We start from the raw sequence: 144,179 nt of genomic DNA on the forward strand, positions 1-144,179 counted from the left end.
TCTCTTCTTCTCTTTCTGCACACAATGCAATGCCTAGTTTGTCTACCATAGGATGTATTAATGAATGCTATATATTAATTAAAATGTACTTTTTATTAGGTGCAGATCAGAATATTAAAACATATATAGATACAACATACAACAACAATATACAACAACAAAAAAGCAAGAATAATATTTTTTTAAATTACGTTGAATATTAGTCTATTCATTTATTTTTCATTATGACATTATTTTTCATGACAATTAAGCATCTTTCCCTCTTAATTGTCATATATATCTGGATTATTTTTTGTGTGTGAAATAATTCCCATTATGCTCAATAATTAATTCTTATTCTCATAAAAATTACTACAGAACAGTGTGTGTATAATTCAGTTCGATTGGGGCACTTTTCCCCCAGCCATCTCAATGGAAAAAGTGTCCCAATATATGGGGTCAGTAAAATATAGTTTTTGAATTAATACTGTTATTCAGCAAGGATGCATTAAATTGATCTAAGTGGCAGTAAAGATATTGTTACAAAAGATTTCGATTTTAAATAAAGGCTTTTCAATTTTATGAATCCTGAATAAAATTATGGTATCATGAAAAAATATTAAGCAGCACTTCTTTTTTAACATTGATAATAATAAGAAATGTTACTTGAGCAACAAATCAGCATATTATAATAATTTCTGAAGGATCATGTGACACTGAAAACTCGGCTTTATATTATTTTATGTATTAATGTAGGCTACTTATATATTTATAATATACTTCATATTTTTATTTCATACTTTTGGTTTTGTAGTAAAATCTGGCCAGACATGTTCTTGACAGATTTTGCGAAATTCAAGGGTTTGTATATAGCAATATATCAAGTATGACCCAAAATAAGTCAAAGATAAGGTTATGACTTGTGCACTTCAATAACAGCCTCCCTCAAATGCTTCATATGAAACAGTTCTCTGTTGTGAATGTTAACAGGGCTTATAGAAATATACAGCTACATACTGTGGGCAAACAGAGGGAGTATCTGCGATAACAGGGCGTTGACGTCAGCTGGGTCGTATCTGGAAGCAGTTTGGCAGCTTAGAGCAAAGAGCACACACTGCACTGCATACACACACACATACAGACAGACAGCAGCGACGGCCTGAACTGTCCTTTTGTGTGCTGCTTCGTGAAGGATGGGGCTCATCTGTGTATGGGTGGGTGTAGGGCCTGTCGGGGTGGGGGTCAGTGAATGGATGCAGTGGGAAACACACAGCCTGTGTTGTGTTTTTGCGTGAAGGCATCTTTGTATGAAATATGCAGCACATTATGTGTGTATGTGTGTGTGGTTTTGGGGGGTTGGATGAGGCTGGTAGCATTTAGCATGATAATGGCACACACTTTGAATTGAACGTCATGCGAATAATCAAAGGTTCTGATGTTCGCAATCATAACACATTCCTGAATGTTTATGAGGGACTGGCTGTGTTCAATTACTTGAAACACCATCATTCAAATACAAGAAGGAAAAAATATTTTACGTCATTATATCTAGAAAAACAGCTTCAGTTCAACGGTTCAATTATTACTGTTTATGTGTGTATTAATTAAGTGTGTGTGTGTGTGTGTGTGTGTGTGTGTGTGTGTGTGTGTGTGTGTAGGCTATAATGTGTAATTATACACACACAATGTGTTACACACACAATGTGTAAACTAGACGGTCATAGACAGACAGACAGACAGACAGACAGATAGATAGATAGATAGATAGATAGATAGATAGATAGATAGATAGATAGATAGATAGATAGATAGATAGATAGATAGATGTGTGTGTAAGTGTGCGTGTGTGTGTGTGTGAGTGTGAGTGAGTGTGTGAGTGCGTGTGTGTGTGTGTGTGTGTGTGTGTGTGTGTGTGTGTGTGTGTGTGTGTGTGTGTGTGTGTGTGTGTGTGTGTGTGTGTGTGTGTGTGTGTGTGTGTGTGTGTGTGTGTGTGAGATGCTTCATTAAATTAGAGTTGCTTACAACGGATGTCGACGAAGTCTTCGCTCCTGGACATAATGTACACATTACATGCACGTTCTTGCCTTTGACAGACAGACAGATAGATAGATAGATAGATAGATAGATAGATAGATAGATAGATAGATAGATAGATAGATAGATAGATAGATAGATAGATAGATAGATAGATAGATAGATAGATAGATGTAGATGATGGGTGGATGTATGGAGGGAGGGATGATAGGGCGTTCACTATATTTTATTTTGTAGTCAAACAATAAAGAAATTTTTAAAAACATCCGTTTGATTAGAATAAATGAATGCTGTCATCTAGTGGTAGAAATACAACAACGCAGCTCAACCACTGCTGCTGATGTAAAATAATACGTCATAATGCGATATAAGTGTCGAGACAAGCGACTTATTAGTTTATTATAATTTAAATCGAATGTTATGTTTGTTATTTATTAGTTATTTCATTAGTTTTCGTTGTTCTTGTTTTAGGCTAGCATACCCTAAAAGGGTTGGCCACGTGGCAAAACCACTTACAGTAGCCTAGCTGTCCCTAAACAAATGTTTAGATTGCATCTCTAGTCTTTTCCAACTAATGTGTGCACGAGCTGTAAAAATGCTGTACAAGCTTTTATCGACCCCTAACAAAAAGTAGTGCAGTGTGTGCCGGTATCCGCTAGAGGGCGACAATACTCTGTGTGGACCCTATGGTGTGGACAGTTGGCACAGATTTTGCATTGAAATGGAAAAACACTAACAGGTGGTCATAGTATACTGAGAGTGAATATATTAATTATCAGTTAACTATTTTCAGTCAAGTCGTCTTTGAACAATTGAATTAGTGCACATAAAGGGTGTGATGTCATTCAAACAGGGTCAGGAGATTTACAGTAACAGTGAGTAGAAGCAAACTGCTAAAATTAGCAGGAGAGATTTCAGTCACATCTGGAAATCTCTCTCTCTCTCTCTCTCTCTCTCTCTCTCTCTCTCTCTCTCTCTCTCTCTCTCTCTCTCTCTCTCTCTCTCCCAATAAATTACTTCCAGTCTTGCTTGAGAACTAGGAGCCTCGCTCCCTCACATGAAAGGCGTGTGTGTTGATGAAAGGGTTGTGTGTGTGTGTGTGTGTGTGTGTGTGTGTAGAGGGCAGTAATTACAGCTATTCTCCAGAGCTGATAGTCAGAAGCCGCCACAGACATGGTCACACCCCTTCCTGTCTGAGAGAGCCGATCCATGACTCCTGCTGCTAATACAACCTGAAGACTCACATCTGCCTCGACATCACACAGTTAGTTTGGACTCTAGGCCTACTCACTATTCTACTGTAAATGTCACAGTTCACCTCATCAGTCACAAAGGATATGAATATAAAAAATGTTTTATTGATTGAACATACTAATACATTTAGAAAAGCAACTGAAGGTTTTGTATCAAATATAATTTTGGATTATTTGATTGACATGTTCAGAGGTATTTATCTTGGATGCAGTCTCTTTCCATTTCTTATTTTCATATCACTCAATGTGAGTCAACACCAACAGATACAACATTTATAAATATTGGCTAGACAAATGTATTTGCTATAATGAATTCGTGCACAACAACTGTTGTAAATAAAACATATGAGAATGTTTTACAAGAAAATACCATTTCAGATTAAATTTTTCATGTTAGGCTACGTGCAATTTTTTTGTAATTATTAGTCAAGTTTATTAGCAATTTCTATTCACACCTATTTTTTATAGCAAGTCAAACCCAAACAATTATAGCAACATTAGCCTACAGTAAAAAAACAAAAAAATATCAGATTTTTTTTATTCAGCCTACTACAGACATAGCTTATCAGTTTAATTATATTTACAGAACTAAAAGGATAGATGTGGAACATAGAAAATAGTGTAGATAAGTAATAAAACAGATGAGGTGTGTAAAATCTCGTTTTATTTAACAGCTGCATAAAAAGCCAGCACTGCTTGTCTGCGTCTGGGCGTTTCGCGCATGCGCACTCATCTTTCTACTTTTTCCAGGCCAGTGCGGCAGGCGGACCGCAGGGAGAAGAAGAGATTTTAAGGACAGTTACAAAAGTTAAAGAAGAGGAGAAATGATGACACAAAACAGTGAACTCATCGACCGCCTCTCCTCGCCATTAAACGTGACATCCCTCATCATGGCGCATGTGTCACCTATGAAATATTGATTTTTGTCATCTAACGTTACACGAACTTGAGGATATAATGCCGGGAAACGGATGAGAACTACCGCAGACGCTTGGAATCGCTTGTTGGATATTGAATCCGGCGCTGGGGGATGCAGTTGGGATTGTTTTCGTGTATATAGCCTAATCAATAAATGAGAGGAGGATTCTTGGACTGCACGAGTGTTTGGGCCGATCCGTTATATTTCTCATCATATTTGAGCATGGGAATGTCGTCCACCGCTGTGATCTCATAGTCCCGTGGGACGTGATGCAGCCACGCGTAGATGTCAAGATGGGTGATGCCGCAGAGATCAAGGAGAGCAAGAGGACGTTCATCGTGCCGACCATCAAATCTGTGGATCACTATGATTTCACAAGGGCCAAGATATCGTGCAGTTTGACGTGGCTCATCGCCAAAGCCTTTGGATCTGGTAGGTGGCGCTTGAAGGTTTGAAAATCAATATTTTTAGTGCTGGAAGAAGTTGTCACAATAAGGGCAATACTGTATCTTAATTGCTTAAAGATACACTGGTTTATAAATTGGGGGTCCCGGACCCCTAAGTGGGTCGCAATGGAGTGCTTGGGGTCCGTGGAAATCTTTCCAGGGAGAATTTTTTTTAAAAATAATCAAATATTATATTTAAATAAATTAAAGTAATTAACCAAAATGAATGTGTATAAAATAAATAATAAAATAAATGTGTAAATGAATACATTATTATAATAAGTATTATGTAGGCTAACTTAAAATTAACTTAATATTTTCAAATAATAGCTTATTTTAGACATTTATAGTATTCATTTTTCACAGTATAAATACTATATAGTTCTTATAGACTGTATGTCTTTTAAATGTTTAGGATGGGTCCCTCCCTTGCACAAGGACAATTATATTTAGAAGTCAGTAGCCTAACATTTAAAAGGTTGAAATCCCCAGGTTTAATATACCCTTTCAGTAATTGTTTTGTCTTTCCTAACTATGTTAATGTTAACATTTATCTGTAAAGCCTGTTTAATGGCACTTTCCACACTGTGACAACTTACCCCGTATAGTATGACAACATGCCTTTGCTATTACTCACCAACACCATGTATTCAATCAACCGTCTTTTTTCCTGCTTGGCAATCAGCCTTTTTGTTGGCAAATCTTTAAAATATCTCTATATCGAAATTGACTTTAAAAATAAACCTACCTTAAGAAATGTTGACTGGAGAAAAGAAGTGACAACATACCCCGGTCTTCCCTATAATGTTTCACTGCAGGGCATATTTTACATTTTTGCGACATGAGCATTTATTGGAGCGATTTTAATGGGTAACACAATTATGAGGAGAGAATTAATGAACTAATTTGCATAAACACTGTTATTCTCTTAGGAGTCATAAACAAGATAAAAAGTTTAACCCACAGTTTCACAGACAAGGTTTAGCTAGTCCCAGACTAAAATGCACGTTTAAACTGTTTTAATTGAAAGCAACTTGCACTGGGATATCTTAAAATATGTCATTGCCATTGATTTGTCTCAAGATGCACACCAGTAATGTTTTTTTTCCTAAGGCATGTTAAAAAAATACTTAAATGTCCTGATTGAACTAAGGCCTAATCCTGGCTTAATCTAAGCCCTGTCTGTGAAACCAGGCCAAAATCTGTCATTTTAAGGTGTTTTGAGTGCTCATGTGGCTCACGAGAAGCAGTATACAGAGGTTAAAAATAGTGAATTTGACAAAAATCTACATGGTGGTACTAGTAACTATTTCCAAGTCTGCAGAAATCATTAGCCTAGATCCCTGCATAGACTCATGAAAGGCCACAGGCTGGCTTACGGCTCTGTGTCCGTCCCCACAGTCCGTAATAAATGCTTAAAGCAGATTCCCCGCTTCTGAACACTGTAATAGGATTGAAATTTTCCAAAATAACTCCCTATGGAGGATACTGGAAATAACATATAAACACAGACAATCAAACTTGCATGGACATAAAGCAATGTGGCTTTTATTGCTAGAGCGCCCACAACAGAGACGCCTGTGGAGTGCAATGCAACAGGGCCAAGATGAAGACGGCTCCTGACAGAGGTGTGTGTGTGTGTGTGTGTGTGTGTGTGTGTGTGTGTGTGTGTAAAAAGCTTTTTTTGCTGGTGTACATGAACTCTAATGTGGTTGATAAAGCATGGATTTACTCTGATCTCTATTGCAGATGTCTCTCTCCCCTATATCCCCTATATTAGTGCTGACAGTGACATTAACAAAAACAACTCTGGTACTACCATTGTTTTTGGACATAGCAGCTCTTGTGAAAAAGAAGTGTGCTTAACTGTATTGAAAGTACACTTATGGTGGACGTCTAATCTTAAAAGGCCATCTCCCTCCTGAACAGTTAAATGCCTCCCAAGACCAATCTTAGTGGAATACTCCCACAATATCTTGTTGATTCACTTTTATTTACTATCCATAATACTTTTAACTGTATATGTTCATATCTAAATATGCCTATTCAGTGTATTTTCACTTTTCATATTTTTATTCATTTATTTTTATTTTTTTACAGGGCTTTAGATTTATTTTCCACTGATTGCACTGGTGCTACCAACTTCCTCAGTTGGTCGCACCAGCACATGATTTGACCTTTTTTTTTGCTACAACATGGGATTAATCAATGTATGCTGATGAACAGTTGTCTTAATCTGCATACCCTAGTTTTACACTGATCATGTAAAAAGACTGACAGTGACACGAGACCTCATGTTGGCAAAATGTTTTAATCTTTTAACTATCAAATGAAATTGAAAACCATAAAAACAAAAAAAAATGTATGCGAGAGTCGCAACACAGATCAGCAGCAGGAGTCCGATTTAATATAGCATATCATGAAAGGGAGGAGCTGACTGACGATGACGGAAGCTTTGGTAAATTCACCTTTATAGCGATTTTGCTAATTTGAAAGCAAAAGTAAAATGCGCACAGGCATTCATAATGTGCGTGTCCACTGGCGCGGATCGAGCGTTTTCAGTTCATTCCTATGGAAGCTCAAGCTTCATTTACCAAGAAAAATGATCTGTGTGCATACTTGGCAGTTGGCAACAATGCTCTTTCTGATTCTGAAAAGTATATTTTGTATTAATATTGTATTATATCATTTATATAATATTATATCATGGTCTATCTGAATACTCGATTTAGATGGCCTGGAAGGTATGCATTAAAACTGTTAAGGCGCTGATAGTTCCATGCAAATAAATGTAATCTTACAGCACTACTTTATCTCTGTCTACATTAAAGGTGTCAGAATGTTAGATCTTGTTACGAGCCTCAACTGACGAAATAACCATAATTTTGACCCTTCCAGTCAAATATTGCACTGCAAACATCAATAACAGCTTTAACTTGTCAATGCTGGTAAATTACCATGGTATAAGTGAGATAATCCATGACTAACAGTGCATTAAACGATTTATGCTTCACGTTGGGTGTTTCTTTTTCCTCCACAGTGTGCATCAAAATTGGTTAATGCACCGCTAGCCATGGATTATCCCTTACTGAAAAAAAGTAATATTAGGCTACTTAAGTGTACTTACAATTTCATTGCTATTTTTCATAACACACTTAAGGACACTTTTCAAAGAGTGCACTTTGTAAGTTTTAATTTAAAGTACATTTATGATATAATAATCATTTGTCATGCTTTAGAGAAGTACACTTATTAGTGTACTAGTTGACAAACATACTAAAGCACATGCACTTGATTTTAATTTTAACTGTAGTTTGTTATTCAGTATTACATTTAAAGGGGGGGTACAATGGTGTTTCATATATTCAGAGTTGTTTACAGTGTTAAAGAGATGGATTCTCATGCTAATAATGGCCAAAGTTTGAAAAGTTATTTTGAACGAATAACAGAGAATTTCTGTGCTGAAAATCATACTTCCGGGTTGCAACACGTTTCGGCTGGTTTTTTTCTATCGTAGATCTAATGACGTAGACCAGAGTGGAACTCCTTATATGAGCATTGCTCTCGGAAAAGCGCGTTCACGCACACGTCGACCAGAGGAGAGAAAGACCGCGCTCATCGACGCGCTACTACCGGAAATCATCAGCAGCAGCGCTAAATAGGAATGGTTGATGTCAAGAATGTCTCCAAAAAAGTGTGTTTTGGGATGTGAGGGAAAGTTTACCTTGTTCAGCTTCCCAAAGAACCCAGTGTTACTGGAACAGTGGATGCAGTTTGTATGTTGTGGATGCTCCCGCTTGACTCTATAGCTCCGCCCACGCCCAGAATCAAGGACCTCGGCTTTTTCCGGATAGAATCGGAAAGCTGTATTTTTATTTTATAAATATGATGAAACTAAAGACTTTTTGGAGATATGAAGGACGCACTATTACTATAGGTACTCAAGATTAACATGAGATTGACTGAAACCTGGTATTTTACCCCCCCTTTAAATTATACTTTAAATTTACTAAATTGCAACTTCATAATTTCAAATGTGTAATTGCAAATATATTTAAACACATGACATAGAAGTTTTAATAGAAATGACAGTATATATTGTAGTTGCCGTGAATGCTTGTCAGTATATTCAACAGTAACCATATTTTAAAGACAATTATAAATGATAAAATTAACTAAATTTCATTCTTAAGTGGGTCCAAAAAAGGATGTTTTCACAATTGTTAAGACACTAAACCCCATTCTCTGAACTAAATGCTCTCTAGCCTAAACCAATTTGTCGAATAAATCACTCTTTCTGCAAAACCTTAAACAAGTTTAGGCAGTTAGACACTATTTGCAAATCTCATGCACTCTTTTTTTGCAAAACTCTAAACACATTCTCACACACTAAAACAGATTTCACACTGTGATACATTTGTCTCGCAAAACACTAAACACAAGAGGCAAAAGTTCAACACTAAAAACAGTTATCGTCGTTTACACACAACGTTTCAAAATTGTTCACACCTTGTTTCTAATGATGTGATCATACCACCTGTACAAAACATAAGCCTATCCTTGATACCAACTATAGATGGAAACATTCTGAGAGGGAGAAGAGGAAGATCTAGATCTAAGAGGTGGTGGGAGAGGAGGGAGAGGATGAGAAAGAGCAAGGTGTAAAGAGTGTTATCAAGGCTGGATCTGTCAGACTAGAGGGTTTTTTTTCTCTTTGCCTGGCAAGAGACAACATTGCCTGTGATGTGGACAAAGTGCTCAGGCCAGAGCCAGCAGGAAGACATGATGCTGAAGCAGAATCAATCTCTCATTGACCTTGATTTTGTAGTTGCACAACTGACAGTATTTGAGTGTACTGTAACATGCTTTTCATTTAGAGTTTTATTTGACCTTTTTGGCTTTTGCAGGTGAAATGGTTTTGAAGAGATCGTTTGACTTTGCCAGAAGAGTCAAGGTTTTTGTGAGTTTAGTTAGAAATTTTGGATTTGTGTTTAATGTTGTGAGAAAATGGGTGGAGGATTAAAAAAAATTGTTATAGCAATTGTGAAAAACGAATAGTAATACAATTTAAACGAATTATTTCCATTATAAGTTCACATTTTTTAAAAGTATGCTAAAGTGCTATTTTTCCACAAGGGAGGGATGTGAAAATAACACGTATTTACCTTGATAATCCTATTTTGGGATTGATGCCATGTAGGCTAAATACCAAGAGTACCATGGTACTGTTTTTGTAAGGGTGATAACATCTCTCCATCAGTCACCGTTCTTCACAGCAGAATGAAACGGCTGATCAGCATGAGAAACAAACACAGGAAAATGAGCCCCACCATTGCAAGGCATCCTTAAATTGAAAAGAGAGTCTGGTGGATGTCTGTTCATTCAGATACTTTGCTCAGAAATGAAAAATAAACAAGGTCACTGACTAACAGATGTTTTGAGTGCCTGTAGGCCTTCACGGCTGTGTTGTTCATGTTGTGTTGTCTTTACCCCCAGCCTTAACATCTGTGGCATACTGCACATACCACGACAGAGAGCATTCGTTCCTGTTACATCACTGAAGCCTGAGGGGTGATGGGAGTGTGCGATGTTCACATGTGACTGTGTGCACTGTTATTCTCTAAAACACACTGTATGTAACATCCATGTTACATATGAGAAATCAATAGTGCTGATAGTGCTTCTTAAGATGATAGTGTCAGCAGATTTTTTAATGAGACTGATTAAATTAATGTTTTCCTTAATGTTAATGTTATGAGAAATGTAAATATCACAACTGGCAAGTCTACCACTATAAATTTATATTAAAAAAACACACACACTAAGCCACAAATGACCCAATTTTCTTCCACAAAAGTCGACATTTTTTAATATTCTGGCTGTTCTTTTTTCCTTTCCTCTGTTTTTTTAGTATAATAAAAGTAAATGGGGAGTAAGGCTGTGAGAAACATGCCCAAATTGATGCTCTCCTTTCTGTGTTCAGGAGAGTTTATAAGATAAGAGGCATTGCCTGATTTGTAAAGTGTTGTTTTGAATCAGATATGTTTAATAAATGATTATTTGATCCTGCTCAAGATATCGGTCTAATTATTCATTTACAAATTGAACCAGTTCTTCAGTTTAAACTAGTTAAGAACAACTGGAGGGGAAGATTATCAGAGAATTATTACTTTCATTTTGGTCTCTTTTTTTATATGATAACATACAGATAACTTGGACTATAACGCATAAGTATTACAGGTCATTTTAATGATTTTTTAATAATGCTTTTAGTGTCTTTTTTTAAAAAGTAAACATGGAAGCGCTTGGAATTAAATCTTGAGTAAATCATGACAGAATTTACACTTTTGGGCCGAACTATATTATACTACTTATAAACATATGCCTAGAAGAATATCTTTAGAATCCTACAGAATGTAGTATATCTGCAGTAAAAACATTTTTTATTGACCTTAGATTTTAATTTCATAAATGAACTGAGTTATGTTTTCTTACAGTAACATTTAAACAAAAGCACAGAGTTGGACTTCTGAAAGGCTTTCGTGGGTCGTGGTGACTTGCTGCCTCAGGCTTTTCTCTCTCTGACCCCTCACTTCCTCCCTGTGTTTGTCATGCCTTCGAGAGCCGCTTCCTGCCTCTGTCCGAGTTGGGATGAAACGCTGGGGAAAAACCTTTCCATAATCAGGCTGCTCTTTATGAGCATGTTCAGGAAAAACTGCTAGCTTTACAGAAGGTGTGTGTGTGTGTTTTATGTTTTTGGCTCTGAACTAGTGAAGACTGGCAGGGAAAGGGTTTCCATTGACGCAGCAGCTTTTCATAAAGGTTAGGGGGAATGATTTTAAGAGTTTTCAATATGCCTCTGTAAATATTGAAAACACAATGACTGTTGCCAGCAGTTTTAAGTTAATGCTAATGGAGGAAAAAAGTGATGGATAATGATGGTCAGCTAGTCATTCAACAACTGGTAACACTTTACAATAAGGTTCATTAGTTCATGTATTAACTAACATGAACTAACAATCAGCAATACATTTGGTAGAGTATTTATTAATCTTTGTTAATGTTAGTTAATAAAAATACAGCTATGCATTGTTTGTTAATGTTAGTTCACTCTGCATTAAATAATGTTAACAAATACAACCTTTGATTTTAATAATGTATTAGTAAATGTTGAAATTAATATGAATTAAGATGAATAAATGCTGTAGAAGTATTGTTCATTCTTAGTTCATGTTAACTAAGGTAGATAACTAATGTTAACTAATGAACCTTATTGTAAAGTGTTACCCAACAACGAAAAAGATCATTAGTGTGAAAGATTTTATTTTATTTTTATATTTTAAAAAATGCATCTTATGTAAACGCCTCATAATAAACTTGTCCAATTGGGAACCGGTGAAATCAAAGCTATTCCAATTATACAGGACTTTTTTGAATCAGTTATTTTACATTTATTTGCATACGCTATATGCTTTTACAGGCTTTTAGAGCCTGGTTAAACTGGATGGCAGGTGCTTAAGATACAGTTCAACCGTAGTACAGCTGTTTAGGGAATTCACACTGAAGACACCTGTAAAAATCACTTATGCCCATTGCCCGGAACACATTGTACGATTTTGGGATGTCCCACCCATACGAAAGATGACCAATAGTGGCATTTTCTCTGGATGTGGCTTCTAAACGGTGATCTTACGTCACACAGTGAGATAGGTTCAAAGATGGCCGTAGTCACGGTCTTGTGTCCCAAGATAGCCTGTCCTACATCTACTGACTAGCCAATAAAAATGCAGCATGAAATGGCGTATTGATCAACGCTACATGGTGCTAAAACTTAAAACTACTTACCTCAAGCTCCATTTACAAAATTGGCATGCCAAGTAGGCCTCTTTTCCCTAGCCATGACCGCGTCCATATTCTCCTCTTTCGCTTCCTCCTCTTTTTTTGCCAAAGTGCGATTCATCTTGCCCTATTTGTTTACCACTAGCGCATGCTGATGACGTTTTATTCTCCTATACTAACTTGCATTGTTGCCTACGATTCAATAGGTGTCATCATCGTACAGTCTACATGTCATACCCAAGTTTAGTAGATCCACATCGTACAGTGTGTTTTGTAGGATTATAGGTAATCCTATAGATTTATAGGATTGCTGAAATCACACAGTCTGTATCAGGCATTAATGTAGTATCAGGCATTAATGTAGTATCAGGCATTAATGTAGTATCAGGCATTATCAGTCTGTATCAGGCATTAAACACAAATACAATGCATGTGTTTTAGAACATCTAACAGAAACGTTACTGCTCCTTTAAGACACTTTTCCTGCTGCTGAAAAAGAAAATCAACAAGCACACAGACTTAGCTGATAGACATTTGTATTTATCTATCTAATTATTTTAATCTTAAAAGTCCCCCCCCCCCATAATTTTGTTATTTGTAATGTTTATTTTTAAACAGGAACTGTACTGCACCTTTAAGACATTTCCTGCTGCTGAAAAAGAAAAAGAACACACATACACAAAGACATGCTGAAAGGAAATGACCCGGGAAGAGCAGGAATCTACATTGCCTGTAGTCTGACTCACGCTGAAGCATTATGGGATGCCAGGAATTTCCTTGGCCTTCTAGACTCAGATATTTGCAGTCGCACTTCAGCGTCAGAAACAGAGCTGAATTGTCAGTCTGTTTGCAGATATTGTCATCCTGATGCCGTTCATTTCTATTTACGTGCATAACAACTGCTTTTTTTGTGGGCATGTGCTCGTGACTCAGTTTTTGCTGGCCTTTACATGGGTGTTTACGTTTGTGTGTGTGTAATTGTGTCAGTCCAGTGATTACAGTCTGTGTGTGTGTGACTGAATTCATGCATGCCTGTACCTGTCTGTTTTTTCTGTGTTTGGATCTATGGTGCTATTCTGAAGAGCTTCAGTAAATCAGATTAAGTGAGAGCCATAATGGGATTAGTTTGAAAACAGTGTGTCTTTCTTTTCAGATTCCACTCATTGACCTCACATCAGTCTGTCCGACCAAGCATTGATCCTGAATCAGATTGAAAGGCACATTAAGTTATTTTTTTTTCCACCTGAAGAATTGCATAGAACTGGTTTTTGACAAATATGTTTTACCCACCTCACATGACTAGCTCAAGTAATCACTTTTTCTCATTACCCTCCTAACTCTTGGATACTTTTGGTTGTGTAATCAATCACAGTCTCTCTCTTTCTCTCTTTAGACTGTGTACCCGTGGATTTGGACGATCCGTTTTACCGGGACCAGTATGATCAGGAGCATGTGAAGCCACCGGTCGTGTCTCTGCTGCTGTCCGCGGAGTTGTATTGCCGCGCGGGGAGTCTGATCCTCAGGAGCGACGCCGCTAAACCTCTGCTGGGTCATAATGCCATCATCCAGGCCCTCGCTCAGAAAGGCCTCTACGTCACTGACCAGGAGAGACTCGTGACTGAGAGAGACCTCTGCAAGACCCCCATACAGATGGTAAGTGATTTGGCACTACACCTTTTTTTCTGTTGCAGAACTGACATACTTTCAGATTTAGAGTGTAAGGGATACGAATCTGCTAGTTGAATTTTTTTTTTTTTTTTTACACAATGTTTTGCTTTATATTTTTACAAAGGCTATGTTTAAATTACCGTCATGTTATATATATATTTTTACACAATTAACCTTTTAGACATCCTGCAATTTTGCAAAAAAACGCCTAAAAAAGGCCTACCCAAATTAAATTGCATGCTGTTCTTGAACCCTTTGGAGTATATGCATGCTTTTGGTCTCTTTTGGAAGGGGACACTTTGAGGTTTGTTCCTAAACAGTCAGAATCACTGTATGTCTTACTGCTATTGAGTAATATAACTTTGAACACACTAAAAAAGTGGGGAAAAATTTCCGCCTACATTTATTTTTGTAAACAGATGCCTGCAGATAGCTATAGCTGGGAGGTATAAGCTGGAAAACACAATGGTATCACAGCATGAAGCCTTACCAAACCCAATTTCAAATTTTATAACAATACCTTTGAAAATGAGTGTTTTACACATGTTTATCTAAGGTTATGCCTAGGCGCTCCCCAAAAAAAGCCACTTGGAGACTCCAAATGACCCTTTTTTAGCCATAGACCCATAACATGCTGCTATTCATTAATTGCTTTACTCTACAGTCATAATTTTGGCCTCTAATGAAAGGTTACACTTAGAGCTATTATATTCCTGATCCATATTCACTGTCAATAATTGCTAACACATAGTAACTGAAGCATAAACAGTGTTTTTTTTTCCAATTCTTGAAACCAAACTTTCTACAAATAAAGAGACAAAACAAGTTATATTGAACTAAAACACTTTAATATTCAAAAACTCCCACTATATATATAAATAAATAAATATAATATATATATATATTTATTTATGTATATATGCACACAACTATTTACATATTATATTTATCAGGAAAAAAAAATATTTATCTTCCAGGGGCACATTCCAGGGTCCTCTCCTGATGAGATACTGTCATGTCCCTGTTCAATGACTGGCTCCCAAACTTCATCGGATTCATTTTCAGATGATGGTCTGTGATATAAAACAAAAACAAATAAATAAGTAATTTACAAGACATTTACACTGTTTCCGTATTCACATGCATATAAGCAGAAACATGTACACAACCAGGCTTATAAACCAGTTCATGAGCGCGTGCGCACACACACACACACACACACACACACACACACACACACACACACACACACACACACCTGTGCTTGAGGCCACATAAAAGATAATCCTGCACGAGCGCACACGACAGAACACACCCCCTCTCTCTCACACACACACACACACACACACACACACACACACACACACGACAGAACACACCCCCTCTCTCTCTCTCTCACACACACACACACACACACACACCTGTACATGAACACACGCATAACGTTACACGGTGCATGAACACGAACACGAACACACACACACACACACGACACGACACAAGCTGGCAAGTACACTTCAAAACAAACACATAACGTTACCTCAGTAACTTATATGCAGTAAAATATGCTGTATAATATAATAAAAACACTTACTTGTCGAGAGAGACGTTTCCACCACCCAAAAACATCTCCTCTGCCACCGAGTCAATGGATCCTCCATCGCTCTCTTCATCAGAGACATCATCCTCCGACTCTTCACTGTCACGCCTTGTACATTGTTCTATCACTTCTTCTAGTAAGAAGTGTGTTTTGGTGGTTTTCTTTGCCATTTTCACCTGTTACATGTTACTATCAGTCCAAAAACGCTTTCGCTCACTCCAATGGTCTTTTGCGCACGGGCGCACGAGTCACTGTGTTACTTTGCGCATGAACCTCACGCGAGACAGATTGAACCGTCCCAGTAAAGCGTCATGTCATTTTTTAGAGAAATTCATTGGCTATCAGAAAATACAGTCATTTTTATGGATCCATGGGATTGGATAGATTTACTGTCAATCAAAGAGGGGGAGGCAACGTTCTCTATCATTGGCACTCCTTTGCCTATTGACACCTCATGACACCTCTATAATTCACGGATTGGCTCAAATGACCTGTCAATCTAAAGTGCAGAGGTCAGCGGCCATTTTGACATAAAAATATCTGTAATAATCAGGGGGGCAGTGTTCCGAAAGATATTGAAGCCGACCTGGGCGCCGCCATTGGCTAGCGGACCCCCACCTGCTGTTAGCATTCCATTGACTCCCATTCATTTTGGCGTCACTTTGACAGCGAATAACTTTACATCTGAGGCGTTTAAAGACACCGTTTGTCCATTGTTTATTTCTAAAGGAACACGAAAATGTATAAAAGGCTCCATTACCTTGTATCTTACGTTATGGCCCCGTAGAAGCAGTTTTTGTAAAAACAGGCTAACGATTGCGTCATACCCGCGCGACTCTGTCGCACAAGTCGAAAAATTACCGTATGGACAGGCAGAGAAGCTCGCAAGCAATCGGGAGGACGTGGAAGCATAAAGTCAAGGGAGAAGCCCATAGAGAGTGATAAAGTTGCTCCCGCTGCTAGCTCATGGACAGCAAATACCCACGCTCTCCGTCTCTGCGAGATTCGGACGGGAATGATTCAGATTTCTCTCGGCACAGCTACTAGAAGACCTACAGGTTGCTCACGTCACATCTACGTCGTCAAGCTCAGTTTGAGCCTGCGCAGTTCGCCTTGCGATCAGGAAGTAAGTGCTTCTAATTGACTTCACTGCTCTCCGTTGAAACCTATGGGGTCGCTGTGTCCAGTTTATATACTGTCTATGGTAATAATAACATGTTCAAGGCAGCTTCAGCAAAGAATTTGTCGAAGTGGTGTTAGCTCTGTGTGCTAAACTCGAAATGCTACTATACATTACGTGGATGTTTATTGATATACAAATGTGTTTTGGACTAAATACTTCGCCGAATTGGATTGTATGGACCCTTTACAACGCAACTAAACCATTTTGGTGGAATGTAATGGCTCAGTGGACTAACAGGATGCTTCATATGTGAGTTTTTTCCATTTTTATTTTTTTTATTTTGCTGTAGGTGGTCTGACAAAAACACCGATTGTACCTGCTGTGTTTAGTGTATATTAAAATGGTTTACATCGTTCGAATCACAAGAGTCTAAGCTTTCCAAATATATAAGACATGTTTAGCTTTTAATTTGTTCGTTTTTGTATATCGCGAAGATATTGCGCAATAATGCGTGACGTACCGATGACGACCCGTCGGACCGCTATATTTGTTTTGCTTTATATTTTTACAGAGGCTATGTGTTTAAATTACCGTCATGTTAAAGGGGTGGTTCGGGATTTTGGACATCGGACCTCATTTTCAAGTTAGCCTGGTTGTTATTCATCAGTGGAGACAGTTTTCAAAAAATTTCATCCAGTCCTTCCAGTTGCATAGTTCGCCGATGCTAGGCTAGCGCGAATCAACGGTATAAGCTAGCCTGCCATTAAAAACAGTTTTACCCACTCCACAGTACACCAAAAGCAAATAAATTATAACGCCAGACTGTCGATGTAAATGTCTTTTGAGAGAATAATGTTAGAAATCAAAGTAACTTACCGGTACTCTTACATCTCAATGATCGCATTACATTTACAGGAACTAGTTTCTCAGCAGCGGCGGAATTTTACTTTGCTCCGGTTATTAGTACTGCGCCGAAAAGTAAAAACAGAACAGAAGAGCGCGCACTACAGACGGGACGTCTAGCTAGCTAGTAGTAGCCTTGAACAACGATATTGAAACACATTTGATTGTAAACTAAGGAATTGGCAACATGGTGATTCGTTGTGCATTTCGAAATTGTAAAAATAAACCAAATAGATGGTCATGCAAAAAGTTTCCACAAATTTCCATTGAGAGACCCAGAAAGGAACCAACTGTGGCTTATTTCTGCTGGCTTGGACAACGAGACACCGGCAGAGACTATTAAAGTTGCGAATTTGTAGTGATTATTTTAGACCACACGACTTTGAAAACCCCCATAATCGAAACGTTCATAAGTCACTGACAAGGAATGCAGTTCCAGCCGTCTTTCCAGATGCACCAACAGCAGATGAACAGGTAATAACTTTTGTTAGGCTACTATAGCTATCTATGAAGCTAGTCCCTTTCATAACTGATAGAATGACAATGACAACGTTAGTGGAGATAACGTTACAGTTCAATTTCTGCCCTTTTAGCATCCATCTCGATTAGTTCTTCGTCTGTGTATTCCGGCTCATACATGTACGGTTCGTTGAATAAAACACATTCATCGTCTCCAAAGTCTGAAACATTGGCATGGCTTTCAAACGTGGCCATAGTCCTGTGTTGATTTCTTAGTGAAATCTTACTCTTCTTACTCTGCTTCTGTAGTGATGAGTGTCAGCGGCAGGTAAACACTTGCGTCATGTGGAGACTCTCTCGGTTGCCTAGGTAACTTAATATCACTCCGCCGCTGCTGTAGACTGTGCTAATAAATACAGGGAACAAAATGTAACTATTGCAATGCAATGAAAGGGTAGTTTGATTTCTAACATTATTCTCTCAACAGACATTTACATCGACAGTCTGGCGTTATCATTTATTTGATTTTGGTGTACTGTGGAGTGGGTAAAACAGTTTTTAATGGCAGGCTAGCTTATACCGTTGACTCGCGCTAGCCTAGCATCGGCGAACTATGCAACTGGAAGGACTGGATGAACATTTTTGAAAACTGTCTCCACTGATGAATAACAACTAGGCTAACTTGAAAATGAGGTCCGATGTCCAAAATCCTGAACCACCCCTTTAATGTAATATTTTGAAAAGTGTATCTGTAGCCGAAAACCAAATAATTTAATTGTAAAAGATTTTGCATGCGTTGGTTTTGTCTGTGGCGGCGGGTTCAGAGAAATGTCCACTCAGAAGGTAAGCAAGGTGAGGGAGTATTTTGACAGCTTTATAAACTATAATAACTGGCTTAACTTTCATGAACTTGCTTGAACTTTCACTCCGGTCCGGTGCCAACTTTACTGGATAACTTTACTGGGTTGTTATACTACAGGTGATGGAGGGACAATACAGTATGTAATTTTATATCAAATTAAAGGAGAACGTTATGAATGAAACTTATTTGACTTATTTCACTTGAACAATTGCTATTATCAACACTTAAATAATGTATAGTTGTCAGTACACCTCAGGCTTTCTTTGCAATTTTGCTACCTGTCATGTACACATACTTTTCTTACATGTGAAGTGTGTTTAAACCCGGACACACAAGGGGTTGCCTTGGTAACGAACAACAATACCTTAACAGGCTGACTTATGTGGACTGACTACTATCAGCCTAAAGGTATCAATCAGAATTTTTATATCAGTGCATCCCTGGTAACAACTGAAGCTAAAAGTGTTAAATGTAATCTTTTGCAAATCAACTTGAATATCCGTTTTTCATACTATACATTATAATGTTGTGAATGATGACTAAATTTACTTGTATTAAAAACTATGGATTTTCATTTGTAGTCTTTTTTAATTTTTTTATTATTATTAATTATTTTGACAAAATAGTAGAATTTTAATATCGACTAATAATTGCTTATTAGTATTGACCAACATTTTAATATCAGTGCATCCGTAGTACCGACTAAAGCTTTCATCAGTCTGTCGTAACGCCTTCATAGTGAGTTTCAATGCTTAATATGTGGAAATTATTTTGGAGTGGCCATTATTTTCTTCACGTTTTCCTTGCTGTTACTATCATAAGTAAGGCAGTGATAACATGAATCTGCTGGTAGTGGACTGGTAATGCATACTGTGCTGCTTTTGGTCGCTATATGTAGGCTGCAGTGTGCACTTGATTTAAGGGTGTTGTAAGATGTAAAGTGTAGGGTGGATGAGGAGGAGAACTGGACACTGCCATATTAGGAACTGCTGATGTCTGCATTGCAGTATTCCCTTTCTCTCCCTCACTCTCTCTGCAGTAACAGTCAGTATCCTTTCAGTGTTCAATTTAGGTGCATTCAGTCTAGTCCATCTGTTTTAACACAGACATTACAGGCATATTAAGTCACGGACACATCCACAATCTTGCAGAGTCTCCCTACGTACAGTAAGCTTCGAAATGAAAACACATCTCCACATGCTATCAGATTTGTCTTTGCATCAGCCACAGCTTGTGTGTTTATGATTGGCAGGGTTGTTCAGATAAGATGTGCACACGACCTTCGTTTAGTCTCACAGTGTGCAAATCTCTCCCACTGACACACAGAAACTCCGTCCTTACCATGTCCACAAACGCAGGTCATTCTCCTGTCTCTGTAGGAGTTCACTCTAATATGTGCACATGGGTGGGTTTGCCTGTTGGCATGGCGATTAGCACTGCGGCAGTGTGTCGAGGTGTGTGTGACTCAATTGGGGAGGAGAGGTCTGCACTGCTGTGAAACTGCATCGATGATATTCCCTTTAATCAGCATATTTGGGAGAAAAAGTGTCGACTGCACTGCACATATGCTCTCACTCGACAATGTTGCAGGTTAAACACAGAAGGTAATGGTTTAAACTGTATATGTACAGTGGAGACTGAAGGTCTGAAACCACTGATGAAAATGCTTCTGTTTTGTTCTGATTTTAAATAAACATGTTGCATTACCATCCAATCAATTCCTCATGGACAAAGTCCCGCCCTACATTTTTTCACTTGGATATACGTCACAATAGGGGAAAAACTATAGCGTTTTCCGTTTCATGTCGTTTCATGTTAACATCTCAAAAAAATTGTTTTAGGGTTTCATGACCCTTTAAGGTGCGGTCACATTAGTCACATTAAACCTATATGAGTTTCTTTCTTCTGATGAACACAAAATATATTTTAAAGCATGTTGGTAACCAAACAGTTTTTGGTCCCCATTGACTTCCATAGTATTTTTTTCACACTATGGAAGTCAGTGGGGACCAGCAACTCATATAAGCTTAGAACAACTTGAGAGTGAGTAAATTATGACAGAATTTAATTTTTTTTGTGAACTATCCCTTTAACTATTTGATTTCACCTAGAACGGGTTTTGTTCAGATAGATGGCATCATGGATTTGATCAAATACCAACAGATAAAAAATCAAAACCTGACAGCCTGTGCTAGAAATCTTATAACGGGCCATGCTTGGAACAAGACAGTGATCCAAAAACAAACATCAAAATCAAAACAAAAATGGGTCACTGAGCACAAAACCAAGCATCTGCAATGGCCATTCCAGTCCCCAGACCTGAACCCTATAGAAAATGAGTGGGCTGAACTGAAGAGAAGAAGCGCCAACATGGATCTGGGAATCTGAAGGATCTGGAGAGATTCTGTATGGAGGAATGGTCTCTGATCTCAGGTCAGGTGTTCTCCAAACTCATCAGGCATTATAGGAGAAGACTCAGAGCTGTTATCTTGTCAAAAGGAGGTTGCAAAATGTATAATAAAAGGGGGCAAATAATTGTTCCCAACGTGTCCTGGTGAAAAACATTTATTTCATAATGTGATTTCCACCTCCCTTGTCCCTTTCAATTATTTTACTTCAATGAAAGGTTAGATTTTTGCTAATTGAAAATAAAATAAAATATCAAAAGGATTAACAATGCAGATTAATTTTTTACAGCCATCTTTTATCATATTTACCAAGGGGGCAAATCATTCTGACCAGCACTGTAGGTAAACACTGCTGCACAGATCAAAGATGTAGTTAACGCTAGCTCACAAGATTATATCTGACAAATCTGCATGTGAATGTACACAAAGTTTTCCCAATCCCAACTGTGGCATATTGAGAATTTGCATATGATTATTTTTATAGCATTAGTTTTTTTTATAGCATGGCCTATCATGACTGCACAAGTTGTGTGTGGCAGGCTGGCAGCACTCAGCTGGACATGCTGAATGTCCAACTGAGAGAGATTTTTTTGGATGCTTACAATAAATGCTTGTTAATATACTTAAGACATAAAACAGATTAAAGATTAAAAACTTAAATGCTTGTCATCTGTTAGTGATGAGTTAGAGTTTTACATTTGCGTATTAAATTAGTTTTTACTAATCAAATAGTCTAAATGGCAAAATATGAGCACATGCTTGAAAGCACGTGTTTCTTCTGAAATTTATTTATACAGCATGTTTGGATTTTAATCTAAATCTTTTCTTCGTTATTCAGGGATGGTGAAAAGCCTACGCTTGCTGATCTCCATGGATTAAACTGTCATTTTGATAATTTCAGTTGCTTGAGGATTTGTTTGGTTAAATGTTTGAGCAGTTACATGTTTGTTTTGGTTTACATGTCCTTTTTATAATTTTAATCAGAAAGTTACACTTTCTTTAAAAATGGTCAAAAAGATTTTATGCCAGTCACCGCCTAAATATAAATATACTCTTGTATCAAAGTTGAATAAGTGACACATAATAGAAACAGCATAATTTTAAATGGCACATGGGACTTGCCCAGTGTACAAATACACAAGTAATGGTTTACCACTGCTGCACTTTCCAAAGATAGTAATTAAGTGTTTTATATTGGTAAATGGGGTTAAGGAGAATATACTATGAAGGCATTCCTCCAGGACACCACTTCCACAAGAGGCATGAGACCAGAAGTTTATGTTCCATGTCTGCTTTTCCATTCATAGCCATCAAAGCTACTGTTATGTATTTCAACAAACATTATAATAATATTTTCTATGTTCTGAGAAAGAGTGGTGCACAACTGAACATGGACCTTTCACTACTTTCTTCATTCTCTGGTTAAAATGGCTTTACTATCACCCTCTAGAGGACTGAAACTGTCACTTAAAGCGGGGTGCACACTGCGATTTTAGCCACAATTTGGCCGTCTGAGACAAATTTTGCAAATCCTAAAAGAATCATCTGATCCTAGGCTAAAATCTGAAGTCTTTGATTGCTAGTTTGACATGTTCACCGACAGCCGATTAATGACCGTTGCGAGTTGACGAAGTAACAGAAGTTAGAAAAGGCACTAACATTACTTATTATGGATTATGTGTTGCACACATTGTGTGTTTCATCTTCTTTTATTGTTTCTAAAATTAAGTTCCATTCAGCAGTTGACCTGTATAATGAGAATCTGATTTAGATCGTATTCAGTAAATCCGTAAACAATCCAAATGTAAATGTAAGTAGATATGTTTCATATTTTTTGGGGGGTCAACATTTTATTTTATTTTATATATATACACTTGTATTTTACTTTATGTATCTCACCCTTTTGCTAATTTAGATAATAATGTGAAACATTGTGAAACAGTTATGTAAAGTATATAGCATATATATAGTATATATATATATATATATATATATATATATATATATATATATATATATATGTTTCTGTCATGTATGTCAAGGCCTACCATTTAAAACATTTGCATTTGTGTTGTTATAGGAAAATGTGTATTTTTATTTATTTATTTCAGAGTTCTCACCTTGCGATGATCGACACTTTAATGATGGCGTACACAGTTGAAATGGTCAGCGTGGAGAGAGTGCTGACCTGCATACAGAAATTCACTCCTTTTCTTCCTGAAGAGGACTTCCCTTATGATGCTGAAGAGGCAATAACCACTTGGACCAATAAGGTAAGAATCCTACTGCATTCATTATCCACTTACAGTATGTCACTTCACCATTTACAGAGCCAAACGATGCCAAAAGCAAACAACAAATGGTGCTGATATACACTCAAATGTGTTGTCTAATACTGTACTACTGAAAAATCAGTGTGCCCAGAGACTATTTTACACTGTGACTTTTTAAAAGCGTAGCTTTAATGTGTGATATGAACCTCGAAGATGATAGGGCTCCCTGAAGTGATCCTAATTACGTCGTCACGTCGAACGTGAGCGACTGAAAGGGAACAAGCAGATACTAAATAGAAAGACTTTTCAATTTCCAATTCTGATGGAGGAGACCCAGAGATCGGTGTGGTCACCAGCCAGTACAATACTAGTGTATTATAATAATGTGCACACTAGCAAACTAAATTGGAATCAATCTTTACAAAATATTTGAAACGTGACAAAAAGGAAAGCTTACAATTATGTTAATCTGCAAAATACCGGTAATTGCAGTTGTCAACTTATGCCAATTATGTCTAAATGTAAAATATTGATGTAATAACTTCACAAAAAGGTTCAATTTGATAACATTAGTTAATGCATTAGGTATTATGAACTCACAAATGAATAACACTTTTACAGTATTTATTCATCTAGGTCAATGGTAATCTTTACATATGCTAAAACATTTTTGAATGTTGAATACAAGAAGTTGAATACATTTAAATATATTATGAATATTAATTAACAATGGACAGAAGCATATTTTTATTTTAACATTAACCTAGAGGGCAAAAAACAACAACATTAGGATTCCAACTAATTGAACTTTGTTAGAGTTAAATGTTAACATTGAGTTTTTAAAGAATATACACTTGCAAATTAGGTCCACCTACTGCCAGCAAGAAATGGCTTCTGCTCCAACTTAAATGCTTCTTTTTTGCAGGCTGAAACAATAAATAATTCAAAATGATAATTTTGACAGGAGAAAACAAGAAAGAATGAAATTTACATCTAGTTCTTCAATTCTATGTTGTATGTAAGGACCTCTTACTAAAATTCAACCTGAATGTGCTCTCTACCCTTCAATTATTTGTTATGCTGTTTCTTGTAAATTGTTGAAAAAACAGCTGATTCTTTTATGCATCCTAGATTGAGATAATTCTCTTCTTCTCAAGACTAATAATGTGCACTTTAAAAAAAATGTTTTATGCTTCTTATGTGACTGTTGTCAATCATTGTAAGGTGTTCTGTTCTGTACATACATTTTACCTAATGAAAAAATATTTAAATAATAACTGTCAAGTGCAAAAAATTTTTTTTATTGTACATTTAAACTTGTAATAAAATACCATATCATTTGCTTTTACCTTACTACAATGACACTGTTATATTGTTTTATTTATTTTTATCTCATTCCACTTCATGGTACTTTAATATCAAACAAATAATAATAATAATATGTTTAATTTATATAGCGCCTTTCCCAAGCTCAAGGACGCTTCACAATAACAGTAGAGAACAAACAATAATTTCAAACATGAGTGGACAATAGACATTTGCCCAGTCCAAGCGATCGCAGTTGCGTTTCGCAGTGCAAGTGTAGTAAACAGAAACAACAAACAATAGTCAAATTTAAAAAAAAAAAAAAACAACATTAATCATCACAATGACAGTAAAGAACAAACAATACGTTTGGACAATAGACATTTGCCCAGTTTAAGAAACGAGCGTTTGCAATTGCATATCGGTTTGCAAGTGGAATACAAACAGAAACAGCAAATATCAGCAACTTCACTACAACGAATCCTGAAAACTGAAAAGCATGAGGCTGATACATATTATTTATATACAAACATCAGGTTGACAAAAGCTACATCTGATTTACATCTCGTATCATCACATACAATACTTATAAAAGAATAAGTGTTTAAAGTGTAATATAACTGATATCATTTAAGAATTGGCTGCTTGATTGAATCATGCACAATTCTTCTTTTTTTCACCAGACTCTGGTTAGGAAGATCCTCTCGGTCAGTAAATTTAGATGAAGGACAGAAATTAACAATTCATTTTTCCATTCTCATGTCTGCATACTGAATGTCATAGGCAAGTGGACCATCAATAGCAAAGCCAATGTAGAAAGTCACCCTCTCTGTACTATGACCACTATGTCCTCCAAGGTAGGTTCGTCGCACAGGGATCTTTAGCTTTCCATACTCTGCATAAAGCTCACCAAGCTCCAACGTGCCGTTTACTCTGAAGAGCTTGTCTTTAATTGCCTGTTCTTTGAAAATGTCTGCATTTTGCCATAGGACATTACGGTCTCTTACTTTACTGAAGTCGCTGTCAAGGTTTGCCTTTGAAAGCAGTCTTTCTAATCCATCAGACTTCCCCAGATAAAAGTGGGCAATTGGATTTCTGACTCTAAAAATGTGTGAGAGTTGCTTTTTGGAGGATTTTTTAAGCATTTCCACATATGTTGTCATTCGTGGATCAGTGTTATTTTTTCCAGGCCACAGTAACAATACAGCAAGGTAGTAAGGCTCTGGGTGTTGATGCTGTGTTCCAGCTTCTTGCAAGAGTTCTTTCAAAAGATCATCAAGTTCTCTTTGGGTTTTTGAAAATGGTGAATTTGGTTTATTCAGCTTAAGAATTATGTGGGCAAGCAAATGGTTTGTTTTGTCCTTGAGAGATTTGGTGACACAATTCTTGTATATGAATGTATGCTTTTCAACAACTTGCTCGATCATGTGTTTTTTGAACTCCAGAAACTGAAGAATTCTTGGGAAATTGTTTGCTCTGATTTCCTCTAGGAACATTCGACATTCCTCAATTTCCATGTTCATGCTGAGCTTTGGTTTACGTTTTTTCTCATTTAGTGTTTCCTCTGATGAAGAGCAAAACAGGGAGATGTATTTTTTAAAGTGGTCAGAGAGCTTTTCCCTGTTCTTAAACTGCTTTTCTTTGTCAACAATGCCCTTTTCTCTTGTGTAAGTGAAGAAAACTTCAAGGAAATCAAAGGCTTTGTCTACGTGTGTCTTCAAAGAAATAAGGAATGGTTCATACTCCTTAAGAATATCAACCCGTTTGTTGTTAGCATCATTCTCTAAAATGGGAAAGTTTGTTATGGACATTTTTCCTTTGAAAAACTGCTGAATGTAAGAATCTTTCATTAAGTCCCCCTCCTCGAACAACGGCAGACCCCTCACAATGTCAAAGACTGTCATAGCAATGTCAATCTCGCTCATGTGTCCAGATATGTTGTAGGTGTTTGGTTTCCTATGAAGTGTCTCTTTCAGATCTGTCTCATCCAGATCTGTCCTTGCCAAGATTTGTGCCCTCTGGAAAGCTTTTATTGCTGCATCAGCTAGACTGAGATATTCATTCAAGTCATCAGGTGTGAATGTTTTGTTTTCTTGCTTTTTGTAATCAATTTTATGTTTTAGCTCACTTCTAGAGACCTGTCCAACTGTGTCAAGAGTATATGAATTCTCTTTGATGGTTTTAGCAGTGTTTGCCCAATCCTTTGCTAATCCAAAGTTCTTTTCATTCAGATAGAAATGTCTTGCTAAAGCTTGAGGAATTACAAAGTCCTTATCGAATCGTCTTGATGCCTCTGTGAAGATGTCCTGGATTTTTTTCAGTCCGTCATTCTGTTTATTGATGTCCTCTATCAAAAGTGAAAAGAGTGTGTCTTTCTCGTCACCTTCTGTCTTGCGTTGTCGTGTGATTAGCATGCTTTTTACTGACTGCAAGAGATTGTCTTTTCCTATTCCACTTTTAAAAAACGAGTCAAAATGCAGCAAATTTTGGACTATGTCAGATCTTGGGATTTTGTGTGTCTCTTCTAACTCCTTGACACACTCTGTTGCAATACGTTGATGAACAAAACGGATTGCTTTGTACACTCCACATTCCTCAACTTCAAACTCAATTAGCAAGCAGGACTGAGGTTCCATTTCATCCAAAACTGTTTGCTTCACCCATAAATTTCTTTTAATGCCAAGAAAATCCTCACACAGTGACACAGAAATCGCTGATTCAGCCACATAGGAATTCAGTAATGCCAGAATTGAGAGAAGTTGTGCTCGTCTGTCAATGTCAATATCTTTCAGAATATTACGAGTAACATTCGTAACATACTCTTGACTGAAGTTTGTTTTCATGATCATGAAACTATAGAAATTTTCTGGTTTTTCATGTGTTTTTTGCAGTTCCTTCAGTTTCATCTCAAAGGCATCCATTTCTTCTTTAGATAGTGTTGCTGTGATGTACTGACTCTCAATGACACTGTTTGAGAATCTCACTTTCGGGGTTTTTGAACGTAAACAATTTAGAACGACAACAAGTGCATTTGGAGAAATTTCCTCAAGAGTTTTTCGTATACAGTGCTGAAGTTCCACTGTATTTTCCGTCTCTTCTGAGTCATCAACTAATAAAAGTATTGGCGTTGTCTGTGAAGTCTCGTTTTTTCCACACCTTACCAAGTAGGCAACTTCTTGTGCTACATTAAGTTTGGAAACGGTGTTGTCTCTCAGAACTGCACAACGGAAATCTTTCCTCAGGTTCCACATTACATGCATGGCTAAAGTTGTGCCCCCACAACCAGGGTGATGAAAAAGATTTACCATGACGCATGTGCTTGTTGGATTTTTGGTTTTAGATTCGATCATACGTTTAAGTTGATCATATTTGTCCCGTTTTATGAATGGTTTTGATTGATTTTTTTCTGAGAAATAGAAATTCCACCATTTCACTTCGTCACCTCTGTAGAATTCAGCTTCTATTTTAATTTGTAATTCTTGGAATTCTGGACCATTCTCATCAAACACATTCTCACACTCATTTTCACAAAGGATCTTAAGAGAAGGCATAAGGTCCTCATCGTTCTGTTCAAGAATCACTGAACTTCCCTCAGCAGATGGAAGAAGTTTCAGAGCATTTTGCTTGTTCTGAGCAAGTTTCAGTATTGTCCCATTGATTTCACTGAGCTCCAGGTCATATACACTCCGGTGACTGATGTCATGTTCACATCTGGCATGAATGAAATCTCTCCATTTTTGAAATGAAGCATCTAAAGTACAAATACATAAAATGTTCTCTGTACCCCCAAGGTTTTTATAAAATGACATGAATGTGTCAAACATTGGATCTTTCATGGCTTCAACAGTGGAGCAGAGGAGGAATATGACTAAGAATCGACCTTTTCGAAGAGTATCACGGTTGCAGAGGAATGAAATCATGTCTTGTACCTCTCCTGCTTTGTGTATTAACCATTCACTTGGTCTAAGTGGTCTGTCAGATTCAGTGTCGATGTCTTCTCTGCCATTACAAAATACCCAACTTGTTTGTTTGTACAAGTTGAGATTTTTCACAACTATTCCTGGATCCCCATTGAACTGACTTGGCATGTGAAGGTTTGCAAATCGAACTTTTCTATAGTTGTTGCAGGACCCATTTACTACAGAGTTAGAATCATAGTCAAGGACACAGAACAATTTCAATATTGTCATGAACTGAAGATGCTGGAGTTGTTCAGAGTGGCTTTTGTTTGTAACAATGATGAAGTAATCATAATTATCCAGTTTGCCGCTTCCACATGTCATCAGATTCTTCAGCTTTTCCCCTTGGTTTGATGTTCCTTTGCTTTCAGGCCTCTTTTCTGCCTCTTTCCTCCTGTCATCCAGAACATTTATTTGGTTATTTATTCTTGTCAGTTCATCTTGTATGTCTTTTGGATTACCAATTTTATAGATATCTCGTGTTGCCGCTCCATCTCTGATGAATAGTGATTTTCCTTTGGTCCGTTTCCATTGATTGTCCTCATCCAGAGTCTGGATATTAAACATCTTACCCTGAACTATGCTGTGGGATGGAACAACATCCACCTCTATGACATATTTGCCAGATAGAGTGCCGTCAGGGCAGAGTACTTCTACAAAGCGTGGCTGTCTGATGCATGCCTTTGCTTTATCTGTGTGCTCTTCAAAGTATGATTTAATACCCTGATTAAAATGATCAATGATAGAGTCTTTCTTGTCAACACAGACCCCAATGATCTCACCATGAGCGTATTGAGAGTCTTTGGAGTCTGCTACACCAAAGTGGATGGTTCCATTCGTACGGCTGTTCATACAACCAGCAGTAAACCGGAACACCTCTTTATTGAACTTCTTCTTTATCACATTCATATCATCTGTTCTGCCCATGAACTTGTACTCATGAACTGGATCGGTCAGATTGCCTGGTCCTGTCTCTGGTGGTAAAGTGTAATTTTGAATGTATCGATGAGAGACAGAATTCTGATCAAATGGATAGAGAGTACACGAGTGCTGTAAGGATCCAGGCTTCCTCATATGCTTTTCTTTTTCAGCTACTTTATCAGCCTTCATGTACAATGTTTCAGGGTCAGCTGACTCTGTTGGTTTGGTTTCTTTGAAAGATGTAGAACTTGAAGTTCCTGAAAGTGGAATAGTTTTGTTTTGTGAAGGGGATGCCCTTACAGGTTCATTTGGTTGTGAGTATTCTATTGGAGTCTTTCTTTGAGAAATGTCATCCATTGAATCTTTTTCCAGAGAATTAGTCCTTCTAAATTCAGTATTTTCTTTTTTGTGCGATTTTCTCTTTGATTTTTTAGCATCTTTGAATATTTTGGTTTGATCTGTTGAAGCTCTGTTTTTGTTTTCCACTGTTTTGTCTGGTCTGGCCTCTATGTGTTGTGTGTGGGAATGGTCAGAAGAATATGATCCTTGTTCTTTAATTTTTAACTTCTCTAACCGGGTGCTAATCTTAACAGCTGGACCATGCTTAATACCAAGATCCACCAGATGTTTGAGCTGGTAACAGACTAGTTCTTCTCCTGATACTTCTTCTTCGTACAGCTTATCTGCATGTATTTTATTCACTTGAATCACCTCAGTCACCCAGTAGTAAACTTGATCTCTCGTCCACTCCTCCACTCGAAGAGGAAGTTTTATCTGTTGACTCATTGTGGCCGTACTATAACAAAAAAAGAAAAGAAAAAAAAAGTGTGATTTATATGTAGTAAACAACAGTCAAATGCACAGACCAATGTACAGTATAAGAAGCAAGAGCATTTTAACTTTTACCATACTTGAGCTGTATGCATACATGTACATTAATCAATGTTTTGTTCATATTTAAATGAAAGCTTACATTAAATGTTTGTCATATAAAGTAATCATATCTCTGCAGAAGATTTGGATTAAATGGCTTGATTCATATTAATAACTTTTACAATGGACGGACAAAAATCTCTTAGGTTTCTTTCAATAAAAATATCTTAAATGTGTTTCGAAGATGAAAAAAGTCTTATGAGGTTGGAACTAGATGAGTGCAACATATTGTCTAGATAGCGATGGAGAGTGCATGCATACACTACGTTATGTAGTCTAGTAGGTTAGACTAGTGCACAGGCTCATTTAGAGTGCACGATTTCACCGTGTGATTTAGTCTTATCAAATGCATTTAGAATGCTTCCAATATTCAAGATAAGGGGGGCAATAATACCTCTGTATGTCTTATATATTTAAATAATTTAATATAGTTAATCAATATCACATGAAGAGGGATGTTTTTTCTCCAAATATCATCATGATTACAAATGTGAATTTGATTGCATACAACAGTTCAATAAGCAAGAAGTTAATTTGAAGTGAGTTACATTTTATACAGAATAGCAATAGGCTGTTTTTGTTCTATTTTACCAATGAAAATATTTCTAAACAAAGCCACAAAGATTGTTTTGCATCTCTGAGCATCACACTGTGGTCAATGAATGAATCGTTTAAGTCAATGACTCAATGACTCACTTATTAAGACAGTCAAATGCTTTGTTCCTGAATGAATCGGTTGAAACTCAATGGGCCCTATTTTAACGATCTAAGGGCATGGTCAATGATGCTCACGGCGCAAGTGCACTAACGAAAATGGTTGGTTCGCCCGGTGCATGGTCTAAAAGGCTTGTCCCTTAATGAGTAATGGGTGTGTTTTGGGCGTAACGTGCAAATAACCAATCAGAGTCTCATTTCCCATTCCCTTTAAAAGCCAATTGTGCTCGCGCCATGGTGGATTCGCTATTTACATGGCGAAATTTACAAGCGGAAATACTGAACGCTTCCCCAGAGAAACAGAAATCAGGAAACAGATCAGCTTGTGCGTGCAAGCAGACTATTTACGGGACAAACCGGATTCCACCATATCTTTATGTACACAATATTAATCTTTTACATTGTAATCCTTTTATTTTTTTATATTTGCCATGTTTGTGTGCTGCTGCGTGTCCCTGTGTGTGTAATAAGCAGAATGTACAAGCGTTGTGGACCCGCCTATAGGCGCATATTACTAACATGCTCTTTAAAGGAACACGCCACCGTTTTTTGAAATAGGGGTTATTCAACGTCTCCCCTACATTTAGATAGGTGGGCAAACGCATTTTTGTCTCAGTGCATGCATTGTCTTAGTTTGGCAGCGCCGCCACTAGCTTAGCTTAGCATAATGAATGAAATCCTTTGTTGCCGGATAGCATGTCATGAGTAAAAGTGATAAAAAACTAAATAAAACTAATTACTTCTTGTGTATTCACAACGAGTACAAATAGCAATGGAGATTAAGACTAGGCGATTTCCTAGGCAGATATTGACTTGGAACTAGGGCTGAACGATATTCTGTTTTAACAACGTCATCGCGATGTGCGAGTGAGCGATAGTCACATCGCCGGAACATGCAATGTGAAGGGTAGTAGCACCAGGGGGAGATATTACATGCGCTTTAAGAGGCACAGATTTTAACTAATTCGCGGGCATCAGTGAGCCGCTATCAATATGCGGGAGACTCCTGGAACTTCCGGGAGACTTGGGATGTCTGTATTTCTATTAGGGCTGCCCCCGACTAAAGATATTCCTAGTCGACTAACACTCCTGCATTTTAGCGATTAGTCGAATAATCGTTCATTTATGATATTAATATAAAACTTGCGTATATACAAGGAAAGGTATAGTCCAAGTTGAAGTTTAACACTTCCATATGACAGAAAATGCTAAAGCATGATATTAGCGCGTTCAAAATGAAAATGAAGCGCTTAAAACAGAATAGTAAAGCATTTAAAGTATACAGCGCGTGCACGTTATAGGCTAATTATAACATAAAACGGCAATCAGACTGCCTGCGCATTTTAATAATTTATTATCAAAAAAATACAAACTGTAACAGTTACATGTCAGTTTTGAATAAAATAAAATAAAATTCGTTCTTTAAAATAAATTAAATAAACTTATTAGTAACTTAGGCCTAGTAGCCTACAAAACAAGGCAAAAAAAACAAAAACAAATAAATACTGTATCAAAAACGCTGTTTGGTATAAAAATAAAATACAGTGGAAAATTAATATAATTTTTATATTGTTCAAAAGGAAAATTAACAAAACCGAACAATTTAATAAATGTACGGCACATCGCACAACGCCAAAACTTAGAATAAAAAAGAAGGCGGCAAACAAATCAACAGCCTAAGTATTTGATTAAATTGTTTAGAACAACTAGGCTATATTTAAGACAAAATGTGGAACAAATAGGCTAATTTAAAGAACACTAATACAAATCAAAAATATCAGAGCAAAGCCGCAAACTGCCATTAAGACGACGGATGAGTTAACTGAAACAACAAATTGCAAACATCAGACTAATTTTTCTTACAGAATAAAAAACAACTTCTGCATTAGGCTATATAAAAACGAATAAATAAAAATAATATTTATTTAATTTTGTAGGCTACAGCCTATACCCGTTAAAAAATAAAACACCCGTTGTTGTTTTTATTTTATAGCCTAACGGATAGCAAACAGAAACAATACAAAAAGGAAATTAAGCATTCTTACCTAAGCTTTCAATTCGATTTTATTTTTTTCATATTATGTGAGAGGAACACCAGCTTGTCCACATTGTTGGGAAAAAGGGAGCTTCTCGACTTGTTCACAATGAAGCCGGCCTTTGAAAAGATGCGCTCTGATGGAGTGGATGTGGAAGCGATACAGTGGAGGCGTTTAGCTGCTTTAGCGAGCTTTGGATATCGATGTAAAAAAAATTGCCACCTATCCAATGGTCCCGAATCAACCTTTGTTTTATTTGCCAAGTACATTTTTAGTTCATCTCTTCTGCATGCTCCTCCTCATCAATGGGCATCAGCATGGATATCTCGGCCTGCTTTTCCTTTTTCGGTTCGGGCTCACCCTCCTGCAGGGCTAAAGCCTTGTTTATACTCGACGCGTCCGCACGAGCGCGAGTCTCCGCTGACTGCGCGCGCGCCTCTCCAAACGGTCGAGGAGAATTATACTTGACGCGCTCGCCATTGTACTATTCGTTGAAACTACAGGGGGCGACTCGAGTAATTGTCCTCTCTAAACCATCAGGAATCGGTGAGAAGAAGAAATATAAACACGTGACAATGTTTATTTTAGTTACCACCATAGATCTCGTTGATCTCTCGTTGCTTTGATGTCATGTCATACACTGACTGCGCATTGTGCGCAGCCCCTGATTGCGTAATTTTTTCACGTGATTTTTTTTTTTTTTTTTTTTGCGACTAACCGACTAATGAAAATGTATTCGACCAAGCCCTCTTCATATCGACTAACATTTAGTCGACTATTTGGGGGCAGCCCTAATTTCTATACTGAAATAATATCGGCATTATAATAATTTTTCATTAGGCTATTTTTTTGGTGCCCCCTCAGTTCTTGGTGCCCTACGCACAGCTCGTGGTGGGAGCGGCGACGCTGACAGGTGTGGTGTAAAGCTGCTGTTTAAATGTGTTCGGCTTTTCTGTTTACAGAAACATGTTCTCTAATCTGTTTAGAAGATTTACCGGTAATACAAAATATATTAAAGTTTTATTTCATTTTGTTTATTTCATATGATTATGATGACCAACACCAACACTGTTTTACTTTGGCACTTTGACTAAGAAAAGTTGACTTAAAAGATTGTGAACCAAAGTTGTTTTATAAAAAATATATTTATTTTAAGTTATATTGTTGTAAACCAATCAGGGGGTTGGTGTAAAGCTGCTGTTTTATTTAAAAATGTGTTCTGCTTTTGTGTTTACAGAAATGTTCTAATTTTGGAATAAAATATTAAGTGACCTTTTTGTCACTTGTAATGAAGCTTGCTTATTAGTGAAATTATTAATATCATGGAATGGTAATTATTGACTTTAGCCTGGGGTTATGGCTCTCAATATCGCAATATATATCGTTGGGGGAAAAAATATCGCAATGTAATTTTTTTCCAATATCGTGCAGCCCTACTTGGAACTACAGTATATTGATGTGAAGCACAGGCGAAGCACTGCTACTTGGGCACAAAGATATCACGCAACACCTGAAATCTCCCAACTTCCATCAACATACCGGCACCGAATAACTTCAATGTCGCTGCGCCCAAGTAGCAGTGCTTCGCCTGTGCTTCACCCCAATATAGTTTCAAGTCAATATCTGCCTAGAAAATCGCCTAGTCTTAACGGCGCTGACAAGACTATTGAGCCTAATTTTATCTGTTCTTTTGTCTTTGGGTCGTTATATTTCTCAAAGTTATCTGCTCATTCCAAATCAGATACAGATAAAGTAGCACAGTAAAGATTACATTTAAATGAATGCATTAGTGAGAGAGCGATTACGTGTGAATTAGTTCTACCTGGCAGTGTCATTTTAGTAGTAAAGTTGTTGGTTTTAGTAATATATATATATATATATATATATATATATATATATATATATATATATATATATACATACATACACACACACATATATATATATATTAATGCTGTCAATCAATATAAACTTTTTTAATGTAATTAATAGTACCTAATATTAAAGTTTTTATATTGTAAAAATTTCACATTAAGGCCCAATCCCAATTCTACCCCTTTCCCCTTCGTCTACCCCTAACCCTTCGCCTTCCCCTTCCCCTTGACCCTTGAAACAGAGTGGCAAGGCGTAGGGGTGAAAATATTCCCCTAAGAAATGGGACACCACTACTACACCGTTACACGTCATTATACGTCGTCGCCTACGTCACAGGAGATGCGCCGATGTTTATCACAAACTTCCAAGATGCACAGGACTTGTTTTCTGTGGTGTTGTATTAACACGTTGGAGGTACAGACCTATGTTTGTCCTATTTTGACCTATTTATTTATTTACTGTGTGAAACTGTGTGAAATACGACATTGTGTGGCGTTCATGTGCGTTCAACTCATAAATACCATCTTTACGAGATGACTTGAACGTACTAATAGCTTGTGTGCTTTGTTCGGGGGAGAAGAGATTTTTTTACAAACGTTTCTTTGAAGGAACTGACCGTAAATATGAACACAAGATTGAATGTAACATAAAGCAAATCATTATTTGTCGTTAAAATACTTATTAAAGTCAACAATTCTTACATTTATGGTCTAATTTTTTGCTTGGGCAGCCATTTTGCGTCTGTAGCCGGTGTATGCAGTGACACTTCTCATACCCCTTCGTTTGAAGTGTGGTCCCGAAAAATCTTCGTTTGAAGGGCTATCTGGCCCTTCCCCCTAGCCCTTCCCCTCCAACCAAAAGAGAATCGAGACAGCCCTACCCCTCCACGTGCACGAGCAAAACAGAGGGGAAGGGGTAAGTGAAGGGGTAAGGGGTAGAATTGGGATTGGCCCTTAATCTCCAAATTAATGTAGGGACAACATGAAGACAGTAGCCTATATTTTACATATTTGTTTAATGGCATATTTTCTGAAAGAAGACCAGTCTCACCGATACCAATGTCTCCATGAAATTATTTTTTTCTCAATTTTAGCCATTAAGTATAGGCATTCAGCATTACAGTATAATTGAAAGCTATCAATTTTAACATTTATTAGGTTTTAAAAAAAAATAAAAAATAATTAATTCAAGTAAATTTAAGATTATCTTCACATAAACCCAATTTCACAAGTTCACACTTTCATATAATTAGATAGAGTAAAGGTTATGCGGATTTGGCGTGCTGTCCGGTTGTGATAGGAATAGTTAGAACTAGAATTGAGGAGATGGGGTTTTGGAGGGATGCTAATAAACTGTCAACGAACAGAGGTAAGTCTGCTGTAGGCCTATCACCTCTTATCGTTAATTAAGTTGATTAACTGAATGCGCTCCTCTCATGTCAATTAGGTTAATTATCTGAATGTGCTCCTCCCGAACCTTGTTAATAAAACATCATATAATAAATGTCACATTTACCTGTGCCCTTCATATCAGGACTAAATTATTTATGTTGGCCCAGTCAGACCGATATTATATTTCTGATGTTTATGATGTCATGTATTTATGTTGTATACCGATTCATTTATGATGTCATACGATTTTGTTGTATGATTTTGATGTTATATACATCGCGCAGCGCCGCTTCAAGTCGAACACACCTAATAGTTAATCCCTAAATGAATCAGCCGTTTGCAGGGGCGCGGGAAGTAAGGGTGCTGGGGGTGCGGCAACTGAGTATGACGTCATATTGTGACCGTTGCTGTGTGCGTAGAAAGAATTTGTCCGCTATACTCCTGAGCGCATTTAATGTATGTGACAGTGTAAACAGCTCAATAACCCTTTTGTTTAAATGCTTGATTTGTTATGTCCCGTAGACCTGTCCGTTGCATAATGATTGAATAAGCCATATCAATAATGTCAAAAATGTGATGTGTGAGTATGTGTGAAACAGGTGTTACTCATTTAGACATATACCGCCACCTTCTGGCAGCTTTTTTTTTCCTATTTAGAGTCTCATTTCATTAAAAAAATTTATTGCATATTTTGGGGATAGTTTGCCCAAAAATGTTAATTCTGGCAATCAAACGGTTTTGTTTGTAAATATATCTAAATACCAATTCAGACAAAGTTTGTTTTTAAATATAGTTATAAATTTCTATCTTTATACAGTATTTCTCCTTCCTGCTGTCTGCCTGCCATGCTTCTATACCAACCGCTGTGTGTGATTTAAAAGAGCGTGTGACATCATGTCATCATAGCAATAAAAACTTACATCATCCATAGCAATGAGGATGAGGTCAACCCTGCCTTACTCTTATATTAAGAGTTCCTTGTAAACTTTCTCTTACAAAAAAGTGTTTTTGTGCATAGGTTTTAAGCTGAAACTAGGAACTCTTAGGATGACTCCCATTGGTAAGATAAATTGTGTGAATACGTCACCTATTTTTTCTTTTCTTTGGTTTGGTTTTTATATTTTATATGCAGTTTGTTTTTTACAATTGTGTTTCTCTTTGTATGACTACAAGTCTAAAAGTGATGTCATTTTGAATCAGGTAAATTTTTTGACATTCAAACATATTTGTCCATTAGTTTGTCCATTCATTTTGTGATGACAGACGAAATTGAATGTGTGCTTATGTTGTTTAGCATCATGCTGTAAATCTTAAAACTTTCCTTTTGTAGGAAGTAAAATATATCAAAATAGTATGTTCTGTTTTTTATCTTACCTCTTGTGGAGTATGAAACACTTTAAGCTCTGTCCATCCTTGTTTTTTCTCACCTTGTGTTACCAAGCATGCAGCTGACAAGACAAATTAAGACAAAGATATAAAGTTAAATTCACACACAGTAATTCACTGTTTCAGAGGCCAATTACTCAGTATCATTCATAATTCCACAGAAATGCATACATCTGTGCATTGTTAAATCAATTGTATACCTTGCCCAGGTGTCTTGAAAGTTTTCTTGTAAGCCATTCTTTAACCATTTAACCATACTAAAACTTTAATTTAGACTTGATGTAAATACAAATATGAATGGGCAGTTTACTTCTAAAATATGTGTAAATTAACCTGTTAGCAGAATGCACAGAAAAAATGTGTGTATGAGTCTGTGTTTTTATTCTCCCTATAAATGCTACATGCTTATTGTACATGTGTTCATTTTCCAATGCAGGTAAATGAATATCTTAAAGACCTTTTGGCTCAAGAACAGAGAGTCCGAGATATAGGAGAACTCTGCACAGTTCAAAAGGTGAGGAAATATTCAGAATATGTTTACCCCTATTTAGCCCCCTTGCAGTCAATAATTGTATTCCTTAAACTTATCTTTGATAATCAAAATTACATATTTCATTAATGTTTCTTCCTGTGAAAATAATTTCTTCATGCCTTAAAATAGCTTAAATGTAACTCTACTCCATTGCTTTATTTAGTATGCGGATCCATGTATGTGCAAATTAGTCACGCCTGTACTCAATCACACCATCTCGGACTACCTGATCCACTCTGTCAACTGTAGTTAACTCTACACAATGGCAATGGAAATATTGGTTTAATTCAGCCAAATATGTTTGAACCAGAAACAGATTCCGAAGAAGAAGAGGAAGAGGGGTGCTAGAATGACTCATCCTCAAACGAAATAAAGAGCACCCTCAGTTGATACAGTAATATCATCGTATTACAGCTTGAGAAATCGTACAACTTGAGAGAAATAAATGAAAAATTGATTGTAAATCTTTTTTTTTTTTTTTAGTTAATACAAGACTAAGTGCTGCTTTGCAAGCTGTTCTTACTAAAATACATTCACAGTGAAGGTAGTGTTGAAGAACACCTCCAAATAAACATGCACAGTGCCAATAAACCAGGGTTCTCAAGTTTTATCAAAAGCTTGGAGTGAGATCACATGCGGTTAGGGGAGGAGCCCTAATGGATTGTGAACATTGTACATTGTGAACAAATGGACATATTAGAGTATTAATGTGTGTGTGTGTGTGTGTGTGTGTGTGTGTGTGTGTGTGTGTGTGTGTGTGTGTGTGTGTGTGTTTGTGTGTGTGTACAGAAGAGTACACACTCCAGCTTATGAAATGTGTTTTGTGTTGTAAGTGTTTGTTGCACATTTTGATGCCTTGATTATTGTATGTTTTGACAGGATATAAAATATTACCCAGAGCACTCTGCTTTAATACATGTAGCCTTAATGTAACTAGAAAAACTATTAATACAGTATAATATATAATTTAAAATAAAATGAAGAAATACATCTTCATTCCTTCCCATACCCACTAACATTTCCCTTAGTTTCAGATAACGTAAGCTAGCCAAACTGAGCCAAAGCTTCTGGCCTGGTTGCAAAGTAGTTGTAGAGTTTTTGACTGCATCAATAATAATGTATACGATGGGCTATATATTAAATGTTCTAGCCTAAAACTGTTAGACCAGCTTTCTTCCAACTTACCTTCTCCATCACCATAGATATATACACTAGATGTCGCCTTGGCTACGGAGCCGCCATCATGGAACAGGGGAGCCCCTCCTCTTTAATGCATCAGCGTCAATGTAGGCAAAGGTCTAACGGAAATAAAATCACGATTTTCATCCATGAATTCGAAGTACAGGTGGAGATAGCAGCGTTACTACTAATAAGTAATTTAATAAATGATCAATCACACTAATTTTACAATCCTACTAGCACTTTACTCAGCAATGGTGTTGACTGATGCATGCATACATGGTTTGGCATAAAAACACCACACAGACACAGACATATAAAATCATTAAAAACTTGATTTTCACCACAGGGGGTCTTTACATTTGAATTCTGTTGAAAACTATAGTGATAAATGAATGTCATTAAATGGCATTAAGTGATAAATGATGATAAATACCATCTACCGAGTCTTCATTTACTTTCATCTTATAGAAAGATTTGATCTGTACATGAAAATCAAGTCTATTTAAACACTTTCTTAGAATTTCTATATGTAATTATCATGGCTACACTCAGAATAAAAGGTACAAAAGCTGTCACTGGGTTGTTACTCTTTCAAAAGGTACACCTTTGTATCTTATTTACTTTTAAAGGGTGCATAATAATACCTTAAAGGTACATATTTTTGAAAAGGTACCGCCCCAGTGACAGCTTTTGTACCAGTGTACAGCTCATACAAACTATTCCTTTGTATCATTCATTCCTTTGAGGTTAGACATATCCTCATTGTACAGCTGCAGCTCTGTGAGCCATTTAAACCGTGCCTGCCATATTTTTCCTCTCAACTTGTCTGAATCAGTCCTAAACAGGGCATATGAAATATTGATGTAATTGTCTGCCGTGCGATTCAGCTGTGTTTACCGCACCACAGAGCGGCCTTAGAGGCTTAGCCTACACAATAGCCGTAACAAAAGAACAACAGCTGATCCGCGTGAGGCAAGGAGGTGGCAAAACAGGTAAAGCATGCTGCTGGCTATGATATCCAAATATTCCAATGCTACACTTGTTACACTGCAGTTGGATTTACGAATAAACTCTTACAGTGTTAAAATGTACTCTGTGAGTAATGTACATATTTCACACTTTCGAAAGTGTTATTTTAACTCCCAAATGGAGGGAGTCATTTATACATTTCAGGAGTGTTAAATTTGACTCAAATTGAGTGAAATGTACACTTGCTTTTTTGCTGTGTGAATCATAAATAGATATTTGGGACAATCTATTAAAGTCAATCCACAGAAAAGTCTATAGTCTAAAAGTCCATAAATAAAAGTTAAACTTTCACATATACAGTAGTATATACAATTCAGGTGGATCAAAAAACAAAGTTTGTCCTAGGCAAGAACGGGTATTTTGTATTTTTTTCAAAATTCATGTATAACTTTGATGAAAGGTTTTGATCCACTTCAAATGTTGACTACTATATATATATATATATATATATATATATATATATATATATATAAAGAAATTAATGAAAACAAAAACATTTCAAAGCTCTTATATACCAATGCAGCACTTAAGGCTTTTATTTGTATTGTTTCCCCGATTTATTTACTTTCGACAAGTATTTAAATTATTAATAAATAAGCTACATTTAAATAACATTTATAGAAAGTAGTTAAAAATATAACATAGCTACTAAACAATTAGTATATCATTCTACAGCTTGAGAATCAATGAAAATTTCAGCAGTACTTACCCTGGAAATCTCCTTTTTGAGTTCTGCTTTCTCAGTGCTGCTTTGCAGGTTGTTCTTACTAAAATAGCCAGGCAAATACAGCCACAGTGAATGAAGCGTTGAAGAACACTTCCGCATAAACATGCGCAGTGCCTATAAACTGCATTCAAAAGTCCAAAGACCAGTTTTATTGTTTACCTGCATGCCTTTGTTACTTTGACCACACCTAAACCACAGGAAACTCAAACACACCCAACCCATAAAATCTTTTCAGCCAAGCACAAATATCAGAAAGTCGAGATTATAAACTAGAGATGAAGTGCTAAGTTGGAGAGATGGTTAAGGTTTGCTTATAGAGATCAAATAACAAGATATCAGATTTTTGCAGTGATCTCATATTCCTTGCATTCATTTTTCTTACAATCTGGTTAATGCCTTTACAGTCTATGGCTAATGCACACCTGGCCTATCACTATATAAGTAATTTAATATATGTACATATATAATAATATATTTAATTTAATTAAGTAATTTTGTGTGTGCGTTTCCCTTTATGATGCATTTTAACAATCTTGCTGTCATGGCAATCATTCTGTGTGTGTAATCCACAGGAGCGGTACAGGAAAGAAGACTCTAAAGCACGTCTGGCTCTTTGTCTCCCCCTGGTGGACAATATCCTGAAGGACAACACAGATGGCTGCGCTCTGGCTGCACTGCTGCACTTCTACTGTCCTGATGCTGTGCCACTGGAAGGTACTGCTGCTGGAAACTCTAAAGGATTACTTTAAAGGATTAGTTCACATTCAAAAAATGTTTTGCTGATCATTTACTCACCCCGATGTCATGCCAAATATCCATGTCTTTCTTTCTTCAGTCGAAAAGAAATTAAGGTTTTTGAGGAAAACATTCTAGGATTTTTCCGCACAGAATGGACTTCAACGGAAACCAAATATTCCAATGTTCAAAGAAGGTTCAACTGTCCGTCTCAATGCAGCTTCAATGTCTCTACACGATCCCAATCGAGAAATAAGGGTCTTGTCCAGCTAAACGATCGGTTATTTTTATCGAGACATCAGTAGCTGTATTATTATCAGATCAGTGATACTGGCCTTCATTCATAAAAATATGCCATTAAACAAGTATTTAAAATGTGCTGTCTTTATGTTGTTTCTACATCAATCTGGAGATTAACTGTTAATAAGTGTTAATATAATTTTAATTGTGATTAATCTAGTTTTTAGTTCTAGAACTAGTTTTAGTTAATACAAATTTTTTAATCGATTGACAGCACTGAGTGGTTCTGGGACCATGAGTGGTTGGTTTTATTGTAGACTTTCTCTCTAATTTAAAGGTATAGCTCACCCAAAATGAAAATTCACCCTGATTCTTCCTTAAAACACAAAAGTAGTAGTTTTAAAAGTAGGGGGGAATTAAGTTGTTTTTTCCAGTGACCAGGGGCTGTATTTTTTTCTAAAAAGTACCAAAAAGTAGTGCATATATTATGTATGCTCTGTATTTCAGGTCTTCTGAATCTATACAGTAGCTTTGCATTAGGAACAGACATCAATTTATGTGGAGTTAATGATAACGGATTTTGCATTTTTTGGGTAAACTTTTAATAAATAATTTAAATATTTTTTTATTACAATTTATTTAATTTTTTGAGGAGAATGTCAGGATTGGGAAGTGCCATGAGTTGGACTTAAATTTATGTCACCAGCATGAGCACCAACGCTTATTGTATCATAGAATTTTTTAGAGTTTTTCCATCTCATCTGTCATCTTGGTTACTGATTGATTAGTGTGCACCTGATGTTGTTTTGCTTGATTAGTTCACTCTGTTATTTTAGCCCTCTGTTTCATTTCTTTGTCCGATCTCGTCTAATGAAGTTTGGTTGTTCTGTTGCCGTGTCTCTAGTCAAGAGTTCTCTGAGTATTTTGTCAACTTTGTTTTTAAACGCTAGACTGCTGCACTTAAATCCTGTTTATTTTGATATCTTTTGATATAGCATGCATGACACTGCTAGACCACATCTCTGACATGAAACTACACAATTAGGAGTGCTTTTCTAATCTTGTACTAAGACTGAGAAAGTTTCTTGTGTAGTGTGTAGACTAGACTTTTCCTGGAAATTGGCCTATAAGATACAGTATTTTAGTCAGAAAGAAGTGTCTTCATTTTGTTTCATTGAGAGGTGTAGTTGAGTACATACCCTCCAACAGAGGCCTGTACAGATAAAGCCTCAACAAAATACTCTGCCCCTGCTCTGGCCCTGTAGATAACAGACGTATACACACACACACACACACACACAGCATCAGGAAAACTACATTATCCACTAAATTCTCTCTGAAGTCCCCCATGACAGGAGCGTAACAATGTTCAAATATTCAGGGTCAGCTGAAGGACACTGTCTCTGACTTTAAAAAAAAGTGACTAAACTTTGCTTAAAAGAAAATAAGTTGTCCTACAAAATCCTCTCAATTACACTGTTTGGTGTAAGATTTTGAAGGCGTTTTTAAAAAAGTCTCTTACGCTCACCAAGGGTGCATTTTATTTGATCAGAAATATAGTAAAACTGTAATTTTGTGATATTGTGAAAAATTATTACAATGAAAAAATACACATGATCATTCAGAAATCATTTTAATATGTTGGTTTGGTGCTCAATAAATATTTCTTATTATTATCAGTGTTGAAAACAGTTGTGCTGATTATACTAAATGTATAAAACCGTGATACATTTTTTTCAGGATTTTTTGATTCAATTAAATGCATCCTTGCTGGATAAAACTGTTAATTTCTTGGATTACACTTTATTTTAGGCGCCATTGTTACAGTGTAATTATATATTTAAGTGCTGAGTAATAATAATTAACTACATGTACTTACCATAGGGTTAGGGTAGGATTAGAGTTTGGTTGAGGGTTAGCTGCATGTATTTATGTATAATTTATTGTTATTACTTTAGTAAGTACATGTAACATATGTAACAAGGACACTGTAAAATAAAGTGTTACCATTTCTTGATACCAATGTGGGTACATCAGGGTGGAAGAAGAAATGAGTGAAAGGAATAAACAGAGTGATTAAGAGTGTGTGAATGGAAGTTTGAGAGAGAACAGAAGAGCAGTTATTCAAACATAAACACATCCCCACCCCGTGACTCGGAGGATTCTGTTTATTACATCACGCATTCTGTTCCCGCCCTCAAAAACTCCATTGGCTTCTACTTGTGTTCTGTCTCTGCCTCCTCAGATTAATTCATAACGTCATTGGCTGTTCTGTGGTTTGTTCCCTCCCCATCCAGATATCTGTATCAAAGAAACAATGTCATTGGCTGACAGTCTGTACAATCTCCAGCTGATCCAGGAGTTCTGCAGGGAAAACCTCAGCAACTGCTGTCACTTCACCCTGGAGGATATGCTGTACGCCTCCAGCACCATCAAGGTAAAGCCTGACGTCCACGTGCAGCACTTCTTCACTTCTTCACTTCTCTTCACTGATACCATTTTACTGAAAGATCGATTGATAGATTTATTTTGATCGATAGATCATCTTGACAAATTGTTTGGCTTATTGAGGAGATCTGTGCTTTCTTAAAGGGATCGTTCACTCAAAAATTGTGTCATCATTTACTTATCCTTATTTCATTCCAAACCTGTATGACTTTCTTTCTTCTGTGAAACAAAGATATATTGAGAAATGTCTGTGTTGTTGTTGTTGTTGTTGTTGTTGTTGTTTTTGTCCACTGTCCATACAATGGAAGTCAGTGGCCACCAAGACTGTTTGGTTACCGACATTCTTCAAAATATCTTCTTTTGTATTCCACAAAAGAAAGGAAGTCATACAGGTTTGGAGCATGAGGATAAGTAAATGATGACAGTTTAAATTTTGGGTGACCATTATGGTGTGTTGCATGACAATTTATTTTTGTGTGCTGATTTTATACCACCATATTACTGAAGACAATAATATGTAAGCTAACTAACCAGTGGAAATTTGTATTGCTTGTCTTTTCTGGTATGATTTAGTATCTGAAGTTTCTCAGATGTTTCAACAATGAGTAGGATGCGTGTTTCCCATTTGGTTCAGTGTTGCAAACTTTGTATGGTTTCTAGGATACGGAATCTGGGCACTTTCTGTGGTGATTTTCCACTGAATATCCTTTTTTAGTTCGAGACCATGAATGAGTGATCACTGGAGTATTACAGGGAATTTCAGCAGGGCTGATGCAGGATGGGAAAAATGACCAGTGCGTGTTTTAAATCTGACCGTTTGGAATGACTGAGTCATAGTTTGTGTGTGGGAGAGCGCTGCCATGTGGATCGCCTCAGACAGTTATGTTAGTGAAGCAGTTTGTCTAGATAAACACACTCCATGTGTAGCCTTTACCTCACATAGCCACCATCATGACACCAGCCAATATAATTTTTTTTTTGCAAAATGTGTTATATTTTCCAACTGGGCAGTCGTGGATTGAGTCTGTGGTCGATTATGTAAACCAGGTTAAAATGCTTGTCGGTTGTTTCAGCCAATCACAAACTCTCCAGTAAAACAAAGGTACATCTGATTTCTTTGGTCATTTAAGCCTTAAATGTTGTGATTACACTAAATGAGGCCTTTTTCATGAGGCTAACAGCCCTTAACTGTGGTGAAATAAATGTGTCAGGACTGAATAAATCTGCAGAGAGTTCTGGGTCTGTTCTGTTCGTGTCAGGCTGCCCCGGTTGCTTTGTTCCTCATGTCGGGTCAGAAGACCCTTTAATGCACTGAAAGAGACTCTTCTCATGGCTGCTGTGCTGTTTCTTTCAATAAATACACTATATTAGGCTATACACTATTTAAAGTGCATTTTGTTCAGTTATTATAGTATTTCAATAGCTTAAACTTGCACAATTCTGTTTCCTTCACAACAGAATGTGTTGATGTCCGATGAATACATCAACAGATGACCCTCTAAATTGATGCATCATTTACACAAACCTGGATTAAAGAAAGCTTTTTTTCTGAAATAATAGCTGGACGCGGCCATTTGTTGAACTCAATATGCAATGTAAAAAGATCATTGGACAATGTTTTTACATTTTTTAAATCGAAGAAAATATTTATTGTATATCCATAGCAAGCAGTATGCTATAATTTATTTTTGAATACACTAGTCATGAAGTTAGTAAAGGCTCAATCTCTATCTAAAGGAGAACAGTGGGACCTTGTGGTTATAGAACAACATTACATGAGCAGCATCAGACCCTTCATTTATTTATTTTTGCAAGATTCAAGAGATTGTCCAAAATTCATCCATGTAGGTATCTTCAGTTCTCCTCTTTCTTTGATCTGTATCTTTTTCTCCTAATTAATATTAACCTCTGTTTGTGTTTCAGAGTAACTACCTTGTGTTTATGGCAGAGCTATTCTGGTGGTGTGAAGTTGTGAAACCATCTTTTGTTCAGCCCCGCACAGTCAATACCAAAGGTAAGGTCCGTCTCATTGGGTGTTATGTCTGGTGTTCATGCTATGCATTTGGTAAACGCTATGTTTAATATATTTTCTTTTTTAGCTTTTGACGCATCCCAGTCCAATAATCTGGCTCCCGTACCCAAACAAAACCTGATCCAAAGACCAGGCAGTCCAGAGCAGTCTAGGTTTGTCTTTATTACAATGCAAGTTTGAGGTTTCATTTATCATGATTTTATGCAAGAAATTATATTTCAAACTATTTCGTCCTATAGGTCACAACCTGAAAATGACAATTCAGGTAAGACTTTAAAAAATGGAGTCATTTTTTCCTCTTTAGTTTTATGTGTATGCTGTAGCTCAACTGCTAAAACATGGCTCTAGCAAGCAATAGGTTCCATTCACAGCGATCACAGTGATACAATTTATAGCTTGAATGCATGGAATAAATGAAAATTAGGCTTTTATTTAACTGTAAACATTTACTTGCTGTTGCAGGAAAGTTAATGGTATTTCTTTCTTTCACAGCAGTTTTCAGGCAGTCATCATCCATGTCATATGTGGACGGATGTGTGGGGACATGGCCAAAAGAGAAACGGTCTGCGCCCTATCCTAACTCTCTATCCCTTTCACTCTCTTACTCTGTCTTTACATGCTTCAGATATATAATTATTTGTCTTCACCTCAGGTCTTCAGCGCATGGGATATCATTTGAGATTCCACTTGATGACAGCACGAGTTCATCTTCAAGACGTGGACTGAACCGATCGGCGAGCACAGAAGGTTTGTGTTTCAAAGTCCACCATGCAGCCCGAGGAATGCGGAGGAACCTTTCTTTCCAGCCCGTTAACGGGAACGCCGACAGCAAAATACACGAGGAGGACAATGAGAAATCTAGCAGACATCGTCTGGGAAACTACACTGGGTACATCTTTCATTTTTATTTGTTATTTTTTTCCCTTTTTTTTCCTTTGCCCTTTATGTAGCATTTACTCACCCTGATTTTTTTCAACTCAAAAGGAGAGGTTTGGGCGAATGTAAAATAAATGTGAACAGGGATGGATGTTGGATGCGCTTATGCTCATATGTCTTCAGAAGACATGAAATATATTGTGTTTAATTTAACAATAGTCATTTGAACTACTTTTATGGTGCCTTTTTTGTCATTTTTGCCATCAGGTGTTTTCTAAATTTTTTATTAAAGTTCTACTTTTGTATTTCTTGGAAGAAAGAAAGTCATAAGGGAGAGAAATAATGACATAATTTTAAATTAACCATTAACATTTTTCAAGTATCTATCCCTTTAATGATATTAATCTTTAAAAAAGATTACCGGTATTACATTTTAATGCTCAACAATAAACATATTAAAGAAATGTTAGTTTTATTATGTTTATTGTCAAGCTGTTTTATTTTGAAGTAAGTTATCTAAATCTTGAGAGTTCACTATAATTGAATGAATATCCCATGTTTCAGGTACTCAAATGGCGTGTCAGGAGATAACCTCAGCCCTTCGTATGACCCTCAGCCCAACACTCCTAGTATAGAAGAAGCCCTGAAGATTATCCATGACTCGGAACAACCCCACAGCAGCTTGCAGCCCCCATCTGGAGACAGTGCCTTTTTCCTGCACAACCCATCTTCCCACAACTCCGGCACTGACTCAAACGATTCCGAGGACTCGCTTTCCAAGGTCAGAGCAGATGAGGCAGACATAAACTCCACCTCTACTGACATGGACACTGGAATCCATGTCCGTACCGAGGACATCCAGGATGGACAGGATGAGGATTCGTCCCTGAAGGACTACTCGGACATGGACCAGGACCATGAAGCTCGTTCCTGCCCACTTCCGGAGACGGCCGACAGCCCGTGTCCAAGCCTTTTGGGAATGCGTTCCCTGGCCACCAGCATGGCCTCCTCATTGGGTTCTGCAGTTCGCATGACCAGCTTCGCCGAACAGAAATTTCGTAAACTGAACCACGGGGATGGCCGTAGCAGCGGTAGTGGCGGTAACACTCCTGAGAGTGGCGAGCTAAACGTCTCAACCCCAGGAGCGACAGGAACGGTTCGCTCAATTACTCCTGACGCACGCAGTCCTGCTCGCATCACTTCCCCTCGTGATCCCTCGCAACTGTTGGCGTCAGAGATGGTGCAGTTGAAGATGAAGCTGGAAGAGAAACGCAGAGCCATTGAGGCGCAGAAGAAGAAAGTTGAAGAGGCTTTCACACGTCACCGGCAGCGCATGGGCAGGACCGCCTTCCTTAACGTGGTCAGGCGTAAAGGAGTCGTGTCGCCACTAGGGGGTGACAGCAAAGGACCAGATGGTCAAGAAAAAGAGATCAGTGACTCTCAACCTCTGAAGTCACCCTTGAATTTGAATGACTCCAATTCCAGACTGGAGAGATGTCGACCAGATGGTGCCCCGCCGAAATCACCCCTGGAGGAAGCAGCCGTGGAGGTGGACTTGGCAGAGTACAACCGATCCATCGAGCGCCTGAACACGTCTTTGAACTTCCTACAGTCGGAGATGCAGCGTTTGGCACAGCAGCAGGAACGCATCATGCAGATGCGCGATCACCAGAGTTGGGTGATTCCGCCGCCGGACCCGGCGCCACGCAAACAGCTGCGTGAGTTGCGCAGCAGCAGTGTAGTGGGCCGAGGTTCGGTCGGGTCACTCTCCCCCATTTTGTCATCCACCGGCTCGCCACGCACATCACACCGTTCACCCTCTATGATCAAAAGGAAGTCCGCGTCTTTCCATGCAAGGACGCCACGAACGCCAAGGCCTAACGACCTGAAGGTGACTCCCTTCAGCCGCATGCTCAACACGCAGCAGTCGGTGGACAGCCTGCCTCGACTTAGGCGTTTCTTGCCCAGCCAGATGCAGACCAGCTCATTTGCCTACTTGGGACATGACGAGGGGCCTTCAAGTCCATCGTCTGCTCAGGTGAACTCTAAGCAGGAAGAAGCAAAACACGATAGAAACATGAATTCGCCAACATCTGAGGTTCTTTCTCATCCGACAATGGACCGTTCGACGGAAACGGCAAGTGGGAACACAAATGAAGAAGAGTCGCAAGAGAAGAAGGATCTGATTGAGGTTCCTCTCTCTATTCTAAAGCCTCTAGATGGGCATGACCTGGAGAGCAACAGAGAAACAGAGACTGGACCAGACCAGAAGATGTGCTGTGGCTTCTTCTACAAGGTGAGACTTAGATATTTACATACAAAGTAGGGAGAGCAGAAAGCACATATAGAGAACATCTGCCTAAATAACTGAAGCTCAAAGTATACTTCAGTTTTGGCCCAAATGCTTTGTATACGCACCAAACGCACCTTTCTGATAGCATGCTAGCTAAGAGTACATTGTATGTCCAGTTAGAAAAATGTGACCATTCACGTACAGTATGCAGATACTATGCTGATGATGAAATTGTCACTGTACTCATACCCTTATTGTACGCGTAAAAACTAGGGATGTCCCGATCAAGTTTTTTGTGCCTCCAATCCGATCCGAGTAATTGAATATTGAGTATCTGCCGATACAGAGTTCTGATCCGATACTTGTGTTTTCCTAGTGTACATAAAATTTATTAAAATCAATCCAATGTATACAGGGATGTGCAGTTTCTTAGGGGCTTAAATGTAAAAAAAAGGGGCATCCTTTTTCAGATTTTAATTCCAATATAACAATTACTACAGTAATTAACTCTCTCTCTCTCTCTCAAAGCAGAATAATTGCAACAAAAATAAAAATATGTGGATTTAAGATTTAGGAAGCATGAAGCTCGCGGTGTCAGAATGCCTGTCTGTCAGTCAAGTCCGAGGCTGGACGCAACCCATAGCTTTACAAAAAGTTTTGTTACAAAAGTGCGCATCAGATCTACTAAACACGGAAGGTCGAACGTGTGTGTGTGTGTGTGTGACACGCTAGAACAGACCTCATTGATTCTTGCGCATCAAGCACACACACTCTAGCTTCTTTTTTGCCTTTAATGGTGGTTGGCAACCCAATTGAAGGTGCATACTGCCATTTACTGTACATGACAGCTGACATAAAATTAAGGATCAGGCTTAGGAAAGCCAATACCGATCAGTACAAAAAACACTTAATCGGCCCCAATATTATAATTTATTTATTTATTTAATTTTTCTCTAAGGGTACTTTTATTTTTATTGACAAGCGTAACTGATGCAGTGTGAGCAAAGAAAATGTATATGTTATTTCTGCTCGCCTTTAACAAGAATGGACTTTTTTTGAATAATTTCAGTACATTCGAGGTAGATAGATGCAAGTGCCGTTATGTGTTAACGCTTTGAAAACAAAACCAAAGGTTCAAAAACAAAAATATAAAAGTGAGGTGAGCAATGGCATGCATTTTGCTGCCTTCTCCTGCATCATCATTACCAAGCAACAGGAGTAAACAGCTGCAGCTTTGATGATGCAAATGCACCACGGTTCAGAGTAAATAATAAACCCATTTCACATTTCAGGGGTTCTCAGAAGCGGACGTCGTCACTGTTGGGTAAACTTCTATAATAGTGAACACGCGACGACAGCAAATATAATTTTTGTATTCTCAATATCTTCAATAGCAGACTTTCCAAACGAGAGGAAAAAATATAGAGACTGATTACATTGGTTAGAGGAGAGAAAGATGTCATATTTGCCGTCACTTTCTCAGTCGTTGTATTATAAACACCCTTGGCTCAGCATTAATTACATTTTTGTCATTTACTGTCCAAGTAATATAGAACAAAGTATAGCGTTATAAACTTGTATTCATTCATTCATTCAAATTTTTTTTTTTATATATAAAAATCTTTACTCGATTTGCGATGTTGATACTCTTGTCATCACAGTCTGTGAAAAGGGTCCATATAATGTGTATATATTGATATAAATGGTTGTGACAGCATATGTTTCTCTGTTCAGGAGCTTCAACAAGTGTCTTTGTTTGTCTTTTTAATTCATCTCAAGTAAACACTCCATTTGAAATGAACATTTTGTGTTTTAAAAATGTGTTGTTGTTTTCTTCATGAAGCACATCACAATGTTCTGTGAGAGACATTGCCTCATACAGCCAGCTGCACTTGAGCTTCTGTGTCAGACTGAATAATTGTTTGTTTGTGTTGCTGTGACTCAGGACGACCTGAAGGGAGAGGAGGATGTTGCACAGAAAAAAGCAGCTCTGATGGAGAAAAGGCTGCGGAGGGAGAAAGAGATGCAGATGAAGAAACAGCAACAGGAGGCCGAGATCGAACAGAAGAAAGAAGCAGCACGGTATGAAAAACAACACAACACAACAATAGAAAATGACATGATCGGAGAAAACAAAGTCACACAATCAAAGATAGCACAACTAATTCATCAGCTCATGTTCACAGAAATCAATATACACACTAGGCCTATTTAAAATATAATATCAATTATAGTTGTAACTATTTTACATTTATTCAATATATAACTCTATTTATTTGTGCTAAAATCGCACAAAAAGGTTTTTTTTTTAAGCATGGGAACTATTTTTTTCATTTACATGCAGCAGTATAACAATAGATACATAGTAATCTAATGTAATAATTTCCTATATTTCCTAAAACTCCATGCAACATTCACCTGTTTTACTTCTGTATTTAAAGGAGTCTTAAATGGTTTCTAAAAGTCACTTGTAAACTTGCTCGAAATGCATGAAGTCTCTGCTTCCTTGATCAGAATGAAAGCGGAAGAGGATCTTGTGAAGAAGGAAGAAGAGAAGGCGAGACGAGAGTTTATAAGAAATGAATATATGAGGAAGAAGCAGCTGAAACTGATGGATGACATGGACAGTGTCATTAAGCCCCGCCCCCCTGGTGTCAAGCAAAAGAAGCCACGCCCCAAATCTATGCACAGAGACATCATGGAGTCTCCGAAACCTCCAGCACGGGCAGCCACAGGTTCGATGGGGAATCAGTGTTGCTGTGACAGAGCCATAAAGATATGAACCTACGAATGGCTTACTTTTTTATAGTCTCTGCTTACTAAACTTCAATATATTAATTTAATCATTTAAAATAATTTTAATCAATAATAATATTCTAATTATATTTATAATATTAAGAATATTAATATTATTTCTATATTTTTAATTTTGTATAAAATATTAATATTTTTAAAATATAAAAAATGTATTCTAATTATTTTATATTAATAATTATTAATATATTTGTATTTTTTATGAAGTGTTTATGTTTTAATAATATATATTATTTTAATAATATTATAAAATGAATTTAATATTTTTATAATTAATTTATTTAATATTATAATAATTTATTTAACATTTTATATTTTTGTTATAATATTAATCACTAATAATATACCTATGTTTTTTATTTTGTAATCAAATATTTATATTTGTAATAATATTAAAATTCCACATTTCATTTGCTGTTGTGATATCCAGAGAGCTTTTGAAACTGGCTTCTAAATGAAAATGTATGCAAATTATGTGTATGCATAATGCAAATATGTGTATTTGTGTGTTCAGGGTCACGGCCTCGTGGATATTCCGTGTCTAGCTTATCACTCGCCTCCCTTAACTTGGCAGACAATGAGAGCCTCCAATCAGATAAGAGGACATCTAGGTGAGACCATGTCCAATTCACTATTACCTTCCCTGTGAAAGATCATTCAAAAGCAGAGAAATTAATGATTAGTTATTGTCGTGATCACAAATGGCACACATCTCTATTGCTGTGAGACGGGTCGTGTTCATAACCTTCTGTCCTCCTCCCTCTGTCTTTGGTATCTCTGTGTTTTCTCTGTGCTGGTTGCTCAGAGGAAGCAGACTGTCCCCTGGCAATCTGTGTTTCTTTCTGAGCTCCCCTAAAGGGAGAAAGGGAAGGTCAGTTTGCAGACAGCATCACAAACATGTCATTACCTCACAGTGCTGACGGTCATTTCAGCTTGGGCGCTGAACAAACTCATTCGCTTGGACAGATCAGTTCACTGGTTCATCAGCATATTGGTGGAACGTAATAAACGTATATAATTATCATCTTTGAATCATATATGTTATTGAACGATCAATATTTTTTAGTTTACTTGATTTTCTTGTGATTCTCATGTTTCTTTGCAATGGTGTTTTTTTTATCAGCTACTTTTATCATTGCAGCAACAGAAAATGGCACATTTTTTAAGCAATTGTTTATGAGGCCCTGTTTACAGCCGGTATTAAGATGCGTTTTGGCCGATCGGATCACAAGTAGTCGAGGTAGAGACATTCCCGTTTTACCTGGTATTTGAATCCGTCTCTTTTGTCCACTTTCAAACACTTCTCTCCTGATTTCTAATGTGAGTGTATGGGCGGGTGTATGGGTTTTTCAGATCTTTCAATCTAATGGACAAAATAAGCTCAAGCAATTTACATATGAATGCGAAAGGAGACTACGGAAAAACATTCAGAGAGCAGCAGCTTTCGTTTCTGCTCTGACAGCCGCAAGTCCACGGCGAAAGCTGTGAGTGTGTGTTAGAAATCAGGAACGGTGAGAGAACATTGTGCTTGGTACATTTTCCGTCTTCAATCCAAACTTGGGTCTCCAGCCGACAAAGTTTAAATCCCATATGGCTAGCGTGCTTGCCATAACGTTTAAGTCTTTTTTGACTGTTTGAAAGCATACGACCACATGAGCGTTTACACAAGAAAGCAATCCGGTCGAATGCGTTTTTTAGACTACCTCTGGAAGTGGCCGAAAGTGGACAAGCTCAAAACGTTTTAGACCCCGTTTACACCTGTATTTAGCGTGATCCGACCAAACTGCAGCCGAATACCAGGTGTGAACTGGGCCTCAGTGTGGCATTGTGTATTAACCAGGTCCAATGTCATAAACAAGTGAGAATGTAAATTCTGTCTCCTCCATGTTAGTTTCTATCCAATCCTGCTGCAACTGAAAAAATGACAAGCAACATGGATTTGTCTATCCATTTGGTTGACATCTCAGTGCTACAGAAGCATGCTCGGCATCACTGTATAAAGACTTCACATCTGTTCTGATTGGCTATTTCTATGACAAGTCGTGCAGCATTTTTGCTTCCACTCTGGACTTTATTTGGCGCCGGAAACTTGATGCATGATGCAATGAGTAGCCTATGTCTGCTCCATCCATGCTTCGCTTCTGTGATTTTCCAGCCTTCAATAAGGGCCTACCTGTTAAATTAGTACCTCGGTCTTTATTAAAGAGATGTTTGCAGTGTGTGTTTGTTTATTCTCAGGCCGGAGTCTGCAGAGGGCTTTTTGTCACCGTGTCCATCAGTAAGTGGAAACGGGGAGAACTGGGAGCTCGAATCAACATCATCTGCAGCATCTAACACAGAATACACAGGTGGGCAGGTGACATGACAGTCCTGCAGACAGTGGCACATTCTATATTCCAAAACTATTTCAACTTTTTGCATTATTATGCAAGCATGCACTTTGTATGACTTGCTCATTTAGATACCACTGTTGAAAAGTTTGCCGTCAGTAAGATTTTGTAATGTTTTTGAAACTGTAAAATTGTGAAAATTATTAATATTAAATATTATTACCTTTTAAAATAACTTTTCTATTTTTATACATTTTTAAATGTAATTTATTCCTGTAATGGGAAAGGCACATTTTCAGTTCAATAAACATTTGGTGCTCAAGAAACGTTTCTTTTTATCAATGTTGAAAACAGTTTTGCTGCTTATTGTTATTTTTGTGGAAATCGTGACACTTTTTTTAGGATGCTTTGGTGAGTAGAAACTTGAATATAACAGTATTGATTTGAAATAGAAATATTTTGTAACATTATAAATGTCTTTACTGTCACTTTTGATCAATTTAATGTGTCCATTCTGAATAATGGTGGGGGGCATTACTGACCCTAAAGTTTTGAACAATAATATACAGTACATGTAGTGTTTGTACATTTTTCAATTAATTTGTAATACTTAATTTGTTTTAATGAACTGCAAAAACGATTTACCGATTTAAAATGTTTGAATAATTACATTTAAACAAACATTTTGATGCAGAAGAAAGAAAAGAACGTGTTTACAGTATTTTATCAGCTACAAACAGATTTTATGCAGTAATATACACTTTACTCCAACATTAAACTGAATACACTGAACTTTGGCTTTTAAAATGGATGGAATTACATATATAAATGTACTGACCCTTATAAATGGCATAACTTTTCAAACACTCAACAGTAGTCTGCTCACAAATGTTGATCGCTTCCTCTAATTCTCATTTCTCTTCCTCTCTAGGGCCAAAGTTGTACAAGGAGCCCAGTGCTAAATCAAATAAATACATCATCCAGAACGCACTGGCTCACTGCTGCCTCGCGGGCCGCGTCAATGAAGGACAGAAGAACAAAATCCTGGAGGTGAGGGGAAAAATGTTACAAAAAAAGAATTATGTAGAAAATCAGTTTTGATCTGCGTGCAGTTTAATGCTAATCTAAAAACTGTAATATTTTGAGAAGCTCAATTGTATTTTAGTTTAATTGATGTAGTGAATTAATTTGTATTATTATTCTTTAAATGAAATTTTATTATATTTATTTATAATATTTATTTATTTTTAAATATAAATTCATTAAAAAAACAAAAACATTTTTACCCTGGAACTGTGGAATATATAGAAATGACATCAGTCCATTTTAAATAATTCTTGATTTACTTGGTATAAAGGGCTAGATTATAAATTTAAGCCTGAAGGGAAATAATAATCATTACATATATTGTAAATATTAATTTATTTTCCCAGGAAATGGAGAAAACCGAAGCCAACAGCTTTCTAATTCTGTTCCGAGACTCTGGCTGCCAGTTTCGCTCTCTGTACTCATATTATCCAGAAGCGGAGGAGATCAACAAGCTAGCTGGCATCGGGCCCAAGACCATCACGCCCAAAATGATCGAGAACCTTTACAAATACAGCTCGGATAAGAAACAGTTCAGCAAAATCCCCGCCAAGACCATGTCAGCCAGTGTGGATGCCATCACCATCTACAGCCACCTCTGGCAGTACAAGAAGCAAATCACACCCAAAAAACTCCTCAAATAAGTTCACAGCTCACTTGGTGTTCCTGCCCATCGGACATTATAACGCACATCCTGAATGTAACGAAAACACTTTTGCAGGCTTTGTTGGATGGTCTTTTGTGGCGAATTTGAGACCCTCTGTTCTACAGTCTTTGCAGCACTGACGGATGCGCTTTTACCCAACTTTTATTTCAAACATGTTCAATTTTGTGGCCTTATGCTTGTCTTGTCGTGTCTTTTATGCAATGCTTAACGCACAGTTACTGAGTTTATGAACATCGTACACAATCTGCTTCTTTTGTGTTTGTGGAAATGCAGGTGTAAAAGAATATTAGGGACATACTACACTTGAAGCCTAACTTTTCAGAAGGACATGCAGTTGAAGAAGCATTTAATGTACTGGAATCTCAGAAACTGACTTTTTTTGCTTAATTTGATGTCTGTGTTTTTATATTTTGGGTAGGATTCGTAATTCTTGTTTGCACATCTGTTTCTCCAGAAGAACTTTAAACGTAAAATTAGCTACAGTAAGAGTGGTTCGCTCAAGACTCTACAAAATGAACACACTCGTGTTGCTCTATATCTGTCATGGAAAAGGAATGATGGGGCCTTTAACTGATGAAGTTGAGGACCAAAACTAAACATTATAGCTTTAGAATTATACGTCCCTAGACATGTTGCAATCACTCGTGTCACGGCCTAGAATATCTGTGTGCCATGTATGTTTGAAACATACATTTTAGAGAGACAGATCAGTTAACTGACTGAGTAGTGAAAAAATCCATATAAATAATACAGAGGAGAAACTGAGATATTGAATATCATATAATGAAGCTTTCAAAGAGACGGTGAGTATTATTGATAAATGATGTTGTTACTCATTTTTAATTATGAAATGCATTTTAAAGAGCTGGGATATTTGGTCAGGCTGTTGTCTAGTAAGACATTTTGTCTTCTGGTGCAAAAGAATCGAAAGATATTTGTTATTTTTAACAAGTAAATCATCGTTTGAATTTATTGATGCTGTACAGATATAGTTTTACATACTAAGCATATTTTTTAAGCCATTGAATATTACTGATATTTTTCATATGAAAAAGATGTTTAACAGGTGCAAGTATGGGTCAGTGATAAAAAGCTGTTCTGAGAGATGTTCATTTCCACACGCTGTCTAATCTTTTTTTCAGGTCATGTCCGCTTCGTTTGTTCATCATATGCTTTGTCTGTTTGTATTTGAATGTTAACCTTAACATAAATACAGATTTACATCCAAAATATTGACATATTTGACCCCTTTTTTCCTTGTGTTATGATTCAATATTGTTGTCTACTTAATATAACATCATTCATGAGTTTGTGAGTAATTTTGGGTATAGAAGGGAATCGAGAAAGTTATTTATGAAAATTACTGATAAGCATATTGTGTTTATTTAAGGTATGAAAATTCAATAATAACAGTTACGTCTCGAATTTATTTGAAAGCGTTTGACTTGTGTTTGATTCACTAAAAAGAACCAGCTAATAAGATTAATTCATTAGAGAGTTGGACTTCATTGGTCGCGCTTTGATTCACTAAAAAGAACCGGTTCATAAGAGTCATACGTTTAAGAGTCAGATTACAGTGACCGTGCTGTATGCATTCAGATTTTCTAAAAATAAAGACTCACAAGAATGGTTCATTGGGGAGTCGGACTACTTTAGATTCACTAAAAAAAATAAGAAGTAAATCAAACAATTATGAAAAAAAATCAAACTATGGTTTTGGAATGGTCAGTTAAACTTGAAATTTAATTGTATAAATTACCACATAAAAAAGGACAATGTTTAAACCCATGAACAATGAATTTGGAATAAAATATCAGTATTTTATCTTGTGTTGTGTAACTTGTATTTTCTTACTTTTTTTTTTTTTTTTTTTTTTGCTTGTTATTTCAGAGAATTGTTCGTACTAATTAACAATTCATTAGAAAAACTAAAATAATCCTGACATCATACAAAGCCCAAACAGTTCCTAAAAACCGCTACTTTATCGGCTTAGTATAGGTTTACACACACATAGTATAATGCGTATATAATGCTGCTAATCACAAATCCGCATTAAGCCTCAGTTTGTGGAATAACACGCGGGCCGGTGCGGGCCGGGGCGGGTTTTGCGGGGGTTTGTGTGCGTGAGCGCGGATTGGTGGAGCGCGCAGAGGAAGCTTGTGCTTGACAACCAGCGAGCGCCAGAGACAACAAGAGCCTCTCGCCCTGAAACACGGAGGAAAAAAAACACCAGACAGCGCGTGTCGACACACCCTCGGTGGACCCACAGAGGATTTCTGCAATTCGCGTATATGTAGAGTTTATCAGGTGAGATTTGAATCGCTCTTCGCGACGCTTATCGCTGTTGTTTTGAGGATAGGCGAGGCCGGAGAGGCTGCTGCTGCTCCGCCTGGATGACACACTCTCCCCCCGCAGCTTCAGAATAATGTAACGTTAACGTTAGATATGGGTGGATGTCCCCTCTCACTGGTGCTTGATATGTAATGTGGTTTATCTATGAAATAATTAATGTAAGTGGTCAGATAAATGCATTGCAATGAGTTTATCCTGATCTAGCGATGGGAAAGCATGAGAAAGCATATCTGCGTTTCCCATAGTGCAAGGTTGGGGCCCGGTGTTGTGGCTTAGTGGTTAAAACTAAAGGGTTTAAAGTTAAAATTCCCAAAAGCACAATTGTGCTGGTTGTAAAACTGTTTTCTTCTTCTTCACATTTTCCTTCGTTTCCTATGTGTGCATTAGAGCATCCTCAAATTAATAATATTATTGTTTAATATTATTATTGATTAATATTATCGTTTTCTCATTTGTATGGTTGTAATTATTTTAGCTTTCAGCGATAAGGTATAATTGTAAAGCATAAGTCTAACTAGTGTTTTTATTAGTTATTTGAAAGGATTTAAAACAGGTTAAGTTGGATGTGAAAACATCTGCTGAGAAGAGAATACTGTTTTGTTTTGGGTGGTGTCAGTCTCCTCCCATGCTTGTGTGTTTACATCTGCAATTTCTGGCATGATGACTATTCTTTGTCACAACATAGTTTGGTATTTTAATTAGAAGCTTGTTGTCACTTTTTCACTTGCAGTCTTCAAGCAATACAGTGTTTTACACAGTTGCTACATCAGAGGACTTTATATACGAATATATGAATAATATATATATGAAATAATAAATAATTATTGGTAACACTTAACAATATTTTTCAATTAGTCAGTGTTAGTTAATGCAATGACCAACATTAACTAACAATAAGCAATACATTTGTTACAGTATTTAATAATCTTTGTTAACATTAGGGGCTAATACAAATATAGGGCATAGGCTATTGTTAGCTCAGGTCCATTAAATAGTATTAGCATTAAAGTTATGCTTTAGAAATATTTTATTTTATTGTTCATGTTACAACAATAAAAAAAAACATAATATCATATTATTATAAATAATTTAGTAATTAATTAATTATTAATAATAGTAAAAAAAAATCAATCTAAATGATTGCAAATTAATTTCCTTTGTTCATTTAATCTGTTCATTTGCATGTTATATCTTATGAATGATTCGTCCATGTGTTTAATGTTGTTGTTTTTTGGACCTTGTAATATTTAATCAAATCTTCTCCAATCATTTAACCCGTTGAAACTCCGCCCCTTTTTAACTTTTAACGGCAAGCGTGCATTCAGATCTGCCTCCATCCAATCAACAACTGATGGATAGAACCAAGAACACATCCTACAACTCTGATGTTGTCACAATACTGTATGTCACAATAAAGTTAAAGTACTACTTCAGTTACATTGCGATTGGCACATTTTTTTTATTGGTTCACGTCCCTTAGTAGTGGGCCCTTGTTCAAGCCCTACAAGGCCTGAGCACCACTGGTCGCTTGAGCAAATGTGTACTATAACTGTTTTGGATAAAACCATATTCTAAACGAAGTGTTCATTCTCTCATTCTTTCTGTGAAAGCTTGCCACCATGACGGCTGAGGAGATCATAAATGTAAAGGAAGTGGAGATCATCAAGGTGATGCTGGACTTCCTAAACTCACGCAAGCTGCACATTAGCATGTTGGCCCTGGAGAAGGAGAGCGGGATCATCAATGGCCTCTACTCAGACGACATGCTCTTCCTCAGGTATGATCTACTGTATATGCACCTTAATCTCAGGCAGAATTCAAATCAAAAAGACCACTGGCATATATGGGACATCTAATGTGGCGTCAACATGAACCAATAATATAATGCTTATATTTTTGCCAATTTATAGCAGTTTTACTCTGCATTGAAGCTAGAAAATCAAGCATTTGTTTTACTTGAGTCCTGCAGTGATGACACATTTTTGACACATCACACTGGTTTCATCGACAAGAACCCATTTGGATTTTTCCATTGGCTTTTGGATTATTGCAGAAAATAAGCTCTGTGGCCAGCAAAAGTTTGTGATACTTACACGTTTTGTTCATCATGATTATATTCTCACATTAACAAAAACTCTATGGGTTTGGTCCGATCGACCAAAACGCATCTTAATACCAGGTCTAAACAGGGCTACTGTCTGACTGATAAGACAACTCCAGAGTTTTACCACCAAGAATTTGCATGTAGTTTGTCTCTAGTGATTATCACTATTTGAGACAGTGTAAAACAACATCAATTCAGATGGTAAAAAATTAAATTTTTCCTTTAAATATAGTCTAAACTCTTTTATGTTCTTAGTTTGAAGCTGGTACTATTATTGTGCTATTATGAGTCAAGTTGTCTAGGCTAGACGCACTCTTTTTCTCTCGTTCTCATTCATTCTCCCCCTGCAGGCAGCTCATTCTGGATGGACAGTGGGATGAAGTGTTACAGTTTATTCAGCCTCTTGAGTGTCTGGATAAATTTGACAGGAAAAGGTGAGAGATCAGCTCAGAATCTTTCCAGAATTGCAACCCAAATAATAGAAACTCACTTGCACTTAAATGCACTTAAAACAAATTATTAAGGCAACTTTTACCCGTTAAAATTGTATAATTTTGTACATGAACGCTGAATATTCAATTTATAACAGTGAAAATGATGAACTCTGCAAATTATGTAGGCCTATATGAATATTTAAATAAAATCAGACACTGCTGGTTTAACTTCACATGTATGAGCATTTTTCCATGGCCTCTCAGGTTCCGCTACATTGTTTTGAAACAGAAGTTTCTGGAAGCTTTGTGTGTGAACAACGCCATGTCTGCTGAGGATGAGCCACAGCATGTGAGTAACATCTATTCATCAAAGAATCCTGAAAAAAACTGTATTACAGTTTCCCCAAAAATATGAAGCAGCACAACTGTTTTCATTATTGGTAACAAGAATAAATGTGTGTGTGTGTGCGCACCAAATCAGCATATTCTGGAGGATCATGTGACAAAAATATTTAAAAACCTTACCGACCTTAAACTTTTGAACTGTAGTTTATATATAATAATAATCTTTATAATAATCAACAGTAATGTGAACCAAACAAGATTATTATATCATATAGAAGATGCATGTAAACATGCATGAAAAGTCACATGGTTTATTTTGTTTCTGCTAAGCTTATTTTACTAGCATGTAAATCTTGAGAGATTATCATGTCCAAAAAACTATGGTAACACCATGTGAGAAACTGCTTAGAGCTTGTTTGTAAACCAGCTTTCTTAAGCTTCTCTCTCTCATTCTATCTATGTTCAGTTGGAGCTGACCATGCAAGAGGCTGTGAAGTGTCTGCATGCTCTGGAAGAGTTTTGTCCAACTAAAGATGACTACAGCAAGCTTTGCCTTCTCCTGACGCTGCCCCGTCTCACCAACCATGCCGAGTTCAAGGACTGGAATCCGAGTACGGCACGCGTGCAGTGTTTTGAGGAGGCCTGTGTTATGGTGGCGGAGTTTATTCCCGCTGACCGAAAGCTGAGCGAGGCGGGGTTCCGCGCCAGCGCCAACCGTCTATTCCAGCTTCTGATTAAAGGCGTACTGTACGAATGCTGCGTGGAGTTCTGCCAGAGCAAAGCCACCGGAGAGGAGATCACAGAGAGTGAGGTTCTTCTGGGTATAGACATGCTGTGCGGGAACGGCTGCGATGATCTTGACCTGAGCTTGCTTTCTTGGCTCCAGAACCTGTCGCCCAACGTCTTCTCTTGCGCTTTTGAGCAAAAGATGCTCAATATCCACGTGGATCGGCTGGTTAAACCTGCCAAGGCCACTTACGCTGACCTCCTCACTCCGCTCATCAGCAAGCTCTCCCCGTATCCCGCTTCCCCTCTCCGGCGCCCGCAGTCTGCAGACACCTACATGACCCGCTCTCTGAACCCAGCACTGGACGGCCTGTCCTACGGTCTCTCTGGCCAAGAGAAGAGAGGTGCGGGAACAGACGGAGGGAAAACTTCTCCCATGTCACACTCGTTTGCTAATTTTCAACACCTGAACCGCAGTGTGATGATGGAGAATTCAGGATGTCACAGCATCTTTGAGGAGTCACCAGAGAGGTAAACATCATCTGATACACCTGTATATCTGCATTCGAGCTTGAGAAGTGTAACCCGTTTAAAACAAACTCCAGAATACTATAAACCTTACATATTTACATGGTGAGCACTAATTATAGTGCGAATTAGTTGATTATTTGCAAATTACCTGTAATTATTAAAATGACAATGACTTAAATGAATAAAGAGACAACATTACAGGTTTTACTGTATTTTTGATCAAATAAATGCAACCTTGGTGAGCATAAGAGACTTCTTTCAAAAGCATATTATAATCTTGATTATTCCAATTTGTTGTTATTGTTTAAAACACCCTGTGGAAAAAAATGGCAATGTTTGTTGCATTTTCAAGGCTTTTTCAATTCAGAGAAATTTTGATGGGTGTGGTAGAGAAGAAAGCAGAATCTTTTCAGAACCTAGTCATTACAAAGGTGTGTAAGGTGTGCGTCTGAAACAGTAATGTGGGCTCTCTGGTCTTGCAGCTCCAGAACTGAAACTCCATCTGATAAAATGTTGAGCTCACCTGGTCCTCAAAACTCTCGCCCGGCCTCTGCCCCGGGTCAAGATGCTCCAGCACCTGGTTCTGCAGAGAAGAATGAGGTATTTTGTCAGTCAATGATCAATCCATTGATATGGATCAATCCATTGATATGGATCCTGAACATTAGATAAAACGATACTTGGCTACTTAACTTATATTTGGAAGAGCAACATGCCTAATAATTCAGTTATGCGAGTATAACTCCCACACACTCCTCTCTAGCTTGCTTCCTAATCTAGTTTTCAAATAAACCTGGCATTGTATTTTACGAATATTGTTGGCTCCTTGACAAATTGCTTTGTTCGTCTCTTGTAAGTCTCTTTGGATAAAGCATCTGCTAAATGCATAGATGTAAATGTTATAAAACTTTAATTTAGCATTCAAATTGAAGTAAATTTTTAGTGACTTTCTGATTTATTCGCTCCAGCTGTTGTTATTAACATGCTTTTTAATTGTCTGTGAGCAGTAGGAGTTTGCATGTGCACTCTCTTCTCTCTCATAAACAGCCTGTAGCCCTGTTCAGGCAAGCTCAGTTACTGCTCAGTGCTTGCGATTTATCACTGCATAGCTACAGAGGGCTTGGATTGGCTGTTTCCAAGCTAAAGTTGCTAGGCATGTGTTTGTGAGGGGACTGTATGAGCAACAATTCTAGAATGTTTAATGATAAAGTTTGTTTTTGTGTGAAGAGTTCTAGAATGTTGACCTTTATAGAACGCTCTTGTATGAAGGGTTCTAGAATGTTGACTGCCAGAGGTTGTGATGAAAAGAGTTCTAGATTGTTCACCATTGTTGTCTGGAATGCTGATGTTTAGGCTGTTGTACGAAGGGTTCTAAAAATCAAAAATTGAATTGGAATGTTGTGCTATAGAACAGTGTTGTTTTAGTATCATTAAGACACTGTTACACCGTGTCTACACAGGACCCGACCGTTGTCGCGTCTCACCGCGCCGCAACAGCTAGGAGATTTATTATCTAAAATAGTGCCCAAATACTTATAATGCTCAACACTCTCAACACCCATTTCATTCATAGTTGTTTGTTTATACTGAATCGATTGCTTCCAAGAGCTAAAGTCAATAATTATCTCTTTGGTTTAAAGAACATTAAGTTTTAAAAAAGCATCCTGACTACAATCATTTGTATACAAAATAAATATTAGGGAGAGAGGACACATTCAGAAAGACAGTCATTTACTTAACCTTCTGTGTTCTCTGCACAAGGAAATCTAAAACAAGATCACAGCGCATCTCCTCATGTCCTTCCAAGTTCGTTCTTTCAAGGTAGCCTGGCAAGACTGGTCTTCAGGAGAACGCAAGTCTGTTCTTTGCGTTCTTAGAATTGAGAAACAGCCGATGTATTGATACCTCTGATTGGTTCTGAGCTCTGTCACTCACAACAAACAGTTTATTTCCAGTCTGAGATTTTAATCTGTGGTAGTAATCACTGTAGAGCTGTGATCATGTGATGTATTAAATCTGTTCACCAGACTAGAAAGCGAGTGACTCCTCTTCAGAGTCTGTCTACTCTTAAACTTTGAGGGTGAAATGGGAGTGACTTTTCAGCATTAGGCTTTAAAGTCAGAAATAGAAAGTTGTGATAGTCTTTTCTTCCCTATTGTAATGTATATCCAAGTGAATGGGCTTCTTGAACAAGAACAAATTTAGGGTGAGACATGATTCTCTCAAAAGACAAAATTTGCTATTGCTGAGATGTCATGTGAGTGACAGGTTTGTCCCGCCCTCGTGTCAGTAAACACGACATCAGAGAAGAGATGTCGCTGCAAGAGGGAGTGGAAGTTATTTTGGTTAAAGATTACGAGGGCACACAAATTAATAATAATAATAATGATGTCCATGAATAAATAATTTATAATTAACACAAAAAAAAATAAGAATTGTCCATTTTGATTTCATGGTGACTTTAAGATTCTCTCTCAGTTACACCTCATCTCATCTTTGTCCCCTCTGTTTCTGTGTAGTTGTGGGACTCCACAGAGCAGTTTCAGGAGTACTACCGCCAGCGCTTGCGTGTCCAGCAACATCTGGAACAGAAGCAGCAGCAGCGGGAACTCTACCAGCAGATGCTGCGAGAGGGCGGAGTCCAGCAGCACGAGGCTCCGCCCACCGCCAAGCACAACCTCACAGAAGCCTTCCTTACCAGGTCAGCCAAGCTCCACGTCACCGCTAACATCACAACCAAAGGTCAGCGTTTGTGTCTAGAGCTGCACTGATGTACAGCAAACCGGCTGAAGTTTACAAACACAAAGACGCAAGGTGAAATCTGATGCTGCTAGAAGAAAGAGGGTGGGGTGCCGAGAAAAAGGCATGGCAGGTTCAATATCAAATGAAAGACTAATGAGATGTAGATGAGAATGACCTCAGGGTTTTACAGATGGTGCAGCGAGCAGCCACAGAACTCGAAGTGGGAGGAGGATTCCCTAAGGAATACAAACACATATACACACACATGACCTGTTTTACATTTGTGTGCTTTCAACTCACATTTACAGTGTTTTATTTAGTACCAGACAGGGTAGTAGCTTGTATTCATGGTTTCCAGGACAAATTTTTATGGGTGGCCAAGGCCATGCTCCTCCGGTCTGACAAGTAGGCAATACCATCCATGACCCCATGTTTTTTTAAGTAATACCTGAAATAGTCAATGTTTTCATTACAAATTATATTGTCAGCATAACAATTTGAATGAAAAATCTAAAATATTAGAATTTTTATTTGGTTTGTCTTCTTTTGCTTCAATGACAGCAGAACTCAAGCTGATATTGAAGTTTTTATTTTTATTTCAGCTTTAAAGTGTTAGTTCACCCAAAAAAGTTAAATTCTGTCATCAATTATTCACCCTCATGTCGTTCCAAACCCATAAGACTTTACTTAATCGTTTGAACACAAATAAAGCTATTTTAATGAAACTAAAAGTTTTTTTCAACCTAAGTGTGAGTAAATAACGACAGAATTAAAAAAAATGTAGGTGAAATATCCCTTAAAGTTATATTTGGTATTCTGAATATTTTTGAACCTTGCCTTTTTGTGAGTTTTTGGTGGACTCTCTTAATTATTTACTGATGTTGCATGAGCTGTCACTCAAATTACAGACCCCTCAAAAACCCCTACAGGAAAACTAGTTAAATGTAACGATGCAATCAGAGAGGGTTCTGAGAATCACTGAACTCCTTTTAGAACCATGTTCTCTTGTTTGGCTTTGATACTTCTTTAGTTCTGTTGCTGTGGTTACGGCACAATCGTAACACAGAAACATAACAAAGGGAGGTTTTGGAACCGTGCCGTACCGTTCCATTGGTTATGTCATCATTAAAGGCCACAACCATAAATAATGCAGTGTGTCAGAGGGGAGGGGAGGGCAGAAGAAACATTCATTGTTCTGTCAACAGAAGCCGTACTGGTCTTGACTTGTGAGTTATTAAAGAAATTTAGGATATTAATTTGAAAATATATTAGGACAAGTATAGCTTATTAGGACAAATCTAAAACCGAATAAAAACCTATTCTGTGTTCACACTGGCCTCATGCCATCTGCTTCAGGGGATTTTGAGGGGGAAACCCCCCTGACCACAGGGAAATAACCAGTTGTGTTAATCGTGGTTTGTGTTTGGCAGAGATTAAGATGAATATCAAATGAAAGGCTAATGAGATGAACCCCAGGCTTCTACAGATGGTGCAGCGAGCAGCTATAGAACTGGAAGTGGGTGGAGAAATCCCCAAAGAAAACACTAATACATTTCATAAGCTATATGCACTTTGATGTGTGTGTTATTAAAAAAGCAACTGTGATCATCAGTAATGTGAACTTAAAAATAAAATCTTTTGAGCAAGCTTAAAGTTAGTCCTATTTAGCCAAGCATTTAACTATTAGTATTAGTTCATTCTGGTCACTTTGACAGGAAGCAACTGTATGAGCGACATGTAAAATGACCAGTGGTCATATTCACATACAGTTTACACATATCTTCTCTAAAGTGTAATTGTTAATGACTCAGATGAAACCCTGCCTCCACTTGCAACCAGGGTCCAGAGCATGTAAAAATAGTGCAAAATACGGTTTCATGGCTTGTAAGACATATTTATGCATGGCAAATGTTCTCAGTTTACTTGCTAATAATGGTAAAAAGTTCATTTTAAAATTTAGCTTACACAATTCATAAAGCCAAATTGTATTTTTGATTTAAATAGGATCTTTTGATTTTGAGAAAGCTCTTTTTTTTTGTGTGTGCATGGTCAGTGAACAGTCAGCGGGCAGTCTGTGGGCACCAAGTTGGCTCTAAAGCTTCATGTTTTTGTATGTATGTGTGCAGGTCTATTCAAAGACTGGAGGAGCTGAATGTGGGAATGGATGATTTGGGAGAAGAGGTGCAGGCTCTCTCTCAGCAGTGTAATGGAGGCAGTAACAACAACAGCGAGGCGATAGATGCCTCAGCCACGCCACAGACACAGGAAGTGGTTGGAGGAGCCAGCGATGTGGTCACCAGCACTCCTCAGAGGTCAGCAGGTCAAGCAGCCTTCCCTCCACCCACCCAGTCTCCTGTACTGCCCCAGAGGTGAGAAGAGACCAGTTCTTTAACTCTTCCAAGTCACACTTAATCGATTTATCAAAATCATTCATAGAGTTTAAAAATATAAATATCCTCGTGAATCCTGAACGTAAGATTGTTTTTGAGAAAAATTTGCTTTTTATTATATCAAACTCGTGAAATTTACTTGGTAATGTTTTTAGTGATTTGTCAATGTTTAGGGTTCTAAAAAGGTTTTCTTTTCACCTGCAGTGCCCAAACTGAAGACAAAACTGAACTGAATGACAGTTTGACCCGCTCTAAAGGCCCAGAGGTACAGCGTCTCCTACAGCGCAACTTAGTTAACCCTATAAAGCCTACTGTGTCATATTTGATACACAAATTGATAATTCTTCAAAAATATCAACATGATCAAAACATTGCTGAAAACCTGTTTACATGCCTTCTCTCGTCTGATTGATAGTTCATAATTTTTAGCAAGTAAAAGACCTTTTAGTGTAATTCTAGAAATGTCCCCTTTCAGGTCGTGCTCCACGTTTGCTGTGAAAAATTATTTTTATAAAGTAAGCTTAAATATGACTTTTATATTGTTAATCATATTTCAAAAAGAACACTTTTTCGACTGATGCTACTTTTTAGAAAAATCATGTTAAAATGTGAGCATCAAATATGGCATGGGTATTTTTTATTTGTACATCTTTCAATCATCATTGTATTGCATTATATGTTTTGCCCCAAAACAATTGAAACTAAAACTAATTGATCATAAAAGTAATCATTTAAATATCATCCTACTAGAACCTATTATTGGTAGTTGTGGATTGGCAACTGATATTTATAGGCATTTTATGTAAGGTAATTTTGCTACTCTGTTATAAAGAGCTCATTATTTACAAGCTATCAGAATTTCATACTAATTTTGGCCATATAAATAACAGCTGCACCAAATTGCATATTTGCCTCTGAATTAAATTGGTTTCCCTCTTTGAGTATGTGCTCAAAAGTCTGATTTATCAAATTAGATACTCAACAAAAAACAAATATGCCAAACACATTATGTTTCTTATGTCAGGCATTACAGGGTTAACATTCACTGAATAAAACATTCTCCCTCTGAAGGCTTTAGTGTTGGTTTAATTACAGCTCTAAAACTTCTCAGATCAAAAACAGATTAGGGATTTTTCTGGGATTATTTGAGATTAAATGAACATAATCTTCAAATAACCCTTCTCACATGCAAAATGTGTGTTTATATGCGTAAATTGCAGAAAGAGACGTCTAAAGCCAAGTTTGTGATGGTCAACACCCTGGAGGATACGCAGGCGGTCCGCGCCGTGGCCTTCCACCCCACAGGAACATTATATGCGGTCGGCTCCAACTCTAAAACGCTGCGCGTGTGTGCCTACCCCGACACACTGGACACGAGGTCAGCCGCCCACACACTGCATTAAAACCTGCTTAAAAGATCTGAATCAGATACGTGATAGATGATGGAATTCAAGCAAGGGAAAATCCTCATTTCAGCCACCAAACTTTAATTTAAAAAACTAGAAAATGAAAAACACGATGAAGTGTCTGAGAAATGAGCAAGAGTGCTGTTTTTGCCAAATAATTTTGAACGATTCAATGATCCATTCATAAAGACAGTCACTTGCTTTGTTCCTGAATGAATAAGCCGTTTGAATGAATGACTCAGTGACTTACAGTTACTTGCCGCCACCTACTGGCTGTTTTAGTTCAAGTAAAGTATTGCTTGAAAAAAGTATCATAGTTGAATACTTAAAATATATATATTTTTTTACATTACTGCATTATTAACGCAATCATAACTGCAGTGTAAATACATTTAATGCCACTTTAGATGCAGCTTCTGTGCCACTTCTGTTTGCAGTGCAAACATGAATTTTGTTGATACTGATTTCATTTGATTGGTAACAGCCTAAAGTGTTTTATTATTATAACTTAATTATATTGTCTAGTTATCAACAAAACCCCAGAAAATAGAGACATTTTTTGTCAATATCCCTCACCCTATCCGAGTCTTGTTGTGAACGATTCATCAGTGCATGTTATTCCAAAGAAAAAAAGTTTTTCTTGTAATTTTTCATACAAATGTAATTTGTTCTGGCTGAATCAACAAAGTGCAACAGTTATTTTGTAGGGAACCAGAACCTTTTAATTGACATATTAATAAGATGTCTTTATATTGTTGTTTCTCTCAGTGGCTCGGGCACGAGTAAACCTCCTGCAATCCGCTTCAAGAGGAACAAGCATCACAAAGGCTCTATATATTGTGTGGCCTGGAGCCCCTGCGGACAGTTACTGGCCACCGGCTCCAACGACAAATACGTCAAAGTGCTGCCCTTCAACCCTGAAACCTGCAATGCTACAGGTGAGGGGAGAAAGATTGCAAACCAACATTCATGAATCTTCATAGATTACCGGTAACTGAATGTAGTTTGGTTGAACGACTTGTACTCTATATATTAAAATTCAGGTCCTGATCTGGAGTTCAGTATGCATGATGGGACTATCAGAGATCTGGCGTTTATGGAGGGTCCTGAGAGCGGAGGGGCCATTTTAATCAGTGCAGGAGCTGGAGACTGTAACATCTACACCACCGACTGCCAGAGAGGACAGGGACTGCATGCACTGAGCGGACACACGGGTACAACCCCCCCTTTATATTATATATACACGCAGATCATAAATATTCTCGTTCTTATATGTGATGTGTGTGTGTTTTCTCTCTACAGGTCATATTCTGTCTCTGTACACATGGGGGGGCTGGATGATCGCGTCCGGCTCTCAGGATAAGACCGTGCGTTTCTGGGACCTGCGTGTTCCCAGCTGTGTGAGAGTGGTGGGGACGTCCTTCCAAGGCTCAGGTGGGCTTCACCTCCTTCACTGCCTTCATTTTACTCTTTTAGCACTTTGCCTGCTGAAAAATGCACATAATTAAAATGTCATTCCATGTCAACTCAACCAGAGATTCCCGGCTAAAAAAAAATATTTTAATAATTTCTTTTCTGGTGAAAGACATACAGTACATAAATGAAAAAGAAAGACAAAATATGAAATGGCATGGATGGATATTTACTGAGTAATCTGATATTTTGTAGAGGGGGTGAAAATGACCATTTTCACCTGAGATCTGAATCTGCCAAATTACAGGGGGTTAAAAATGACTTTAGGAAGATGGCAGAATTATTATAATTTTTTTACAGAGATTGGTAGGTTTATTACCGTAGTTAAATCTGTTGACTTAAGCTATCGTTGTTGCATTATATGCCAATGTTGACTGTTCAAAAGTGGGAAAAGGCACCCCTAAGTTTGCATCCCTGTAGTTTTCAACCATTGAAAATTAATAAAATTCAAACAATTTGAACACAATAGCGCCCCCTGCCTTGTAACACTGGAAACACAGAAAGCTGGGAAATTCTGTCAATGGTGAGAAAAGAGTTTTTGAATTTTAATTTTTTTTTTTTTTTTTTGCTTTTCATCACTATTTATGTTGTCCTTATTCAGAATTTTTTTTAACAAAATCAAAAAGTTATGCCAGGGAAGTTTCCAAAATGTTGTTTCGACATGAAATGACCCAGTAGGAGTTTCTGATGGTTTTTGGTTTTACGTGGTTTCTAGCTGGTCTATGCTGGTCACTTGTGCTCATTGGCTACTTCAAACTGGTCTAGATGGTTCATTAGATTTTGGTGGGGCTGAAATCTTCTTGGTAGCATTTTGGTCAAGCTATTTAAAAATGGTAGCAAAACAGCTACAGTATCACAAAAAACAAACCTGAGCTGGTATGACCTGGTTTTTCCAGCACTGAAACTGTATATCTGACCTCATTCACTGGGAACATCGTATGGCTGCCATATCACATACTAATACGCTTTGCACGTTTGGATATTATGTTACAAGATTTAATTCACTTTCAGGACTGTGTTATTTTAGCATCTTTGAGATAATATGGTTTTTATTCATATTTTGAATCAGTTTTTATTTTTATAATTTCTGTTTTCATTTTAGTTGAAGGGTTGGTCATTTTGTTGTGTGTTTTTGTAATTTTTATTAGGATCTGAAATATGTTTATATATTTTGTATTCATTTTTATTTCTGTTTTGGTTATTTTAGTGCATGAGGTTAACTACTAAATGAAAATGACTAATTTTGCCTTGGCAACTAGCTGAAATAAAAATGTTATTACAGTTAAAGTTTATTTTATTTTGACTAATAAAAGTTTTTATGGCTATGTTTTAGTTAAGTATGTTTTAATTGTCCAACACACAGTTTATGACATTATATTGCCTCTTTATGCCCCATTCAGAAATATTGTGAGAAGTTTTTGACTAAATAAAATGAATATAAATCTTGTCTCCACATTTACACTGTAGGTAATCAGTTTTGGTCAGTTTTGTTGATGTGTATATCTGGTGTGTGTGTCTCAGGCAGTCCCGTGGCGTCGGTGGCGGTGGACCCGAGCGGGCGTCTTCTGGCAACAGGGCAGGAGGACAGTTCCTGTATGCTGTATGACATCAGAGGCGGGCGCATGGTTCAGACGTACCAACCGCACTCCAGCGACGTCCGGTCGGTGCGCTTCTCCCCCGGGGCTCATTACCTGCTCACGGGATCCTACGACACCAAGGTCATCGTCACTGACCTACAAGGTGAGATCGCCTCAGTTTAGTGTTATTGAACTGAATACATCAAACCAGTGTTATTTTAGTATCATTGAGATACTGTTATTCATATTTTGAATCAGTTTTATAGTAATTTTATATATATATTTATGTTTTCATTTTCATTTTAGTTACAAGTTTTAGTACTTTTGTTGTTGTTTTTTATGTCTGTAGTTAGTTTATTTTATTTTAATTTCAATTTTATTTTAGTACATCAAGTTAAATGAAATGAGAAATTTAAATAAACTCTAAGTTTTTATTATATTTTATTTAACACATTTTGTATGGTTTTAGATTTTGTTAACTATAATAACCCTGCATTAAACTTACTTTTATATTTATTCATTACATTTTAATTTATTTTACTAAATTTGTACACATTCATAGACTGCAACCCAGTTACCTACAGTATAGAAATTAATTTTAATTATTTTTTAATTAAGTTTTCAGTGTATTTAAATCCAGATTACATGGAGTTGAGAGAGTGTTAAGAGTGCATAATGTAAAATAATTTAAATGGAAAAAAAACAATAAAAGTATTTAGTATTAATACTGTATTTTTGGCATAATTTTTCACTTTTTTCCCACATATTCGGTGTGTGCCAAAAGGATAACACACACAATTTTTTTTTATCAGGGTTTCCAGTCAAAAGAAAAAAAAAATTAAATAAGAATTATTATATTGAATATATTTTCCCAGTTATGCTGTTCTGTACAATATTAACAGTAATCAGTTTGCTCTTTGTGAGTTTAATCTCAATCAAATATATATATATATATATTTTTTTTTAATCTGTATAATATCCGATAATCTCAAATAACTGAAGTTCATTCATTGGTCAAAAAGGGCGGAAACCTGTTTTATAGCTTGTGGAAGTGTCAGCTACACTTATAATGCAGTGTATAATCTATGCAGATGATGCAGTGTAAATATGTATTTTAATATTTTTGAAACATTTAAAGCAATGAAGTGAGTTTTTGATCATTGTACTGTATGTGTGCATCAGGTGACCTGACGAAGCCGCTGCCGTTGACTGTAGCGGGAGAGCATGCGGATAAGGTGATCCAGTGCAGGTGGCACACACACCACCTCTCCTTCTTGTCCTCCTCCGCTGACCGCACTGTCACACTCTGGACACAGGCCACGTAGAGCCAGCTCTGGCCACTAGAGGGAAACGACACGTTCATTTATATATGTGTGGCGCTGTGCTTCAGTTTTATTGGTATGATTGTGTATTTATTTTGTTTCTGAACCTTGAGTTCTGATTCACAGTGTATGGCTGAGATAAATGCAAACCCTTTTTATGAACATAGTAACTGATTGACTGCTGGTGCCATGTGTCTGTGTGTCTCATGATCCTGAGCCATATTGGGATGTGATGCTTTGCTGTAGTGTGCTTGGCTACATATGCGCTTCCATTCAGTAACCTTTATCAAACACTGAACCCCAAACCACACGTAAGTAGGAAAAACACAGACTCGGTGGTGTCATGTGATCTATTCTGTGGCCTTCCTGAGATTTTATAGCATCTCTGTGTGTCCGCTTTCCACAATCACAGTGCGTCTGTACTTGCCTGTTTGAATCTAACCTCTGGAAATAGATGCAGTTTTCTTTATTTAAGTCATTTCTGATGTATCATTGCAAACCTCTGAGTGAAAACTGTAAGAGTGGAACATGTTCGAGTGAGATGTACATGCAGTCCAATGCTTGGCTGAAATATGGATATTTTTATGGCCTGCTGCAAATACTGTATCGAAATTCAGCTGCTTGTGCAAATATCAAAACCAAGTCAATGTAAACTGCCTTTGTAAATGCTGTCAAGTAAGTCCGTCATTTGAAGTGGTTAATGTTTGCATTTCACTGTTTTTGCTTGAACGAGTTTGCAGCCCTAGTGAGTGCCTCTGAATTGATGGCATGGATCAAAGTATTGAGTTTTTACATGTAGATTTATGAAGGGAATCTAAACTTCAGTCTATATGTAGTGCAGAAAGAAACATTAGATTTAATGTTTTGGGCATTGGCACATAGGCTTGTTAAAATTCAATTAACAAGTGAAATAGTTTGATACTATGATCTTGCACTAATATTTGTCTCCCATTTGTTTGGGTTGTTTATGTTGTATATTTTCTAATGATATAGATTTTATTATTTAATCTTAATAGGTTTTTGTTATTAATGTTATTAATTTTAAATCAAAGCCAAACTAACATTTTGACACGTCTATGCTAATAAGCAGCCCTCACTTGAAGTCATGTAAGTGAAATATTGTGTTGTTCCTGTGTTCCTTTCTTAAATGATATTTGGACATCAGTGACTACATAAAGGCTCATGGGACAAGCTGTTGTGTCTGAATAAATAACCCTATTCTCAACTATGGCTCCATTCATTTGCATTAAGCACTAGTGGTTCAAAGACTTTTTCAGTTTCTTGATCTTGATTGATTCACTTTAACGGTGAAAACATTAGATTGTTTGGTCACACCACTGAGAATGATCATTCATTTTAGAACCATCAATGGGCAATAGACCATTTAAAAGCAGAAGTCATAATAAGAGAATTCAGTAATGTAACAATGCAGTGACGTAAAGTGATGGCAGAAAAACAGTGGTAACAAGTGGAGGAAGACGGACAAAATGCTTTTGAATATCAGAATGCAAAAAAATGTCTTCATTTTTACAGAATACCGTCATCGAAAACGCCCTTTGAAGCTAAACGTAGACTTTTATTTATGCAAGCTATTATACAGACTGACTAGAATCTAGACGATCACCCTACTAGACCATGAATTTGATGAAAACAGTAACTTAGGTCTACAATATTCACATTTGCATGGGACATATTGTTGTCATGATTCTGCCATCTAGTCCTTGTCTTTCTTTAAGTCTTGAGGCAGGATCATGACAGACCCATGTTTTGTGTGCAAGCACATGGCCTTGTGTTTGGGCTGTGTGCTTGTGTTGTCTCGTCACTCAACCCCGCACCCTTGTTCTCCTCGTTAGTCATTATTGTTTCATCTGTATCACCTGCTGTCGTCATTATTAGTTTCTCTCCCTATTTAATCATATACAGTATATAAACGTATTTAATAGCCTGGCTCCGCCCTCCTACGTACTTCCGCTCAATTTTCATTTTCCTTCAGTACTAGGTCTGGGATTGTGGTGTATTTCTTTGGTTTTCTGAAATCAAAATTTCACCGGTCCAATCAGCGAACAGAGGGAGTGGCTGAGAACGATGACGTTGATGTCGTGCGTTAGTTTGAGTTGTAGTTCAGTAATGGCAGCGGAGAAAGATGCGAGCGATCACTGATCACTACACAGCATTTGCGGCAGATCCCAACCGAGCGCAGGGGCGTATTGTTAATGATTAGACCCAGCTTCGACAGTTGACTGAATACATTATAACTACAGTGTCAAACATAGGCGATTTGACCATCGATTTTGGTGGGGAGTGGACGCGTAGGTTTCGTCATGACATGAGTCATTTTGTACCCACCACTTTTTTCTTTCTTTTTTTTTTTACCTCGAGCTCAATTTAGTCGTTCTGCTGCTGCGCTGAGTACATGCTTCTCTGTTCATAACACTGCAACAACTGTAACATTGGGATACGTTTGGGGGAGGGGTGGTTGGGCACGCGGCATGAGAACCGTGGGGACTCAACCCACAGCCGCTCCGCTGCCCTGCTCTGCTGAAAATGTGAAGTAGAAACGCTTAATAATGTCAGATAGCCTAAAGTTTGACTTTTTTTAGAACATTTGACCTTTGTTACATGGAGGAAAAGCTTCTTTTTTTAGGTGAACATTGAAAAGCTTTATTTTTTTAGGTGTATAGCATTAAATGATCAGCATAAAAATGTTTATGGCTTTAAAATAGCCATAAACATTTTTATGCTGATCATTTAATGCTATAAAGACAACATTTGATACATCAGCATCTATAGTTATTCGACTTCAATATATTCAAATTAAAGCCTTTATATTAATACAATTATTTTTTTTTAAAACAAGGAATGATTTTACAGTGTTTGCAAAGTAAACAAATTTGAGATTAAACTTTGAAAATCCTCCATTGACTTACATCAGTGATGGTGTCACAATTTAGTGTCATACTTGCCTTCATGTCATTTAGAGATGTCTTTATGCCTTTGATTGCCTTTACTGTTCATTTCCTTTCACAACACATTTAAATAATTATTGTGCATCTGTTTTTACATTCCAGGAAGTTTTTAACCTCCTTGATAAATTGATTACTTGGTGAATTGGTTTACATTATTCTTTTTATTTCTTCATTTTGTAAATGGCATTATTCTTACCTGACAAATAAATGACTAAATTTGATTATTCTAGACTCTGATTTATCTCTAGAAGTTTAAAAGGTGTCTGGTGTGTTAGCAGATCGATGCCCAAGGTAAGAATAAACCAAGGCCCATGATCTGAATGAAGCAACAGACTCTTCATCTGGTGCCTTTAGTCCATTACTGGTACCATTTCTTTCTCCTTGCATGAATGTACACAGCTAGTAGAACGACCTTTTACTTATGAGCGAGGTTAACCTCAAGCTATATGTGTTTTCGAATGGTTGTAATCTTTTGCAGACGTGAATAAAACTAAAATAATGATGGCCTTAATATTGCTTCCTTTAGCTGGGACATTTAGTGATATTCTATATAGCCTATCAGAAAAATGTTGAAGGTAAAAATGAGTATTATTTTATTATGAATTCTGACTACATTTTTTCATTGAAATGTCTTTTTTGTACTTTTTAGTGACTTTTTTATATTTATATTTATAGTATAGTAGGCTACATGACGTAGTAGCCTATATTTTACAGAATCTGTCAGTTATTTCTCAATACAATGTGTACAATGTACAGTGTTTTGCAAGACCTAAAGGCATAAGTCATAATGACTTAAAATTATTACAGAATAGATGTCTGAATCTTTACGGGTCAATACGGATATTTGACGTTGCGATTTATATCTTTACTTTATTCTGTTTTGCCAGTATTGAGGAAGACAGTGACCATCTCTTCTCAGTTCTTAGTGTATTAGTTTATGATGATGAAAACAGGTAATGCGCTTTATTTTGCCCTACACACACAAATATTTTTAATGAGCCAATGAAATTCCAGATTTCCAGTAAAAAAAAAAAAAACATACACTGCACTACACATCCAGTGTTTGGAATGCATTCTAAATGTTCTTAGAAAGAACTCATCGCTCAAATATGTATTTGCATTCAAATTCATGTTTAAACGTTGTTTTTTTTAGGTTAGATATGAGTCATAGACGGAAGTCTGAATTTCTCACGAAAATCTCTCTCCCTTGTCAAGCAGCTCTGACTGGAAAATCCATCAAGACTGAGACGTCAAACAAACCACTCAATGTTGGCTTGCCAAACTTGTTTCATAATTTTTTACTTAATGTTTTGACAGTCTGTCTTTGGACAGCACACTTTGATCATATATTATGTGTCAGGTCCGGGCTGTGACATGATAGTGGCCACACAAAAGGATTTTTATTTCATATCTAATGTGCCACTAACGTCCCTCATTACTGATGTAACAGGTACAGAAAGTGTACTGTTAAATATATGCATTAAGTATAATTCACACAAAATTGTTCATTTACATACACCTGATGACTGCCTAAGTGAATGAGTGCCTTTCCCCTTTAATTAATGTGACGTCATAAGTCAATATAATTTCCTGTTCTGTCCCCTCCTCTTCCTCTTTGCATTGGTGATGCAGTGGAGAGGTAAAGCAAGGGCGACTCTCACTTAAGAGGCTGATTACATTTGTTTGTACATCAGGAATAAAATCTGTGAAACTGCCGCATGCTGTCCCTGATTCTTCATTCACGACCGAAAACACAACGCAGACAACAGACCAGTTACACTTGGTGCCGTGATCATTTCGGATCATCAGATCAGCGCTTCGCCGATCGCCGTGGGTGCGTGACGGCTCGCCTGCTTCGCCGATCTTCTTCCTCATTGCAATCGTTCGTGGCGGCTCCGTGCTCGCGCATAAGGAGTGCGCGTGTGTGAGATGAACAGCGTGTGACATCGCGGAACGAACTGTCGCATCTTAAAGGAACGGTAAAGAGTCATTGACTTTCTGATAGACTTTTTCTCTCTCTCTCCGGAGCACTTTCGTTGGTGCATATTGAACGACAGGGACTGTGATAAGCATCGCGGGACGCTTCAATGTCCTTAATGCATCGTATCCTTTATCTATACAATATATAATCAATGACTGTTGATGCATCTTAAACAAGGAAAATAGATAATTTATTTTGAGAAAAGATACACTTTATTTTCATCAAGAATTTTGATATTGAAGTGTTTTGAGTCATTTTTTTTTCCATATATTTCCTTGCGTATTTGAAGTATACTTGAACTTTTCATCAGTTAAGGTTACACTGTTTGTAACATATATTTTTCTGTCATTTTTACATGTTTTTATCTGTTTTATTTTATTACTTGAAACATGTTTGAGGATTCTAGCAAAGACGATTTCAGTCCTGTGAAACGATCTAATGTCACTTTTCCATTGGGTAGAGGTGGTGGGTCTGAAATGTATCGAAATGAGGGTGTGTCTGAATTTACACGTTGTTATGGGAGAGGGAGAGCGTTAGCTAATTTGGGACTCGACCATGTGCACACAGCTGATTCAGCGATTGGTATTTCTGTAGGTCCAGCAGCTAGCTCCACCCCAATCATGCGCCCTGATATTGAACGTGTTGTCACTCCTGAGTCATTAGGGGGCATCATTTCAGATCTGGCTCAGAAAATAGGAGAGAGTATTTCAGCCAGCCTTAACCTTGCACACCAGCCCATCCCAGTACAGCCTAATCCAGCGTGCCAGTCTCAGCACTCAAGTGAGGACATTGATAAATCTAGCCTCAAGGTGATAGTACAGCAAGATGCACCACCTCCGCCATTCTTCAGGGGAGATAAGAGCGATTCATTTACTGTGCACGAGTGGGAAGATATGATGTACAGTTATCTGGACAGAATGAAATGCAGAACGCAAACCAATGTCTCTGATCTCATCACAAGCAGATTGGCTGGTAAAGCGAGAGATGTGGTTAAGGTGTCCCTGCGAAGCCGTCCTGAACTGAGTGCCAGTGAGCTTCCAAGTGCAGTGTTTGACATACTGAAACGCAACTTCAGTGAGTTGTCTTACTCTAACATGCCTATGGCTGACTTCTATAACACTTTCCCTAGAGCAGATGAAAGTCCCATGGATTACTGGATACGGCTTAACAAGGCCATAGATGTTGCTGATGAGTGCTTGCGACGACGTCATAAGAGTGTCGAGGATCCCGCTGCTGAAGCTGTCATGATGTTTATTTCACATTGCCCAGACCCGAGTCTTGCTTTGTCTTTTCAGTTTAAGCCAGCTGAGAAGTGGAGCGCCGCTGAGGTCCAGGAGCGATTGGATAGTCATCAGAGGGATCTAAAGAGAGTCTCTTCTCGGATGCAGCACACAATGTCCTTGTCAGCTTGCAACCAGTGCACTGTTATGGCAGACCCCAGTTCTGTGTCCAGTTCTCCTCAGCAGCCTGTTTCCATGCCAGCCCAGTCACTGCCTCCAGTAACTCATCTTAATCCTAATGCTGTTCCTTTCTCTCCAGACACCAGCCTTCAGCACATGGTTGCCATGATGGATAGAGTCCTGTCATTATGTACTGCCTCTTTACCTTCATCCAGTCAGGTTCATACAGGCAAAACTTCACATTTCAAAACCAACTTAAGCTCCACATGTAGGGTCTGTAGATCCAAGGAACACACCACGTACGAACATTGTAGACGTCAGAGGCTATGTCGTCACTGTCTCAGTCCTGGCCACTTTAAGATTGACTGTCCTAAAGCAGCATGCCCTGTGGCTCCCTCAGATACTGCTCAGTTAAACTGAAGAGCCCATGCGATGAGAGGGATAGCATGGGCAATTTAATTAAAACCTCCCTCACAGATGATGTGCGAAATGTTTTTGTTAACAGCTGCAAACTATTGTCAGAAGACAAAACAGTGTTATATGTGGGGTCTCAGAGAGTTGATGGGGCAAGTGAGTTGTTTTATGCTCCTGTGACAGTCTGCGACCATTGCACATTAAAGGGGTTACTGGATTCTGGCAGTATGGCCTGCACGCTTAGTGAAGAGGGTGAGTCCAAGCTGCGAGCTGATGGTCTTCTTCCACATCCTCAAGTGATTGCAAGTAATGTAGTCCTAGTTGGCTGTGGTGGCCTTACGATTCAGCCGAAGTGTTCATACGACTTGGAGATTGAAGTCTATGGATTTAAGTTTATCGTTCCTACTCTTGTGGTGCCTGGACAAAGAGATGAGTTCATAATTGGAAGTAATGTGATCAAATGTGTTGTGCAGAAGATGAAATCGCATGACAAGTACTGGGAGCTTGTTTCCTGCAATAACAGTAATCCTGAGTGTGAGCAATTCCTTGAGCTTCTAAGCTGCATCTCCCGATGGTCTGGGCCTCAACAGCCTGATAAACTTGGGACTGTGAAACTCTGTCAGGCAATCACTCTGCTTCCCAAATGTGAGTATCTTGTTTGGGGCAAATTGCCAGCTAATGTGCCTGTTTCCCCAGGAAGTACTGTAATTGTTGAGCCAACCACTGCACGTTCAGCTCCTAAAAACATTCTTGTCGGACGAGTAGTAACACCGATGTGGGGCAATCGATGGGTGCCAATGAAGATACTTAACCCTAATCCAACATCAGTGACGCTTCGCCGTAACACTAAACTGGCCGACGTTTCTTCTTGTCTAGCCGTGGAGGATTTCACTGTCATGCAGGGTCTGAGCAGAACCCATTGTGATGTTCCTGAATCAGAGCCCCTCATAACTGACTCATCCTCTGATCTTGCATCTTTACTGGGAGACTATGGTCTGAAGGATGTTGACATTGCTGGATGTGAGGTTTCTGAGGTCTGGAAGAGAAAATTGGTGGATCTTCTTGTGTCCTATCATGATGTTTTCTCCAAGGACAAGCTGGATTGTGGAGAGACAAAGGATTTTGTGCACAGGATCCACCTTTATGATGAGCGCCCATTCCGTCTGCCCTATCGCCGCATCCCACCTGCCCACTATCAAAAATTAAGAGAAGTGTTGTCAGAGATGGAGGAGAAAGGCATAATCAGCAAGTCTGTCAGTGAATATGCATCACCCTTAGTGATGGTCTGGAAAAAAGATGGTAATCTGAGGGTATGCACTGATTTTCGTTGGCTCAATGCTAAAACCTTCAAGGACGCCCACCCTCTGCCCCATCAAGCTGACTGTCTCGCAGCCTTGGGTGGTAATGCCCTTTTCAGCACCATGGACTTAACTTCAGGATTTTACAACATTCCACTCCATGTGTCTGACCGACGATACACTGCCTTCACAACACCAATGGGCTTGTATGAGTATAATCGTCTTCCTCAAGGTCTTTGCAATAGCCCCGCATCTTTCATGCGCATGATGCTCAGCATTTTTGGAGACCTTAACTTTTCCAGTCTTCTCTGCTACCTTGATGACTTGTTGGTCTTTGCACCTTCTGAAGAGGAGGCATTGAAGCGTTTAGAGATTGTGTTTTCTCGATTGAGAACTAGCAACCTGAAGCTAGCACCTAAAAAGTGTCACTTCCTGAGAAAATCCGTAAAGTTCCTGGGCCATGTGATAGATGGTACTGGTGTTTCAGTTGATGAGGAGAAAGTTAAAGTCATCTCTGCTTTTCAGAAGGAGGACTTAATGAAGGAAAACCGAACCACACCATCACAAAAAAAGATCAGATCGTTTCTTGGTATGGTCCTGTACTACCAATCCTTCATTCCAAGTTGCTCACGAATTGCCAGACCCTTATTCAACTTAACTGCTGGCCAGAAACGCTCAGTGAAAGCTGCTGGTAGTCACAAGAAAGCAGGCACTTTCTGAGAGTTGACATCCCAGGACTGGACCCCTGACTGTGATGTGGCGTTTGAAGAGCTAAAAAGGGCCCTTGTTGACAGTGTGGTGCTGGCTCATCCTGATTTTGAGCGTCCTTTTCTTCTCTGTACTGACGCCTCATTGGATGGCATAGGTGCAGTACTCTCTCAGATCCCTGCTGGTGAGGACAAGGCAAGACCAATAGCGTTTGCTAGCAAGGCTTTGAGCCGCAGCCAAACAAAATATCCTGCACACAGACTGGAATTCTTAGCTCTGAAGTGGGCGGTGTGTGACAAGTTCAGTCACTGGCTTAAGGGCCATGAGTTTACTGTGTGGACGGATAATAATCCGCTGACATACATTATGACCAAGCCGAAGTTGGATGCATGTGAGCAGCGCTGGGTCTCGAAACTTGCTCCATACTCTTTTGAGATCAAATATGTTCCTGGAAAACTTAACGTGGTGGCGGATGCGCTCAGTAGAAATCCATTTGTCAGGCCAGTGAGTCAGCGGCTTTTGTCCGAGCCTTATTCTGAATTGTTGCGACAAGTACACAGTGTAGAGGATGGAAATGTGCAAGAGGTGTTTCGTCTTACCTGCCAGCCGCAAACACTAGGAACAGGATCACGTGATGCTGGGCTGGATACATCAATGTCTGCTGATGACGTGTCTTCCATTTTGTCCTCCTGTGATGAATGGGAAGCAGGAACTGAATGTAGAGCAATATCATTTGCTGAACATCTGAACTCTTTAATCACTGGAGGCGAGGAAGTGTTTCATTCTCTTTCACTGACAGACTTACAAAATCATCAGCACAAAGACCCTGTCATTGCTAGGGTGTCTTATTATGTCAGCAGGAAGCGCAGACCATCGAGACGTGAACGTGCCAATGATAACCAGTGCGTGCTGAGGATTCTGAAGCAGTGGGACAAACTTTCTTTGCTAAATGGAATCCTGTACAGAGCTATTAAAGACCCGCTCACCAAGCACAAAAAGTTCCAACTCATTCTACCTGACTCCTTGAAATCTGAGGCACTTTCGGGTGTTCACGACCTGGCTGGTCATCAAGGGCAGCCTCGCACTCTGTCTTTGACCCGTCAGAGGTTTTTCTGGCTTGACATGGAACGTGATGTGCGGGATTACGTGAAGAAATGTCCCAGGTGTGTCCTCAGCAAAACTCCAGAGCCTGCAGCGAGAGCCACTTTGGAGAGTATTAAAACCACAGCCCCACTGGAGCTCGTTTGCATCGACTTCTGGTCTGCTGAAGATCGAAATAACAAATCTGTGGATGTTTTAGTGATCACGGATCACTTCACGAAGCTGGCGCATGCATTTCCGTGTCAGGACCAGACAGCGAAAAGAGTGGCTAAGAAACTCTGGGACAGCTTTTTCTGTGTCTATGGATTTCCCCAACGCATCCATTCTGACCAGGGGGCTACCTTTGAGAGTGAGTTGATTGCCGAGCTCCTTGAACTGTCTGGAGTGGACAAGTCAAGAACCACCCCTTACCACCCAATGGGGAATGGTGGTACCGAACGTTTCAACAGGACATTAGGAAATATGCTGAGGTCTCTTCCACCTAGGCCTAAGCAGAAGTGGCCACAGTTGATACAGACAATGACATTTGTGTACAACTGCACAGCACACGAAACAACAGGTTTCGCCCCTTTTTACCTAATGTTCGGTAGGGTACCAAGGTTGCCAGTTGACCTTATGTTCCGCAGTGTCCTGCAGGATAAGACAATCTGTGACTATGACAACTATGTAAAATCTCTTGCCAGCGACCTCCAATCTGCCATGGCGTTAGCACAAAAGAATGCTGTTGTGGAACAAAAACACCAGTCCAGCCAGTACAACAAAAGAGCCAAAGGCCTACCTCTAGCCGTCGGTGATCAAGTGCTTGTGGCTAACAAGGGTTGTAGAGGAAAACGAAAACTTGCTGACAAATGGGAGCCAGTCATGTACACTGTTGTTGCCTCAAAGCCTTCCATCCATGTCTATAAGATCCGTGACAGGACTGGTAATGAGAGAATAGTTCATCGAAATCTTCTTCTTCAAGTGAACTTCCTCCCTCTGCTTGAACCAGAAATGGCTAGTTCGGATCATGAGATTGCAGAAGCACTTGCCTGTAGTGTACCTTCACAGATACCTGAAGCAGCACACTGTGGTGGTCTAACCGAGCAAACACGCAGTGGTGAGTCCTCCTATGTTGCCGAGATTGTGTCTGTTGGTAACGCAGATGATGGGCGGAATGAGGCTGAGGAACTCTCACATGCAGACTCTGTGTCGAACATCTCCAATGACTCTGTGTCGAACATCTCCAATGTTGCTACTTGTGGTGATGACCGCACTTCTTCATGGGTGCATTCTCAGTTGTCCAATCAAGAGGAGTCAAATGCACAAGTTGCTGTGTCATTGACTGATGATAGTACTGTGGCTGGTGCTATCCACTCTCCCCAAACTCCTGTTTCTGCCAGTGAACCCTTCAGGCAAGATCCTGTAGCTGATTTAAATACAGATGATTGTTACACTACAAGGCTTGGTAGAGTAATTAAGCCTGTTCGTAGGCTAATTGAGTCAATGGTTCAACTCGAAGCCTTACTTGGTATGGAGTCTGTATCTCCTGTTATTCATGTTTAGATATTCATTTTTCTTCTTCTTCCTCCTGTCTCTGATAATGTTAGGAGTTAAGTCTTGTATTTTCTAATGCTTATTGGTTCTGTTTAAGTAAATGGTCTGAGATTTTTCAAAGTGTAATGGGCACTTTGGTAATGCCTACAAAATGTGTAGAAGTTTGGCCAACTCTCTTCATATTTGTATCCCTTTCGTTTGGGTAGCTTTTTATGCTGTGTCTTCACTGTTTTTTGTGTGGAACATGTAATTCTAGTGACCAGTGTTTTTTTGTTATACTCTGGGAATTTTGTGTAAATTCTGAGGGGTGAGTGTAACAGGTACAGAAAGTGTACTGTTAAATATATGCATTAAGTATAATTCACACAAAATTGTTCATTTACATACACCTGATGACTGCCTAAGTGAATGAGTGCCTTTCCCCTTTAATTAATGTGACGTCATAAGTCAATATAATTTCCTGTTCTGTCCCCTCCTCTTCCTCTTTGCATTGGTGATGCAGTGGAGAGGTAAAGCAAGGGCGACTCTCACTTAAGAGGCTGATTACATTTGTTTGTACATCAGGAATAAAATCTGTGAAACTGCCGCATGCTGTCCCTGATTCTTCATTCACGACCGAAAACACAACGCAGACAACAGACCAGTTACACTGACATGTTTAAGTTTTGCAGTGCTTATGTGTTATGCTGTGGATATACAGTGCCGGGAATGTTTCCTACTTACAAGCAGCTCTCATAAAGTGCTACAGCTACACTAGGCTACATATGCGCTTCCATTCAGTAACCTTTATCAAACACTGAACCCCAAACCACACGTAAGTAGGAAAAACACAGACTCGGTGGTGTCATGTGATCTATTCTGTGGCCTTCCTGAGATTTTATAGCATCTCTGTGTGTCCGCTTTCCACAATCACAGTGCGTCTGTACTTGCCTGTTTGAATCTAACCTCTGGAAATAGATGCAGTTTTCTTTAAGTCATTTCTGATGTATCATTGCAAACCTCTGAGTGAAAACTGTAAGAGTGGAACATGTTCGAGTGAGATGTACATGCAGTCCAATGCTTGGCTGAAATATGGATATTTTTATGGCCTGCTGCAAATACTGTATCGAAATTCAGCTGCTTGTGCAAATATCAAAACCAAGTCAATGTAAACTGCCTTTGTAAATGCTGTCAAGTAAGTCCGTCATTTGAAGTGGTTAATGTTTGCATTTCACTGTTTTTGCTTGAACGAGTTTGCAGCCCTAGTGAGTGCCTCTGAATTGATGGCATGGATCAAAGTATTGAGTTTTTACATGTAGATTTATGAAGGGAATCTAAACTTCAGTCTATATGTAGTGCAGAAAGAAACATTAGATTTAATGTTTTGGGCATTGGCACATAGGCTTGTTAAAATTCAATTAACTGCTGCTGCGCTGAGTACATGCTTCTCTGTTCATAACACTGCAACAACTGTAACATTGGGATACGTTTGGGGGAGGGGTGGTTGGGCACGCGGCATGAGAACCGTGGGGACTCAACCCACAGCCGCTCCGCTGCCCTGCTCTGCTGAAAATGTGAAGTAGAAACGCTTAATAATGTCAGATAGCCTAAAGTTTGACTTTTTTTAGAACATTTGACCTTTGTTACATGGAGGAAAAGCTTCTTTTTTTAGGTGAACATTGAAAAGCTTTATTTTTTTAGGTGTATAGCATTAAATGATCAGCATAAAAATGTTTATGGCTTTAAAATAGCCATAAACATTTTTATGCTGATCATTTAATGCTATAAAGACAACATTTGATACATCAGCATCTATAGTTATTCGACTTCAATATATTCAAATTAAAGCCTTTATATTAATACAATTATTTTTTTTTAAAACAAGGAATGATTTTACAGTGTTTGCAAAGTAAACACATTTGAGATTAAACTTTGAAAATCCTCCATTGACTTACATCAGTGATGGTGTCACAATTTAGTGTCATACTTGCCTTCATGTCATTTAGAGATGTCTTTATGCCTTTGATTGCCTTTACTGTTCATTTCCTTTCACAACACATTTAAATAATTATTGTGCATCTGTTTTTACATTCCAGGAAGTTTTTAACCTCCTTGATAAATTGATTACTTGGTGAATTGGTTTACATTATTCTTTTTATTTCTTCATTTTGTAAATGGCATTATTCTTACCTGACAAATAAATGACTAAATTTGATTATTCTAGACTCTGATTTATCTCTAGAAGTTTAAAAGGTGTCTGGTGTGTTAGCAGATCGATGCCCAAGGTAAGAATAAACCAAGGCCCATGATCTGAATGAAGCAACAGACTCTTCATCTGGTGCCTTTAGTCCATTACTGGTACCATTTCTTTCTCCTTGCATGAATGTACACAGCTAGTAGAACGACCTTTTACTTATGAGCGAGGTTAACCTCAAGCTATATGTGTTTTCGAATGGTTGTAATCTTTTGCAGACGTGAATAAAACTAAAATAATGATGGCCTTAATATTGCTTCCTTTAGCTGGGACATTTAGTGATATTCTATATAGCCTATCAGAAAAATGTTGAAGGTAAAAATGAGTATTATTTTATTATGAATTCTGACTACATTTTTTCATTGAAATGTCTTTTTTGTACTTTTTAGTGACTTTTTTATATTTATATTTATAGTATAGTAGGCTACATGACGTAGTAGCCTATATTTTACAGAATCTGTCAGTTATTTCTCAATACAATGTGTACAATGTACAGTGTTTTGCAAGACCTAAAGGCATAAGTCATAATGACTTAAAATTATTACAGAATAGATGTCTGAATCTTTACGGGTCAATACGGATATTTGACGTTGCGATTTATATCTTTACTTTATTCTGTTTTGCCAGTATTGAGGAAGACAGTGACCATCTCTTCTCAGTTCTTAGTGTATTAGTTTATGATGATGAAAACAGGTAATGCGCTTTATTTTGCCCTACACACACAAATATTTTTAATGAGCCAATGAAATTCCAGATTTCCAGTAAAAAAAAAAAAAACATACACTGCACTACACATCCAGTGTTTGGAATGCATTCTAAATGTTCTTAGAAAGAACTCATCGCTCAAATATGTATTTTGCATTCAAATTCATGTTTAAACGTTGTTTTTTTTAGGTTAGATATGAGTCATAGACGGAAGTCTGAATTTCTCACGAAAATCTCTCTCCCTTGTCAAGCAGCTCTGACTGGAAAATCCATCAAGACTGAGACGTCAAACAAACCACTCAATGTTGGCTTGCCAAACTTGTTTCATAATTTTTTACTTAATGTTTTGACAGTCTGTCTTTGGACAGCACACTTTGATCATATATTATGTGTGTCAGGTCCGGGCTGTGACATGATAGTGGCCACACAAAAGGATTTTTATTTCATATCTAATGTGCCACTAACGTCCCTCATTACTGACATGTTTAAGTTTTGCAGTGCTTATGTGTTATGCTGTGGATATACAGTGCCGGGAATGTTTCCTACTTACAAGCAGCTCTCATAAAGTGCTACAGCACACTAGGCTACATATGCGCTTCCATTCAGTAACCTTTATCAAACACTGAACCCCAAACCACACGTAAGTAGGAAAAACACAGACTCGGTGGTGTCATGTGATCTATTCTGTGGCCTTCCTGAGATTTTATAGCATCTCTGTGTGTCCGCTTTCCACAATCACAGTGCGTCTGTACTTGCCTGTTTGAATCTAACCTCTGGAAATAGATGCAGTTTTCTTTATTTAAGTCATTTCTGATGTATCATTGCAAACCTCTGAGTGAAAACTGTAAGAGTGGAACATGTTCGAGTGAGATGTACATGCAGTCCAATGCTTGGCTGAAATATGGATATTTTTATGGCCTGCTGCAAATACTGTATCGAAATTCAGCTGCTTGTGCAAATATCAAAACCAAGTCAATGTAAACTGCCTTTGTAAATGCTGTCAAGTAAGTCCGTCATTTGAAGTGGTTAATGTTTGCATTTCACTGTTTTTGCTTGAACGAGTTTGCAGCCCTAGTGAGTGCCTCTGAATTGATGGCATGGATCAAAGTATTGAGTTTTTACATGTAGATTTATGAAGGGAATCTAAACTTCAGTCTATATGTAGTGCAGAAAGAAACATTAGATTTAATGTTTTGGGCATTGGCACATAGGCTTGTTAAAATTCAATTAACAAGTGAAATAGTTTGATACTATGATCTTGCACTAATATTTGTCTCCCATTTGTTTGGGTTGTTTATGTTGTATATTTTCTAATGATATAGATTTTATTATTTAATCTTAATAGGTTTTTGTTATTAATGTTATTAATTTTAAATCAAAGCCAAACTAACATTTTGACACGTCTATGCTAATAAGCAGCCCTCACTTGAAGTCATGTAAGTGAAATATTGTGTTGTTCCTGTGTTCCTTTCTTAAATGATATTTGGACATCAGTGACTACATAAAGGCTCATGGGACAAGCTGTTGTGTCTGAATAAATAACCCTATTCTCAACTATGGCTCCATTCATTTGCATTAAGCACTAGTGGTTCAAAGACTTTTTCAGTTTCTTGATCTTGATTGATTCACTTTAACGGTGAAAACATTAGATTGTTTGGTCACACCACTGAGAATGATCATTCATTTTAGAACCATCAATGGGCAATAGACCATTTAAAAGCAGAAGTCATAATAAGAGAATTCAGTAATGTAACAATGCAGTGACGTAAAGTGATGGCAGAAAAACAGTGGTAACAAGTGGAGGAAGACGGACAAAATGCTTTTGAATATCAGAATGCAAAAAAATGTCTTCATTTTTACAGAATACCGTCATCGAAAACGCCCTTTGAAGCTAAACGTAGACTTTTATTTATGCAAGCTATTATACAGACTGACTAGAATCTAGACGATCACCCTACTAGACCATGAATTTGATGAAAACAGTAACTTAGGTCTACAATATTCACATTTGCATGGGACATATTGTTGTCATGATTCTGCCATCTAGTCCTTGTCTTTCTTTAAGTCTTGAGGCAGGATCATGACAGACCCATGTTTTGTGTGCAAGCACATGGCCTTGTGTTTGGGCTGTGTGCTTGTGTTGTCTCGTCACTCAACCCCGCACCCTTGTTCTCCTCGTTAGTCATTATTGTTTCATCTGTATCACCTGCTGTCGTCATTATTAGTTTCTCTCCCTATTTAATCATATACAGTATATAAACGTATTTAATAGCCTGGCTCCGCCCTCCTACGTACTTCCGCTCAATTTTCATTTTCCTTCAGTACTAGGTCTGGGATTGTGGTGTATTTCTTTGGTTTTCTGAAATCAAAATTTCACCGGTCCAATCAGCGAACAGATGGAGTGGCTGAGAACGATGACGTTGATGTCGTGCGTTAGTTTGAGTTGTAGTTCAGTAATGGCAGCGGAGAAAGATGCGAGCGATCACTGATCACTACACAGCATTTGCGGCAGATCCCAACCGAGCGCAGGGGCGTATTGTTAATGATTAGACCCAGCTTCGACAGTTGACTGAATACATTATAACTACAGTGTCAAACATAGGCGATTTGACCATCGATTTTGGTGGGGAGTGGACGCGTAGGTTTCGTCATGACATGAGTCATTTTGTACCCACCACTTTTTTCTTTCTTTTTTTTTTTTACCTCGAGCTCAATTTAGTCGTTCTGCTGCTGCGCTGAGTACATGCTTCTCTGTTCATAACACTGCAACAACTGTAACATTGGGATACGTTTGGGGGAGGGGTGGTTGGGCACGCGGCATGAGAACCGTGGGGACTCAACCCACAGCCGCTCCGCTGCCCTGCTCTGCTGAAAATGTGAAGTAGAAACGCTTAATAATGTCAGATAGCCTAAAGTTTGACTTTTTTTAGAACATTTGACCTTTGTTACATGGAGGAAAAGCTTCTTTTTTTAGGTGAACATTGAAAAGCTTTATTTTTTTAGGTGTATAGCATTAAATGATCAGCATAAAAATGTTTATGGCTTTAAAATAGCCATAAACATTTTTATGCTGATCATTTAATGCTATAAAGACAACATTTGATACATCAGCATCTATAGTTATTCGACTTCAATATATTCAAATTAAAGCCTTTATATTAATACAATTATTTTTTTTTAAAACAAGGAATGATTTTACAGTGTTTGCAAAGTAAACAAATTTGAGATTAAACTTTGAAAATCCTCCATTGACTTACATCAGTGATGGTGTCACAATTTAGTGTCATACTTGCCTTCATGTCATTTAGAGATGTCTTTATGCCTTTGATTGCCTTTACTGTTCATTTCCTTTCACAACACATTTAAATAATTATTGTGCATCTGTTTTTACATTCCAGGAAGTTTTTAACCTCCTTGATAAATTGATTACTTGGTGAATTGGTTTACATTATTCTTTTTATTTCTTCATTTTGTAAATGGCATTATTCTTACCTGACAAATAAATGACTAAATTTGATTATTCTAGACTCTGATTTATCTCTAGAAGTTTAAAAGGTGTCTGGTGTGTTAGCAGATCGATGCCCAAGGTAAGAATAAACCAAGGCCCATGATCTGAATGAAGCAACAGACTCTTCATCTGGTGCCTTTAGTCCATTACTGGTACCATTTCTTTCTCCTTGCATGAATGTACACAGCTAGTAGAACGACCTTTTACTTATGAGCGAGGTTAACCTCAAGCTATATGTGTTTTCGAATGGTTGTAATCTTTTGCAGACGTGAATAAAACTAAAATAATGATGGCCTTAATATTGCTTCCTTTAGCTGGGACATTTAGTGATATTCTATATAGCCTATCAGAAAAATGTTGAAGGTAAAAATGAGTATTATTTTATTATGAATTCTGACTACATTTTTTCATTGAAATGTCTTTTTTGTACTTTTTAGTGACTTTTTTATATTTATATTTATAGTATAGTAGGCTACATGACGTAGTAGCCTATATTTTACAGAATCTGTCAGTTATTTCTCAATACAATGTGTACAATGTACAGTGTTTTGCAAGACCTAAAGGCATAAGTCATAATGACTTAAAATTATTACAGAATAGATGTCTGAATCTTTACGGGTCAATATGGATATTTGACGTTGCGATTTATATCTTTACTTTATTCTGTTTTGCCAGTATTGAGGAAGACAGTGACCATCTCTTCTCAGTTCTTAGTGTATTAGTTTATGATGATGAAAACAGGTAATGCGCTTTATTTTGCCCTACACACACAAATATTTTTAATGAGCCAATGAAATTCCAGATTTCCAGTAAAAAAAAAAAAACATACACTGCACTACACATCCAGTGTTTGGAATGCATTCTAAATGTTCTTAGAAAGAACTCATCGCTCAAATATGTATTTGCATTCAAATTCATGTTTAAACGTTGTTTTTTTTAGGTTAGATATGAGTCATAGACGGAAGTCTGAATTTCTCACGAAAATCTCTCTCCCTTGTCAAGCAGCTCTGACTGGAAAATCCATCAAGACTGAGACGTCAAACAAACCACTCAATGTTGGCTTGCCAAACTTGTTTCATAATTTTTTACTTAATGTTTTGACAGTCTGTCTTTGGACAGCACACTTTGATCATATATTATGTGTCAGGGCCGGGCTGTGACATGATAGTGGCCACACAAAAGGATTTTTATTTCATATCTAATGTGCCACTAACCTCCCTCATTACTGACATGTTTAAGTTTTGCAGTGCTTATGTGTTATGCTGTGGATATACAGTGTTGGGAATGTTTCCTACTTACAAGCAGCTCTCATAAAGTGCTACAGCACACTATTCTGTTGCATCTCAAGAAAGTCTCTGTTGTGCTTACAGATGTCTCTGATTCATTTTCTTTCTCAGTTTTGATCTTGAAACAAGCTTTGATTTTCAATGCAGTGTGGATCCATCAGTGATTTGTACCGTAACTCGAGTCCCTCCTCAAGCAAACCAGTGACACTGACACTATAAATACAACGTTTGATCATTTTTAGTCTTTTGTACAGGGACACTGTTGTATGGATGGTTGAATGAATGGGTGAATGTGAGGCAATATGTAAAGCGCTTTGGTGGCCATGGGCCTGTTAAAGCGCTGCACTGTGATCATTGAAGGATTTGTGTGCTCAATGTGCATTTGACTTTTTTGATTTAAAGATAAATAATGTAAAAACAAAAAAACTACACAAAACTACACACAAAAAAACATTTGTTGACAGGATGTATGGCACATATCTACAAAAATCGACATAAAGTGTTCATCAAACGAGTTTTTATTTTTTAGCTAATTATCTTTTTAAAATTTGTTGTAAAATAAACCATAATATTCCTCAAGTCCCATTTTAGTCTCCAATAATTGATTTTGAAATACTATCAATACAAGTGAAATACAGTTTCCTTTTCTTATCATTATTTCATATCTCTTGTACATTTTTTTGTTTGTTTGTTTCCTCCATCTTTTAAGGAGGACGTGCAGTAAACTCACTGACCAGTGCACAGAAGAGGACTGGAGACACAGCTGCAACAAGAAAGTGAAGATTCACTTCAAATCAAAGGTTTTGGAAGAGCTGGAAGAGTGAGATAATTTAATACTAACATTTTTCTCTTTTATACATCTCATTTATCATTACCCTTTCTGTTCTAGTATAGACTGAACGTCTCTGCGCCTGAACCTTCTGAAATTAATCTTCACTGTCAGTCTTGTGTTCACATTGTCGACTGTGATCAGTGGGTTCCTGTGGAGCCGTCAGTCTGTACAGATGAAGGAGGGTCAAAGTTCAGCATCAGCATCAGGCGGGTCGATTCGAGTGCAGCAGGACCAGAATGCGATGGGTCTGTGCTGGTGACGTCACTCTCCAGTATCGTGCAGTGGATGGACGTTTCCTCAGTGCAGAGCTGGAGAGGCTTCAGTGTGAGCGAATTGGTCCAGTGATCGATGTGACCGTGATCTCAGGGAAACTGGAGGAGGCCCATCTGCCTCATTACGCCTGTTTAGCAGAGTCTGACCCCTCTCTCAAAGATGCTGTGAAGCTCCTCAGCAAAAGAGATGAAGGAATATCTTTACAATCTGCAGAGTTGACCCGTTATCATGGCAAAATACTCCAACCATCCTTCTCTTTTACAACTCTAATTATAAGCTGGTTCACGCTGTGGGAAGAACACTTTAACCTTCTTCTCTACATGCGCTGTAAAGATCCTCTCATTCTTCACATCTACTTTTTTCCAGTGAATGACACTTGTTCAAAAGAGAAAGTTGAGCAGAATGAAAAATCAAGTCATCCGATCAGCCATCCCAGACCTAACAGACCATTTCGGACCAAACGCTGCCGTTTCGGATGAAAACGCCGCACCTTCTTGAGGTTCTTCTGTTCATCCTGGTGATTTCATTTAGAACAGATATCGACCCAAACTTCTTCAAGGTCAAGCACCATGCTGGTGACGTAAAAATTAATCTTATCAGAGAAGAGGACAAGACATCTGTGTGGACTGCCATAATATGGAAAGACGAAATTGCTCAGTTAAATCAGAGGCAAGTCCAAGATGAGCCGCAACTGAATTCTGAGATTGATAAAGGCCCTCATTCAAAGGGTTAAAAATGTGAAAAAAAGAAAAAAAAAACTTTGTAGCCTATTAAGACCAAACGCAAATCATCCAGTCTCTTATTTTATCGAATAACATAGCTCTACAGTGTAGATTAATAGGCCTAGCTTGATGCCATTTGGTAGGCCTACGATTGACGTCATAATGTCATACGCCCCCAGCCCGTTATTTACATTGAAAAGTGCTTTCGTTTTTACCCGTCCGGAACTGCAACTCTTTCTTTACATCAAACTAGTTCAGCTGAAATAGACTGAATTTTGCCAACGCGTGTAGGCTACGGCATATTTAAAAACGTTTTTATTATATTTTATTCAAGAGTTATAGCAGGTAACTTTTTTATTTTGTATTTTAATTCCCGGATCAAGTTTGTTATTCAACACGATGAGCAGCTTTGGTAAGTGAGAAAAACGGCGTGAGCTGATTAGTTGCTAAACTCAAAAAGTTAAAAACAAATCTAAATCTCTATTTTTTATAATTAGACGAACCGGTTTATTTTTTAATAACAATGAGTTACGAATAGTTTGAAATAGCCTACAGCCTTGTTTCTATGCTATAGTATAGCCTAATTCATTATTTTATCCACAGAGGGCCAGTTTGTGGATAGGAACAGAGCAGCTCTTATTCAAAGGGTTACTTCAGTGATGTCAATAGTAGATGAGCTACAAAATAAAGGCATGATAAATCCTGAAACATATGCAGAGATCACAGCAGAAAATACCAACCCCCAAAAAATGAGAAAGCTCTTTGAAGCACTAGACGCCGGAGGAGACAGAGTGAAACGTGACTTTTATTATGCACTGAAAAATCACGAACTATACCTCTTCAAAGACCTGGGTAAATCATCTACAGTTGCTATTATTTGAGATTATAACCTCAAACCTGTATAGGTAGTCTAATATGACATGTCCTGTCCTGTCCTGTGGTGTGGTTGATGGTAACAGGTGGTGTTACTGAACGTGATGGACAACAGTGAGCGGAGCCTGCAGAGAAAGCAGCTACAGTGAACTAAACAGTGAGTTTCAATTGCATGTTATGTATTAATATACATGTCAAACGCTTATGCTCTGAAATCAAACAATAACCACCTTTGTTAGGAATATTCTCACTGGAGAGAAAAGCAAACTTTTAATTGTATTTTTTACAGATTGCTGATGTTCTTGATGCTCAAAAGACAGTAGGCTACTGTGCAAGACTGTTCAACAGTTCAACTTTGTCATGTAAAAAAAAAGAAGTATCAAAATGATTTGAAATTTTGTTATACATGAATTGTGTAGACTGTTCTACACATTTGAAATGTATAAAAGTAAAGTTGGACTTTTTTGGAACATTTGACCTTTGTGTTACATGGAAGAAAAGCTTTATTTTTTAGGTGAACATTTTAAATCTATAACATTTTTATGCTGCTCTTTTAATGCTATAAAGACAATATTTTATGCAGCATCATCTATAGTTATTCGACTTAAATATACTCAAATGAAAGCCTTTATATTAATACAATTATTAAAAAAATATATATAAGGAACGATTTTACAGTGCTTGCAAAGTAGATGAAAGTTTGAAAATCCTCCATTGACTTACATCTTTTTGCCTTTGATTGGCTTTACTGTTTTTTTTTTTAACAGAATTTTTTTTTTTACTGTTCATTTCCTTTCACAACACATTGACATAATTATTGTGCATCTGTTTTTACATTCCAGGAAGGATTCTCTTCTCCTTGATAAATTGATTACTTGGTGATTTGGTTTACATTGGTCTTTTTATTTCTTAATTTTGTAAATGGCATTATTTTTCCCTGACAAATAAATGACTAAATTTGATTATTCTAGACTCTGATTTATCTCTAGAAGGTTAAAAGGTGTCTGGTGTGTTACAGCAGACCGATGCCCAAGGTAAGAATAAACCAAGGCCCATGATCTGAATGAAGCAACAGACTCTTCATCTGGTACCTTTAGTCCATTACTGGTACCATTTCTGTCTTTCTCCTTGCATGAATGTACACAGCTAGTAGAACGACCTTTCACTTATGAGCGAGGTTAACCTCAAGCTGTGTATTTGAATGGTTGTCATTTTTTGCAGACGTGAATAAAACAAAAATACTGATTACCTTATTATTGCTTCCTCTAGCTGGGGCATTTAAGGATTATTCAGCCTATCAGAAAAATTTAGAAAAGTTAAAAATAAGGGGTATAATTTTATTATGAATTCGGACTAATTTTTTTACTTTTAAATGTCTTTTTTGTGACTTTTTTAATATTTGGATTTAAAGAAGAATAAATAGTTTTGTCCAGCAGCAGATGTAGCCTATATTTTACAGAATCTGTCAGTTATTTACAATGTGTACAATGTAAAGTGTGTGGCAATACCTAATGACGTATGGTTACACTTAAAATGATTACAGAATAGATGTCTGAATCTGTACGGATCAATACGGATATTTGACGTTGCGATTTATATCTTTATTCTGTTTTGCCAGTATTGAGGAAGACAGTGACCGAGTCTCTTCTCATTTCTTAGTGTATTAGTTTACAATGATGAAAACATCAGGTAATGCGCTTTATTTTGCCCTACACACACAAATATTTTTAATGAGACAATGAAATTCCAGATTTCCAGTAAAAAAAAGAAAAACATACTCAAGCATACGTACACATCCAGTGTTTGGAATGCATTCTAAATATTCTTCAAAAGAACTCATCGCTCAAATAACTGTTTTTGCATTCAAATTCATGTTTAAACTTTGTTTTTTTAGGTTAGATATGAGGCATAGACGGAAGTCTGAATTTCTCTCGAAAATCTCTCTCTCTTGTCCACGCTCCGCGTCGCGGCTCTGACTGGAAAATACATAATTTTTTATAGTGAACATGTACGCTTTACTATTCATTTATTTCAGTTGAAAACTTTTGTTGAGTGGAAAATAATTACTTTATGCACTTTTAAGGCAAGTGTTAAATGCCCAGATTAGTGTTTTGGTCAAAGTGTTTGTAGTTGTTTAGTTGTTATTAATGTGTTTCCTGCAGATCTCCATAGTGTAATGAGCACACGGATGGTCTGTTTTCTTTCCTGCACTCTGTGTGTGGTTTGAAGAGTGTGGAGCTGATGATATTCAGTCTGAAACAGAGCTGGGCTCTCAGGATTCTCTCTCTCATCCAGACCCGCAGCAGTCTGCAAGAAGTCTGGTGAGACTGAGACGTCAAACAAACCACTCAATGTTGGATCACTCAGATTTGAGTAATTGGCTTGCCAAACTTGTTTCATAATTTCTATTGAATGTTTTGACAGTCTGTCTTTGGACAACACACTTTGATAATATATTGTGTGTCAGGTCCGGGCTGTGACATGATAGTGGCCACACAAAATGATTTTTATTTCATATCTAATGTGCCACTAACCTCCCTCATTACTGACATGTTTAAGTTTTGCAGAGCCGGACATTTTTCCTACTTTCAAGCAGCTCTCTCATAAAGTGCTACAGCTACACTATTCTGTTGCATCTCAAGAACGTCTCTGTTGCGCTGACAGTTGTCTCTGATTCATTTTCTTTCTCGGTTGATCTTGAAACAAGCTTTATCAATATGGTAAGTCTCTGAATTAAAATTTAACTGTGACTAACATTTTAGTCTTAAATAGTACAATATGTTTGTAATATATAATATAATGCATATATAGCCTACATGTTAATATGAAAACATATTACTGTCTTTTTCTTTAAATTAGTAAAAAAATATTTTTTACAAAACATGTTTGAATAACAGTAAAGCTACTGATGAAATATATAGAGTAATGGCAAAGGGAATATTTTTCTAATTCTTGTGCCAATTTCCCTGCCTTGCTGAGTGTCTGTAAGAAGAGTGTCCAGTCAGTTCTGGATCTCTCAGTGCTGGATCTCTAGCAACTCTCACTGTTGCTATTCTTTATTATTGTAAGTCGTTAATTGCCTAATAGTTAACGCTAGATGAGCAAATTTGCTTGGATAGATTGCTTGGAACTTTTTACAATGGGTAGCTAGCAAATTCACACAAATGAAACGATAAACAACTGATAAATTACAACAATCTGTTTATATTCATATGCTCGATCTCTCTTTTTCCGGGAATCTCCCTCTCGATTTGAGCAAAGAAGGTAAAGAGGTTGAAAAACTCCTATCCCTTTTTAAAACGCCCTAAAATTGTGAACGCCCTTTTTTGTTCCGCAGAGACCTCATAGGCTACCGCGGCAGTTACATGGTCATGGACCAATCATATTGTCTTTTACCTGCCTAAACACATCACCAGAGCCCGTCTACGGAGAGCCTGTTCACTCCCTATTAAGTCCTATTGTACCGAATTTTGGTTGTAGTTCCACCAGAGTTCCACTGGGGGCGATCGCCCATGAGTGCAAAATGAATGGGAGTCTATGGGGCTAGACGGCTAAATTAGTCTCTTTCAGCCGATTGCCGTTGAGAAATCTCAGATTTGATTGTAGGTTTGGCAAGTTCAACATGGGTTATAGGTCGAAAATTGAATGAACGAGTACTTATGTCCTTTCGATTTCTTACAGGTTGAGTTGTTGTTGCCCATAACACGCTAGCATTCTGCTAATGAACGCTGATTGGTCAGTGAATGACTGGTTACGACCAGAGATACCGCTTGATGGCATCATGGCATCCGAAGCGGGAACAGAATGTATTCTAGCAGAAACTCTTCTAGCACGTGTGTTTACCTGTGTCAGCTGTGTTGTCGATGCCTCGAGAGAAAATAAAGTGCAGAGCGCGAAAGCACCACAGTGACTGAAGGATTGCCGTAAAGCAGTATCTCTGGTCGTACGATGTGTATGACGTCATTGACATTTTGAAAGACTTTTTAAAGCAAATGAGTGACTCTAAAAAATCTAACACCCAGCAATGTGCAATTTCTTTGCATCTCCTTTCGAATACAACATTCAAATTACTAGACAAAAAATTATATCTTGAGAAAAGTGGATTTTGAGGGGTATAGCTCCATAGACCTCCATTCATTCTGCACTCGTCCTGTGAGCGCCCTCATGTGGAGCCAGAGTGGAACTGCAACCAGTCAGAAGCCGGAAGTGTAGCGAGAGTGAACCTTCTCCCCTTATTAGACATTCTCTGACATCACTTTCGTTTTATTCGACTAAACCCCACTTCATTTCCGTGGAACAACGAAACTTTTAAACGGTTTTGACAGGTTTACAAATTGAAATATTTCAATAGCTTAGCCCTAGATTATCATCTGAATTCGTGTTTTGGGGGTTATCCGCAAACATGAGCGAGAGCAAACTTGACGGAGAGCCGCAGGAGCGATGCAAAGGTAGCTCTATCTATTAAGATAAACTAAATGTATATGTAAATTAACAAATGGTTTGTTTGTTTGTTTTTTGAAGAAATTTTACAACAAACGAACAACAACTATTGGCTAATAGAAGTGCTTGTCAATAATGCTTTAGGACTGCTGAAGAAAACAAGGTATTTCATTTGTTATATGGGGAAGAAAATTTGGAGACATCAACATGGCTGATGTAGACCCCAGTCTCAGATGCTACATATTCCTCCAATTTACAAAAATAATTATGTGTCACTAAACATAAGATCTCTCTAATGCTCAGTCCTAGTCCTGAGGTGGCTGATCTGAACAAAATAGTATTTGCATAAAAGAGATTTAAATAGAAAAGCTGTGAGGAAGGTCAGGGGGTCAGGGGATCTCTGGATAATCCGTAATTCGTTTGTAATTATAAAACGAAAATACCGTTTTTCTGTTTTTTGTTTCAAAACGAGAAACCAAATAACCGTTTTTGGTGTCAGAATCAAAAAACGAAAAACCAATTAAAAACGGACCGTTTTTCGTTTTTGGCGATCATTTTATCGTTATTCCTTTTTGAACAAAGAATGAAGAGAGTCTTTGAACTTCAGTCAATTCGTTTTTCGTTTATAAACCAAAAACGGAGGTCACGTGGTGGATAATCCGTAATTCGTTTTTCTGTTTCAAAACGAAAAACCAAATAACCGTTTTTGGTGTCAGAATCAAAAAACGAAAAACCAATTAGAAACGGTCCGTTTTTCGTTTTTTGGCGTTCATTTTATCGTTATTCCTTTTTGAACAAAAAATGAACGAAAAACGGAAGTCACGTGGTCTATTCCTTTTTTGGAAGCGAACGTAGGCTAACCCTTTCAAAATAAAAGTAACTAGCTATAGTTAGCGAGGAGATGTAGACTAAAACTGAACTAATATAAAGTTTTTTAGGACAACTAAAGTAGCACTGGGTGTGAAAAAAAAACACTTTAGTTAACTGAAATAAAAATTAAAACTAATAAAATAATAACTGGCTGTTAGGGAGAATTAAACATTTGTAAGACCATTGGTGACCTGTAACTTCAGATTAAGACAAGTGAACTCATTTTATATGTAGCTTAGGATAGCAGGTAGCCTATTTATTTATAAGTTTCTATTATTTAATTCACATTTTAGTTTTGTAACATATTTATAGCCCTTCTTGCTATGTGGAAGCTCAACCAGCAGGTCCCCCTTCTGTGCACCGACTCTTTCTGTGGCGACAACAGGCAACAAGGGTTTGACCTTTTGACTTGTGTTTTTATCAAAGAGAAGGCAAGCACTGCTACCAACAGAAGCTAATCATTGAGTTTGAAGAGTGTGCAGAAATTCGCCTGCCTTCCAGCTCCTCTTTCTATGGCACTAAAGCTGCTAAAAACTCTCAGCATCCACCATACTGTTACCCCTTTCTGTGTCAAAAAAAAAAAAATCTTCCAAAACAAATCTATAAAGTTGTATACTTTTTAGTTTGCTTTGCATTTTTCTCCAGTGTAATATACTTATTATGTTAGTAAAGTAGATGAAATATTTTTTTATGCAGCTTGTAGTTCTCATTAGTTATGTAGACCTACTTGTGTGTGAAACCTAGCCTTACTCAGTCAAAAATGATCTCTAGCTCTGGGACTTTCAGATCTTTTAGTGCTTTTTGGGGTTTAATTCTGTTTGATGAACCACCAGGGAAAGGCAGTGCTCTGTACTCTTGGTACTTGTGTAAAGTAAAATAAAAGTGAAGTTAAATCATTTAGTTTTTCTCCCTGGTACTCGTGTCAGGGCCTCCCAGCCAGAGTTTCCCCAATACCTGGAGGAACAATACCTGAGCACTATGTGCAGGGTTTCAGGACTGATGATAGTAGCATGACTGGCCCCATGCGGTCACCTACCATCACTCTCTCTTCAAATAAATGCTGGACTGGCAGGACAAAGTAGCACACCACTCCTTCCTCCGGCACCATAAAAGGGCCTTGTTGTCACTTTCAAATATTTACATCATGGTTTATGGTAAGCCACATCTTTGAATTGTAGCACTACTTTTGTGGAATTGGATGATGTCAACTTATGTCTTTAAATACAAATGTACATCATAATGTACAACGGAACAGTGAAGCAGGGCTCTGCATTGCAACTCTTTCACTTGCATATATGCCCTTAAATGATTTACAAGCATAGTGGGTGAGTGAAGACTAAAACCTACTGTAAATGTTATAATGTTAATGTTATATTATACTTCTATACATTTATACTAGTTCCTCCTCCAGGTTGTGGTTATAGCCTCTGCCGTGGACAGATGTAGATTTAGCCAGAGCCAGGTGCCAATACAGCCTCCTCCTGAGAGCAACACATTCCCCTTGTAGTGTTTTACATAGATAATAAATAATGTTCACCAATCTTTTTCATATAAAGTGTGGTGTTGGTTGTGCATGTGGCAAAATGGTCTTACAAATGTTTAATTCTCCCTAACAGCCAGTTATTATTTTATTATTTTTAATTTTTATTTCAGTTAACTAAAGTGTTTTTTTTTCACACCCAGTGCTAGCCTACTTTAGTTGTCCTAAAAAACGTTATATTAGTTCAGTTTTAGTCTACAATCACCTCGCGAACTAGTTACTTTTATTTTGAAAGGGTTAGCCTACTTTCGCTTCCAAAAAAGGAATAGACCACGTGACTTCCGTTTTTCGTTCATTCTTTGTTCAAAAAGGAATAACGATAAAATGAACGCCAAAAACGAAAAACGGCCCGTTTTTAATTGGTTTTTCGTTTTTTGATTCTGACACCAAAAACGGTTATTTGGTTTTTCGTTTTGAAACAGAAAAACGAATTACGGATTATCCACCACGTGACCTCCGTTTTTGGTTTATAAACGAAAAACGAATTGACTAAAGTTCAAAGACTCTCTTCATTCTTTGTTCAAAAAGGAATAACGATAAAATGATCGCCAAAAATGAAAAACGGGTCCGTGTACGGTCAGGGGATCTCTGGATAATCCGTAATTCGTTTGTAATTATAAAACGAAAATACCGTTTTTCTGTTTTTTGTTTCAAAACGAAAAACCAAATAACCGTTTTTGGTGTCAGAATCAAAAAACGAAAAACCAATTAAAAACGGGCCGTTTTTCGTTTTTGGCGATCATTTTATCGTTATTCCTTTTTGAACAAAGAATGAAGAGAGTCTTTGAACTTCTGTCAATTTGTTTTTCGTTACCAAAAACGGAGGTCACGTGGTGGATAATCCGTAATTCGTTTTTCTGTTTCAAAACGAAAAACCAAATAACGGTTTTTGGTGTCAGAATCAAAAAACGAAAAACCAATTAGAAACGGTCCGTTTTTCGTTTTTGGCGTTCATTTTATCGTTATTCCTTTTTGAACAAAGAATGAACGAAAAACGGAAGTCACGTGGTCTAGTCCTTTTTTGGAAGCGAAAGTAGGCTATTCAAAATAAAAGTAACTATAGTTACTTAGCGAGGTGATTGTAGACTAAAATTTAACTATTATAACGTTTTTTAGGACAACTAAAGTAGCACTGGGTGTGAAAAAAAAACACTTTAGTTAACTGAAATAAAAATTAAAACTAATAAAATAATAACTCTGGCTGTTAGGGAGAATTAAACATTTGTAAGACCATTTTGCCACATGCACAACCAACACCACACTTTATATAAAAAAGATTGGTGAACATTATTTATTATCTATGTAAAACACTACAAGGGGAATGTGTTGCTCTCAGGAGGAGGCTGTATTGGCACCTGGCTCTGGCTAAATCTACATCTGTCCACTGCAGAGCCTATAACCACAACCTGGAGGAGGAACTATAAATGTATAAAACTATAATATAACATTAACATTATAACATTTACAGTATTTTTAGTCTTCACTCCCCCACTATGCTTGTAAATCATTTAAGGGCATATATGCAAGTGAAAGAGTTGCAATGCAGAGCCCTGCTTCACTGTACCGTTGTACATTATGATGTACATTTGTATTTAAAGACATAAGTTGACATCATCCAATTCCACAAAAGTAGTGCCACAATTCAAAGATGTGGCTTACCATAAACCATGATGTAAATATTTGAAAGTGACAACAAGGCCCTTTTATGGTGGCGGAGGAAGGAGTGGTGTGCTGCTTTGTCCTGCCAGTCCAGCATTTATTTGAAGAGAGAGTGATGGTAGGTGACCGCATGGGGCCAGTCATGCTACTATCATCAGTCCTTAAACCCTGCACACAGTGCACAGGTATTGTTCCTCCAGGTATTGGGGAAACTCTGGCTGGGAGGCCCTGACACGAGTACCAGGGAGAAAAACTAAATGATTTAACTTCACTTTTATTTTACTTTACACAAGTACCAAGAGTACAGAGCACTGCCTTTCCCTGATGGTTCATCAAACAGAATTAAACCCAAAAAAGCACTAAAAGATCTGAAAGTGAGCTAGAGATCATAAGGCTAGGTTTTACACACAAGTAGGTCTACATAACTAATGAGAACTACAAGCTGCATAAAAAAATATTTAATCTACTTTACTAACATAATAAGTATATTACACTGGAGAAAAATGCAAAGGAAAATAAAAAGTATACAACTTTATAGATTTGTTTTGGAAGAGTTTTGTTTTTTGACACAGAAAGGGGTAACAGTATGGTGGATGCTGAGAGTTTTTAGCAGCTTTAGTGCCATAGAAAGAGGAGCTGAAGTTCTGCACACCCTTCAAACTCAATGATTAGCTTCTGTTGGTAGTCCTTGCCTTCTCTTTGATAAAAACACAAGTCAAAAGGTCAAACCCTTGTTGCCTGTTGTCGCCACAGAAAGAGTCGGTGCACAGAAGGGGGATCTGCTGGTTGAGCTTCCACATAGCAAGAAGGGCTATAAATATGTTACAAAACTAAAATGTGAATTAAATAATAGAAACTTATAAATAAATAGGCTACCTGCTATCCTAAGCTACATATAAAATGAGTTCACTTGTCTTAATCTGAAGTTACAGGTCACCAATGGTCTTACAAATGTTTAATTCTCCCTAACAGCCAGTTATTATTTTATTAGTTTTAATTTTTATTTCAGTTAACTAAAGTGTTTTTTTTTTCACACCCAGTGCTACTTTAGTTGTCCTAAAAAACGTTATATTAGTTCAGTTTTAGTCAACAATCACCTCGCTAACTATATCTAGTTACTTTTATTTTGAAAGGGTTAGCCCACTTTCGCTTCCAAAAAAGGACTAGACCACGTGACTTCCGTTTTTCGTTCATTCTTTGTTCAAAAAGGAATAACGATAAAATGAACGCCAAAAACGAAAAACGGACCGTTTCTAATTGGTTTTTCGTTTTTTGATTCTGACACCAAAAACCGTTATTTGGTTTTTGTTTTGAAACAGAAAAACGAATTACGGATTATCCACCACGTGACCTCCGTTTTTGGTTTATAAACGAAAAACAAATTGACTGAAGTTCAAAGACTCTCTTCATTCTTTGTTCAAAAAGGAATAACGATAAAATGATCGCCAAAAACGAAAAACGGCCCGTTTTTAATTGTTTTTTTTGTTTTTTGATTCTGACACCAAAAACGGTTATTTGGTTTTTCGTTTTGAAACAAAAAACAGAAAAACGGTATTTTCGTTTTATAATTACAAACGAATTACGGATTATCCAGAGATCCCCTGACCATTATTTAAGTTTTCTCTGATTGTTCTAATTGTTCTGCTGACAGATAACGTTATGTTATTTAAACTTGTACCGTTAACTGTAAACCGTAGCCGTTTAAAAAAGTCAAATGTATTCCATCTTATTAAACTTTTTAAGGTTCAAATATTATATATTAAAAGCAACAACAACATGAAATATACAACTATATTTGTTACGCGTTCTAATAACTTTATTTTCACAAATATATTTATATTTATAATATAAAATATTATAAAAGATAAGAACTATGTTTTGTCATATTAACAAAAGACAATATACTACTATTAAGAAATGTTAATCGTTTTTTAAAAGTTAAAATTATACTTTATCCATTTTTGTTGTGTCAAATGATTAAAAATATGCATTTAACAAATCTTAAAAAAATATATATATATAAAATGAAAACAAAGCTTGAGTGTTTGAGCATTTGATTAAATTGAAAAGCATTTTTAGACCATCACCATACACAACATAATTCTATGATGGACTGAAAAAACAAAAATGATTAATTTAAATAAAATGTGTTTTTTCCTCTGACATTGCAAAAGCATCACACACTAGCTGTGTAATTAACTAAACAAACTAAAATTACTATATTATATTATATTAAAATTATATAAAACAAAATCAAACCAAAGAAAATAAATCTTATAAAAGGTATGCAGGCACACATTTAACAATAATTGTCTAGTGACAAATAAATAAAAATTGAATAAAAGAGCCTTTTGTGTTTCGTTTCTAGTTCAAAGAAGACATAGAAGTTTTTCTTTACGAGTGTCATGGCGAAAGGCGCCTCAGGATTAACTCAGTTGCATGGAGTTTTGATTAATTTTATTTATTTGTCACTTGACAATTATTGTTAAATGTGTGCCTGCATAACTTTTATAAGATTTATTTTCTTTGGTTTGATTTTGTTTTATATTATTTATTTATTTTATTTAGTTCGATTTTGTATTTTTATTTAATTACTAAGGCTATTTATTTGGAGCAGGTACAGCTCAGTGTGTGATGCTTTTGCTATTTCAGAGGGAAAAACGCCCACTTCCGGCATCAGAGAGTTAGCCCAGAGAATGTCTAAGGCCCTGTCCAAAATGACGCACTTCATGTGGACTTTCGGTCTCGTGGACTTAAATTGTGCGTGCTCGCTGAGTCTACGAGTCCGTAGACCGTCCCATTCATCATTTTAACGCTCTGAAGTGTGCTCAGCAGCGCCCCCTTTGTACCCTTGAAGCGGTCTTCCGCGAAGCCCGCATAGATGCAGGCTTCACGCACTTTAACTACCCAGAAATCCTTGCGAATTTGCGAAAGGCCAATCAGACAACGAATGGGAGGAGCTTTCGCTCACGTTAACATGAGAAGAAAATATTTAAGTGTAAATATCATTATGGTTTTTATGACCTATGTGTACATTTTACAAGTTATTACCTACAGTTTATACAGTCATATGGTCATCAATCAGTGGTTGATGTCTCAAACATAAATATATATTTATATTTAATATAAACATAAATAGTGCACTGAATAATAGGCTACGATCACATTATGATTCATTAAATAAATATAACCGAATGTCAGGGCTTTACTGAATCATATGTAAATGTAGAAATATAATATTTAAACAACAACCGGACCGTCTTCCTATTTCCGGCGTGACGATCGAGTCTGTCCCAAAAATACCTCTCAATGCGCCCTCGTGGACTCGCGCCAAAGGCCCTATAGGTCTGCACTACATGACGTCACCAAAGTGTGGACTCTGAGGAAGTCCACAAGTCCGGAGTGTGCCATTTGGGACAGGGCCTAATAAGGGGAGAAGGTTCACTCTCGCTACACTTCCGGCTTCTGACTGGTTGCAGTTCCACTCTGATTCCACATGAGGGCGCTCACAGGACGAGTGCAGAATGAATGGAGGTCTATGGAGCTATACCCCTCAAAATCCACTTTTCTCAAGATATAATTTTTTGTCTAGTAATTTGAATGTTGTATTCGAAAGGAGATGCAAAGAAATTGCACATTGCTGGGTGTTAGATTTTTTAGAGTCACTCATTTGCTTTAAAAAGTCTTTCAAAATGTCAATGACGTCATACACATCATACGACCAGAGATACTGCTTTACGGCAATCCTTCAGACACTGTGGTGCTTTCGCGCTCTGCACTTTCTTTTCTCTCGAGGCATCGCCAGCACAGCTGACACAGGTAAACACACGTGCTAGAAGAGTTTCTGCTAGAATACATTCTGTTCCCGCTTCGGATGCCATGATGCCATCAAGCGGTATCTCTGGTCGTAACCAGTCATTCACTGACCAATCAGCGTTCATTAGCAGAATGCTAGCGTGTTATGGGCAACAACAACTCAACCTGTAAGAAATCGAAAGGACATAAGTACTCGTTCATTCAATTTTCGACCTATAACCCATGTTGAACTTGCCAAACCTACAATCAAATCTGAGATTTCTCAACGGCAATCAGGTGAAAGAGACTAATTTAGCCGTCTAGCCCCATAGACTCCCATTCATTTTGCACTCGGGGGCGATCGCCCCCAGTGGAACTCTGGTGGAACTACAACCAAAATTCGGGAGTGAACAGGCTCTCCGTAGACGGGCTCTGGTAAGCCCTTTAGAACCGGATGTGTCGTCGCCGAAACAGATCAGCAAGCTGTATTCATTGTACCGTAACTCTTCAACCGTTTTTGCACTATCAAAACAATTCAAATTGCCCCTGACAGTAGGCATATGCGCTTTTCGGCAATATACGGCTTATTACGGTAATTTCATGCTTTCCGTCAACAAATGACAGCAGCTTTCTGGCAGAGCGGGAAAGGAAGGATTTGAACCGAGAGATACGAAGCGCGGCAGGTTAGTGTTTTGGATTGTATAAAATAATAAAAGAAACGAACAAATACATGGTGAAAGAAGTGGTAGACAGCAGAAGAGGGGATTGGGATGGTTTTTAATGAAACTTGGGAGGCGGATGGCCGTTACTTTTTCACGTATCTTTACATGTGGTGTATGCATGTGTATGTGTGCGTGCCTAATATGAATCAATGGACGCATTTGTCTGTGCGTGTATGAAAAAAAGTGTCCTAAATGAAAACTGCAAACCAATGTCACAAAAAGGACTTGTATAGTTGTATTATACTTCATTTTTCAACTTTAAAGTGTTAGTTTCTTTCGTTCGTGATTTTTCTGTTTTTTTTTCTAAATAAAAATCTGACAATTTATTCTCGTTTTTTATTTTTGTCTATTTAACTACCACACACAATAATGATCAATAACTGTAATTTGTTGAAAGCTAATCTTTTTCTGAAAAAGATGACACCTTGGACACGAAGATAGCACATTGTTTTAGGATTTTACAGTCAAAAAATCAAAATATGTGAAAAACACCCATTTTAACAGGTCAGAAAATACAGAAATCCATATAAATCACATCCCTGCTTATTTTAGCATGAGATCTGCGGTGTACCTCTTAATGTACGTACGGTTAAATAATATTCTCACCTTTTGAAGAGTGGAGGGTTCGTCTGCATCTTTAACTATTTTTTCGTGGGCCAAAATGTCTCTCAGATGTTCATTTACCTGCATTGGAAAATCAATATAAAATTAGCAAATACACGGTATTGTGTGAGAAAATAATGATCAGCCTGTATTTTTATTTACATCAAGCCTATGGTGAAAAGAGATGTGCATGTACCATCCACCATAAATATAATAAAATTACACTCCAATTTAGCTTTTTTCAAAGCATGTGAAAATTCAGTTTTGATCACAGGAATACATTACTTTTTTACAATATATTCACATAGAAAACAGTTGTCTTAAATTGTAATAGTATTTCAATGTTTTTACTGCAAAACACAAAATTCTTAAAACATGGGCTTTTTCAGGAATCATAACCATGACATTGTTAGCACCATGCAATGCCAATGAGTTACAGGAGCTGGGTGAAAAGCACATAACATAGTGTTGTGATAAGACCCTCTGGTGATGAAACTGAATTATAGCGAGTAGATGTGACTCAAATATGTGTTTTTCTTACTGTAAGATGCTGTGAAACACAACAAGAAGAGAAATACCAGTGGTGGAGAGAACGGTTTTAATCTGGTCATCATAGCGCTCCAGGAAGGGTAAGATCAACACAGTGTTTATGATACTACTATCACAACAGCCATTTAGTCTGTTTTTAGTCACATTTTACCATTAAAAGGTGAAATTGTGAAAAGCCATTGAGTATTTCATACATATTAAAAAAATATATATAATAATAATACTCATTTATGTAGGCATAAGTCTAATTTAAGAGCTCTAAAATTCCTTTAGAGGACACCTTGAACACTTTTAACTATAAAATATCTACTAAGCTTGGATAACATTGTCATTGATATTCCTATGATTTAACTGATGAAGCCAATGATAAATAAAAGGCAAAACATCTTTAAACAATGAGAAAAAAAACCTCCAGTATAGGGCTGGGTGGTATGACCAAAAATCTGTATCACAGTATTGTTTTTTTTTTTAAGATTCTGGCAGTTGCATAGTATATAGGCCTAACCATTAGTAAGAAAAGGGTATGCAGCCAATAGAGCCATTGAATAGATGGAGCAATTGCTTCAGCTACGCACCGGTATGGCAGTATTTGAAAAATACATACTGTACTGTATGTGTGCCGCGTCACCCCCTGGGAGGTTTCTACCATGGCCACGTAACCCTATTTTGGTCACAACCTCTATTTATTTTACTCAACTCCTGTAAAAGGTCTACAGTACCTTTAGTATTAGGCTACATAAAATGTTAGTGATATTATTAGTAGCAGTAGTATTAATAATAAGTTGTAATTGTATTGTTATTAGTGTTATTATTGTAATTAAAATGTTTTGTTAATGTGTTATGGAAACAAAAAACAAAATGCCGATGAACTACAATGTCGTTTTGCCTTGGCTTAAACCACAACTGTGTAAGAATGATGCCTCTTTTATATCAGGCACTCTTGACAATTTGTGAATAGACCACCTTGCAATTTAATCGCAAATTTTGATGTGCAATGTAGTTTTGTAGTCTGTTAAAAAATAAAAAAAATAAAAATAAAAATTCTTGAGTCCTCAATCCTCACACTCCTGACTATCGTCGATACACTATGCTATCATCTATTGGCATGTCCCTGACCTAGAGCATACAGAAAGTATATCATTCAGTTAAGTAAGACTACAACACTGTCCTACAAAGGCAAAACACTGAGACAAATATAGCTAAATATCTTCAAAGTTGTTTTGTTTGATTAACTTTTGATAGATCTGATATTTATTTCTCTGTTTCTCTGAATCTGGGCATAGCTGAATCAAGTAGCTTTCTAGATTATGTATCATGGTATATTGTGTTGCTAAAACTAATATTTCATGTTTTTTTTAATATTATTTTATTAATCAAAATCAATTTAACTTTTTAACTTTCTGTAAGACTATAAAAAACAAGAACACAAAAAAAACTAATAAATCTAAGCTAAACTACTATGTGGTGTCAGCCATTTAAAAAAAAATGTGTTATTTTTGTTTTTGTTTTTCAGTGGTGACAATGAGTAAAAAAATAACACTTCCCCATCGAGTGAAGGAGTGGACAAAAGAGCAAGTTCACTTCTGGTTAACTGAAGAAGTTAACATAGATAAAAAATATGCAGACATATTATATGAAGAAGAAGTATCAGGGGAAGCACTAGTTTACTACGAACGCAAAGATCTGGTTGATACTGGCATTAAGAATGGTCCAGCTGTTATTATAATCAAACGATTAATGGAGTTTAGACGGTGTAATGATCCAGACTTTGCTTCTACTGAACATTCCCAAATACAGCAAGAAGAGGGCAAGACAAACACAACTGCGGATATCCAAGACCTTTCAACAGATCAAACGCAAACATCCATATATACAGTTAAAAAATCAAAGGGAAAATCAAACCAAAAAATGAATGATTCAATGGATATAATCACAAATAAAACAAATTCCCAGCCAAAAGAACCGTTAAGACTAGCCCCTTCTCAAGAAAAAAAGCATAAAGCAACATCCAGTTTCTCAGCCTCCAAAGAAACTGAACTAAAAGAGTCAGCTGACCTTAAAACATCAGTCACCAATGCAGATAACATAACTGATAAAGAAAAGATCACAAGGAGGCCTGAACAACACTCATGTACTCTCTATCCATTCGACCAGAGTTCTGCTTCTCAACGATACATTCAAAACTACACTTTACCACCAGAGACAGGACCAGGCAATCTGATTGATCCAGTTCATGAGTACAAGTTCATGGGCAGAACAGATGATATTACTGTGATAAAGAAGAAGTTCAATAAAGAGGTGTTCCGGTTTGCTGCAGGGTGTATGAACAGTCGCACAAATGGAACCATCCACTTTGGTGTAGCAGACTCCAAAGGCACTCAATACGCTCATGCTGAGATCATTGGGGTCAGTGTTGACAAGAAAGACTCTATCATTGATCATTTTAATCAGGGTATTAAATCATACTTTGAAGACCACACAGATGAAGCAAAGGCATGCATCAGACAGCCACGCTTTGTAGAAGTACTCAGCCCTGACAGCACCCTATCTGGCAAATATGTCATAGAGGTGGATGTTGTTCCATCCCACAGCATAGTTCAGGGTACGCTGTTTTCTATCCAGACTCTAGATGAGGACAATCAATGGAAAAAGAGCAAAGGAAAATCACTATTCATCAGAGAGGGAGCGGCAACACGAGATATCTATAAAATTGGTAATCCAAAAGACATACAAGATGAACTGACAAAAATAAATAAGCAAATGAATGTTCTGGACAAAAGGAGGATGGAGGCAGAAAAGAGGCCTGAAAGCAAAGGAACATCAAACCAGGGGGAAAAGCTGAAGAATCTGTTGACATGTGGAGGAAGTAGACTGGATCATTATGATTACTTCATCTTAGTAAAAAACAAAAGCCACTCTGAACAACTCAAGCATCTTCAGTTCATGACAACATTGAAATGGTTCTGTGTGTTGGACTTTGATCCAAACTCTGTAAAAAATGGTTCCTGCCACAGTGACGTTCAAATTGTAAATCTTCACAAACCAAGCCAGTTCCATGGGGACCCACAAACAATTGTGGAAAAACTCAACCTGTACGATCAAACAAGTTGGGTATTTTGTAATGGCAGAGAAGACCCCAACACTCAACCTGACACACCACTCAGACCAAGTGAATGGTTAATACACAAAGCAGGAGAAGTAGAAAACATGATCTCATTCCTCTGCAACCCAGACACTCTTCCAAGAGGACGATTCTTAGTCATATTCCTCCTACTCTCCACTGTTGAGGCCATGAATGATCCAATTTTTGACACTTTCATGTCATTTTATAAAAAACTTGGTGGGTCAGAGAACATTTTAAGTATTTGCACATCAGATGCTTCTTTTCTAAAATGGAGGGATTTCATTCAAACCATGTGTGAACATGACATCAGTCAACGGAGCATATATGACCTGGAACTCAGTGAAATCAATGGGACAATTCTGAAACTGGGACAGAACAAGCAAAATGCTCAGAGACTTCTTCCATCTGCTGAGGGAAGTTTGGTGATTCTCCAAAAGACAGATGAGGACCTGATGACATCACTTAATATCCTGTGTGAAAATGAATGTGAAAATGAATATGAGTGCTCTGCAGAATTTGAAGAGTTCAAAATTAAAACGGAATCTGAGTTCTATAGAGGAGGCAAAGTGAAATGGTGGAACTTCTATTTCTCAGAGCAACCTACAGCAAAGCCCTTCATAAAACGAGACAAACACTCAAAACTAAAGAACACAATAAAATCTCAGACAAAAAAAAAAGAAAGTACTTGTGTCGTGGTGAATCTCTTTCATCACCCGGGGTGTGGCGGCACCACCATGGCCATGCATGTGATGTGGAATCTGAGAAAAGAATTCAGATGTGCCGTGCTAAAAGACAACATCGTTTCAAAGGAAAAAGTAGCCCAACATGTTGCTCGTCTGATAAAGTGTGGAAAAGGTGAGCAGTCATTAAAAATACCAGTCCTGCTACTAGTGGAAGACTCAGAGGAAACAGAAAACGCACAAGAACTCCAGCGCTCATTGAGGACAATCACAGAAGAAACAGGGGCAAGTGTCATCATCTTAAACTGCATACGAACAAAGAGACCCAAATTTAGATACTGGCGTCATGTTGATCAGAGTGAGTTCATTACAGCTGAACTGTCTGACAAGGAAAAACATGCTTTTGCAATGAAGCTTGATGAACTTCAAGGAATAAAGGATTTCAGAACTAAAAACTTCTACAGTTTTATGATCATGAAAACTAATTTTGATCAGGAGTATGTTAAAAATGTTGTAACTAACATACTAAAAGATTTCAATGTTGAAAGCAAAGAAGCACGGCTCTTCTGCATACTGGCTTTGCTGAGTTCAAATTTTGATGATCCAACTCTCTCAAGGCATATTTGTGAAGATTTTCTAGACATCAAAGGTGCATTGTGGGAAGAAAAATCCATATTGGAGAAAATGGAGCCTTATCCCTTTTTGATGACTGAATTTGCAACAGAAAAATGGGGGAATTTGGGGCCGAAAAAAAAACCCCAATTCAAAGTAATTCGCTTTCTTCATCAGCATCTTGCCACAGAATGTATCAAACAACTAGTGAATAACCATAACTGCTCCAAATGGCATATATTGCTTGACTTCATGAGGGTTACAAAAGTTCAGTTCACTTTAAATACAGAGGACATTTAATCTGGGGAATTTTGGAAATATTCCAAGTTGGAAACTTAACTGGAATTTACAGTAATTTATGGGAATTAATTGGACATCTAGGGAAATGTATTTAAACTTGCTAAAACAAACTATAACCTAGTATAAAGTGATTCTGTATGATAACAGAAAACTAGCAGAAGGTAGAAGAAAGAGCATCACAGCTTGAGCTAGCTAGCACATGATAGTCAATGAAACTAGCTCACATTTAGCATATCTGATTTACTGGCTAGATGGCTACTGTATAAACACATTTTGGTATTTACTTTAAAACTTTAGTTCTATAGATCATTCCCCACTTTGACTTATGGGGGATTTTTGTATTTCAGGGGGACTGTGTGTGGGCAAGATTCATTTTTAGACTATTTTTTTTTTATGTCACCTAAATGTTTGCTCAGTCAGTGTTTCTGTTTTTACAATGGTATAATGTTGATGCAAAACAGCTTACACACAGCACAAGGAAGTTTTAAACATAAAGTTATATAATTTACTTAAATACTCCCCAAGAAGGACATTATTTTGTTATGGAGAAATGCACTGTCCATGCAGGAGGTGTAGCCAGTCTCAATAGCCCCCAGTAAGTGTGCTGTGTGCATGTGATTGAGTATTGTGCAGGGTAGAAATTCAACTGAAATTGCATTAAATCTGGTAGTTTTAACCAAGATTATGCTGCAATACTTTTTTCAACTACATTTTAAGTTCCCTGTTATAGGATAAACAGTTTATTCCCATATATTCTAATGGAAAATTTCCAGCCTCGAAAATCCTGGAATTTTGCAACACTAGCAAACATTAGCATTGTGATGCCTTTTTTAAAACTTTTGAAGTGAAGGATGTTCTTGTTAAATCAATAAGTATACTGATCACTCGTCAATGCAAGACAGAAGGCGATGAGAGACTCTGTTTTCACCACTGATGGAAAGAAAAACTCAGACTAAGGTGGTCTTAATAAAATACAAGACATTTTTATGGAATCTTCTGAGAAAGGTTTGATAAAGACTTCACAATTCCCCAAGCTCTAGCAAGACACTTGTTGTCAAGAACTTTGCTGAAGCTAAAAAATGGGCAGATAGTGCGAAAGCCATCAAAGAAAATGCCTACACTGTAGATACAGCTGGACAAGTTGCAAAAATTGAATTAAAACACAACTTAAATGAAACCATGTCGCAACATTTCGACAAAGAAATTATTTGATGTTTTTACATTTTAATTCAGCGCGATTTACATTTAATTGGAGCAAGACTTTCACTCTTGCCGGTCCTTTCCTAATTGCGCAGCGCTCATACACATGACATGATAGCTAAACATTTTTGAGTTGATCCTCTGTGACCTCTCGGTTCCATATGGATTACATAATCAGATAAAAATCGATAACAGATAAAAATCGTGACTGAACTGAGGCAAGTGGCTTTCGGTTAATTTTTACGTTTATTAAGTTCTTATTTTTAACTTTTGATTCTATTTTTCTGTTCTAAAAGTTTGTTCTATTGTGTTTAAAATGTACTTTTACATATTTAATTTTTGCTTTTGTTAAATTTAACCAACTCTGTTGTAGCCTAATATAAATAGGCATATTTGAAAAAAGTTGTATTATTATTTGTGTTCTAAAAATTTGTTCTATTCTGTTTTTTGTTTCTTTTTTTATATTCAGTCTCATTCTTGTTGAAATAATAAAAAAGTTTTTTTTACAAGACATTGTGCTGTTTTTTTAAATAAACAACTTACACACAGATAAATAATAGTTCACTGTTCCTACAAATAATAGGTAGACTATAACTTGTTTGTTTAAACAACATTAACCAAATCTTATTTATTTAATACAATTATTAGCCTACTTTATAACCTGCAGAAATGTCCATAGTTGTATAATTTCATCCTTACTGTTAATTGACATTAGCCCCACTTACGTTTCAAAATGCGGCAATTGTTGCTGTTTTGCGAAATGTCCCTTTGCGCCACCTGGCGGTCATTTCGCGAACGACTTTAAAATGCGACTGGTTTATTTTTGCGGCGGTAATCTATAGTATCCAATGCTAGTAATTTAATGCAGTCATGATCATTGCTCACTTAAAGTGCCATTGACTTATCTGCTGGGTAAATTAATAAATATAATTTAGCTAAATCTAAAACATCGTATGATTTATATCAGCAACATATTTATTTATATCGCCCAGCTCTAAAACGGCTCAATATGAATGCTTAGGCCTATATTACTGTTTGTAAAGCTGCTATAAAACGATGTGAATTGAGCGCTATACACTTTTTTTTTACTTCACTTGATATAGACCTAGGTATCGTGGCCACGAATGAAGAATTCGTTCCCCATATTTAGCAGCACACGGCGGTCTGCCTTGAAGGGATTGTTATTGTTTGTTGTACAGTAACTTCATTTAACTTATTAAGTCGTATTAAGTTAATAAATACATTATTTAATTGATCATTACTGAAATCGCCATGCGACAACGTAGTAGCCTACGGCCAAACTGCGCGAAACTGCGTAGATAGAAGATCAATCATAAACTCGTACATAAAGGAATGCGCATGCTCATGCCTCAAGTGTCTACTCCAATAAGATTGCTGTATTATAAACCAATGAAATTGTTGGTAGGCGGAGCGACACGTGTCGCCCCGCCCCATCGTCCAGACTGCACTCTGGGGTTACTCAGCACATGGCCTTGTGTTTGGGCTGTGTGCTTGTGTTGTCTCGTCACTCAACCCCGCACCCTTGTTCTCCTCGTTAGTCATTATTGTTTCATCTGTATCACCTGCTGTCGTCATTATTAGTTTCTCTCCCTATTTAATCATATACAGTATATAAACGTATTTAATAGCCTGGCTCCGCCCTCCTACGTACTTCCGCTCAATTTTCATTTTCCTTCAGTAAGTTACTTGGTCTGGGATTGTGGTGTATTTCTTTGGTTTTCTGAAATCAAAATTTCACCGGTCCAATCAGCGAACAGAGGGAGTGGCTGAGAACGATGACGTTGATGTCGTGCGTTAGTTTGAGTTGTAGTTCAGTAATGGCAGCGGAGAAAGATGCGAGCGGTCACTGATCACTACACAGCATTTGCGGCAGATCCCAACCGAGCGCAGGGGCGTATTGTTAATGATTAGACCCAGCTTCGACAGTTGACTGAATACATTATAACTAGTGTCAAACATAGGCGATTTGACCATCGATTTTGGTGGGGAGTGGACGTGTAGGTTTCGTCATGACATGAGTCATTTTGTACCCACCACTTTTTTCTTTCTTTTTTTTTTTTTACCTCGAGCTCAATTTAGTCGTTCTGCTATGGAAGGCCAATATGGAAGGCGGACGGGGCCAAAAGTCTTTAAACGAAACGCGTTAATTTTGACCGCGTCAACACGCACTATTTGTCCGCGTTAACGCGGCAACAAGCACAGAAGCCAATCAAATTGCTGTATTTGAGACTATATTTGCATATGTGACGCGATGGTACGTATGTCTCTGGTTGGTATATACGTATACAAACATCAGACGTCAAGTTTATTCATGAAGGATGTCGTAATGGTATACTGGTATGCACGTATGCAAACATCAGAGTTCACGAGGGTACGTTGTGTGTGATGTCAGACTTGTGTCATGATTTGTCATAAGGCTACCCTTTTAAGTTGTCCTACATTCTTTCTCAGGTACAAAAGTTAACAGCTGAAACCATAACCATGGCTCTTAGAATGTTTTTAGCAAACTGCCAAAGAACATTTTCAGACTGTGTGCAGCTGGCTTCTTCTAACCACAATGAAGATTTGAATCTTGTGATATTATGGCCAAAAGGTATTACATTTATAAGAAAGATGGCTGACTTAATGCAACTTGAAATCATTACATGGTATGGAAAAATGTTCTCTCTTACAATACCAGTGGATGTTTAATGGATATCTAATAAATGTATGTAATTAAGAATTAAATTCCATTTAACTTTAGGTTACATTATTCAGTATGTATAGTCGCACTTTGGGGTATTGTTCGTTAATTTGTTTTTGCTTTCACATATAAAAACGAGAAAACAGCTCCTTTTCCTGTTTTTTCGTTTTTTTAGAAAAACAAAAAAAACGAAATTATGACTTGAGTTTTGGTATACCCGTTCTTGCACGGAAATTAGAAAAACACTTGATATTCGGTCCGTGTACGTTTTGATAGTTTGTTTTTTCGTTTGAACCAAAAAACAAAATAACGAGAAACCACCTTATTTTCGTTTGTCGTTTGAAACCAAAAACAAAGAAACAAAAACGAAAAACGACTAAACCAAATACAAATAACGGTCCGATTTTGGTTTTTGGAAATTCCTTTTTTCATTTCTCCGTTTGAAGATCGCCTTAAAAGAAAGATAGGTTGGCCACGTGACCCGAAAATAATAGTAAATATAGCCTATCAAAATAAAAGCCAAGCTTTTAGAACGGTCATAATATGCTGCTCCAACGTTATATACCAGAGTAACGTTGGAAGAAGAAAAAAAATCAATAAATAAATAGGCTTATATAAACCTGGACCGAAAAAAATATGTTAGCAACAGTAGTATCGTGCCCATACACATCACCACGTTTAATGAGCGCATTTGGTTCAATACAGTTGGTAATATAGGTTAAGAACTTATTGTGTGTGCAGCAGAGTTGTTACTGTTAGCGCTATATTATATAATTAAATTAATATTTATTGTGGTTTCCACCGTAATGGTGGAAAAATAACAAAATATTCAGACGCCTACCGTAGGCTATACGGTGACGCATTGCTGTCACATAAATATTATTTTTTCCCCTAAGGAAAGGGGAATAGTAAAAGCAAATAGTAGCAGCCCCCAATCAGGCAAAATTAATCAATGACGCCCTTTTTTAAAATATATTTATATAGGCCTAGCCTATAAGTTTTTTTTTATATCATTTATTTTTGTTAATAGGCTATATTACCTAGAGATATAATTAAACAAAACACATCTAACAAAACATAGCCTAAGTTGTTTATTTTCTACAACATTGTGTTCTTATTTTGTTAAATTAACGAAATGTAAATCTTCGTCTTTATAACAGAAGATACAATAAAATACAATAATCTTCAAGATACAGCCTACAATCTTCACATGTATATAACGGTCACCTTATAAACAGTCTTTTGTGTGGTGGAATAAGCAATGTTAGCTATAGGCTAATGGTTAGTATCTTAATTTAAACTTTATTTTATTATTTTATTAGTTCACTAATTATGCTTACTCAACTAATTTAATGTAAAGAGCTGACTACTTAATGTCAAATATTAAATGTAGGCTATTGATTAGAGTTGCCATAGATAGACTAAAGATTTTTCTAGTCATTAATTTAAGTAATTAGGACTAATCGCGCGTTTATTCAATCCTGGGTGCATGTAGGCTATAGCCTGTATTCCGCGCTCAAGCGCATGCATAAAACTTGCTACAAAGCACCGGCAAAAGTAGGCTAATGATAATAAATGTGTCTGAAAAAATAACGAAGCATTTTAATTGTTTATTAATGAACTAGTCTTTTCTAAATCAGTGTAGGCTGCCTGCAAACATATCTCCATACATCTCCGCTGTAATTTAGCCTGCGCCTTTCATTCTGACAGGATTACATAATCAGCCTATTTGCTTTCGATTGGATTTTTTTCGTTGGTGGACATTTTTTTTATAAGCTTTAAATATAGATAGCTATATTTCTCATGTCTGTGAGGCTTGTCTATACACTGTTTTTCAGTTCATTTTTGAGACACGCTCCAATTCACAAAGATCATGAAAGCGCACCCTGTTCGTTTTATTTTATTTTACAAAAGCACAACGTTTTCTTGTTCTTGTGAGTTTACACAAATAAAAGTAGTTACGACTGATGTATTATTCTTTTCTGTATGACCAGAAATTATGGAGTAGGCCTATTTTAAGTTGTTTCCACTGTTGATAGGAAAATGCGAGTGATGGCACCGGCGCCTCCATGTCATGCAGTGCGCGCTCCACACTCCGCACAAACACTCGGATATGCGCTTAATAATAGCAAACATTTTACTTGGTTAATGTTAGAGCGAGCGGCCATGCCAGACGGATAATGCCATACTCTTCATGTTTAACAAATCAAATTCTGTTGGATTTTTTGCGCCAGTTTGAAAAGGGCGGCTGAAACACTGCCTATACAGATGCGCTGGTGTTTTTCTTTAAATAAATTCGTTTAGGCTTTAAAATAAATATTGGTTGTGGGCTAATGCCACAATAATTTGTTTATTTTATTGGCAACTTATATTTTTCGTTTTTTGTTTTGCATTGAATAGGCTACCATTTAAAGGATTTGCTGCACCGCAATGCCATCCTCATAGAAAGACACGTTAAGAGCCACCTTTATTTTCTTTATAATAAAAGGGTTTCTAAATGCTTAATGTGTAATTAAATGCATTGCGTTCATATTCTGGGCTCGTCTGCTTTTCTGTAGGATAGTTTATTAATAAGGTGTGTACAACATTAGATATTTATCACTGAAGTAGCCAAGCCAAGCTTTTTCTTTATTATAAGGATTTTCTTTGGGAGGTAGGCCTACGCTTAGCCTAATGTGCAATTAAACGCAATGTTCGTATTCTGGGCTCATCTGCTATTAATAAGGTGTGTACAGAATTTGATCTTTTAACATGAATGTCTATTGGGTGCTGCTATTTCTTCAGCTTTTTGAACGTAGATGTATGATAAAGACATGATAGGCGATCAGTTTTATGTGGATAAAGGCATATTTTATACATGACTTGTTGGCATCTTCGAGAGACAATGGTTTAGAAACAGATAGCAGACCGATGTCGATTCAACGTTGATTTTTAGTTGTAAAGGTTAGTATCAATCATCAATCAAATTTCAACGTTGAATCAACTTCAGAACGTTATTACACCGAAAATAAAACATCGATTCAACATTGAAATGCGGTTGAATGGCGTGTCTGACGTTGATTCAACGTTAATTCGATGAGCAAAACGATGTTGTTTCAATGTCACGAGAAACGTTGTTTCCACATTGATTCGATGTCAGTTTGCTATCTGACTACACATGTCCTTATAAGGCCAAGAAAATATGACGTTTTAACGACATAGCATCTCGTTATTATGACATAATTGAGCGGAAAAAAATAATATTTATGTGACAGCAATGCGTCACCGTAGCCTACGGTAGGCGTCTGAATATTTTGTTATTTTTCCATGCACCCTTACGGTGGAAGCCACAATAATTAATTTAATTATATAAAATAGCCTAGCCCTAGCGCTAACAGTAACAACTCTGCACACACAATACGTTTTACATACCAACTGTATTGAACCAAACAATGCGCTCATTAAACGTGGTGATGTGTATAGGCACGATATTAAACCACTGTATTAAACTACTGTTGCTAACATACTTTTTTCGGTCCAGGTTTATATAAGCCTATTTATTGATTGATTTTTTTCTTCTTCCAACGTTACTCTAACGTTGCTCTAACGTTGGTGCTGCATATTATGACCGTTCTAAAAGCTTGGCTTTTATTTTGATAGGCTATATTTACTATTATTTTCGGGTCACGTGGCCAACCTATCTTTCTTTTAAGGCGATCTTCAAACGGAGAAATGAAAAAAGGAATTTCCAAAAACCAAAATCGGACCGTTATTTGTATTTGGTTTAGGCCTAGTCGTTTTTCGTTTTTGGATTCAGAAACCAAAACCGGGAGAACGGCTCTTTTTTGACCGTTTCTTTGTTTTCAATGGTTTCAAGCGACAAACGAAAATAAGGTGGTTTCTCGTTATTTTGTTTTTTGGTTCAAACGAAAAAACAAACTATCAAAACGTAGGCTACACGGACCATATTCCCATTTCCCCCTGTGGGTGGTGCTAAATCTGATTGGCAGGAAATGCATTCATTATTTTTCAAATTAAGGGTTTACCCACACTGTATTTGTTAGCCTCTAAAATTAATAGTCTATACGCATGCTATTTGATTACCCAATTATTTGGCTTAACTGACTGAAAAAATCTATTGTAATAGCCTAAATGTAAACACGGTTATCAGACAAAAGGCAGAATGGAAATTGGCCCTTCTTAGTGAATTCCTCGCTATATAGGTTTCTTTTGCCTTCTCTTGCCAATAGATTTTGCTATCCCTTTATATCTTCACGATATACTCTTGCTCAGGCCATCCTTAAAAATATTTTGGTTTGCCGTAACAGCCAAAAAAAAAAAGTAGGCTACAACTTTGGTCAAGGTGATTAGGCTATAGGTATGAATAAATAAAAAAAATTATATCGGGACTTCACTGGCAGTTTTCCAGAAATTGTGCCTAGTTAAAGAGTTAAAAAAAGAAGAAGAAAAAGAGAGATTTTGATTAAAAAAAAGGGAAAAAAAGTAGCCTGCTCATTCCAAGCTTTTATAGATATATTTCTCAGGTCTGTGAGGCTTATGAGTTTCTGTTTAAGAGAGGAGCTCCAGTTCACGCCGGCGCCTCCGTGTCCTTATTATATTGCCTGCTATATTTACCTCCTTATTTATTAAACCCAGGAAATTGGTTGATGAAACATTGATTTAAATTAAGATACAATTAATACAAAACGAAATTTACTTTAAAGAAATGCTTTCTACAAAAGCAAATTTAGCCTAATGAAGTGGTCAAAATTATGTCAGCCCACATTCGTCTCCCGATATTTTCGGGATCATCTTATCTTATTCATGCTTTTCACTTTTCATATAATCAACATAGATTACATTTTATATTATTTTATTAAAACATGAATATGAAACTAAATCGTTTTTAATGAGTAGCAGGCCTATATTACCCTACAGTCATTAAAACGACATATTTTCTTGGCCTTATAAGGACCATAGACAGTAAAAGAAAGTGTAGGGGTAGTCACATAATAGGCTATGCCTTTATCCATAAAAATGATAGCCAATCATGTCTTTATCACACTTCTACGTTCAAAAAGCTGAAGCAGCCCCCCAATGGACATTCATGTTGAAATATCAAATACTGTACACACCTTATATTAATAAAGCATGTGTAGCCTACAGATTAGCAGATTAGCCCAATACGAACATTGCTTTTAATTCCACATTAGGCTAGCGTTTTCCTCCCATAGAAAACCCTTATAATAAAGAAAAAACTTAATGTGGCTTAATAGGCTATCAGTGATAAAGATCAAATGCTGTACACACCTTATTAATATCCTACAGAAAAGCAGATGAGCCCAGAATATGAACGCAACGCATTTAATTACACGTTAAGCGTTTTCTTTCCATAGAAACCCTTTATTATAAGGCAAATAAAGGTGGCTCTTATCGTGGCTTTCTATGAGGATGACATTGCGGTGCACAGCAAATCATTTAAATGGTAGGCCTATTCAATGCAAACCAAAATTGAAAAATATAAGTAGCCAATAAAATATATAAAATAAAATCGGAATATCACGAGTTTTCTCTGATTTCCGTGAAAGAACGGGTAAACCAAAAATCAAGTCATAATTTTGTTTTTTCGTTTTTCTAAAAAAAAAAACGGAAAACGTTTTCTCGTTTTTTTCGTTTTTATATGGGAAAGCAAAAACAAATGACCGAACGATACCCGAACGTACTTTTCCTAAGCACTTTGTTTTATGTTATATCCTGACAGTAATTATTTTTCTATGAATAAAAATGTAATATGGACCAGGAGGTATCGGAGTTTCTGGATCAGTTGGAAACATCGACTCAGCAGCACAGTATGTTCCAAAATTTGTTAATATCAATATGTATCATATTAATGTGTTTGATATGTTTTGGTTTGCATAACCGCTTTGAATACTAAATTATATATATCATTATTTTAATGCAAGCAAAAGCAACAACAACAACAATAACAATAATAATAATAATTTGGAATAAAAGAAAAGAAATACCTGGAAATCTATTTGTTAGTATTCTGTACTTACTGTAATCTGTGTTTCAGAAAGCCATTTTTAAAAAACATGATTAGGTAGATTAAGTCCTACTCTTAATTTAAACCCTGTCTGGGAAACAACTTCTTTAAATAAAATATTAATAATAAAATATATAATGATTATCAAAACACATTTTAAATATGTAGTAATTTTATTATAGCACTCATCAGCCTGCAGCAGCCAAGATGATGATCCTGGAAACAACAGAGACAGAACAGCAAAAACACACTATACAACCAAAAACACCAAATTACAAAAACATTATTATGTGAAAGTGAATAAAGTTATGTGTGTTTAGTTATAAATATATGCTGTGTAAGACAAGTTATATACTTTTGAAAATGATAGGCCAACAACTTAAAACAAACATTTAATAGCCCATTTAGATCAATTATAATTTATGGATCATAGCATTTAGCCTACTTAATTTACAATGTAACATTTATTAATTTACTCTAGCACTTAAAATATCAGTAGAACAAGGCCACAATAAACTAAATGATTCATATGTGGGTAAATCTAAAGGTAAGTCTGCTTTAAAAAAATATTACAAGTTCGAACATGTCCAGAAGGCATTGAGAAACACGTTCAAATTGGTCGTCTTAACATGGTAAAACTGTGCGTCTTTACACATACTAAAGTAACGCGACGACAACTGACGCCTTAACATGACCTGAATGTGCGTGTCTATACATACAAAAGAAACACTTAAACAATTGCCGCGTTAACGCGGACAAATAGTGCGTGTTGACGCGGTCAAAATTAACGCGTTTCGTTTAAAGACTTTTGGCCCCGTCCGCCTTCCATATTAACACGCAATTTACGCGTTAACGCGTAATGACGTGTTAACGCGTAATGACGTGTTAACACGTAAATTGCGTGTTAACGCGTAAATACATTTTTGGGACATTAGCACCACCTACTGGTTTGGTACTACTCTTGTAGTTCAACAATGCACTTTTTTATAAGTTAAAACTAGTGACTTTATATAAATTATATATTATATAAATTATAATATATAAATTATATAAATTATATAATACATATAATTACAGCATATTTTAAATAAGCCTCTGAAAGTCATGACCATTTTCACAATCACAAAGTTTTGTTTGGATAATTACACATTTCATTCAAATAGTATTTTCATGTAGCCTACACTCCTACTGTAGCATATTTCTAAAGCATCTTTTTATAATTTAACTATATGCATTATTTGTTAGATAGCCCCTTCTGATAACACATTAAGCCTTGTGAATCTGATTGATATATAATATATAAATACACTTTTTAATAAAATAGCAAAACATATATTTACAAGGTAGATGTAAAATCATCTTAATAGGTCAATATAAGCCTTTTCATTAAATTATTTATTATTATTACAAGAAGTGTAATATATAATTTGGAAAAATGATGTAGGCTATGGATTCCCGTCTCATACGATGCTCATCACGGGCGCGCACCGAACGGAAGATGTCAGGTGACGTAGGCTCATCGTAACCATTAGGTAAGCGCTTTTTCACAATCTCATGAATAAATACAATAAAACGAAGGTGTGCATCACTAAATTAATAGTCATGAGAATGATTACAAACAGTAACGACAGGCGGTGTCATCGTGACACAACACCTTTATTTTATTTGCATTATTCATGATAGAGTGACTCAAGCACTACGCTGAGCTTACCTCATGAGCCATCGTGAGCGATGAGCCAACGACACTGGTGGCAGTTTCCAGGAAACTGAATAGATAGATCACGAGTATTAGCACTCCAAATCTATCCAACATTTAGGCGAGAATAGGCATATATATGATTACGTTTGGTCCTATATTCATTTCACATTTTAATATCCATTGTAAAATGACATTAAAAGCGGAAGTTCTGTTTGAGTTCATTTATTAAAAATTCAAGCCACTCACTTTAGATTATTATTATTACGCATGTGTGTGTAGTGTGTAGTAATATATATATATATAGCCTATATATATATATATGTGCTTCTCAATAAAGTAGGCTAGACTCATTACATGCAAAGTGAGATATTTCAAGCCTCATGCATATGTACTCAGTACTTGGTTTGGGCCACTTTTGAGTGAAGAATTTCAATTAAGTTCAGAAGTTAAGTGGTATATACAAAAGTAAATATTTGCTGCATGTTTGTATTGGATATGTAATTGTTTGGGGTATCAGTATGTTTAATGTAATATAATGTGTAAAGTGTAGTGTGTGTGGGTGTGTTGATATATATCAATCAGATTCACAAGGCTTAATGTGTTATCAGAAGGGGCTATTATATACTATAATGCATATAGTTAAATTATAAAAAGATGCTTTAGAAATATGCTATAGTAGGAGTGTAGGCTACATGAAAATACTATTTGAAGGAAATGTGTAATTATCCAAACAAAACTTTGTGAAAATGGCATGACTTTTAAATACTATTTGAAGGAAATGTGTAATTATCCAAACAAAACTTTGTGAAAATGGCATGATTTTTAGAGGCTTATTTAAAATATGCTGTACTTATATGTATATGCCTAGTTTTAACCGATGAAAAGTACATTGTTGAACATGTATTTCACATTAAAAACTGGTATTTACAAGCTTTCTCTGTGTTTGAGCAGCAAACCAGCAGGTGGTGCTAATGTCCCAAAAATGCATTTACGTGTTAACGCGTAAATGCGTGTTAACACGTAAATGCGTGTTAACGCGTAAGTTTCACACGTTTTGATCCTTTTGGCCTTCCATAGTTCTGCTGCTGCGCTGAGTACATGCTTCTCTGTTCATAACACTGCAACAACTGTAACATTGGGATACGTTTGGGGGAGGGGTGGTTGGGCACGCGGCATGAGAACCGTGGGGACTCAACCCACAGCCGCTCCGCTGCCCTGCTGAAAATGTGAAGTAGAAACGCTTAATAATGTCAGATAGCCTAAAGTTTGACTTTTTTAGAACATTTGACCTTTGTTACATGGAGGAAAAGCTTCTTTTTTTAGGTGAACATTGAAAAGCTTTATTTTTTTAGGTGAACATTTTAAAGCCATAAACATTTTTATGCTGATCATTTAATGCTATAAAGACAACATTTGATACATCAGCATCTATAATTATTCGACTTCAATATATTCAAATTAAAGCCTTTATATTAATACAATTATTTTTTTTTAAACAAGGAGTGATTTTACAGTGTTTGCAAAGTAAACAAATTTGAGATTAAACTTTGAAAATCCTCCATTAACTTACATCAGTGATGGTGTCACAATTTAGTGTCATACTTGCCTTCATGTCATTTAGAGATGTCTTTATGCCTTTGATTGCCTTTACTGTTCATTTCCTTTCACAACACATTTAAATAATTATTGTGCATCTGTTTTTACATTCCAGGAAGTTTTTAACCTCCTTGATAAATTGATTACTTGGTGAATTGGTTTACATTATTCTTTTTATTTCTTCATTTTGTAAATGGCATTATTCTTACCTGACAAATAAATGACTAAATTTGATTATTCTAGACTCTGATTTATCTCTAGAAGTTTAAAAGGTGTCTGGTGTGTTAGCAGATCGATGCCCAAGGTAAGAATAAACCAAGGCCCATGATCTGAATGAAGCAGCAGACTCTTCATCTGGTGCCTTTAGTCCATTACTGGTACCATTTCTTTCTCCTTGCATGAATGTACACAGCTAGTAGAACGACCTTTTACTTATGAGCGAGGTTAACCTCAAGCTATATGTGTTTTCGAATGGTTGTAATCTTTTGCAGATGTGAATAAAACTAAAATAATGATGGCCTTAATATTGCTTCCTTTAGCTGGGACATTTAGTGATATTCTATATAGCCTATCAGAAAAATGTTGAAGGTAAAAATGAGTATTATTTTATTATGAATTCTGACTACATTTTTTCATTGAAATGTCTTTTTTGTACTTTTTAGTGACTTTTTTTATATTTATATTTATAGTATAGTAGGCTACATGACGTAGTAGCCTATATTTTACAGAATCTGTCAGTTATTTTTCAATACAATGTGTACAATGTACAGTGTTTTGCAAGACCTAAAGGCATAAGTCATAATGACTTAAAATGATTACAGAATAGATGTCTGAATCTTTACGGGTCAATACGGATATTTGACGTTGCGATTTATATCTTTACTTTATTCTGTTTTGCCAGTATTGAGGAAGACAGTGACCATCTCTTCTCAGTTCTTAGTGTATTAGTTTATGATGATGAAAACAGGTAATGCGCTTTATTTTGCCCTACACACACAAATATTTTTAATGAGCCAATGAAATTCCAGATTTCCAGTAAAAAAAAAAAAAAACATACACTGCACTACACATTCAGTGTTTGGAATGCATTCTAAATGTTCTTAGAAAGAACTCATCGCTCAAATATGTATTTGCATTCAAATTCATGTTTAAACGTTGTTTTTTTTAGGTTAGATATGAGTCATAGACGGAAGTCTGAATTTCTCACGAAAATCTCTCTCCCTTGTCAAGCAGCTCTGACTGGAAAATCCATCAAGACTGAGACGTCAAACAAACCACTCAATGTTGGCTTTCCAAACTTGTTTCATAATTTTTACTTAATGTTTTGACAGTCTGTCTTTGGACAGCACACTTTGATCATATATTATGTGTCAGGGCCGGGCTGTGACATGATAGTGGCCACACAAAAGGATTTTTATTTCATATCTAATGTGCCACTAACGTCCCTCATTACTGACATGTTTAAGTTTTGCAGTGCTTATGTGTTATGCTGTGGATATACAGTGCCGGGAATGTTTCCTACTTACAAGCAGCTCTCATAAAGTGCTACAGCAACCCGATCTCACCAAATGCGTCTATATAGCACGCAGTGTGTTTATCGTGTAATATATACGCGAAAATGAGTTTTTACGTGCATAGTATACGCATGGATAGCACATGGTTGGGTTTAGGGTGGGGTAGGGTGCGTGTGTATTATACGCTTGGGTAGGATTAGTGGTGTGGGGTGCGTGTGTATATCACGAAATTAAGTGCGTATCATATGCACGCGCAAAACTGCGTATCATATCCACGTAAAAACTCATTTTCGCGTATAAATTGCACGATAAACACACTGCGTGCTATAGAGACGCATTTGGGTCTGTTGCATCTCAAGAAAGTCTCTGTTGTGCTTACAGATGTCTCTGATTCATTTTCTTTCTCGGTTTTGATCTTGAAACAAGCTTTGATTTTCAATGCAGTGTGGATCCATCAGTGATTTGTACCGTAACTCGAGTCCCTCCTCAAGCAAACCAGTGACACTGACACTATAATACAACATTTGATCATTTTTAGTCTTTTGTACAGGGACACTGTTGTATGGATGGTTGAATAAATGGGTGAATGTGAGGCAATATGTAAAGCGCTTTGGTGGCCATGGGCCTGTTAAAGCGCTGCACTGTGATCATTGAAGGATTTGTGTGCTCAATGTGCATTTGACTTTTTTGATTTAAAGATAAATAATGTAAAAACAAAAAAACTACACAAAACTACACACAAAAAAACATTTGTTGACAGGATGTATGGCACATATCTACAAAAATCGACATAAAGTGTTCATCAAACGAGTTTTTATTTTTTAGCTAATTATCTTTTTAAAATTTGTTGTAAAATAAACCATAATATTCCTCAAGTCCCATTTTAGTCTAATTGATTTTGAAATACTATCAATACAAGTGAAATACAGTTTCCTTTTCTTATCATTATTTCATATCTCTTGTACATTTTTTTGTTTGTTTGTTTCCTCCATCTTTTAAGGAGGACGTGCAGTAAACTCACTGACCACTGCACAGAAGAGGACTGGAGTCACAGCTGCAACAAGAAAGTGAAGATTTACTTCAAACCAAAGGTTTTGGAAGAGCTGGAAGAGTGAGATAATTTAATACTAACATTTTTCTCTTTTATACATCTCATTTATCATTACCCTTTCTGTTCTAGTATAGACTGAACGTCTCTGCGCCTGAACCTTCTGAAATAAATCTTCACTGTCAGTCTTGTGTTCACATTGTCGACTGTGATCAGTGGGTTCACGTGGAGCCGTCAGTCTGTACAGATGAAGGAGGGTCAAAGTTCAGCATCAGCACTCAGGCGGGTCGATTTGAGTGCAGCAGGACCAGAATGCGATGGGTCTGTGCTGGTGACGTCACTCTCCAGTATTGTGCAGTGGATGGACGTTTCCTCAGTGCAGAGCTGGAGAGGCTTCAGTGTGAGCGAATTGGTCCAGTGATTGATGTGACCGTGATCTCAGGGAAACTGGAGGAGGCCCATCTGCCTCATTACGCCTGTTTAGCAGAGTCTGACCCCTCTCTCAAAGATGTTGTGAAGCTCCTCAGCAAAAGAGATGAAGGAATATCTTTACAATCTGCAGAGTTGACCCGTTATCATGGCAAAATACTCCAACCAGCCTTCTCTTTTACAACTCTAATTATAAGCTGGTTCACGCTGTGGGAAGAACACTGTAACCTTCTTCTCTACATGCGCTGTAAAGATCCTCTCATTCTTCACATCTACTTTTTTCCAGTGAATGACACTTGTTCAAAAGAGAAAGTTGAGCAGAATGAAAAATCAAGTCATCCGATCAGCCATCCCAGAAGGGGATTTCATTTAGAACAGATATCGACCCAAATTTCTTCAAGGTCAAGCACCATGCTGGTGACGTAAACATTAATCTTATCAGAGAAGAGGACAAGACATCTGTGTGGACTGCCATAATATGGAAAGACGAAATTGCTCAGTTAAATCAGAGGCAAGTCCAAGATGAGCCGCAACTGAATTCTGAGATTGATAAAGGCCCTCATTCAAAGGGTTAAAAATGTGAAAAAAAAAAAGAAAAAAAAACCTTTGTAGCCTATTAAAACCAAACGCAAATCATCCAGTCTCTTATTTTAGCGAATAACATAGCTCTACAGTGTAGACTAATAGGCCTAGCTTGATGCCATTTGGTAGGCATACAGGGTGATTGACGTCATAATGTCATACGCCCAGCCCATGTTATGTACATTGAAAAGTGCTTTCGTTTTTTACCCGTCCGGAACTGCAACTCTTTCTTTACATCAAACTAGTTCAGCTGAAATAGACTGAATTTTATTCCAACGCGTGTAGGCTACGGCATATTTAAAAACGTTTTTATTATATTTTATTCAAGAGTTATAGCAGGTAACTTTTTATTTTGTATTTTAATTCCCGGATCAAGTTTGTTATTCAACACGATGAGCAGCTTTGGTAAGTGAGAAATACGGCGTGAGCTGATGAGTTGGCAAACTCAAAAAGTTTCAAACAAATCTAAATCTCTATTTTTTAATAACAATGAGTTACGAATAGTTTGAAATAGCCTACAGCCTTGTTTCTATGCTATAGCCTAATTCATTATTTTATCCACAGAGGCCCAGTTTGTGGATAGGAACAGAGCAGCTCTTATTAAAAGGGTTACTTCAGTGATGCCAATAGCAGATGAGCTACAAAATAAAGGCATGATAAATATTGAAACATATGCAGAGATCAGAGCAGAAAATACCAACCCCAAAAAAATGAGAAAGCTCTTTGAACCACTAGACGCCGGAGGAGACAGAGTGAAACATGACTTTTATTATGCACTGAAAAATCACGAACTATACCTCTTCAAAGACCTGGGTAAATCATCTACAGTTGCTATTATTTGAGATTATAACCTCAAACCTGTATAGGTAGTCTAATATGACATGTCCTGTCCTGTCCTGTCCTGTCCTGTGGTGTGGTTGATGGTAACAGGTGGTGTTACTGAACGTGAGCTGGACAACAGTGAGCGGAGCCTGCAGGGAAAGCAGCTACAGTGAACTAAACAGTGAGTTTCAATTGCATGTTATGTATTAATATACATGTCAAACGCTTATGCTCTGAAATCAAACAATAACCACCTTTGTTAGGAATATTCTCACTGGAGAGAAAAGCAAACTTTTTATTGTATTTTTTACAGATTGCTGATGTTCTCGATGCTCAAAAGACAGTAGGCTACTGTGCAAGACTGTTCAACAGTTCAACTGTCATGTAAAAAAAAAAAGAAGTATCAAAATGATTTGAAATTTTGTTATACATGAATTGTGTAGGCTGTGTTTTACACATTTGAAATGTATAAAAGTAAAGTTGGACTTTTTTGGGAACATTTGACCTTTGTGTTACATGGATGAAAAGCTTTATTTTTTAGGTGAAAATTTTAAATCTATAACATTTTTATGCTGCTCTTTTAATGCTATAAAGACAACATTTTATGCAGCATCATCTATAGTTATTCGACTTAAATATATTCAAATGAAAGCCTTTATATTAATAAAAAATATATATAAGGAACGATTTTACAGTGCTTGCAAAGTAGATGAAAGTTTGAAAATCCTCCATTGACTTACATCTTTTTGCCTTTGATTGGCTTTACTGTTTTTTTTTTAACAGAATTTTTTTTTTTACTGTTCATTTCCTTTCACAACACATTGACATAATTATTGTGCATCTGTTTTTACATTCCAGGAAGGATTCTCTTCTCCTTGATAAATTGATTACTTGGTGATTTGGTTTACATTGGTCTTTTTATTTCTTAATTTTGTAAATGGCATTATTTTTCCCTGACAAATAAATGACTAAATTTGATTATTCTGGACTCTGATTTATCTCTAGAAGGTTAAAAGGTGTCTGGTGTGTTAGCAGATCGATGCCCAAGGTAAGAATAAACCAAGGCCCATGATCTGAATGAAGCAACAGACTCTTCATCTAGTACCTTTCCATTACTGGTACCATTTCTGTCTTTCTCCCTGCATGAATGTACACAGCTAGTAGAACGACCTTTCACTTATGAGCGAGGTTAACCTCAAGATATATGTGTATTTGAATGGTTGTCATTTTTTGCAGACGTGAATAAAACAAAAATACTGATTACCTTATTATTGCTTCCACTAGCTGGGGCATTTAAGGATTATATATTCCATATAGCCTATCAGAATTTTTTTAAAGTTAAAAATAAGGGGTATAATTTTATTATGAATTCTGACTAAATTTTTTACTTTTAAATGTCTTTTTTAATATTTGGATTTAAAGAAGAATAAATAGTTTTGTCCAGCAGCACATGATGTAGCCTATATTTTACAGAATCTGTCAGTTATTTACAATGTGTACAATGTAAAGTGTGTGGCAATACCTAATGACGTATGGTTACACTTAAAATGTAATCATCTGCCTTTATCTAGACAAACGCTATCTGAGTGAGGTCGCACCAATTGGTAAGATTTGTAAACCGTGATGGGTATGTTTAGGGGCGGGGTCAGGGGTAGGTCATCCGTAAAATATGTACGAATTACTATCAAAATGATAACAAAATGTCTTAATCACTTTCTGGTTGTCAAAATTTGTGAAACATGTTCATGTTTAGCCTGTCAACTTTGATAAAGTTAGGCTTTTTGATAGAAATTGGTGTGGTTTAAACTTTGGTAGAACTTTAAGAATGTGAACACCATTGCAGACAAACTGCTTCAGAAGCAAATTATTAATGAAGAAATATATTCTGAAATTACACATCCGACTTCAACCAAAGAGAAAGATCTGCAGCGTCATGCGTGAAGGCAGTGTTGCTGTGAAAAACCTCTTAATCTCTATTCTTCAGGAAGAGGAGCTCAATCTTTTAAATGATTTGTATGTATCCAATTCTTATAGCTTTAAATGTGATTTAAACACACAAGTGCAGAGAAATGCATTTCAATTTATATATTTCAATATATAATACTGAAAAGATCAGAAGTTTATGTACATTGTAAGAATGTTTATGTGAAGAGTGGGATACAATGTACGTCACACACACACATATATGTATTCAAAATCATCAATTGTCAATAGAGAAAGAATGGAGTTACGGCATCTACCAGAGACAATCTTCTGAAATTAACATGTCAAACCTTCAGTCATTGGACACACCTATTTTGTCCAGGTCTTAAGAAACCCATTTCTGGAAACACCCAGTGACTGAACACGTTTTGCAGGGAGTGTCTTACTGAAACTTTTACTTTATTTAGGAATAGCTGAAAGCTGGTTAGTGTGTTTAGGCTGTTGTTGTTGTTGTGTTGTGTGCATTTGTGTTTGCAGGAAAATGGCAGAAGACAGTTTTTCATGGGATGAGGAGGATCAGGTCATCTGTCCAATCTGTATGGATTTACTGAAGGAACCAGTGACCATTCCCTGTGGACACAGTTACTGTATGAGCTGCATAGACTACTGTAATAAAGACGATCAGATGAGAATCCACAGTTGCCCTCAGTGCTGTCAGACCTTCACTCCAAGAAGTTTAGGTCGAAACACCAAGCTGGCTAAAGTGCAGGAGAAACTCAAGACAAAACCACAAGCTCGTACTGTTTGGAGTGAGTGTGACGTCTGTACTGGGGACAAAAACAAAGCCATCAAGTCTTGTCAGGTGTGTTGGATATCTTTTTGCCAAATTCACCTCAAAGAACATGACAGTCTCTTTGAAGATGAGAGACACTTTATGACAGATGTCACGGGACGACTGCAGGAGATGATCTGCTCTCAACATAATAAACTGCTGGAATATTTCTGCCAGACTGACCAGCAGTATATATGTTACCTGTGTATAATTGACAAGCACAAACACCATAAGATTGAATCAGCTGAAGCAGAGAGGAGTGAGAACCTGGTATGTGGATATGACCTGAACACCTGAACATGATGTTTGTCATTATTTTTGATGACTTTTATTATATTAAAACTATGATCTTCTATCATATTTCTAGAAAGTAAAAACCAACTGTAGTCTATGGCTGATTTTTTTTTTGCTCACCGTCCATAAATGTGTTTTGTCATAGCTGATTAAAACCTACATTGTTCCACACAGAGACAATTCCATGAGACAATCAAGGAGAGAATTACGGGGGTGGAACGTTTAAAAGGAGCTTGTTCTAAGCTGGTGAGTTTTGAAAAGAGCTGAAAGAACAGTTGCAGAACCAGTCCAGTCAGACAGAGGTACTGGAAAGATCTAAGTGAAAGGAATAATTATAACTATTAATTTATGTCTAATATGATATTCCAAAATAATTCTATGTATTGTATGTATTAATGTATCTCTGAAGCAGATTGTCATCGTGAATTATTTTGTCTTCATGTAGAGTGTCCGGCCTCTCTTTTACCCTTTTGGACTGGACTCACCAAGCATCACTGTCAGTTATCCCCTCTCTTTTGATGCACAAGAATCTGCCTCTCAGCTGAAAGATAAACAAGATAGATGGCAAAAAGTGAAGGTTTATGGAAAGGGTAAAGTTGGTATTGTTTATTTACATTTAGAAAGGAGTGTTGAATTGTACAATACTATATTAAAACACACAATAAGGCTTCACAGTTCACAAATAACTACACAAATAACTCATTAAAGTGTCAGTTACAGCGTTTAATTTTATTTTTGTTGCATCAGATTTTCTATTTACAAAGTATGTTTAGGGTTGTTGCATGGAAAGGGAATGTGCACTCAACAACTTCCTCGTTCTACTTATTACACCTCAGGGGTTTCTAGTTACAGCGTTCAGCACACCTATTTTCCCTGTTGTATTTTTTTCTTGTAGATTGGAACAGCATGAATCTTCAGTACAGGACAACAGTCATTGACAGATGCAAGTTTGTGAAAGAGTATAACCCTCTATCAGATGAACGTGTGGAACTGGCTGCCCGTTACACTGAACCAGTGATCATTCAGAGGAGCAAAGAGCAGAATGAGAAATACTATCGTGGACGTTTGAGGTCTGCACATACTTCTAGAATAAAAACATCATCTCAACTGTTATCAAATGACAAGAATCACAGTATCAGAATAGACCAGCTGTTCAGTCCCGACAGTGACGGAAACACACCGAAAACTGTGATTCTCAGTGGTGATTCTGGAAGAGGAAAATCCTTCACGTTACAGAAGATCATGTTGGACTGGGCATCTGGAGAACTTTACTCTGAAAACTTTGATGTGGTTTTTCAGTTAAAGTGTGAAGAGCTGAAGTGTATTTCTGAGGAGATGAGCTTGAATGAGCTCTTGAGCTGGAGTTGCAGTTTAACATCAGATCAGATCTCACAGATACTAGAGTTCACACCAGAGAAAGTCCTCTTCCTCATTGATGGAATGGATGAGTATGTATCTCATCCACCCATTCATTTCATACCACACACTAATACATCCAAGAGAGCGCCGCCTATGGTTATTCTTAGGAACCTGTTGAGGGGAGTCTTGAAGCCTGAGTCATTCATGCTTGTAACTATGAGATGTATAGCTGATGCTGCAGTGATCAATCTCCTCAAAGGATCTCAACGTTTCACTGAGATTGTGGGCTTCTCTGAGAGAGGGGTGCAGGAGTACTTCCACAAGTTCTTTCAGGATGAGCAACTCTTCAAGAAAACACATGAGAGTGTGAAAGCAAATGAAACCCTCCAGACTACCTGCTCTGTGCCTTTGCTGTGTTGGATGGTCTGCTTTTGTCTAAAGAAATACTCAACCGATAGTGAGGTTATGTTGAAAAAACTAAAAACAACCACCTCCATATATGTTTACTTTGTGTCCACTCTACTGAAGCATCATGGCCAGAGTCAGTCTGTCCTCACCATGCTGAGGAGTCTGGGTCAGCTGGCAGAGAGAGGAATACAAAAACAGCAAGTCTTTTTTGATGAAAAGAGTGTGGCCGAGACTGGCTTAGATGCCGCCACGTGTTTGTTCTTGTATGCAGATGATCTTAATGGAAAACAGAAACGGGAACCAGTGTTCAAGTTCATGCACTTCAGCCTTCAATGGTTCTTTGCTGCTCTTTATTGCATCTTGCTTTGTGAAGAAGAGTCTTGGTCGAAAGTCTATGATCTGTTGAACTTGATGGGCTCAGCTATAGTTGAATGGTTATCTTTAGAAAGAAGATCAAATCCCATCCCATCAGTTCTGCTGTTCTTCTATGGTCTCTTAAATGAGGAGGCGATCAGCTCACTCTTTAAAAAAATCAAATTAACCGTTTCTCACATCATAAAACTGAGGAAAAGAAAATTGAAGAAAACACTGAAGCAAAGAATTCTTACAATGACAACATGGCATGGATGTGAACTATATGTTTTCCACTGTCTGTATGAGCTCCAGGATGAGGAGTTTGTAAGGAAAGCGCTGACAACTCACAGCTTCATGGATCTGTCTAACATTTCTCTGAGGAGCACAGACTGTTGGGTGCTGCTGTACTGTCTTCAGTTCTGTCCACACATCAGAGACCTGAACCTCATGTACTGTGATTTAACAGCTGATAAACTCAAGATTCTTCAGCCAGCCCTCTGTATGTGTGAGACTCTGAGGTCAGTGTGTCTGCGTGGAGAGCTGTTTGTTTATTGTATTGTAATGTAATATATAGTTTGTATATTTATGATTTAATAAAGCTATTTTAACATACATGCATTGCATATGTTAATGATACTTTGCAAGTATTTATGTTGTTTCTATAAAGTTTTATATCTATGTTAACTTTATTTTTTAAATTATTTTTGTTTTGACTTAAGGTTGACGGTGGATCACCTGCCTGAAGTGGGAGATTCGATCAAGATGTTTGCTGAATCCAAAACCTTAAGAAAACTGAAGTATTTTATTTTTTTCAATCAATATTGTAAATCTTATATAATTATAGGAAATATCTATCCATTTATGGCTATTGTGAGGTGAATGAATATTGTGTGGTTGATGGATTTTTCCATAAATATAATTTTTCCATAAATATTACCTCTTAATAATGTATTAATTGTTTAAAAAAGTTGTCATGTTGGTAATATCTGGTATCACTTCTATGGTTCTTATGGTGTTTTGTGTCTTTGTTCTGAATGGTAGAGTTCAGGAGGATAAATACAGTGGTGAGAGTCCCAGATGGTCACTTGACCTGTCAGTCACATATGAAGATTTCCAGTAAGACACTTTTCTTTTTTTATTACACATACGCTGTCATTTGGTGTATTTAAAGTAGCATCTGTTTCAGAATGCAACAGATGCCATTAACAAATGTCTGTCTGTTCCAGGTTATCTGTGAGAAACTTGGAGAACAATTCATCATTTTTAAAAACCAGTCTTACCTGTCCACACTCAAAGATATCCAACTTTGACTGGACAATCTTTTTACAGAGAGTTGAGAAAGCAGGAATGTTTTCAAAAGAGTAAGAAAATGTTTAAACTAATTTTGCTGTATTTGTATGACCATCAGCAATGCATACAGATTCTGCACAGATTTGGCTATACAGTACCTGTGAGTGCCAAAATATTTGATAATGCCCCTATAATAGTAAAGCACATTTAAAACTGACCTCCTGTAAAGACATTTTATGAGGTCCTCAGTAGTAAAAAATCACATTTTGATATCTGTAGGGTTAGGGTTAGGTATTCTGCATATGAGATATCACTAATACAGCGAAACAAACCTGTGTTTGTGTTTGTAATGCAGCTCTTCAGAGTGTGATCATGTCAGTTTGCTGCTGTCATCCTTTCATTCTGTGGGTATAAAGAATCTTGATCTGAAGGTGTTCAGTCTGAATGAGAGCTGGGCTTCTGGGATAATTTCCCTCGTCCAGACCTGCACCAGTCTACAGCAGCTCAGGTAAGAGTACAGAGGGTGTGTGCGTGATGTCACCGTCGGCCAGATTCGCTGCGGTTACGCCCACTGAGTGGCAAAAAGACTGAGCGGCAGCATATGTTTGTAAAATCATACCCTGTATTGTTTTATATTGTATTGACAACTCATCAATAAAACATTTACCATATTATCCATATTTAGATGTTTTAAAATAAACATTGCCAAAAAACTATACAAGTTTTAGGGCTGGACGATATGATGATATATATAACATTGATATAAGTGATCACGCAAATTTAGACCTACCTATATTTATATAATTATATAAAGTGTTCACTGGCAAATTTTCTTTATGTATTTCCCCGGAGTCAAAATCAGGCACATATAAATGTCAGGAAACACAATTCCTGGCTGCATGTCAATATCCATGGATAATTGGATCTTTGGTAAGTTACGGAACACTATATAGAGTCCAACCGTTAGTTTAAACTGAACAGTTTCCCCTATTAAATCCAGTCAGGCAGAAGCTCTTTTGCCACTTAGTCCGGCTGAGTGGGCGTGTTCCGGCGGGAAAGTGACGTCAATGCATACATAAAATTCTTTATATTTACATAGTGGAAGTTTAGTAGTCACCTTAGCATCAAGGCTTGCTTTTATTTTGGTGTAAGATCAAAATGTTTGGCTGTGGATCAACACAAACAGGACAATTGCATAGCCAGACTCTCTTTGATATATGATTTTAAAGAGTTTGATATCATATGTTGAAGACTCTTTGCTTATTGGTGTTTGAGTCACATTGCTAAAATGTTGTATTGTAGTATCACTGTCAAAGGTTTGCTGCTAGAGGAGGGACTCGAGTTACTGCACAAATCACTGACGGATACACACTGCACTGTAACCATTGAAGGGTATGTATGCGTTTAGCAGCTGTTTTCTATAATGATAAATCGTTTTACGAAGGTCCTTTTATTTTAACCAGATTACCATAAACAAGTTACTTGGATGTTGTGAACAAATGGTGTGTTCAAGTCCTGCTATGGAGTTTGTATTTACAAGTAGGGAAGTCGCCAGGTGTGTTACACTACTATCAGCACTACTGAAGTTTCTCAATGACATCTATCTGACAACAGATGCTGGAGATTCTATTATTTTAATGGTTTTAGATCTTAGCTCTGCCTTTGACATGGTGAACCATGATATTCTTTTGTCTAAACTCGAAAATGATGTGAGGCTGAAAGGAACAGTACTAAATTGGTTTAGTTCTTATTTGAAAGATCGAAAATTTTCTGTCTGTTTTGGCTCTTCTGTGTCCTCTACTGCTCACCTTCGATGGGGGGTCCCTCAGGGCTCAATTTTGGCCCCTACGCTTTTTCCTGTATATGCTCCCTTTTCCATCTCCGTCTACTGACCAAAATTAAGCCTTTTCTTTGTCCCCAAGCCTTTGAATGGGTGATTCATGCATTCTTATCATCTCGACTAGACTATTGTAATTCTTTATACTATGGAATAAACTCCACTACTTTAGCACATCTTCAGATAGTCCAAAATGCAGCAGCGAGGCTTTTAAAAGGCATCCGCAAACGTGAACACATTACACCGATTTTAGCATCACTTCACTGGCTGCCGGTTCGTTTTAGGGTTGATTTTAAAATTCTCTTATTTGTCTATAAGTGATTATATACCTAATAACCTAGCTCCCCTCTATCTGTCTGAGCTATTAATGCAATACAATCCCTCCAGAGGTCTTAGGTCAGGGACACAGAAACTTTTATCAATCCCACGGTACAGGTTAAAACACAGAGGTCATCGCGCCTTTGCCATTGCGGGCCCTACATTATGGAATAGCTTGCCTTTTCATGTTAGATCTGCATCTGACCTGTCAGTCTTCAAGTCACGTCTGAAAATCTATTTTTATTCAATTGCTTTTAATAATCTGTAAATTGTATTTTAAATTTGTCTGTTCTGTCGGTTGTGTAATCTTATACTGTTATGTAAACCACATTGCATTTGTCAGCTTGCCTGTATAAATTGTGCTATATAAATACATTTTGACTTGACATGACTTGTGTTCAAGTAACTTTCGTCGGAGGTGGTTGTACCTTCTTTTAATTAACTCCACAAAAATACAGCAAGGTTTTTAATACTTCTAGAATATGAAGAACAAAAATGTGCATCAGGCACGTTTCGCTTTTTTATGTTTTTTAAATTTATGAAAATGTACTATCAACTAGAGACGTTGTATCCATTGATTCCACTGTTTCTCACTGACACGGAAACTCTGAACTCAGAGAAAATCCCGTTTCCTCACTCATAATTACGACTTTGTGGTGGCGTTCATGTGAATTCAACTTGTAAATACAATCTTTCTGACATATCTTGAATGCACCTCAATATTGTGGTGCATTCAAAAATTATTTAACTTTACATAAAACATTATACAAAACATTGGTTCTCTTACGAGAGGTTCTCTCGTACTGCGTACTGAAAGTACGCACCGGGTAAAGTCTCTTTGCTCGAGATATTGAAGCCAAAATTTATCCTTAAATTTCCATATCTTGTAAACGCAGTGCAGCAGCAGTCAGACCTAGAGCGGGCAATCTAGCAATCTGCCGGCCTCGGCCCTCACTGCTGTCGCCTCAGGGGATGAGGTGGACGGAGAACCATCGATGATGGCTGCTTTTGGGATACAAATTCCCCCAGTGAAGAAGCGGTCGCAGCGCACTTCTGCCCGCCATCCGCAAGATGGCGCTCAAGGTCTGCCCTCCCGCTAAGGCCTGCAACGGACCTTCTTCGCAGCGACGACAGATCGCGCTCTGACAGCCGCCACAAGCCGCCTCCCCCCCGGGGACCCCGGCCCAAGATCGCGTTGAAACCTGAGCCGCGAAGTCCTCCTAGCAGCCGCACGGAGGAGAAGATGCGCGAGTCCCGCCGCGGCCGGACCGCCATCAAACCTAACGTTACCCGCTCTGCCAGTCCCCTTAGCTAAGGCTACTGCAGTAGTGTATACCGCAGCCAACGAGCCAGTTGCTTAACCCGCTCGCCTGCACACAGACGCCGTTTCCACGGCGACCCAGATAAATCTCATAAAGAGTGTAATGTCTGTTTTTCCGGCTCACGCCGACGGTGTTTTCAAGTGTAGAAGATGTGCCCACGCCACTGTGTTCACCCTACACATAAGCACGATCCCCCCCGGTGTCCCTCACTGTCACAGAGCCCACTCACATAAGCGGGCACGCGCCGCTCGAGTGTTAGACGTAGGATATGTGCCCACGTTACAGTGCCCACACCTACTCACTGCCCGCTCTGTTACACAGTTATTCCAGGGGACGAAAGCTTTAACAGTCGTGTTGTGAACGTAAGCCCTGTGACCGTTCACGAGCACTCACACTCACTGATAATGCTGCAGCCCGGCGCCGCTCACGCTCCCCGCCGTTCTCGCCACAGAATGATTCCGTACAAAGCGATCGAATCATTGGGTGTGTAATGCAGCCGGCCGCCCTATACAGACATCGAGAGCGCGCGCGCCTCGCTGATACCTCCGCTACAGTTTCTCGACCCCACGCAGTGCGGCGATCGGAACGCGGAGACCTTTGTTTACCGGCCGTGTTGTGAACGTAAGCCCTGTGACTGCTTACGAGCACTCACACTTACTGATACACACTGTAAGCTAACGCCGCTCACGCGCTTTGCTGTTCGCGCCACAAAATGTTCTCCGTCCAAAGCGGCCGAGTCATTGAATGTGAAACAGCCGGCCGCCCTATACAGACATCGAGAGCGCGCGCGCCTCGCTGATACCTCCGCTACAGTTTCTCGACCCCCGCGCAGTGCGGCGATCGGAATGCGGATACCATTGTATAACCGGCTGTGTTGTCAGCGTAAGCCATGTGAGCGCTCACGAGCACTCACACTTACTGATAAACACTGTAACCCCGGCGCCGCTCACGCGCCCCGCTGTTCTCGCCACATAATGTTCTCCGTCCAAAGCGATCGAGTCATTAGGTGTAATGCAGCCGGCTGCCGCTGTCAGCGAGCCACCTTATTCAGACATCGAGAGCGCGCGCGCGCGCCTCGCTGATACCTCCGCTACAGTCTCTCGACCCCGCGCAGTGCGGCGATCGGAACGCGGATACCATTGTATAACCGGCTGTGTTGTGAATGTGAGCCCTGTGAGCGCTCACGCTTACTAACAAACACTGTACCCCCAACACCG

General features: G+C 37.4%; 6 protein-coding genes across 13 annotated transcripts in view; 5 read left to right on the forward strand and 1 right to left on the reverse strand.

Annotated features, from left to right (window-relative positions):
- The first annotated feature begins 3,991 nt into the window (after nucleotides 1-3,991).
- On the forward strand, nucleotides 3,992-59,105 carry camsap2b (calmodulin regulated spectrin-associated protein family, member 2b). 2 transcript variants are annotated; one of them, XM_079613837.1, is made up of 18 exons: nucleotides 3,992-4,617; nucleotides 13,864-14,123; nucleotides 23,605-23,766; nucleotides 38,723-38,800; nucleotides 42,329-42,470; nucleotides 45,029-45,168; nucleotides 47,103-47,193; nucleotides 47,279-47,363; nucleotides 47,451-47,476; nucleotides 47,704-47,773; nucleotides 47,864-48,100; nucleotides 48,652-50,383; nucleotides 52,326-52,462; nucleotides 52,895-53,115; nucleotides 53,709-53,805; nucleotides 55,433-55,542; nucleotides 56,456-56,574; nucleotides 56,958-59,105. In XM_079613837.1, the coding sequence occupies exons 1-18, from the start codon at nucleotides 4,455-4,457 to the stop codon at nucleotides 57,252-57,254; spliced, it is 4,167 nt and encodes a 1,388-aa protein (XP_079469963.1). In that variant the 5' UTR covers nucleotides 3,992-4,454; the 3' UTR covers nucleotides 57,255-59,105. The 2 variants fall into 2 exon arrangements, with proteins under 2 accessions (XP_079469963.1, XP_079469964.1); XM_079613838.1 differs by having other exon boundaries at nucleotides 47,707-47,773; nucleotides 56,958-59,098.
- On the reverse strand, nucleotides 25,054-41,845 carry LOC306999297 (sterile alpha motif domain-containing protein 9-like). 2 transcript variants are annotated; one of them, XM_079613832.1, is made up of 4 exons: nucleotides 41,739-41,845; nucleotides 40,004-40,116; nucleotides 38,275-38,348; nucleotides 25,054-30,747 (listed from the first exon to the last, which is right to left on the reverse strand). In XM_079613832.1, the coding sequence occupies exon 4, from the start codon at nucleotides 30,735-30,737 to the stop codon at nucleotides 25,815-25,817; it is 4,923 nt and encodes a 1,640-aa protein (XP_079469958.1). In that variant the 5' UTR covers nucleotides 30,738-30,747; nucleotides 38,275-38,348; nucleotides 40,004-40,116; nucleotides 41,739-41,845; the 3' UTR covers nucleotides 25,054-25,814. The 2 variants fall into 2 exon arrangements, with proteins under 2 accessions (XP_079469958.1, XP_079469957.1); XM_079613831.1 differs by lacking the exon at nucleotides 40,004-40,116 and having other exon boundaries at nucleotides 41,739-41,797.
- Nucleotides 59,106-59,331: 226 nt separating the features above from the next.
- On the forward strand, nucleotides 59,332-75,903 carry wdr47a (WD repeat domain 47a). Its single transcript, XM_079613861.1, has 15 exons — nucleotides 59,332-59,584; nucleotides 61,240-61,406; nucleotides 62,084-62,167; nucleotides 62,432-62,516; nucleotides 62,979-63,769; nucleotides 64,252-64,369; nucleotides 66,289-66,470; nucleotides 68,638-68,880; nucleotides 69,106-69,166; nucleotides 70,122-70,279; nucleotides 71,076-71,245; nucleotides 71,351-71,521; nucleotides 71,610-71,741; nucleotides 73,302-73,520; nucleotides 74,540-75,903. The coding sequence occupies exons 2-15, from the start codon at nucleotides 61,249-61,251 to the stop codon at nucleotides 74,680-74,682; spliced, it is 2,715 nt and encodes a 904-aa protein (XP_079469987.1). The 5' UTR covers nucleotides 59,332-59,584; nucleotides 61,240-61,248; the 3' UTR covers nucleotides 74,683-75,903.
- A 19,815-nt stretch (nucleotides 75,904-95,718) lies between these two features.
- Nucleotides 95,719-117,108, forward strand: LOC306999307 (sterile alpha motif domain-containing protein 9-like). Of its 6 annotated transcripts, XM_079613850.1 has the most exons (6): nucleotides 95,829-96,051; nucleotides 96,243-96,491; nucleotides 96,599-96,669; nucleotides 97,355-99,232; nucleotides 110,689-110,770; nucleotides 112,204-117,108. In XM_079613850.1, exon 6 carries the CDS (start codon nucleotides 112,212-112,214, stop codon nucleotides 115,404-115,406), a length of 3,195 nt encoding a protein of 1,064 aa, XP_079469976.1. In that variant the 5' UTR covers nucleotides 95,829-96,051; nucleotides 96,243-96,491; nucleotides 96,599-96,669; nucleotides 97,355-99,232; nucleotides 110,689-110,770; nucleotides 112,204-112,211; the 3' UTR covers nucleotides 115,407-117,108. The 6 variants fall into 6 exon arrangements, 5 of the variants coding, with proteins under 5 accessions (XP_079469976.1, XP_079469978.1, XP_079469979.1 ...); XM_079613853.1 differs by lacking the exons at nucleotides 95,829-96,051; nucleotides 96,243-96,491; nucleotides 96,599-96,669 and having other exon boundaries at nucleotides 97,513-98,520; nucleotides 98,675-98,833; nucleotides 99,072-99,232; XM_079613854.1 differs by lacking the exons at nucleotides 95,829-96,051; nucleotides 96,243-96,491; nucleotides 96,599-96,669 and having other exon boundaries at nucleotides 98,098-98,520; nucleotides 98,675-98,833; nucleotides 99,080-99,232.
- Nucleotides 117,109-132,268: 15,160 nt separating this feature from the next.
- Nucleotides 132,269-134,006, forward strand: LOC306999336 (apoptosis-associated speck-like protein containing a CARD). The gene is made up of 4 exons (XM_079613920.1): nucleotides 132,269-132,608; nucleotides 132,768-133,016; nucleotides 133,134-133,206; nucleotides 133,339-134,006. Exons 1-3 carry the CDS (start codon nucleotides 132,596-132,598, stop codon nucleotides 133,196-133,198), a joined length of 327 nt encoding a protein of 108 aa, XP_079470046.1. The 5' UTR covers nucleotides 132,269-132,595; the 3' UTR covers nucleotides 133,199-133,206; nucleotides 133,339-134,006.
- Nucleotides 134,007-135,328: 1,322 nt separating this feature from the next.
- The window catches only part of nlrp1 (NLR family pyrin domain containing 1), a 15,908-nt gene continuing 7,057 nt past the window's right edge, over nucleotides 135,329-144,179 (forward strand). Inside the window, exons 1-9 of the mRNA XM_079613833.1 lie at nucleotides 135,329-136,050; nucleotides 136,249-136,320; nucleotides 136,520-136,664; nucleotides 136,970-138,713; nucleotides 138,915-138,992; nucleotides 139,237-139,311; nucleotides 139,422-139,556; nucleotides 139,841-139,993; nucleotides 140,788-140,877. Coding sequence (XP_079469959.1) covers nucleotides 135,490-136,050; nucleotides 136,249-136,320; nucleotides 136,520-136,664; nucleotides 136,970-138,713; nucleotides 138,915-138,992; nucleotides 139,237-139,311; nucleotides 139,422-139,556; nucleotides 139,841-139,993; nucleotides 140,788-140,877 — 3,053 coding nt within the window. The 5' untranslated portion in view covers nucleotides 135,329-135,489. The remainder of the gene's footprint in view (nucleotides 136,051-136,248; nucleotides 136,321-136,519; nucleotides 136,665-136,969; nucleotides 138,714-138,914; nucleotides 138,993-139,236; nucleotides 139,312-139,421; nucleotides 139,557-139,840; nucleotides 139,994-140,787; nucleotides 140,878-144,179) is intronic.

The sequence above is a fragment of the Phoxinus phoxinus genome (genome assembly GCF_949152265.1).
Source record: "Phoxinus phoxinus genome assembly, chromosome: 5".
Classification (NCBI taxonomy): Eukaryota; Metazoa; Chordata; class Actinopteri; order Cypriniformes; family Leuciscidae; genus Phoxinus; species Phoxinus phoxinus.

What these genes read in the sequence shown, in the direction of transcription:
- LOC306999297 (XM_079613832.1), bottom strand. Translation starts at nt 30,737, where the DNA reads ATGAGTCAACAGATAAAACTTCCTCTTCGAGTGGAGGAGTGGACGAGA.
- LOC306999307 (XM_079613850.1), top strand. Translation starts at nt 112,212, where the DNA reads ATGAGTAAAAAAATAACACTTCCCCATCGAGTGAAGGAGTGGACAAAA.
- camsap2b (XM_079613837.1), top strand. Translation starts at nt 4,455, where the DNA reads ATGCAGCCACGCGTAGATGTCAAGATGGGTGATGCCGCAGAGATCAAG. An exon ending in CGCCAAAGCCTTTGGATCTG is followed by an intron (nt 4,618 to 13,863) that starts GTAGGTGGCGCT and finishes TTCTCTCTTTAG; the next exon opens with ACTGTGTACCCGTGGATTTG. An exon ending in TCAGATAAGAGGACATCTAG is followed by an intron (nt 53,806 to 55,432) that starts GTGAGACCATGT and finishes GTTTATTCTCAG; the next exon opens with GCCGGAGTCTGCAGAGGGCT.
- wdr47a (XM_079613861.1), top strand. Translation starts at nt 61,249, where the DNA reads ATGACGGCTGAGGAGATCATAAATGTAAAGGAAGTGGAGATCATCAAG. An exon ending in TTTGAGGAGTCACCAGAGAG is followed by an intron (nt 63,770 to 64,251) that starts GTAAACATCATC and finishes CTGGTCTTGCAG; the next exon opens with CTCCAGAACTGAAACTCCAT. An exon ending in GACGTCCTTCCAAGGCTCAG is followed by an intron (nt 71,742 to 73,301) that starts GTGGGCTTCACC and finishes TGTGTGTCTCAG; the next exon opens with GCAGTCCCGTGGCGTCGGTG.
- LOC306999336 (XM_079613920.1), top strand. An exon ending in ATACCTCTTCAAAGACCTGG is followed by an intron (nt 133,017 to 133,133) that starts GTAAATCATCTA and finishes TGATGGTAACAG; the next exon opens with GTGGTGTTACTGAACGTGAG.